This window comes from Leptodactylus fuscus, chromosome 3, assembly GCF_031893055.1.
Source record: "Leptodactylus fuscus isolate aLepFus1 chromosome 3, aLepFus1.hap2, whole genome shotgun sequence".
NCBI lineage: Eukaryota > Metazoa > Chordata > Amphibia > Anura > Leptodactylidae > Leptodactylus > Leptodactylus fuscus.
The window spans coordinates 50397117-50541295 of record NC_134267.1 but is presented as its reverse complement, the minus strand read 5'-3'; the positions used below and the strand labels follow the sequence as shown (position 1 = coordinate 50541295).

General features: G+C 42.5%; 1 protein-coding gene across 1 annotated transcript; it reads right to left on the bottom strand.

Moving 5' to 3' along the window:
* Nucleotides 1-30369: 30369 nt before the first annotated feature.
* USP34 (ubiquitin specific peptidase 34) lies at nucleotides 30370-136432 on the bottom strand. The gene is made up of 80 exons (XM_075267582.1): nucleotides 136090-136432; nucleotides 109816-109903; nucleotides 106498-106933; nucleotides 100483-100533; nucleotides 99833-99982; nucleotides 99017-99084; nucleotides 97646-97838; nucleotides 97332-97393; nucleotides 95250-95331; nucleotides 94909-95001; nucleotides 94688-94813; nucleotides 94252-94381; nucleotides 93793-93923; nucleotides 92808-93087; nucleotides 92468-92708; nucleotides 91768-91982; nucleotides 91204-91319; nucleotides 90964-91091; nucleotides 89362-89451; nucleotides 87998-88093; nucleotides 87616-87698; nucleotides 86510-86664; nucleotides 86091-86204; nucleotides 85649-85748; nucleotides 85324-85483; nucleotides 84417-84543; nucleotides 84188-84335; nucleotides 82939-83039; nucleotides 81782-81991; nucleotides 81503-81628; nucleotides 81251-81373; nucleotides 80690-80773; nucleotides 79910-79996; nucleotides 78752-78952; nucleotides 77239-77321; nucleotides 77114-77154; nucleotides 76274-76398; nucleotides 75740-75892; nucleotides 74774-74878; nucleotides 73673-73728; nucleotides 73388-73508; nucleotides 73113-73296; nucleotides 70729-70892; nucleotides 69019-69084; nucleotides 65837-65983; nucleotides 65690-65746; nucleotides 65329-65406; nucleotides 64524-64618; nucleotides 63303-63475; nucleotides 61439-61592; nucleotides 60747-60825; nucleotides 59228-59281; nucleotides 57039-57134; nucleotides 56737-56801; nucleotides 56580-56655; nucleotides 55852-55899; nucleotides 53666-53731; nucleotides 53502-53582; nucleotides 52353-52438; nucleotides 51587-51755; nucleotides 49771-49845; nucleotides 49522-49673; nucleotides 49114-49162; nucleotides 48840-48944; nucleotides 48113-48157; nucleotides 46954-47058; nucleotides 46707-46854; nucleotides 44747-45381; nucleotides 42928-43085; nucleotides 42336-42414; nucleotides 40893-41019; nucleotides 40691-40798; nucleotides 40433-40537; nucleotides 39103-39227; nucleotides 38552-38675; nucleotides 37218-37297; nucleotides 36895-37035; nucleotides 36662-36805; nucleotides 35584-35743; nucleotides 30370-31742 (listed from the first exon to the last, which is right to left on the bottom strand). The coding sequence occupies exons 1-80, from the start codon at nucleotides 136130-136132 to the stop codon at nucleotides 31129-31131; spliced, it is 10539 nt and encodes a 3512-aa protein (XP_075123683.1). The 5' UTR covers nucleotides 136133-136432; the 3' UTR covers nucleotides 30370-31128.
* Nucleotides 136433-144179: the final 7747 nt, after the last annotated feature.

Genomic DNA, 144179 nt, shown 5'->3' with positions numbered 1-144179 from the left:
AATACCTTTTCTTATGATTGGATACATCTGGCTATGAAGTTCAAAGCTCACTGAGGTTACAAAACCAATTTTGTGCTTCAGTAAGTCAGTAAAAAGTAGTGGAAGTAGGGGAATTCAAATCAATAAAATGATAAGGGTGCCCATACTTTTGCACCGGTCAAATTTTGGTTTAATGCATATTGCACATTTTCTGTTAGTACAATAAACCTCATTTCAATCCTGAAATATTACTGTGTCCATCAGTTATTAGATATATCAAACGGAAATGGCTGTTGCAAACACCAAAATATTTAGAACAAAAAATGATTAAGATTAATAGGGGTGCCCAAACTTTTTCATAGGACTGTAAATGGGTGCAAGCAGATCATCGAGAAATATCCTTTCTATCCTCCATTTGGACATCTCATGCATTACCAATGACACGGACATGGTGGTGGGTGCATGACCTAGAATTACTGTGAAGGGAACAGCGGGAATTGCTAGTGCTAGGAGCAGGGTGATACTATTGTTGGCTTCGCAGGTAGCACAATCTATGCGGGGTTTGGTTGTTTAGCTGAATTGGAAGCTACAATAGTTGGAAGTCCCAGATATAATACATTTGAACACAAAAAGAAACAGCAAACAAGAAAAGGATATCAGTGGTATGTGGGGTGCTTTCTAACAATGAAAAAATATTTTTGGTATGAAAACCCCTTTAACACTAAGGCTAAGGCCCCACGTTGCGGAAATGCAGTTTTTTTTTTTTAACAAAAGCCAAAGCCAGGAGTGGATTGAGCAGAAGGGAAAAGTATAAGAATGTTCTATATATTTCCTTTCTTTCTTTTCTTTTTTTTCTTTTTGGTAGAGTTGGAAGGGACCTCAAGGGCCATCGGGTCCAACCCCCTGCGAGTGCAGGTTTTCCTAAATCATCCCAGCTATATGTTTATCCAGATTCCGCTTGAAGATTTCCATTGATGGAGCGCCCACCACCTCCCGTGGCAGCCTATTCCACTCTCTCACTACCCTCACTGTCAGAAAGTTTTTCCTAATGTCTAATCTGTATCTCTTTCCCTTTAGTTTCATCCCATTGCTTCTTGTACTTCCTTGTGCTAATGAGAATAGGGTAGATCCCTCTGCACTAACTTTCAGATATTTGTAGACTGCTATTAAATCTCCCCTCAGCCTTCTCTTCTGCAAACTAAACAATCCCAGTTCTTTTAGCCGCTCCTCATAGGACATGGTTTGCAGACCTTCCACCATTTTGGTTGCTCTTCTCTGGACTTGCTCCAATATATCGATGTCTTTCTTGAATTGAGGCGCCCAGAACTGTACACAGTATTCCAGGTGTGGTCTGACCAGGGAAGAGTACAGCGGAATAATGACCTCTCTTGATCTAGATTCAATGCTTGTCTTAATACATCCCAGAATTTTATTAGCCTTTTTTGCAGCAGCACCGCACTGTTGGCTCATGTTGAATTTGTGATCTACTATTATGCCCAAGTCCTTTTCCCCTATGCTATCACTTAGTTCTATTCCTCCCATACTATATATGTTTTTTACATTTCTGTTACCCAGATGTAGAACTTTGCATTTGTCCCTGTTAAATACCATTTTGTTCGCCTCAGCCCATTGTTCCAGTGTGTCTAAGTCCTTTTGAATACACTCTCTCTCCTCTCTAGTGTTGGCTATTCCTCCTATCTTCGTATCATCTGCAAATTTTATGAGTTCCCCAATAATTCCATCGTCCAGATCATTTATAAAGGTATTAAAAAGTACTGGGTCCAGAACAGAGCCCTGCGGCACCCCGCTTTTGACTTTCTTCCAGTTCGATATGTAGCCATTTAGTATTACTCGTTGTGCCCGATCATTAAGCCAGTTGTGAATCCACCTAACTGATGTTTTGTCAAAGCCATACTTAATCATTTTTTCAATAAGAAGGTTATGTGATACTTTATCAAATGCCTTACTGAAGTCAAGATATACTATGTCCACGGCATTCCCTTGGTCCAACCATTCAGTGATTTTGTTGTAGAAGGAAATCAGGTTAGTCTGACAAGATTTATTGGTCATAAAGCCGTGCTGGCTCTGGTTAATTAATGCCTTCCCATCCAGGTACCGAAGTAAATGTTCCTTGACAATTTGCTCAAAGATTTTTCCTGCTATCGAGGTCAGACTTACAGGCCTGTAATTTCCTGGATCGTCCCTTTTCCCCTTTTTGTAGATGGGGACAACATTTGCCCTTTTCCAATCTAAAGGGACCACTCCTGTTTCCCATGACTTACTGAAGATTATAGCAAGGGGTTCTGTTATTTCCTCTGCTATCTCTTTCAGGACTCTAGGGTGTAAATCATCTGGTCCTGGGGACTTGGTTTCCTGTAACTTGGCTAAGTGCTCTCTTACCAGACCTTTGCTTATAGTCAGCTTGGAGTCCTCCTTCCCCTCATCTCCATCACCATTAATGTTGATATTTCCATTAGTTTCTTGGGAGAAGACGGATACAAAATATGAATTTAGTAGCTCCACCTGCTGTTCCACCATGTTAACTGTTTCTCCTTTGTCATTCTTCAGGACTCCAATGGTCTCCTTCACTTTTCTTTTGCTTTTAACATATCCCCAAAATCCTTTTACCTTACTCTTTGCCTCTTTTGCAAGCTTCAATTCGTGTTCAGCCTTAGCTCCTTTGATGCTTGTCTTGCAGAGTCTGCAGACTGCTGTGTACTCTTCCTTAGGTATAGTTCCCATCTTCCACTTTTTGTATGTTTCCTTTTTCCTTTTTAGCAGGTTATGTAATTTTTTGGTCATCCATCCTGATATTTTTAGGTGCTTCCCATTTTTCTTCCTTCTAGGTATTGTTAGTTCCTGTGCTTTAATGATTTCCCTACGGAAGATTTCCCACCCTTCATGTGCATTTTTGTGCTTAAGAATTTTGCACCATGGAATTCTGCTAACCCTTGCCTTCAGGCTCTTGAAGTCTGCCCTGCTAAAGTCGAGCCTTGAAGTCTGTGTCTTCTCAGGTCTTCTTCTTCTTGCAACCCCAAACTCAAGTATAGCATGATCGCTGAATCCCAGTGTCCCTGCTACCCGTAGTCCCTCAACCATGTGCTCTTTGTTGGTTAGGACTAAGTCCAAAATGGATGTTCCTCTCGTGTTTTCTTCTACTAGCTGGGCAATGAAGTTGTCTGCTAGAGAGGATAAAAATTTGATGGAGCCTTTACTCTTGGCTGTGTGGGTTTCCCAATGAATGTCAGGGTAATTGAAGTCTCCCATGATCACTATTTCATGTTTCTTTGAGAGCGTGGTCATTTGCTGTGAAAAAATCTCATCCATGTCTTCTGTCTGTCCTGGTGGTCTGTAATAAATGCCTAGTATGATGTCCTTATCATTGTTTTTCCCTTGAATTACTACCCAAATAATTTCCAGTAGATTATCATTCTGTAAAACTGTCATTTCTGTGGAGATGTGTTCTTTTTTAACATACAATGCAACTCCACCCCCTCTTTTATTAGTTCTGTTCTTTTTGAATAAGTTGTATCCTTCCATCTGTATGTTCCAATCATGCATGTCGTTCCACCAGGTTTCTGTGATGCCGATGACGTCATAGTTTTCCTTGTGTATCATCAGCTCTAGTTCTCCTTGTTTGTTTCCCATGCTTTGTGCGTTTGTGTAAAAACATTTCAGATTGTGCTCTTACACAAACGCACAAAGCATGGGAAACAAACAAGGAGAACTAGAGCTGATGATACACAAGGAAAACTATGACGTCATCGGCATCCCATTCCTTTCGTCACCATTCTTGGCTTTGGCTCAAAAAACTGCAGCAAAATCTGCAATAAATAAAAACTACATTTCCACAACGTGGGGCCTAATATCACACTGTCCTGGCAGATAGTCTAAGGCTGCTGTGATGAATCGGACCCCAATCATGATTCTCAGCTATATTTATAACTACCTATGTATTGTATTGTGTTGACTGACCCTCAGCTGTATATCTTGGAGAATGACTTATCTGGTCTGTATTTGCCATTTTTAAGTCACCATCCTGCTAAGGAATCTTGTTATCTCAGTAGGATGTGAAGGCTAGTGACCCAAATGGGTGAATCTGATTATCTGTGGCCAGTTGCCAAGATCAAAAGCCATTGTCTCACCCTAGGCATGGCATTAACATATCTGTGCTAACTTCCTTGATTCTTAGCAGGGGGCCATCCTGGCTCTGAAAGTTCTAACACATGTGACCAGACTCTGCAGAGTCGGGTTGAGGTGGTAGAGAACTTAAAACGGTTATAGTTTTATGATGATATTGCGCCAGGGAAAGATGCTACCATTATGACAATTAGATCTTCCGGTGTGTAGTAGTGAGACGCACGTTTTTAACCCAAAAACTTTAAGCCTACGGGCCTGGGAAGAGCCCAGGCCCAGTTCTCGTTACTCAAGGGGTATTGAGTTATCATGTTTGGTGTCAATATGCTGGGAAACTTGCGGTGAGCAAAGACATGCCACTTGTTTGACCGTATATTCATGTGATGAGGAATTATGACCATTTATAGTTATTTGATTGCCAAGCTAGAGGGTGGTCCGAAAGCCCTGATGATGTCATTTCATGGTGGAGCCCAGGGTCAATATAAGAGTGACCTGGGGCGGAGCTAGTTGTTCTTCTTCTTGTTCTTCTCATCTGGACACATGTGAGCAAGTTGGCTCTGTGTGTGGCCCCCTCCCCCCTTGCTGGGGGGAAGGGCGGGGCAGAAGTGTCCATGTGCTGAGAGACAAAGAATGCCATGCGGCTAAGGGACTTCTAGAGAGAGCCATGTACTACTTTAACGCTAATGGACTTATGGAATTATGAGGACTATGATGTAACGCCTATCTGATCATGGATTTATGGACTTTTTACATCGGTATGGAAAAACTCTCGTTATTGCTATATGCTATGTGGGGGGTGCTGCGGGTGCCCCTACCAGAGACTTTAATGGACTGTATCTCCTGCCTTGTGGGTACCATGCGTTGGCTGCGGAATCGCCGGGTGCCTAAGGACTGTTTCTGTTTCTAATCTTTTAATCTCTTTAATCTGTTTTATCTCACTGCACTGTAACATACCTTCTCTGTAACCGTATAAGCTTGTGACCGCCAGGGTATATCTTTATAGGTATTCCTGGCTGACCTAGTATCGACCATCTTGGGTTAATAAAATGTTAAAACTTTAGAAGGCTCTTCTCGTATTATCCTATAAGGCCCGGTCCTCTCTCTGGGTTTGTGGGAGCGGACGGTATAGTTAAAAAGACGATCGCGGGTTCCGCCTGCGGCGAAGGCCGTGTGAGCCAGCGGCTGCGGCCGGGTGGCTGAGGTGCGGGCCGTGTCCTTGCGCCTTGTGGGGCCGGAGGCCGGGGCGGAACGGGGCGATACGTCACAGCTGCCCAGATGTCTTTACCAGTGCCCAAAAACTGGATGGTCTCGGCTGGATTTAGATCTAGGTTATCAGACAGTAGATAATATAAAAAATAGGAGACCAAGAGAGAGTATTATCCAAATCAGAACCAAAGGAATAGTGTCCAAGCTGAAGTCAAGTCCAAGATTGATTTTGTTTTGTTTTGGTAATATATATAGAATATAGAAATAGAATATATTTCTTATACTATTTATGATTAATGCAAAAACACAAAGACATTTTGGTAAGATACAAGGTTATAAAGATTTTTTTTTTTTTTGAAGGCCAAAATGAAAGGTTACATGTCATCAAAGCCAACACTTATCTACAGCTTGGTGAATCAATCAGGGGATGAGTTTGACATTGAAAAATACACAGGACAGATTGTAGTTGCCCAAGTGGCAGGAAAATCTGGAAATTTTCACTTCAAAGCACAGGCTACAGACAAAAATGGATACAACGCCCAAACCAAGGTTGAGGTAAGTAACACTGGTAATAATTTTATTGATGTACTAGGTGACTTACAAGAACAAATACACATGAACCTTAGCAAAGATGTGTATGGAAAAGCAAATAAGGTTATGCTGGATATTATGTAAAAGAAAAATGATATCTTACCCCTCATTCACATCTGCGTTTGGTATTCCATTCGTGGAGTCTGCATGGGGGCCCTCCAAACGGAATACCAAATGCAACTGCAAGCGGTGTGATTCGTGTGGGCAGTGCGCGGCAAGCACACGGACCCCATTATAGTCTATGGGGTTAGTGCTTTTACAGCACAGCGCTTGCAATTGCATTTGTATTCCATTCGGGGGGTTTTCCATGTGGACTCTCCCCATACGGAATACAAAAGCAGATGTGAACGAACCATAACAGGGACGCCCGAGCCACAGAATCTGCAGCAAGATCGAACAGGACAATGATTAATTCTGCGTCCTGCTGAAAACAATGGGAGGCAGATTTGGAATGGAATCTGCCACGGATTTGGGGGCGGACTCCGCTCCCAAATCCATGGCAGATTTCTATCTGTGAAAATAGCCTTACTGTGCAAAATGTTTTCTTTGTCTTTTCTATCTTCCAGATACAAGTGCTACGTGCATCACCAACTTCTTCAAGTGATCATGTGAGGATTAAAATAAATAAGACATTAGATGAGGTCATGTCGCATATTCCACAAATATTCAGGTACATGTGCTGAACAAGCAGATAATACATGCAGAGTGTTTTCACAAAAGTCAGATCTTTGCCCTAAAGCAAATCGGGGCTATATGTCATATGGCCGGAATGTTGAGTCTTTATTTGTCAATCTAGTCTGCATATTTAGTCTGAAACAGTGTAAGACATATTTAAGTAGGCAGACAATATATAAAGGACACAGATGATAACATTTACTGTATCCCAGTTTAGAAATGACAGTATCTATGGTTGATTCTTTGGCTCAGAGAGTACGCTTTGTAACTTCTAGTTGATGCGTATTCAGGAAAATCACATTACACAAGCGTATTCTGCTTATCTACTATTATCTTTAAAGGTAATCTGTCACCAGAATCAACCCAGTGCTGCAGATAGATAGGTTAGGCTAAAGCCCCACATAGCAGGTAGATAGGTCCCAGTGCTGCAGATAGATAGGTGAGGGTAAGGCCCCACGTAGCAGATAGATAGGCCTCAGTGCAGCAGATAGATAGGTCAGGCTAAGGCCCCACGTAGCAGATAGATAGGTCAGGCTAAGGCCCCACGTAGCAGATAGATAGGTCTCAGTGCAGCAGATAGATAGGTGAGGCTAAAGCCCCAGTGCTGCAGATAGATAGGAGAGGTTAAGGCCCCACGTAGCAGATAGTTAGGTCTCAGTGCAGCAGATAGATAGGTGAGGCTAAAGCCCCAGTGCTGCAGATAGATAGGAGAGGTTAAGGCCCCACGTAGCAGATAGTTAGGTCTCAGTGCAGCAGATAGATAGGTGAGGCTAAAGCCCCAGTGCTGCAGATAGATAGGAGAGGTTAAGGCCCCACGTAGCAGATAGTTAGGCCTCAGTGTTGCAGATATATAGGTGAGGGTAAAGCCCCACGTAGCACATAGATAGGCCCCAGTGCTGCAGATAGATAGGCGAGGGTAAGGCCCCACGTAGCAGATAGGTCTCAGTGCAGCAGATAGATAGGTGAGGCTAAAGCCCCAGTGCTGCAGATAGATAGGAGAGGTTAAGGCCCCACGTAGCAGATAGTTAGGCCTCAGTGTTGCAGATATATAGGTGAGAGTAAAGCCCCACGTAGCACATAGATAGGCCCCAGTGCTGCAGATAGATAGGTGAGGGTAAGGCCCCACGTAGCAGATAGGTCTCAGTGCAGCAGATAGATAGGTGAGGCTAAAGCCCCAGTGCTGCAGATAGATAGGAGAGGTTAAGGCCCCACGTAGCAGATAGTTAGGCCTCAGTGTTGCAGATATATAGGTGAGGGTAAAGCCCCACGTAGCACATAGATAGGCCCCAGTGCTGCAGATAGATAGGTGAGGGTAAGGCCCCACGTAGCAGATAGGTCTCAGTGCAGCAGATAGATAGGTGAGGCTAAAGCCCCAGTGCTGCAGATAGATAGGAGAGGTTAAGGCCCCACGTAGCAGATAGTTAGGCCTCAGTGTTGCAGATATATAGGTGAGGGTAAAGCCTCACGTAGCACATACATAGGCCCCAGTGCTGCAGATAGATTGGTGAGGGTAAGGCCCCACGTAGCAGATAGATAGGTCTCAGTGCTGCAGATAGATAGGGGAGGGTAAGGCCCCACGTAGTGGGCTGCAGCAAAAAAAGAGCTGTGGGAAAAACGACAACGATTTTGGTAATCACACCGTGTCCGCTGCACATATTTTTCCACAATATATGGATGGAATTCACTTTGAGTGGACTGCAATACACAGCATTTTTTTCATCAGCATTATAGCCGCGGCTAAATTGCAGCGTTTATGCCACGTGGGGCTCTGGCCTAAGGGTCACCTGACTCAAACGCCGTTTTCCCCATGTGAATTACTATTTCTGACAATATACAAATGAACATTGTGTTGCTTGATATAAATAAGCGGTAACCTCTTCATTGCTCCAAAGAGGACATTTGCATATTGAGAAAACCGATTCGCAAAGGGAAAACACTGAAGGGACCCTAACCTATGTCCTGGTGACATGCTCCCTTTAACGGGGGGAGAATTATAGTAAAATATGCCATCTGCCATCCACTTTTAAAACCATTCACATCAAGCATCTCTCTTTGTAAATTCAGGTTGCTAACCTAGAATAATTTAAAAGGGATTTCCAGGGCCAAGACTTTTTAGCGAATTCGCAGCAGCTAAGATTCTGCAATCACTCACTGTGTGGCCCTGGCCTCACACAGACTTGCAGTTGGATGAACCTTTAGGAGTGATCTACAGAGGATGTTTATTGACTGGGGAAAAAAAAAAATCTGATCTGCAAATATGTATATGGATTTGTAGAAAATTTTGTTGCAGATTTTAGAAAATTTCACTGTATGTATTGCATAATTAACATACCACAGATTTCTTTATTTTTTTTTTCTGCAATATACTCTGTTTCTTGCTATTGGAACCGCTGCTAATTTTCCACTGAGAAAATCCTGATGGAAAATCTACAGAACAGGTGCCCTGGGTGGACATACCTTTACTATTTAAAGAGAACCTTTCACCGCCTCCAAAAAGTCCAGCTCTTTCATCATGTCATAGTAACTGATTCTGGAACAGTAGGAATATTTTCTCTGTCTCTGAGCAATCACTGCTGTTAGTTTTGGTGCCTGTTATACTATTTAGTCTCTATACTATCAGGGGGGCGGTGTCAGGCAGGAGCAGGCAATGGATGTGATTCTGAGCTCTGACACTGGCTGCCTCTGATTGGAGCTCTGAATCGCACCGCACCCCCTGCCTGACACTGCCCACCTGACATTATGGAGCTTACATAGCACATCAGACACCAAAACTAACTAACCTTGTTGCTCGGGAATGGTGGGGGCTAGAGACAAAATTCCAACTATGCTGGAACTTGATTTGGTGGAGTTAGTGAAAAGTCCTCTTTAAAAAAAGATACTTAAAAGATTAAATTTGTGCTTATTCAGCAATTATATTCTCCATTCAGTTACATTTTGTTGATGTGATATATGTTATAATATTAATCACAAATGTTACAAGAGTGTTTTTTATCAATGACAGGGTCTTGGAGAATGTACTGCAGGATAACATTACAATAAAGAACTTGGACGCTGAAGCCAGTGATAAGCATAATACAGAAATTAAATTAGAAGTTGCCGGTGAGAGTTACCAAGACCTTGTCAGGTATTTTTCTGCTGCAATGTGAAGCAATGACATACTAAATTTATGGATTTTATTTTTCATCTAGATAATAAAGCTATTATTTGATTATTTTAATTCAGTGATGTTAAGGTTAGATGTACCAACTGGCCGCAATGGAAACCCCATCCACCTGCATTGAAGTTTCCATTGCGTGCAGTAGGGACTTCATAAACACTGGTGTGTACAACACATTACCCCCAATGTGTTCTAAAAAGCTCCGTTCATGTGAATAAGGCCTGAGCCTCTCTACATCCTCGAAATGTTATTTTCATCTCTTCATATACTGTATATTCACATGATGACACAGCCGATCTTTGTAAAGTTGACTATTTTTTCTTCTCCTATTTCAGTAAGCTAAAAGATAACATGCCCACAATTGTCAAACAATTGAGTTCAGTTTTCGGCAGTCCCATAGATATTAACATCCTACAACCCCAAAGATTTGTCATGAATGTAGAGACTATAGCCAGTATTGTGGCCTGCTGTCTGCTCGTGGTGGTTATCATAGCTCCTGCAGTATATTTCTTCATAAGGTAAATAATTCATAGGTTTTTTGTAATTGTCTATATATTTCATGCTATTTTGTTCTTTATTAAAGTAAATTTACTTCACCTAAGGACATGTAGACATGGGTCGGGGCAGAATACACCCCCATTACATATACATTACGTGTGACTGTGAGCTGATGACCATCGCACCGCCTGCTTCTCGCTCCCTTCACACTGCAGATATCAGCTGTTGTTGGACCCCCAACAATTCGATATTGATGAACTATCCTAAAACTAGGCCATCAATGTCCTATTTTGAACAACCCCTATAACAAAGAAGAAGATGAATGATAAAGCTAAAATAATCCCTAGTGGCAGAATTATTTAATGTAAATGCAATCTACAGTAATATTTCTGTACAGCAATTCTGCCTAATGCGGAGCCAAGTGCTGGTGTGGACTGTTGTCCTAACATCCTAAGAGTCCTGGACTCTATTGAGAGACACAGTACACAGTACTCTATCAAAATATGGAGTCTGTATATACTGTAGATGTACCCTTAAATAATAAGAAATGCAAAGTTACTAAATATTACCGCTGCCACACAATGAATGAATGAATGAATGAATGAATGAATGAATGGATGAATGAATGGATGAATGAATGAATGAATGAATGATACCACTATATCATAACTGAATAACACCACCATATCATAATAGGTTACTAAAGGTACTAAATATTACCACTGCTACACGAATGAATGAATGAATGATACCAGTATATCGTAACTGAATAACACCACCATATCATAATAGGTTACTAAAGGTACTAAATATTACCACTGCTACACGAATGAATGAATGAATGATACCACTATATCATAACTGAATAACACCACCATATCATAATAGGTTACTAAAGGTACTAAATATTACCACTGCTACATGAATGAATGAATGAATGAATGAATGAATGATACCAGTATATCATAACTGAATAACACAACCATATCATAATAGGTTACTAAAGGTACTAAATATTACCACTGCTACACGAATGAATGAATGAATGATACCAGTATATCATAACTGAATAACACCACCATATCATAATAGGTTACTAAAGGTACTAAATATTACCACTGCTACACGAATGAATGAATGATACCAGTATATCATAACTGAATAACACCACCATAACCACCATACCATACTAAGTTACTGAAGTAACTAGATATTACCACAGAGTTTCTCAGCGTTTTCGGACACCTCACATGGAGTGATACTAGAGGCTACTTTACCTGATAAAAACAGAAGCCATTTTATAAACTAATTCTTGTTATTCTCTTACTTTATTAGAAAAAAGAAACAAGATGATACTGACCGAGATAAAGGCTGTCCGCTATCTGAAACACCAAGTGAAAGTAAGATGCATGGACTTGCTGATGATCAGAACAAAAGGTGCGGCTTTGCTTTAAATTTTAGTTTAAAAATTGTTCAGATTTAGTATTATAAAGTGTCAGCATCTCACCCTGACATACACACGGTACTTATTAATTGTTTTAGACATTCGAGCTCCTCGTCCAACAAATAGACGTGACTTAATGACAAGTGGGTGTGGCTTAGCATGAAAGGGGAGTGGCTTAGGATGCAACATTGATGGTAAGACCATAAGGATGAGGTCTACACGCACATTCACTACATTGGCCCCTTTATACCCTAAATTATGTCCCCATAAAGTACAGTGCCCCATTATGCCCAATATAATATCTACTTACAATGAAATACCCACTTATTCCCCCCATATAACAGCCACTTATGCCTCCATACAGTACGATGACCCCCTTATTCCCTCATTTAATGGCCTCTTATGCACCCATACAGTACAGTGACTCCCTTATACTTGAATATAATGGCCGCTTATGCTCCCACAGTAAAATGCCCCATATAATGTCCCCTTATGCCACCATACAGCACTATTCCTTCATATAATGCCCCCATACTGTACTATGCCCACTTATGTCCCTATATAATGGCCTCTTATGCCCCATATAGTACAATGGCCCTTTTATATCCCCATATAATGCTACAATACAGTACAATCCTTTTTCCTCTCCCATTTCATAGCCCCTTATGCTCACCTGCAGCGCAGCGACCTCATATATTGCCCAGTTATGCTCCCATACAGTACAATACCTCCATATAATGGCCCTCTTATTCTCCCATATAATAGCCTCTTATGCCTCCATACAGTACAATGGACCCCTTATTCCCCATATAATGATCCCTTATGTACACTGCCCCTATAATGGTGCCTTATTCCCCCATACCATGCGGTACAGTGACCCCATATAATGGCTATCCAATGCTTGCAGGGAATGGGACATTGCAAATTCATTGCCACTTATTGCTCATAGCTACTCAAAACTTTGTCCCTTCCCTGCTCCCATGCCAACATGTTTAACCCTGTCAGCACCAGAGCAGGGAAGAGATGCAGGTCCAAGAAGCGAAGAGGTAATAGATGATGAAATCTGCATTTCCTGCAAAACTTTAATGATGCAGTGAACACTTCCATCTGTATTGCAGAAATTGAGTGGGCCCTCTTAGGAGATTTAGTTGCCTAGATTAAGGGTCCCACAGACCCCTGGCACAGTCTGCTTCTGCCTCATACAGGGAGTCTTGTGGGAAAGGCTTACACATGATTTATAGAGCCGACTTCTCAAGGGTGAAACATACACTTTCTTGAAATTCTAGTGGCATAAATATGGCAGTGCAGTAGTCACACTGCCACCGGCTACTTTCACTATACATCCATAATGGTCAGTTACACATACAATATGCAGCAACAATGCTTTCAACATATACTGTAATATACAGTATACATCTTTTACATGGGTGCTTATAGGCAGTTGATGCCACTCAGTAACTGCTGTTTTATGTGTTCGTTTTACCATATCTAGAGACATCAACCTGGGATAGCCCTACACTGGGTGATTCGCAAATAACAGATCACAGCAAAAGTAGGAGTGGCCTTCTCAAGGGGTGTGGCCTTTAAAAAAGTGGATAGCTACATATATTCAGATCCCATATAATAACAGTAGACACAAATAATAGTAGAGCAAAAACAATATCCGCATATGGGACACTTTACATGCCATGACCTCTTCACTGTTTACATTGCACACCATGTGCTTCATAGCAGCCATGTCATGTAGTTACAGCCTTGTCTGTGGCCCCTTCAAACTGCTGATCAATGGGGATCCCACTGATCCAATTTTCAATGGCTGTTTTATTCATATGCAAGAAAGGGGAAAAATATTTAAGGGTGCACATACAAGGTACTGGGATTAGGCCTGGTTCACATCTGCATTCGGTATTCCGGAAAGAAAAGGAAAAGAAATGAAAACAGTATTTCATTAGGTCCAGGGGTGAACCTAGGGTTTGTGCCGCCTGAAGCAGACGTCAGAAAGCTGCCCCCGGAGGAGGGGGCGGAACGGAGGGGCAGGGCCAAGTAGAGGGGGTGGGGCGGGCCGAGTGGAGGGGGCGGGGCAGAGCAAGCATCGTTAGCAGCCAGAGAGCAGGCAGGGAGAGGACCTGCTCTCTGCTAAGCGTGAGGGGCGGCCGCTGGAGCAGCGCTGCGTCCACAGGGCCGCCCCAATCCACCGCTCGCTTCCCGTGCCAGGCTGCTGAGACGGTGACGCTAAGCCAGTCCAGGACAGCTTGTCCTGGACTGGCTTAGGTCAGCAAAAATACCGCCCTCCCCCGGTCGCTTCAGGTCGCCTCATGGGAGGTGCAGCGCTGATTAGATCTATACGCCCTTGTGTACACGTTCCTATGGTTTACTTATAGCACAAAAGAAGCAGACAAAGACGCTCCAAATGAGAAGACGGATCAAACTGTAACAGATACACAGGAATATGCTGAGGAGAACGCCATACTGAAAAAAGACAGGTACATGGTTATATCTGTTACTGGCAATGAGACTCAGACATTCAGATGTAGCAGAGTTAACCCAGACTTCTGCTGCAGCAAGTTATCTTATCACAGAAGACAACACAAAACAATGAAAAGTCATTGAAACATGTTTTTCCAATGACATTTAATTGTTTTGGTTTTTTTTGTATTCTGTGATAAGGTATCAGGTTAACTCTGCTACATACACAACATACAAACATCAGCAGAGCTGAAATGTAATATCACTAAGGTGATATATCACCAGCACAGGTCACGTTGGGCATCTTATAGGTTCCTCCTTATAGGTTTGCATATCTTAATAACTTCCCAATGGCTTCAGTCACTTGTCAGTGGTGTGAATTTTAGAGCTCATGTACAATGGCATGGAGCCTATAAAGTTGGACTATTATGGCCACTACTTTAAGCACTTTCAGACTAATGGAGATTATGCTACACATGAACAAATGAAGTAACCACAAAATATTGAGCACATTTGTCATAGTCCTTACACCTTACTGCCATACTCCTTACACCTTACTGCCGCAGATCCAATATAACAGCAGAGATCAGAGAAATTCAGAGGTTACTGTATATCATTGAAAAGAAAAATAATACAAACGGTATTTCATTGTTTCTATTCTCCTACTATGAGAAAATCTGTGTGATTTGTGTTACAGCGCAAAAGAAGCCGATAAAGAAGCTCTAGATCAGAAGACGGACCAAACTGTAAGAGACATAAAGCAATACATTGAAGAGAACACCTTACTGAAGAAAGATGGGTACATGACTACATCTGTTACTGACCATGGCACATACATCAGAACATGCATATACATTATTCAGTGGCTTGCAACATGGAAATGCCTCATGTGGAGAAGGTCAATTGCTCCTTCTCTGGTCACAGTCACTTTGGCTCCAGATCCTTTTATAAGCCCTAGGACGGCACCATGAGATGGGATCATACTGGGGTGATGTTAAAGGGTATCCTGGGGCATCCCTGCTGAGGGTCTCCTTCATAGGGGTATTTAAGGGTTTCCTTTATAGTGTGTATGAAAGTAGCACAGGAGACAGGTTGGTAATAAAACAGACAATACTCAGGGAACAGATTGTTTAGCAGGTTTCTTCCAATCACAAAGTAACACAGAAACTTACAACTTACAGAAGGAAGTATCCAAATGTGGGAACTTTACAAACCTGCCATGACCTCTTCACTGGTTACATTGCACACCATCAGCCTTGTCTGTGTCCCCTTCAAACAGCTGATCAATGGGAATCCCACTGATCCCATTTTCATGTAAATTTCTGTTATATTCATTTGCAAGCAAGGGGAAAAATAAAATAGTGATAACAGGGGCCGTAAGCTGAATAACCGAGGCATATTTGGAAACTGTAGAATCACCTCTAAAAGGTACTGGAATTAGGTCTATAACCAGTTTACTGCTGACAGACTCTCTTTAAGCACTAATATGCAACATACTAAGCACAATATTAACATACTAATATGCTAGACATGAGTGACCTGAAGTAGCTACAAAGCAACGAGCATATTCACCATACTGAATGCACAGACACCGCTACAGCCATAGGTCCGCTCCAACAGCAGAGATGAGAGAAACTCAGAAAGGTTACTGTATATGTTTGGAGAGTAAAGGAACATAATGCAAACAGTATTTTATTATATCTATATTCCTGTGAACACATTCCTATATTTATAGCACAAAAGAAGCAGACAAAGAAGATCCAAATAAGAAGACGGATGAAACTGTAACAGATACACAGGAATACGCTGACGAGAACGCCGTACTGAAAAAAGAAAGGTACATGGTTATATCTGTTATTGGCAATGAGACACAGACATTCAGATGTAGCAGAGTTAACTCAAATTTCTGCTGCAGCGAGTTATCTTACTACTACTACTACGTAATGTGCATTGTCTACTGAAAAGGCAGACACACATTCTACTTTACACAACACATATTCACTCACCGTAGACATATACATATACATATAAACATGGATGGTGCAGCCTTGATTACCACAATAGGTCACTTTGGACATCTTATAACCTAATTGTACGTCTTAATAACGTCCCAAAAGATTCAGTCACATGGCAGCGGTGGATTTTAGGGTTCCTGAAAATTGGCTTGGGGTCTGTTACAGATTCACTAATTTAAGTACTTATGGACTAATGACGAGTCTACTAGCTATGAGTTGTATGAAGTAGCTACAAAATACTGAGCACATTCAATAAGCCTGGGCACGGTGGGAGGAAAATAACGAGCTTATAGGTTGATATTGTAACAGTAATACATAATAGATCCCAAAAAAATAAATGGTTGGAAGCTCACAACTTCCAGAAGTAGGTACAACTCTACGGATGGCATATAGATAATAAGATGGTCATAGCCAGGCATCGAACCTCCAAATTGAAACCTACTTGGGGTTATTATATATGTTGTGAATGGTTGGAACTCCTACTGTCTCTGAAGGGTGCTCTAAGGTGCAGTACCATCTAATGTATAGCCACAAGAACCACAGATAAAATCATTAGTAGAATAAGCCAAACAGGATACCTTTATTATGAATTTTCAATAAGTAATGCATTTCAGTGTATGCAGATCTCTTTATCAAACCAAAACTCTCTGTTTGTTTAATAACCAGTTGAAAATGCATAATAAGGCTCCGTTCACACATTGGAAAAAGAAAAGGAGTTTATGGTGGATACCTGTTTTGGATTCCTCTTCATTCTCCACCCTCTGGCCCATGTAGCTTTCCACCACTGATTAGGAGCTGTATGGAGTCTACAGTAGAATCTAGATCAAGCAGAATCCTACATTTTTTAGCATCCTACAGTGATTTCCACCTCCTATTCAAATCAATGGGAGGCAGAATCAGGGCTGAATCTGCCCTTGACTTTGGGGTGGAACACGCTAGAAAATCAGTGGCACATTCCACTGTATGACCGGGCCTTAAGGCTCTTTTTTGCTGGATATTTGATGGTACTTCATCTTGGAGAATCCTTTGGGGACACCATTGAGCACATTTGTTATACTGATTTTGTGGCCATTGCAACTGCTACAATCTCACTAACAGCAGAGATAAGAGAAACTCGAAAGCTTACTGCGTATCTATAGAAAGAAAACAAACATAATGCAGGCAATATTTCCCTGTTTCCAGATGGCTACTGTTAACACATTTATATGATTTATTTTTAAGAATAAAGGGAGACGAAGAAGCTCAAGGTAATAAAATGGATCAAACTGTAACAGTCACAAAGGAAAAAACTAAGGAGGACGACTTATTGAAACAAGACAGGTACATGACTACAACTGAATTGTCCATGGACTTAAATTAGATCAACTTTCCGCAGTAGAAAGAAATTTGGTGTCGGGGTGCACGTTAGGTTATCTTTCCATTGGCAACCAACCAGCGTCACCTTTGTTTCCAATGATATAAACAGGATACCTGGAATGCTACAGACTGAACCTGGGTTGTCTTTAGTAATGGATCCAGGCTCTGTTTGGGATCCAACAGTTGGGTTTGAGTATGGAAGTCTTGTAGTGAGCGCTCTGACTTTGCCTTTGCTGTGGAGCGACACACTACCCCAATACTAACAGCTCAGAGATGTGCAGGACATCATGTGACAATCTGTATTGTCTCTCTTGACAGGACTTCCAACTAGCAATTTTATCAAGGATAATGCTTGACAACACACAGCAAGGGTTTACTAGGAATGTCTCTATACCAAATTACAACACTTCCTTTGTCTGCCAGCAGATTCATCAAACACATGTCGCCCGTCACCCCCCACAGACACACTGTTCAGATATTTATTGCTTATCCTATGGATAGCTCATGAATAAAAAAAATTCAGGCCATCCCCTTTATAGAGGACCTTTTACCACCTCCAACAAGTCGAGCTCTTTGCATCGTTTAATAGGTATTGCTCTATTGAATCTGGTGCAGTTGGAATTTTTTCTCTAGCTTTCACCATTACCGAAAAATCAATGCTGTTAGTTTTGGTGTCAGGCAGGAGCTCTGACACTGGCTGCTTCTGATTGGAGCTCTGAATCACACCCCCTGCCTGATACCGCCCACCTGATATTTCAGAGCTTAAATAGCACATCAGGCCCAAAAACTAACCGTGCTTGTTGCTCAGGAATGGTGGGCTAGAGATAAAATTCCAACTGTGCTAGAATCAGGGGAGGGGTAGTTATTAACAGATGCTAAGAACTTGAATTGGTGGAGGTGGTGAAAGGTCCACTTTAAAGACTTGCAGACTAATGACGAAGATGCTGATTTTAATGACAAACATTTGTCATGCTGATTTTTCAGGTATTGCTACTGTCACTGTCCCACTCTAATAGCAGACATCAGAGAAACTTAAAAAGTTACTGCATATCTCCAAAAGGGGACAAACATAATGCAAACAGTATTCCCTTGTTTCTGAACATGAACTAACTTGTATGATTTATGTTACAGCCCAAAAGAAGCCGACAAAGAAGCTCCAGATCAGAAGATGGATCAAACTGGAACAGATACACAGGAACAAGCTGAGGAGAACACCTTAGTGAAGAAAGACAGGTACATGATTGCAAATGTCACTGCCCAAAACACCATAGGTTCCTGTCACCTATATAAGTAAATCCTGTAAGATACGTTCATCCATGACCTAATACCAAGTCATTATTACTGAATTAGAGAAGGAAAAACTCGCTTATACGTTCTATCATTTTGGTATGCAGAAAAGTGAGAAAAATTCATAAATGACCCTTCCATCAATCTGCATGACTTCAATGTCTACCCTGTTATGGGTAATCTTTGTATCCTACTTGGCAAACTGCCCCCCAATCTAAAGAGTATTACTGTCGTGAGGCTGGAGCATATTGGCAGATTTTCTTGATACACAGTGGGGCAGATTTACTAATAATGTCTACATTTTATACAGTGCAACTTTATCTTTGATAAATCTGGTGCAGTTTAAGATTGTCTAAGTGTCTGTTGCTGCTACAATCTAGTGTATTAGATTGCCTAGCCTAACATTTCACCACTTATGACTTGACATAAAGGGATTCTATCATTAGAATTCCCTTTATTAACTAAGTACACGTCGGAATAGCCTTAAGAAAGGCTATTCTTCTCTTACCTTTCTTTTTCTGATCCGCGCTGCCGTTCCTGATAAATTTCTTCTTTTTTCCATATGTAAATGGGTTTTCAGACAGCACAGGGGCTGTGCTGTCCAAAAACTCTCCAGCAACGCCTCAGTCTTCTTCTCCAGACCGCCTCTTTGCCGGGTCATCGGCCACTACGCATGTTTGTTGGCCATCTTCCTGTGGCCAAATGGGCACTCGTGTAAGAGGACTGACGTAGATCTCATGTATAACCCATGTGAGTTTTCTGGCATTAATTATAATATAACTAGCCAAACAACCCCACCACATTTTGCTTTGAATCCTGTTGTGTTCCGCCTACTTTCTTAAAAAAAAAGAAAAAAAAGCGATGAGTAGCTTACCAAAATAAGACAGTGGAGCATCTTTAGCACAAATCACATCCATGCACCAAAGAGGAGCTACATCTACCCAGTTTTCTGGCCTAGACTAAATAGTAAATAGTAACTGTTCCCCTCTATGTCTATCAGCAGCATTTACCATTTGGGTTACCACTGAGCTATGCTACAAGAGTTTCTAATGTTGTGTGTGCCAGATGGGTCAGATTACAGCAATGCTGACTGTGTATATGATGGGAAAAGTGGAACAGGCGTCAACTTTATTCCCTTACAGATAGTCCTGTCTGTGACACTATGAAATTATTGATGTTTTATTCCCTGACTAGTGAATTGGAGAACAGAACACAGAAAGATGTGACAGTAACTGAAGATGAAATACATAAAGAAGGACAACCAGGAAAAGTAATGGAGGAGACAAAGACAGAATATGTGGAAACCTGGGAATCCTATGAGAGTTCTGAAGACTCTGATACAGTTAGGTTTTAGTATAACTTTATATTTCATACATCTAAAAATAGATGTCCCCAATTTTATTTGTAGATTGTAGCCAGAGCACCCTCCATATGATCTCGTCTGTATTCACACCCATGTAAAAAAATATAATGGACGTTTTCTTCCTTCATGTTTCTCACTTTTCTTCCCTACAAAAGTAAGCAAACCCAACAGAGCGAGCTCTGTCTGTATCCGTCATTCTTTTGCTGTAAAAGTCTTTTGCTCTCATCCTTTGACGGATGAGAGCAACGGACATTCTTAACAGTAGTTGGAAAGTCGCCTAAATATGTGTCAGTTATTGAATAATTGCTAAATGTTTTAATGAACAAAGTTATAACAGATTAATACCAGTTGGTAACGCTTGGTCTCAACACTGTAGAATGGTATAGCCCACTGGCCAATCAGTTCATATAAAGCATCCTTGAACCAACCAACTAACTAAATATGGCCTTTGTCATGTGACCCACATAGATAATATATAGGATGGTCCATAGATATTGGGACAGCTGAAAACTGGTGTACAGAATACCATCCTGTGTGTACTGTGAGAGCAATACACTCTAAGCATCGCCGTATTGAAGTCCAAATGAGTACAATTGGTATATGAGCCGCCTCCGAGAAACGCATATAGGCACAAGGTGCAATTATGTGACCACTATGGGTTCTGGTCGCTAATGGTGGATGGTTAGTGTTTTTATACATTGCATAGATAAAGAGAAGGTGCGATTAATATAATGAACATAACATGATTGGGTATAAAGTTGTCACATAAGTTTCAGCATATAATATAATAACATTGGATAGGCTAGGCATGAAGAAGAAGTTTCATCCTAATATAGATAAGTTTTCTGCAAACAGAGGGGTGAGCTCTGGGAAGTGCCAAGAAAGGACTATTAAGAATTTATATTTGCAAAAATGTTTAACTTAACTAGAATTGTCTACAGAATTAAAGTATAACTAAATTTTCAAACATCTTTAGATTTTCTGACAGCAGTTGTGTCATTTATACAATTTGGGTTATACTTTATTAAAAGGATCCTATCAAACGCTTTTTTTTCTGACTAAGGGTGCATTCACACTACGGAACGCCAGCGTGTATCACAGCCGTGCACGCCGGCGCTACAGCAGGGATGCCGAACACTGCACATTCATTTCTATGGGAGCCGGCATGTGAGCGCTCCCCATAGAAATGAATGGACTGCTTTTTTCCATTCATTTCTATGGGGAGCGCTCGCATGCCGACTCCCATAGAAATGAATGGGAAGTGTTCGGCAGCCCTGCTGTAGCGCCGGCGTGTACGGCTGTGATACACGCTGGCGTTACGTAGTGTGAATGCACCCTAACACGTCGGAATAGCCTTAAGAAAGGCTATTCTTCTCCTACCTTTAGATGTCTTCTCAGGGCCGCCGTTCGCCTGTAATCCCTGTTTTTCTTGCTACGCAAATGAGTTCTCTCGCAGCACTGGGGGCCGGCCCCAGTGCTCAAACAGCACTGGGGGCATCCCCAATGCTGACAAAGAACTTTCTCCAGCGCCGCCTCCATCTTTGTCAGCATCGGCCTCTTCACCTTCTTCTTCCGACACGTGGTAGGTCAAAATTAAACGCATGCGCAAGTCAGCGGGCCTTGGACAGAGCTGACTTCACATGCGGGTGGCCATAGAACTACAGCAGCGTACTTCGCATGCTCGCGTAAGCGGCCACAAAAAAATGGCCGCCCGCATGTGAAGTCGGTTCTGCCCAAGGCTCTCTGGCAGAGACGACATGTACATACGTTTAATTTTGACCCACCTCACGCCGGAAGAAGGTGAAGAGGCCGATGCTGATGAAGATGGAGGCAACGCTGGAGAGAGTTCTCTGGCAGCATTGGGGACACCCCCAGTGCTGTTTGAGTGCTGGGGCCCGCCCCCAGTGCTTCAAGAGAACTCATTTGCATACCGAGAAAAAACAGGATTTCAGGTGAACGGCGGCGCGGAGAAGAATAGCCTTTCTTAAGGCTATTCTGACGTGTTAGAAAAAAAAGCATTTGAATGATAGGATCCCTTTAACAAGTTTGGGCTCCTTTCTGTGAAATCCTGCCTTTCCTTATTCTTTGCCTTGCTTCTCTATTGAGAGCTGTTCTCTGCTTCTTATTGTGTACAGTGTATGGGCTTGTGTGTAATGCAGAGAATATAAGAATGGACGAGAGTCACTTCAAACGTCCTGGGTAATATAAAACGTAGAAACATATTTCTGGTGTCCTATGAAAGAGGAGATTCTCGTCTTTCATGTGACACAAAAGTTGCAGTTCAACCCGTGTTTTGCCAGAGATATCATAAGTTGAAAACACAGTCGGGAGTAGGAGTGGCTGCAGTTCCATACAAATATTCCCATCCATTGATAGCAGGATACAACTATCAATAGAAAAGCAAAGGTAGTCATAAAGAAATGCAGGACTTGACAAATGGGAGACACAATTTGTTAATAAAGGATTACAATATTTATTAATAGGGGGATATTGTCACTCCTTGGGGAGAGACCACCATTTAGGTGTGTGGAGACTTATTAAGCCTTTAGCACTCCACTGTGCAAGGGACCATGGGAAGAATATGCGAATCTGTCTTCCATGATGTAATTAGGAAGTCAGGTGCCTCAGTGTTGCAAACCAATAGAGGGCGCTCACTGGAATGTGCAAGCCTGTCTTCCCTGATGTAATTAGGAAGTCAGAATCTCAGTGATATAGCCCAATAGAGGCTGCTCCCTTTAACCCCTTAGCGACCCTTGACGTAACTGTACGTCATGGGTCTCATGGGGATGTATGGAGCGAGCTCACACGCTGAGCTCGCTCCATACACGGCAGATGCCGGCTGTATCATACAGCCAGGACCTGCCAATAACAGCAGCGGTCGGTGCCCGAGCCGATCGCTGCTGTTAACCCTTTACACACTGCGGTCAAACGTGACCGCAGTGTGTAAACGGCGCCGGCGGCATGAGCGCCGCCATGTTTCCCCGATCGCCGCCCTCCTGAACGTCACATGAGGGCGGTGATCGGTTGCTATGACAGCCGGAAGCCTATTGAAGGCTTCCAGGCTTGTCTCTGCACTAGATCTATTAGACGATGCCAGAGGCATCGTCTAATAGAAGTGCTGGGATTCTGCTATTCACTGCAGTACTGTAGTATTGCAGTGAATAGTATGAGCGATCAGACTCCCTAGGTTTCAAGGTACCTAAGGGGTCTGATCATAAATGTAACAGAAGAAAAAAAAAAGTTTTTAAAAGTATTAAAAAAATAAAAAAAATATAAAAGTTCAAATCACCCCCCTTTCCCTAGATTAGCTATAAAAGTAATTAAAGAACATTAAACATAAACATATTAGGTATCCCCGCGCTCCAAAATGCCCGAACTATTAGAATATTAAAACATTTATCCCGTACTGCGAACAACGTAGCGGCAAAAAAAATAAAAACAGCCAAAAAGCGTTTTTTTCAACACTTTGCCTCTTATAAAAAATTGAATAAAAAGTGATCAAACCATCAGATCTTTCCCCAAATGGTATCAATAGAAACGTCATCTTGTCCCGCATAAAAAGACACCACAACCAGCTCCATACATGGAAATATGAAAAAGTTACAGGTGTTAGAACATGATGACACAAATTTTTTTTTCTATTTTGCAAAGTTTATCATTTTTTTAAAAGTATCAAAACATTTCAAATACTATATAAATTTGGCATCACCGCGTTCGTACTGACACGTAGAACACAGGTAACATGTCATTTGTACCAAACAGTGAACGCTGTAAAAATTAAACCCATAAGAAAATGGCGCAAATGCATTTTTTCTCCAATTGCACCTCATTCTGATTTTTTTTCCAGCTTCCCAGTACATTGCACAGCATATTGAATGGTGCCATTACAAAGTACAATTTGTCCCGCAAACAATAAGCCATCATGTGACTCTGTGAACTGAAAAATGAAAAAGTTATGGCTCTTGAAATGTGAGGAGGGAAAAACGAAAATGCGAAACCAAAAAATGGCCTGGTCCTTAAGGGGTTAACATCATGCTCGACCTTCCAAGAGGCCTTTGTTTTGCAATGATGCTGTCTAAGCCTCTCACCTCTACCAGGTTAGTCTTCTCTACATCGGGCTGATGAGATGCAATAACATCGAAACGGCCGTCCTCGGTTGAGAGACTATACCTGGTAATAATCCCAGCATCATTGCAAAACAAAGGCCTCTTGGAAGGTCGATCATGATGTTAAAGGGAGCAGTCTCTATTGGGCTATATCACTGAGATTCTGTCTTCCTAATTACATCATGGAAGACAGATTTGCATATTCTTCCCATGGAACATTTATTAATGACACAAATGCTGCCAGAAAATCACAATTGTGTGAACATTTAGTTCCGCTTTAAAAATGGTTATATTTGTGGAAAACACTTTAACAAAATACCAGGGGTCACATGACAAGTCTAGTGAATCACATGTCTTGCATTTCTATGGACTAAACTATGGACCATACCATTCTGTTTCTAAATGGATGAATGGATATAAAAGAGGTTTGTGAACAAAATTCTAAACATGTAGATATACTGTCTGTGAAATGCTTCTGTAGTTTGATATAAGGATCCATATTCAGAAATCTGATTCCATATTCTCTCTCCTCCTCAAGCAGGAAACCACTGAATCTCCTGAAATCGCTCAAGAGAAGAAGGAACCAGAGTAAAGATGACATGTTGTCATATTCTGCCACTTTTTTGACTGAGGATTAAATATCATACCTTGCAGCTGTTTCATCCTCATCGGACAATTTTAGGCTTTGTCTCTGGTCACAAATTCAGCTGAAACACCCACTTACCTTTACTTCCGAAAATTTTTCACAAGCTTGCCCCCTTTGAAACCTGTTTCACTGGACAGTTCCCTACCAACAGGGTGGATGGAGACATTATAAATAAGCTGTTCTTAGATTTTTTTTTTTATATAACTATTGTGGGTTTTCTTTTATAAGCAAAACTTTTAAGCTGCAATATTCTTTGTTGCTCAATAAGAAATAATATAGATTAATTTCAAGTAAGATCTGTTCAGCTAAAGAGGAGTTTTCATCACCTCCAACAACTCCCGTTCCTTGTATCCTGCAATAAGTGCTGCTCCATTGATTCCCACTCCGTTCACACTAGCGTTCAGCTTACTGTTCTTTTGGTCCACTTGGGGATCTGAAAAATGGAAAGCTAACCCATCTAAAAAGTGGTTACCCGTGGACTATAATTGGGGCTACCAGGTTTCTGCCTGAAAATTAAGGAAAGATATGGAGAGAAAAGTCCTGCGTGCAAAACTTTTCTCTCCGCATTTTTAAGCGGTTTTGGAGACAGAAACGCCGAACAGAGTTTAAGTGCTGGTGTGAAGCTAGCCTAACATACAATACATAACAATTTTCTTCATGTAAAATAAAATTTATAAAAAAAAAAAAAAAAAAAATTATACCATTGTTATTCTTCTGTATAGGCCAGGGTGGCTATGATAAACTGAATGAGTAGCAAACTTTGGTAAATGCCATGTGTCCCTGCTGCACATTTCACACAATTGTTTGTTTGTTTTTTTCCAAGTCTCTTTGGTGGTGTGTTCTGTTTTTGTTTTGTTTTTTATACTCCTATTTCTTCTGGGGTTCTTAAACTGCCCTCATAATGTGTCCTTGTAATGATTATCCCCGCTGTATGTGCAACCCATGTCATTATGTTGGAGCGCCCCAAATGACTGCTGGGGACCAATCACAGGTTTTGGGTAGCGTCATCTCAGTCACAGGTCGGAAGAGCCCAAAAAGGGTGCTGAGATTCGTCAGAAGCCCAGGAGAGGTGAGTATAGTGGTCAGAGAACTGAGCTTTCCCCGATTGCCATCATGATGCTGTGGGCCCCCAGCCATCTTCAGCTTGTTGTGGGCCTGTACCACAGTGGATTCGCAGTCGCACACCCCTATGACCAAGATCGTTTCCCCCCCATGGTCCAGATATCTTTGAAAACCAGGTATCTATTTATAGGGATCTACCATCCACTAGGTGGTTCTAGGAGCAGATTCCTCTTTTACACCAATGAGCTCATATTTGCATGTACATGTAGGGGGAGTTCACAGCTTTGAACACAGCAACATAAAAACAGGTTACAGGTGTCCAAAAAAAAAAAAAGCCACTAAAAAATCTTTCAATTTTTGAAGGTTTGGATTTTTGTAAAGGTATTAAAACTTAACAAAAATTCAAATATGGTAAAAATATAGAAGATATGTCATTTTTTTTAACTGCAGAAACCTAAATTAGCTATTTATACATTGAAGACTGTTATAGTAACGGTTGCCCTGCTTAAATAGCAACTTCTAAGCATTATTATGCCTATGTATTATTTATTTCCATTACTGATGTTAAGGGTTAAACAATAGTGTTATGTGAAAGACTAGAGATGAGCGAACACTGTTCGGAACAGCCGGCCATCGGCAAAGTCTGCGTGCCAGGTGCTTCCATTCATTTCTATGGGAGCGTGCTGTTCGGATCGGCTGATCCCAACAGTGTTCGCTCATCTCTATGAAAGACCATTAGTATGTAATTGTAACCTAAGGCCTGGTTCACACCTTCGTTCGGTAATCCGTTATATTATAGGGTCATTACAAAAAGAGGGAACTTTTTCAAGTGTTTCTTTCTGTTAAAGGGGTATTCCCATAACTCTTGTTCTGCAGCCTGAAGGCTCTGTGCTCTCTTCACTTCCTGGATTTCTCAGTACATTGGTGGGTGGGGTTTCACTTGCTCTGCTATCTGCTATGTTTGCAGTCAGTAATGAGGGATTGGTTGTAAATGCATTACCACAGTATGACGCTGATGTGGAAACTGATGTAGCAGAGCTGGATTTGAGTCAGTTTGCATTACATACAGAGGTAACAGACTCCTTATATCAGCCCTTATCAGCCAAATTCAATTAAACCGGCTAATAAGTAGAAAAAGCTGAAGATAGATAACACAGTAATCCCAAATCTCTCACCTCCCCTATCTGAGGAGCTCCATTGCTTGTCAGCCCCTCCCTCCCCCCAAGAGCAGGCAGCTAGGTCACTTGGGAAATGAGCAGATAAGCCCAGTGGCCACAGTGTCAAAAATGAAGTGAATAAATTAAGATAGTGGCCAGAGAAACAGTTTTGATTAAGCAACGTATTTAAGAAAAGTCTTATATCCACATAAACTAGCAGTATAGATAGGATGCTTTTCATGGGACAACCCCTTTAATGTTGATGATTATGGCTTACAGCCAAGGAAAACCCAAAAGTCATTATCTTAGAAAATATTTTAGATTATATAAGACCAACTGATAATTCAAAAAAAAAAAATTTAAAAAATTTAACACTGAAATGTTGGCCAAATGAAAAGTCTGTCCAGTAAATGTCCTCAATACTTAGTGGGGACTCCTTTTGCATGAATAACGGCATCAATGTGGCCTGGAGGGATCAGCCTGTGGCACTGCAGAGGTGTTATGGAAGCCCAAGTTGTATGATAGCAGCCTTCAGCTCGTCTGCATTGTTGGGTCTGGGGTCTCTCATCTTCCTCTTGACAATACACCATAGATTCTCTATAGGATTAAGGCGAGTTTGCTGGCTAATCCAGCACGGTGATACTCTGGTTACTAAACCAGGTCTTGGTACTTTTGGCAGTGTGGACTGGTGCCAAGTCCTGTTGGAAAATGAAAACTCCATCTCCAAAAAGCTTGTGGGCAGAAGGAAGCATGAAGTGCTCTAGAACTGCGCTGACTTTGGTCTTGATAAAACACAGTGGACCTACACCAGCAGATGACATGGCTCCCCAAACCATCACTGATTGTGGAAACTTCACACTAGACCTCAAGCAGCTTGGATTGTGTACAGCGGCCTCTCCACTCTTCCTCCAGACTCTGAGACCTTCCAAGTGAAATGCAAAATTTACTTTCATCTAAAAACACCTTTGGCCACTAAGCAACAGTCCAGAACTTTTTGATGATATTTTAATTAATTGAAATGCCATTAGTAAGTAATGTGTAAGAACATAGGTGTGCACACTGCCCTACTGATTATGGTGCCTCAATATAAGGGCTTATGCACATAGCTATAATCTATTGTTAAAACCTAGCATGGTGTGACTCTCAGGGGTCAACTCACTCACTCTCACTCAGGCTATAAACTGAGTAAAAATTGCACTCAGCACTGTTCACGCACTCCAAATACACGCTGCCACCACCATTGACTTGACAGGCTCAGTAAAAACCCCTTCTTGCCATCGCTGGCCAAACTTGTGCTAGCATGGTGGGAAGAATTATATATTTTTTCTTCAAATACCCCTTTTGCTGGGAGTCTATTCTGGTACGGACGCTACATAGACGACGTGCTTATCATCTGGCATGGGTCTGTAGTGTCCGTACCAGAGTTCATGTCATACCTCAATTCTAAACCTATAAATTTTAAATGTACTTTTTCTCAGAATCTTTTCTAGATGTCTCACTAGAAGGAGACAGTCAACAAGGCAAAATTAATACCAGTCTCTTTAGGAAAAACACAGCTGGAAATATCCTTCTACTGGCAAAAAGTCATCATCCTAACCATACTCTCAAAAACCGCTGTGAAACAGGTTTGCAGGACTTTGCTTGAGTGTGTGAGATATATATATATATATATATATATATATATATATATATATATTACACACACACAAGCAAAGTCCTGCATGTCTGACTTTGTGCAAGAAAACCCAAACTGTTTCACAGCGGAGAGGCTGCATACAGATACCAGCGGTTTGCTTTAAAAACCCATTTAAATGAATGGGGTTTTTAAACTGACCGTATGCAAGCATTTTTTCCTGGCTTTTCGGCAGAATCAGAAAGAGCAGACGGTGGCGCTAGTGTGAATGCCCCCTAAGCAGGAATCCTGCGAGGCTGTGAGGATGCAGCTCATCCCAAGAGGGGCAGAGACAAAATTGTGTCCTAAACCCAGCAAAAATCAGGGCTAAATTAGTGTGGACAAGCCAAAAACAGAACCCCCAACATGGAGAAGCCCGAGATGGGGAGCAGACACTGGACGGTCAAAGGGACCTCCACAAGGGACAGAAGCAGCCTGGGAAAAGGCTCAGGTGGGCCAGAATCATCCCACCAAACTGCAGGGACTCACAGAAGATGCACATGCTACGGCCAACACCATGGGGGAACACTGCACCTGGAATTGCTAGGAAGAATGCTAAAGAACACCCTGCAATGTGTAGACATTATTACCAGATGGTTGTCTAGGTTAGCAGCCTGGTGACATCCATCATTCTCATCCATCATTCTCCTCTTTCTACTGAGCAGGATGGCGCTAGTTGGCTAGGACCAGGAGGAGCGCGGTTTTTTATATTGCATACATACTTTACAATCTCTGCCTCCAGTAAAGAGATGGCTCCAGGGGCAGTGCATTAGCCATTGAGCCATCTGCAATCTGTCTGTGAACCCTAAAAAAAAGCACACGAGTACATATAAAAAATATACAGCATAGAAACAAAATCTGTCTGTACCCTAGCACACGGTACTTAGTTACGCCATGAAGGTAGGGTGTGTGTGTGTGTTGTGTGCGCATATAGCAGGAGGAGACGTAGAACAGTATTCTCATTAATGTGCTAGTTGTGACAGTCCCCTAGAGCACGGCCCACCTTTAGAATAGCAAACTTCTTGGTATCTTGTACCCACTATAAGTATTTCTGTTGCAGAATCAGGAGCAGAGACTGGTGGCCAGAACTGTCAGTCAGCAGAGACTAGTGGCCAGAACTCACTGACAGAACTGCCACCCACCAAGGCAGAGGTAAGGATCAGGGAGATCAGGCACAGCACCGGAAGATGACTAGGGACAGGATATGGGACAACCCCTTTAAGGGAACAATATGAGATTCTGTATTTTGTGGACTCATTGAATGTCTGAAATAAGAGGTTTTTTTTGTTTTGTTTTTTTATTAATATCACATTTATATTCTCCAGGATGAACCATCTGATAAAATAGGTAGTTCTGTAACATTGCTCTAAACTGTTCAATCTTTTTTTTTTTTTTTTTTTTTTACAAACTATATTTTAAAACAAAGTGCAACCTTCTCTTTCCTTCTGTGTCTTACACTTGCTGGATTTGGGAGCTATTTTTGCCTTTAATCCAGCAAATTAACATTTTCTGAAAAACAAAACAAGCGTAATAAAAAAAAAAGTAACCTATGTAAACGTAAAGAGCCTCGTGAAAGAAAGTCCATCTTGAGCCAAGACGTATTCACGTGGATGCTGAAAGAGGCCAATATACACAAAAATGAAAAGTCGTCACAATTAGTTTAATGAAGTGCACAGAATAGCGATCAATCATATCAATAAAATAAAACAATTATTTTTGTTTTTTTGTCTTCTTGGTTTTCTTTACATCAAATGTGCTTTATTTCCATCACAGGTATTCTGTTAAATAAAGCACCATATATACTGCCAGGCCACAGCTAGAGAGGATTCTTTACAGAATCAAATTTCTTGTGGTTTAGTACAAGTAAACGTAATTTTTGATAATAAGAACCACAGAGATTTGAGGCAACTGCCTCTATTATAAGGTACAAAACTGGCACAGAGGACACCATATTATACACGGTAAAAATGACAAGTTTAAATTACATCATATTGGGTTAGGGGCCCCCCTATTATTTCAAGCGGCCATTGAATGAAAGCCACTACAGCGAACCTGAATTACATAAAACATAACCATTATGATTGGCCTTTACAAAGTGTACTGCAGATGCAAACTTTTGTTTCTTGACTTCTGCCTGACCAAGAATAAAGCATATAAATCTATCTTGCCATCCAAGCAGAAAGCACTTGACAAACTGAAGCACAAAAAAAGAAAAAAAGAAAAAACAAAAACAGGAAAAAAACCTGCAAAAATGTATACAAACAGCTTTAAAAAAAATAAAGACTTAAAAGCAGACATGCTACAACCAATGTCAAGAAGCAGCTTTGTTTTCTTTTCCTGATATCCTTGAGACCACGAGAATTGTGGACTCGATGGTCCTGCACAGGGTATCTAAAATGTCATTTTGTTGTATATGACTAAAAAGTCCCCTGGAATGCTCACAATTTAGTGACAGGCTGAGCTCCTGACTGTCCTGTGTGGGTGACGGCTGACCATCGCATCCCCGCAAGTCTGCCAAGTCAGCCAACACAGCAGATATGGAAGTGGAAGGGAGCTCATTATCTTCATCCATTACACTAGTCTCCTTCAGACTCTGGATTTCTTTCATTTCTTTCCCGTCTTCATACTTAACACTACTGCCGGGCTGCTCATCTGATGGTTGCGGCCGCGCAGGCAACAGTATATCTTCTGTAAAGGACGAGGACACCTCTATTCTGTATTCCTTCGCAGTCAGAGGAGAGGGGGATGGAGGATCTTGTTCTGTTCCTGGATCAATGATGGAAGAGTCTCTTGTCTCATTGTCAGATGTGCTTGTCGGTGTGGACGCCTCACAATCATTTTTCAGGTCACCTATGCAGCTGTCTACCATGTGATCCTCCTCACTGCTTACCCGCCTCCGTTTTACTGGTGTCGCGCCTTCATCATCTAAGCACAGAAATATATATTTCATGTGAAATATGTTCATATAACAATGCATTTCCAAACCTCTACTGGATTACGGCCATTCCTGATAACTAGGGTATTTTAACTTGGAACTACGTGTCTACACTTCTTGCATAAAAAATAGTGACTAGAGATGAGCGAACACTAAAATGTTCGAGGTTCGAAATTCGATTCGAACAGCCGCTCACTGTTCGAGTGTTCGAATGGGTTTCGAACCCCATTATAGTCTATGGGGAACATAAACTCGTTAAGGGGGAAACCCAAATTCGTGTCTGGAGGGTCACCAAGTCCACTATGACACCCCAGGAAATGATACCAACACCCTGGAATGACACTGGGACAGCAGGGGAAGCATGTCTGGGGGCATAAAAGTCACTTTATTTCATGGAAATCCCTGTCAGTTTGCGATTTTCGCAAGCTAACTTTTCCCCATAGAAATGCATTGGCCAGTGCTGATTGGTCGAGTTCCGTACTCTGGCCAATCAGCGCTGGCTCTGCTGGAGGAGGCGGAGTCTAAGATCGCTCCACACCAGTCTCCATTCAGGTCCGACCTTAGACTCCGCCTCCTCCGGCAGAGCCAGCGCTGATTGGCCGAAGGCTGGCCAATGCATTCCTATGCGAATGCAGACTTAGCAGTGCTGAGTCAGTTTTGCTCAACTACACATCTGATGCACACTCGGCACTGCTACATCAGATGTAGCAATCTGATGTAGCAGAGCCGAGGGTGCACTAGAACCCCTGTGCAAACTCAGTTCACGCTAATAGAATGCATTGGCCAGCGCTGATTGGCCAATGCATTCTATTAGCCCGATGAAGTAGAGCTGAATGTGTGTGCTAAGCACACACATTCAGCACTGCTTCATCACGCCAATACAATGCATTAGCCAGTGCTGATTGGCCAGAGTACGGAATTCGGCCAATCAGCGCTGGCTCTGCTGGAGGAGGCGGAGTCTAAGGTCAGACCTGAATGGAGACTGGTGTGGAGCGATCTTAGACTCCGCCTCCTCCAGCAGAGCCAGCGCTGATTGGCCGAATTCCGTACTCTGGCCAATCAGCGCTGGCCAATGCATTCTATTAGCTTGATGAAGCAGAGTGTGCACAAGGGTTCAAGCGCACCCTCGGCTCTGATGTAGCAGAGCCGAGGGTGCACAAGGGTTCAAGTGCACCCTCGGCTCTCCTACATCAGAGCCGAGGGTGCGCTTGAACCCTTGTGCACACTCTGCTTCATCAAGCTAATAGAATGCATTGGCCAGCACTGATTGGCCAGAGTACGGAATTCGGCCAATCAGCGCTGGCCAATGCATCCCTATGGGAAAAAGTTTATCTCACAAAAATCACAATTACACACCCGATAGAGCCCCAAAAAGTTATTTTTAATAACATTCCCCCCTAAATAAAGGTTATCCCTAGCTATCCCTGCCTGTACAGCTATCCCTGTCTCATAGTCACAAAGTTCACATTCTCATATGACCCGGATTTGAAATCCACTATTCGTCTAAAATGGAGGTCACCTGATTTCGGCAGCCAATGACTTTTTCCAATTTTTTTCAATGCCCCCAGTGTCGTAGTTCCTGTCCCACCTCCCCTGCGCTGTTATTGGTGCAAAAAAGGCGCCAGGGAAGGTGGGAGGGGAATCGAATTTTGGCGCACTTTACCACGCGGTGTTCGATTCGAACATGGCGAACACCCTGATATCCGATCGAACATGTGTTCGATAGAACACTGTTCGCTCATCTCTAATGGTGACTTATTACAGTTTCGCTCTGTTACGACGTTGCACTACTATACTAAAAAGTGTATGGAACCACAGGAGGGGTTCTGCCAATTTTACAATAATTTACACCAAAAAATGGCCGCCTAGAAAACATAGATTTGAGTCTGTGTTAATGAAAGGCCAAAAAAGTGTTACTAAGAGAGCGCCTCTTAATACATGACATACAGTCCTATGAAAAAGTTTAGTCACCCCTATTAATATTAATCATTTTTAGTTCTAAATATTTTGGTGTTTGCAGCAGCCATTTCAGTTTGATATATCTAATAACTGATGGACACAGTAATATTTCAGGATTGACATGAAGTTTATTGTACTAACAGAAAATGTGCAATATGCATTAAACCAAAATTTGACCGGTGCAAAAGTACGGGCACCTCAACAGAAAAGTGACATTAATATTTAGTACATCCTCCTTTTGCTTCTAGTCGCTCTAGACCTGTAGCTTTTAATCAGCTCCTGGATGAAGGGATTTTGGACAATTCCTCTTTACAAAACAATTCAAGTTCAGTTAAGTTTGATGGTCGCCGAGCATGGACAGCCCGCTTCAAATCATCCCACAGATGTTCAATGATATTCAGGTCTGGGGACTGGGATGGCCATTCCAGAACATTGTAATTGTTCCTCTGCATGAATGCCTGAGTCGATTTGGAGCCGTGTTTTGGATCATTGTCTTGCTGAAATATCCATCCCCGGTATAATTTCAACTTCGTCACTGATTCTTGAACATTATTCTCAAGAATCTGCTGATACTGAGTGGAATCCATGCGACCCTCAACTTTAACAAGATTCCCGGTGCCGGCATTGGCCACACGGCCGCAAAGCATGATGGAACCTCCACCAAATTTTACAGTGGGTAGCATGTGTTTTTCTTGGAATGCTGTTTTTTTTGGACGCCATGCATAAGGCCTTTTTGTATGACCAGACAACTCAATCTTTGTTTCATCAGTCCACAGGACCTTCTTCCAAAATGAAGCTGGCTTGTCCAAATGTGCTTTTGCATACCTCAGGTGACTCTGTTTGTGGTGTGCTTGCAGAAACGGCTTCTTTCTCATCACTCTCCCATACAGCTTCTCCTTGTGCAAAGTGCGCTGTATTGTTGACCGATGCACAGTGACACCATCTGCAGCAAGATGATGCTGCAGCTCTTTGGAGGTGGTCTGTGGATTGTCCTTGACTGTTCTCACCATTCTTCTTCTCTGCCATTCTGATATTTTTCATGGCCTGCCCCTTCTGGGCTTAACAAGAACTGTCCCTGTGGTCTTCCATTTCCTTACTATGTTCCTTACAGTGGAAACTGACAGGTTAAATCTCTGAGACAACTTTTTGTATCCTTCCCCTGAACAACTATGTTGAACAATCTTTGTTTTCAGATCATTTGAGAGCGGGCTGTCCATGCACAGCGACCATCAAACTGAACTGAACTTGAATTGTTTTGTAAAGAGGACTGGTCCTAAATACCTTCATCCAGGATCCAGGAACTGATTAAAAGCTACAGGAAGCGACTAGAGGCAAAAGGAGGATCTACTAAATATTAATGTCACTTTTCTGTTGAGGTGCCCATACTTTTGCACTGGTCAAATTTTGGTTTAATGCATAGTGCACATTTTCTGTTAGTACAATAAACCTCATTTCAATCCTGAAATATTACTGTGTCCATCAGTTATTAGATATATCCAACTGAAATGGCTGCTGCAAACACCAAAATATTTAGAACTAAAAATGATTAAGTTTAATAGGGGTGCCCAAACTTTTTCATAGGACTGTACATCTCACTCCAAGGCTGAGATGAGAACTGGTGATACAAGTGCAAAGCTTGAGAAATCTCCTCCGCTGTATACATTACAGGTTTGTTGCTGAGAAATCTGCAGTAAATCCATAATAAATTTTGATGAAATGTTGAAATGAATCCCCTTTTATTTTCCTCAGCAGATGTATGTATATTGTGGATCAGGCAATAACCCGCATGGGTTCCTGCATTCACTTACATAGCGCATCTAATACGAGTGCATGTGTTTGTGTGTAAGTGATAAGTCCCTATAAAGGACACACCTTTAGCTTTACCATCTTTAGATTCCTGATCTTGTAAGGAATTTCTTTGCTGCTGGCAGGCCCTGCATTTGCTCAGAAGATCCTGTAGAGTTGGTATAAAGGCTGCGTTCAGCTGTTTTGGAGTGTGAACTGAAAGGAGTAGAATCAGTGCTCGAAGATCCTAAAACAGAAGAGATGGTAAAAGGACATAAATATCCACTTCTTTATACATAACAATACCATGTTGGATGGACAACACACAAAAAAGCGACATTTTCATGTTTAATTTAAAGGGGTTCTCTGGAATTCCCCATAAAAGCAGTAGAGTACTTACAGAAATCTTGCTGGGCTCTACAAAGCATTCTCAAGTACTATGTGCTTTTGAATACCATGTCATGTAAAGACATCCAAGGCAGAGTAAGGCACAATGTACTTAAAGTGTAACTCCCTTTTTTTTTTTTTTTTTTGCTATTGTGTCGGGGTGTTTGGTCACCATTTTTGGAATACACTTTATTAAGCTATGTAACTTCCTTTTAATTATAAAACAGACTGTAACATTTCCCTTCGCAACTCTAAATGAGCTGTTGCTAAGGAAAGTCTGTACACAGTTATATTGTAAGTATGCAGAACTGAAGCATTCACCAAAGGGAATGGAGAATGCTTCGAGACCCCGGCCCCCTTTCCACCCCCACCCCCCCATAACCTGGCCCCCCTGCGACCCCGGCCCACTTTACAGCACCCCCCAAACCCCTCTACAGGAAACCCCCGCTCACTAATCAGATACCGACTGGATAGGTCATCTATATAAAAATGTGGTTTAGGCTGACAATCTTTAATGACTTTACATGACAAGTAGGACTCATTTCAATCAATCAGTCATGTTTCGTAATCCTCATTGACAAGGCATTTTTATCAGGTCACTGGCTCAAGGCTAGTACAGAATGATTTGCAACACATTTAGCATATTAGAAAGAAGGGGGGGGGGAGCTGCAAACTTGTATGTACTCTTTATAGAAGAGACCATGTAGATTAAAAAATAAATTACATGTGACTTTTAACAAGAATACTGTAGATAGAACATGAATGGCTGCTCTCTTACCCCATTTAAAGTGCTGCTTGCTTTGGAAATTTCAATTCTGCTGATGAAATCGGACTCGACATTCTGATACTGATTGATGACGTGTGTGATTATGGTGTTAATGAGACTCGTACAATTGGTTTCAGAAAAGACCTGGCTTTGAACCTGGAAATGCAAGAACCATATAAAACAAACCTTGTAAAATCCCAATCTGCCTTTGCATCCCAAGCCAAAAGTTTAAAGGAAATGCATACCTTTACTAGAAAATGGGTCAGGAATGTATAGACCACGTTATTATTCAGGAACATCCGCTCATCCATTAAAATACTTTTAATATATTCAGTGAAAACTGGATCCTCACAAAGCAGCTTGATACAATTTTTTGCCAGTGGAGACTAATTTTCCAGGAGAAAAGAAGAAGGTTAAAAAAATTTTTTTATTTACATCAGACCAATATTATTGCCAAACTTATTTAATGAGGTTGTCTCATGAAAATAGCTGCACTGTATGCATTAGAGACCTCTGCGGTAGATCCTGTACGGCTTGCACTGACATAGTGTAACAGCGCATGACATACCTGTGTTTGGCATAACTCAGTCCAAAGTTTTGGAAACAATGCAAGGTGCAAGGAAAGCCCTTCATATGCAATCAGGACGCCTGCAAAAAAGGAACACAAGTTAACGTTAAGTGTGTTCCTGGTGTAAAGGGTTAATTTTTGATGGCTCACTGGTCGACATGTGTAATTGCCACAATAATGTATCATAAGCAAGCCTCAAAAATGTTAGCGGCGCAAAAAAAACCTGCTCGGAGAGCTAACTGCAAAACATCAAAATGGTGAATGTCTAGAAATCTTAGTAAAAAATATGCAAATCTATTCTCCAGGATGTAATTAGCAGAACAGTGCCTCTGTATGCCGCCCTCTAAAGGGCGTACTGCCTATGTAGGCACACACTCTCCCCAATGTGTACGATTATCCCCTGACCCTGGTCTATAGTCTCTCACTCTGCCAAATCAGTATCCCTGCGCTATGCTGAGGAGGTCCAAAAGACCGAAACAGCACTGTCCATAGCTGGGAATCTGTTCCTTTTGGAATAGAAATACTAATTTGGCAATTAAATGCATGATGTTAAGGAGGCTGCCCTCTAGAGGGCAGCATACAGAGTGCACTATTCTCCTAATTACATCCTGGAGAATAGATTTGCATATTTTTTACCCAGAATCCCTAGCAGAGCAGGAATGACTTGTAAGTCTCCGTACTGCCTATGTAGGCACACACTCTCCCTGATGTGTACGATTATCCCCTGACCCTAGAAATCTTAGGCGAGAGTTAATGAGAAGACCTGGATGGGGCAAGAAGACACCAATGACGGCATGATGCCAAGGTCAAAGTGGGGGTACAACAATGATGGAGAACTTCAAACTAATGCTAGGTTCACACTAGTGTTCAGGTTTCTGTCCTTTGGGGACCTGAAAGATGGAAACCTTATTTGCTTCAAAAGCAGTTACATGCAGAAACTAGACTATAATGGAGTCTGCGGGTTTCTGCCTCCTTGCAGGACTTTAGTCTCTGATGATTTAAAGCGGACGGAGTGCTCGGACCTAGCGTAAGCAGAGCGTTTATACCGAGGCTATGTTTGTAAGGAAATATGTGCTCAGTGTAATGTGGTACATAATATTTCACTGTTGTACTTTCCCAGTCACATGACATGACAGTATATCATATGAAATACAAAGATGTTATAAGAGAAGGAACAAAGGGTCTGTCTTATGCTCCCTAAACTGCACCTCTCCTTGCAACTCAGCCCCCCCGTAGCCGAATAGAGTTTTTCCAGTTAAAAAATGTAGAATCTGTTTCTCACATCTGAAAGCTTCCCCAACCGTCAGTCTAAAAAACACACAAGTAAAACGTACTGAGTTTTATCAGAGCTTCAGTAAACTTTTCACAATTAATTGCCACACGGCAGAGGAGATGGATAAACTGGTGATATGAAGACAGGTAGTCCAGCAGCATGCGGTCATAAATTTCATCTTTACCCTAAAAAAGAAACCATACAAAAGAATATTAACACAAACTATACAATAATCATAAGGAAACGCAATAACTGACTCAACTAGCTCTACGTGGAACAGAACACCATTACACACAGGAGGCAGCCATAATATAGTCTACAATGTATATGACAAAATTACAGATTGTGTTCATTGTATACAAGTCCTCTGTCACTAGAAGGCAGCAGGACAGGTTTTCAGCTACTGCAAGCAAATGGGAAGCAAAAGATTCTGTTCATTAAATCCAAGTAAACTAAATGGTGAGGAACTGAAATAGATCATATAATAAAACAGCGTTGCCTATCCAGCAAATAATTTCTTTAAAACTAAAACCTCCTCTGAAGTATTCTGCACCATGACAGAACAACAAATAAAACCTGAAAGGAGATCAAATGTTCTGACTGTTCACCAACCTTGCTGGATTCAACCATCGTGGGCAAGAGGCACATATTGAGTTCTGGGCGGGGAGGACGGATATTGCTTTTCCCTCCAATAAGTTTCATATTTTCTCGACATGGGAAGTAAGGACCAAGGGACACTGAAAACAAACAAAAAAAAAAAAGTATATATTTGTTTTACAAAAGCAAACAGTTTCCCTCAAATAAATAAGGGAAGGTTCACACTGCTGTGGTTAATGTCGTAGGATGGAAGCAATGTCCAATAATTGCAGAATGCAGCCCGAGCCCCCTCCGCCTGGCGTCTGCATTCACTCATGTACAAATCATGATGGAGTGGTCTTCAGTCAGGTGTTTTACTTTTCTGACGGAAGTCTTTTTCTTCCAAGTATTCTTCTACAAAAGTAAAACAACATGACAGAAGAAATCTTCCATTATGACGTTTATATTAGAGTCAAAGGGGAATGGACGCAGAGGGAGGAGCCAGCGTCTGTGTCCATCACTTTTTCGCCATAAAAGTCCATTGCTTTTATCCTATAATGGATGAGAAAAACAGACACTCACATGTGAACATCCCCTAAAACTGAAATTTCCTTATATTATAAAGGGTAGATAACAGAAAAATAAAAATAAATTCCTTTTACCCCATTAAGCTTCATGTCAAGTATATACAATCCACAATGAACCAGTCCCTCACATACATCCAGACCACACCAGGGCGTTTCCATCATACACTATAATCATATCCAAACTGCCTTCCAGGTACAGAGTAATATCACTATAATTTCACACCGTACCTGGAATTTGATGGGCAAGGGCAAAACATATCTATTGGCTATGGAAGTTGAAGTTAAAGGGTTTTTGCTAAAAATTACACTAACCCTGAACCACAGGATAGGGGATAAGTGTCAAATTTTTAAGGGGTCAGACTGGTGAGGGGGATGAAGCCCAAAAGTTTCCCTGAAAGCTTCCCTCACTTCTATGGGAGTGCTGGAGATTTCTGAGAATGCAGCAGTGGCCGAGCTTGCACACCAGCACTCCAGTCACATGGAGAATTTAGGGGAACATTGAGGTTCCAGCAGCTATCGGACACTTACCCCAGTATTCTGTACATTGCTGCACTCCAGTCTTACCTACATGAAGGAGGTTTTCCGGGTTTGTGTTTTAAACCACTGGCCAATAGTGACATTTTTTTTTTTGCTTTGAGGATATAGGGGTCACTTAATCCCTACAGTTGCTCTTGGTCTTGATAACACTACCTTAGCTGTTCACGCTGCTCTAGATATAACAAACACGACATGGAGAGAAAAGTATCACTTGGGAAATGAAGCCAATAACAGCTACTTACTTGGGATATTGCTATGATGGTATGTACAATGGTTGTGCTGTAGAAATGGAACCAACGTGTGCAAAAAATCATGAGGACTCAAAAGCACAAGTTCTTTTAGGACATCTGCAAACAGAAGCAACATTGTTATTATTCCAAAATTCCCCTCAGGACAGAAGGTAGCGATTCAGATCAGATTTACAGTTTTGCCAGAAGGGCAATTTAATACAAAGTGCCGCGACAGGAAGGGATTCACGACAATGATATAAAGTACATTACCTATGCAGGCATTTCTAAGCTCTGGCGGACTGTAAGAATTTAACAGGGTTAGGAGCTTGTGAGCAAATTCAATTCTTTCTTGCCATTGGATGAGCGCCTGCTTCACATCTGTGGATATATGAAGGCATAGTTCAGAATTAACACATACACAGTAACATCCTGTACAATACTACAAGTCTACAGTATCACATGGTACTACTACCTTTCCTCTGAAGATAAGGACGTGTGGACTTAAGGACAGACAGGAAAATGGATAAAAGTTCCACTAAGTCCCCGGTTACATGGCATGCTGTAGCTTCATGGTACATCATATGCAATGTATTAAAGGACTGCAACAAAAAGTTTCATAGGAAATCAATCAAGCACTACAGTATTACTATATGAACAGTATTACCATGTCATTTGTGTCAATGAAAATTTATGTATTGTTCCAACTTCCAGACCACCCAGAGACTTTACACATACAGAAGATGGTTGCCTTGTTATGACAGGACATACTGATATGTCCAAGGAGAACACAGCAGCTGCACAAGATTGTGCAGCTGCTGAAACAGGGAGCCGACTGTAACTTCAGCCGGAGCTCCCAGAGAGAAGGCAGGGAAGGTTTATTACCTTCCCCGCCTTCTCGATCGCTGTGTATACAGCGCTCAATGAGCACTGTATACACAGCTATGGGTACTGCCATGATGTGGCCGCCCTCTGACCTGGTGGTCACGTGATCTGCCGGGCTCAGCATCTTACAAGATCAGCTCAAAGTCTTAAGATGCTGTGCAGGAGACTGGATTCCTCCTGCAACTGGGGCTAAATATATCAGCCCCAGTTACAGGGGAAATCAGTCTTCAATATTACAAAAAAAACCCAAAAAAACCCCATCAGATGTCCCCAAAGGTCTCTTATGACCTTAATGGGACACAAGCTTGAAAAAAAAACAAAAAAAAACCAAAAACAAAACAACAACCTAACCTGACAACGCATGGGGGGATAGGGGGACAAATGGGGTGCAGGGCATACTGATGTACGACATGAGAACAAATGAGCTGCAGCAAGCAACAGAGCTCTGGAGACAGGCAAGTTTTTTTTTTGTTCTCATGTGGGGACCAGGGCTTCCAGTGACCAAGGTCTAGCTTTTTAGGCTACATCTACCCCGGGCCGTTCATAATTTGGTCTAGCTTTTTAGGCTACATCTACCCCGGGCCGTTCATAATTTGCCCAGTTCCTGGACAACCCCCTTAAAACACCACTTTATTTTGAAGTAAGGCTAATACAATTGTGACATGCTAAACAAAACCCTTGAAAGGATGCAATTCCCAACACAGCCATTGTGGGTCCACGCTCCTATAACATATCACTTTGTGACACCATATCTAAAAACAATATTTTTGTCAAAAGCTGTTCACCTTGTGAGACACATATCTGAACATATTGATCCAGATTTACTAATAGTCAGTATAAACTCAGACAGGAGGTCTGAATATGCACCAGATAAATCCCACTGGCCAATACTGGACATTATATTACAATAGTAAATCTGGGCCATCCAGCCAAGAGAAACGGTAAAGAAGGAGAAATCTATACATGAAAGATCTGCTTAACCACCACTATGAAACATTAAATATATGCGATAGTGGCACATCATAGGACTTACCTCTGTCATCAAGATCAAGCCTCTGTTAAATACAACAAGGAGTCTGTCTTCATCAGACTCCAATAATATTCTGAAGGCACTGTAGAGACACAGCAGAAAACTAAGTTACCAAGTCATATGCTGAAACAAATGTATGAATAAGCATGTGATAACTACATTACAGCCGATCGGTGACAAAGACGACGCCTCTACATAGATAAGTAATAGTAGGCTACTAAAGCCTTAAAGGGGAAACCTTAGGGCTGAGTAATAGTGACCAAAATCAAAATGAATTGAATATTTTACTTCAATTACGATTAACAAATAATTATTTAAGAACACTCCTTTTTTTACAAGTCACGTCCCCTATTTAACATGCCATGCCACAGAATTGAGAAGCTTTGGGCTTTGTGGGCATTTCCCGTTTGTCAAGACTGAACAAGCAAAAATACCAGGGGGACGGCTTAACAAGTGTTGGATTTGGGGTGGTGGGTGATCAGTGAAGAGAGAACCTTTTTTTTTTTTAATCCAGTGGAGAAAAAAAAAGATAGAAAGTGACTGGAGAGAAAAGACAATTTGTGCAGCTCTGCTCTTTTCAAGCGTTAACAGCTACCTTATTAATGTAGTCCAACAGGAACGACCATCTAAGCAACGTAAATAGCAGCTTATTGTAGTTTTCTTAAACTGCTTGATATCCTCAAGCTCCTCTTCTCTCATGTCAGGTCTCTGAGCTACGAATAGCTGCATGAGGTTAAACAATTCTTCCACAGCCTGGAAAGGAAAAAAGGCAAAATAGGCTCAAAAGCTTCTTCAGAATTCAGCTGCACAGACCAGAATGTGATTTGTATTTCATAAAACAAACTTTCATGACTATTACACAGAATATACACACAAAAAATTCTCGCCTTCTTATCCCTTCCTTTCCCTAGGCCCAATTTGATCTTAAGTTGCTGTTAAAGCTGACAAATTCATAAAGAAATATCCTCTGAGTGCCCAGGATTTCAGCCATGCCCCCCTCTACCCACCACAGTCATGTGACAGGAGGGAACACAACAGAAGCCTCCCTACTGTATCCAATCTGCGGTAGGACAAAAGGATTGGTAAACCCTGGCTCTAAGGGCGGGTTCACATCTGCGTCTGGTTTAGCCAATCCGGTGGCTTTCTGTCTTCTGCCCCAAGAAAATGGACAGGGGACGGAAACCCAGCAGTCAGTTTTCAAACCCATTCACTGGAATGAGTTTGCAAAGTGTCTGCCCATGTGCACCTTCTGCCTGTCCGCGCCAAAATGGTTTTTCTGTTTTTTTTGTTTTTTTTTAAAGGGACACAAAGTCCTGCATGTCCAACTTTGTGTCTAGCTTAAAAAAACAAAAAAAAAACAAAACAAAACTGTTTCGCCACGGACAGAAGACGCACATGGTGGTCCCTTTGCTGGGTTTCCGTCCCCTGCCCAATTTCTCGGGGCAGAAGACGGAAACACGCCGAATTGGCTAAAGCGGACGCAGATGTGAACCCACCCTTAGTGAGTCTCCAGTCAATGATATAGCAAATCAGCAGGAGATTAACACCACTGTCTATACAGGATTTCTGTAAGGAGGTGTTCACACTAGTGCCGCTGTCCGCCCACCATGACTCCACAGAAATGGCAGGAAAAAAACGCTTCCCAATGGTCAGTTTAAAAACCCATTCATTTCAATGGGTTTTTAAAGCAAGCAAACTGCTGGTGTCCGTATGCAGTCTCTCCGCCGTCAAATGTTTTTGTTTTTTTTTTGCACAGACACAAAGCCCTGCATTTCCAACTTTGTGTCCATGCAAAAAAAAAAAAAGCAGTTTCCCTGCTGACAGGCTGCATATGGACATCGGTGGTTTGCTTTAAAAACCCCATTCAAATGAATGGGATTTTATACTGACCACGGGCAAGCTGTCCCCAAGCTGTTTTTCCTGGCATTTCTCAGAATCACAGTGGGCGACAGCGGCGCATGCGTGAACGCCCCCCAAGAATGGTTATGTCGGGCTCATGCTGCACAATAAAGCTGTCCATACACATTAGATGTTTATCAGCTTAACCATAGCAGTCTGGAGGGTTCAGCCGACAATCTAATACGTATGGGGTTAACATTAGGTGGGGTTAACATTAGGTGTTGGGAATGATAGGACGCTACAAGACATATCAGGAGGTGGTCTTCTCTCACTTCCTTTAAGTGCACATATACTTGTGAATCAGTGGGTTGGAGTGTGAGACCACCTCTTTGAAATTAGTAAATAGGGCAGAGCATGCTTTTGGATACCAAATAGTGTAAATTTTTACTGTTCAGTGACAATGAAGGCATCATTCCTGTAGACAGACCCAAAATAGGAGCTTAAATAAAAAATAAAAAAAACCTTATATTTCAAGTAAATGGAAAAAAAATTGAGGGTTTATATTTCTGGCTTACCGCAGGGTACTGGCTGGCGTGCGGTGTGAGGTTTTTGAAGGCCCACTGAATGTTCTGGTGTGAGGCAAGTTGACGAGTGAAGGCAGGAGACTGCTCACAGCACATGCGAAGAATACCGTAATAGGCAGGTAGCATGCCACGATTGAAAAGCACCACATCTTGGTCATCATGGTCAGCCAATATATAGTTAAAGGCAATGTTCTTGGTGACCACAGGGTTCTGAACTATAAGGCGCACGTTCTCTGGACAGTCAACACATACGTTATACCAAAAAGAAAGAAGTGCTTGTTTATTGTGGTTCGTGGCTATGGCTGGTTCAGACAGCTTGGGCTGGAAGAGGTTCCATAAATCCATAAAATATGTAGAGAACATGAGCTTTTCAGTTTTGGAAATCAAGCAATAAGTCATAAAACTAAAATATGGCACCAGTTTGGTGGTACCATGCACAGCAGCATCAACATAGAGCTTTGCTCTTGAAAGGAGGCCAAGGAGGACATTGTAGACTTGGTGAAGCACAACGGTTGTGTCTGGACTAAGGGGCAGGTCTCGAGTAGGAATGTGAAGAGAGCGCGTAGATCTGAACATCTGACGAAAGGAGTTACTTGGGATCAAGGACACCAGCAGGTAGGCTGCAGCTGCAAGTAAAGACAAATCGGGTCAAGATGAGGATTTTACCGACACAAATAAAAATAACTGAAAAGTGGTAGAAAAATAAAATAATTCTTTATTTACATTGGCCCTGAGTGGCTGAATGGTATAACATAGAGCTGCACTCACAGGTTGCTGGCTGCTAATGCAAATATTGTGGTTTGAGAAAGACATATCTTATAAGGGGTTGCTGGGATAGAACAAAACGTAGCAGGACAAAACCAAAAAAACAAAACACCCCAAAAAATCCAAAACAGTCAATTGTCCCTGGTGCTGTGGTGTCTGCCGCTGCCATCCCTTCTGGAACGCGGTGTGTAGCTGCTGCTGGAAGTCCTGCACTAGACGTAACATATGTAAGTCATGTCACCATTTCCCTTCGTGTGGAAGCAACTGGCCTTGTCCTGAGCAGTGCAGGATTTTTGTTGGTTATTCATGGTGTTCAGCACAGGACTTCCAGCGCCAGCCTCACATAAGAGGACACTGGAGCACCGGGTAGAGGAGAGTGATTTTTTTTTTTTCCTCCATCTTCCTAACATTCTCCGGGATTTGTGAAATACCTGAACAAGCCCCTTAAAGAGGACCTTTCACCATTTTTCCCAAAGGCAGTTCTATATACTGCTGGAAAGCCAACAGTGCGCTGAGTTCAGCGCACTGTCGGCTTTCCCGATCTGTGCCCGGTGTGAAGAGGTTACGGTCCGGTACCGTAGCTCTTCTATGGTCAGAAGGGCGTTTCTGACAGTTAGCCAGGAACGTTGTTCTGCCTCGCGGCGCCTATCGCGCTGTGCTGTGGAGCAGGGAGGAACGCCCCCTCCCTCTGCTCACACAGCTCGTCCATAGATGAGTATTATCAGGAGAGGGAGGGGGCGTTCCTCCCCGCTCCAAAGCACAGCACGATAGGCGCCGCGAGGCAGAAGGACGTTCCTGGCTAACTGTCAGAAACGCCCTTCTGACCATAGAAGAGCTACGGTACCGGACCGTAAGCTCTTCACACTGGGCACAGATCGGGAAAGCCGACAGCGCGCTGAACTCAGCGCACGGTCAGCTTTCTGGCAGTATATAGAACTGCCTTTGGGAAAAATGGTGAAAGGTCCTCTTTAACAGCTGAACATCTATTATGCAGTATCATTATTATGATGTAGTTCGCTTTCCTACATCACATTACTATATAGTGTCCACTGTAAATACTACACTTCCCAGTATGGAAATCCATACTGTGCAGTCATCTAAGCAAGTGGGATTTCAGCTCTGAAGCCTATAGAGAATTATAAATAACTGCTTTATAATAAAAGATTACCATTTAACAAGCACTTACATGTTCTCACTCTTGGATAGTTGTGCGCCAGCAAGAAACGTTCAACCCAGTTTTCCATGTTCTGTAACACCCAGCTGTGCGCCAGTTTGTTCCTTGGTGTTTGCACTGCCAGCCAATCCAAGCACTGAGATGGGTTGTACTCAATAACCTATATGGGAAAATGTAATAACAGGAATAAAAAGGTGAGAATTTCGACAATAAAAGTCCACAGCCTGCCAACCTTTACATTGTTATGACATTTGTTTACCTCCCATATTCTTTGCAAAATGTAGGAGGCGAAAGGAGGCATTCCTGGTGGTCCTCCAGCAAACTCCATAATCATTGTAAGCAGCTTGAAGAAAGGATTGGCAGCCTAAGAAATACAAAAGTTCAACATTAATACTTTGGTCAGAATTTTGAATGTATGAGATTCCATTGTCCCTATATTTCTAATGCTCTGGGTAAGCTGAAAGGTAAGTTACAATTCAAACATGCAAGGAAGTAGAAGGAAAAAACTTTCCCAAAAAAAACTCAAAAACAAAAAAAACAATAGGATAGAGTGTAATGATCATAAATTGGAGATGTGCAGGTGTAGATTTCTTTAAACCCTGTGACTGTCAAGGACATATGGAAAGATCCTGACATCTTGATACAAAGGGGAAAGGATACTAAAGTAGGTAGTATATTCAGACAAAGAATAATTTGAAGTCAATGAACAAAAATATGTTTTATAAAGTGTTATAAAAGCACCCATGTCTAACGCGCATTGAGGCACTTTTACAATGTACACAGAGCTTACTCTGGGTATTGGGGGGAAGAGTTATATCATTTTTATTTTCTAATTCATGTTTTATTTCTGTTTGGCAAAAGAATAAATAAAACTGCCCTGGCAGTGAATATAGAGGTATTCCCATTTCAAGGGTTTCATCTAAATTCATTTAAGAGTTTTTCTGCATGCATAGCACGTAAATGAAACCGCATTTCTAAATTAATGTGATATTATTTCTGCCCATTGTTTATACATGGCTGCCTAGGTCCCTGGCCTGGTCTGTTCTTATCTAGCGTATCAGGATGAGTGGTCGAACTCATTGCTTTCTGTTGGGGAGAGGGGTCGAGTTCTTCGGATCCTGCTTGTTCTCTGAGCACTTTTCTCCTGCTTTTTGCTAGAGACCTGATGAGGCCTCAGACAGTGGACCTGCTAAATACTTGTTTGCTTGTAAACAGAGGTAACAGTGTTCAGTTAAGTGCTGTTTGTTCTGGTACAATATAAGGGTTCCCCCCCCCCTTTCACCAAAACAGTATAATGTTATATTATACATCTATTGTGTATATTATTTGATCCGCATTTATAGTACATTTCTTGCAATCATAATATTTCATGGTAAAAAGAATGCCTATGTCTACTGAGGTACTTTAAAACCACTTACCTCTGGGGTCAGCTTTGCTATAGACGTGAACAGCATTGATGCAATCTTTAAAATACACAAAAACAAAAATTGATATGAATTTTATGAACTGAGGATGCGCACTCTGCAATTATTTATCTATATTTTACAGACATTAACATACAAATAAATCCTTTCACATTTAATTTACAGCAAATAAATGCTTAAGGTGCCCATACAACTTCAATAGAGGTTTACTCAGTGTATAGTTGTTCCTCTAATAGACACAAACTTTTAGCTTAACTCTGAATAATGGACTGAGACCTCCTAAGAGGATAAAAGTATTGAGTGTTGAAATTCAACATCCCAGATATTCCTTCTGTATCCTCCCCCTTGCCAATTAGGCTATCAGATCAGTAATGGGCAAACAGCCAACATTACCAGTGATCAGCCACTGGAATAAACTATTAGTTGTTTAGAAGACAAGTTGGGTGACACAACTTAGCTCCCATTACACCATGAAATTTACTGCTTGTCCACCAGGACTCTGTCTACATTGGCTATGCCCACTGCAGATTTGCGAGTCCAATTGCTGTGCCTGTGTGAACGATGAATGGGCCCCAGAGCTTACGTCTGCATTTTACTCACTGGATGTGAGAAACCTTGATAGTATATAAGCTCGGTTAGGCCATAAATAGTTGAAGTCTCAGAAATATCCCTCACCTTTACCATCCCCTATAGCACTAAATGTAATACGGTTACTACTTACATGCTCTGCGAGACGGTTGTTGTATCGACAAAGGCTGAAAATGAGATTACAGGTTTGTCTGATGTTAATTCCATCTCGTATATGCTGGAACAGAAATGGGAAGCCCTGAAAACAAACAGATGTGACATTAGCATACAAACTGTTTTGGGACCACACATTAAAATATATTAGTAAGTGATATACAAAGAAGAACATGAATGTCCATCTACACCGTAGTAAACAAGAGGCTGCAGCAAATCTACACGAGGTCACATGGAGACAACGGTTGTGTTACCTTTCCGCCAGTTAATGCTGCCATGTCATTCTGGGATAAAGTAAGGTGCCTGCAAAGAAAGAAAAAAAATTTTGCAGCTTAAGCCATTGTATTTTTGTTCATTTGCAAGACTTTCCAGTTTGCCCACATTCTTATGTAAACTTTTCCTAAGGCAGAAATAACAAGGATGTGTTTACTTAGCGGACTCTTGTTGGACAGATCAGACATGGAATCTGTGGCAGAATTTTGAGCATAAGCTTCAGATATCTGTGGCGGTTTAGCAATATGAATGAACGGGGAATGCAAAGACACAGCCAATTGCACCCATTCCTCCGATAGCTCTATAAAATCTTATCAGGCATGTTTCGGACCTAGATACTGTTACATGCCCAGAATTCTGCAATAAACAAGTGTTTGCTTTCAACCAACCTTTCTGAACGAGACTGCTCCACCAGGAAAGCTATCAGAGCGATCATCTTTTCCAAGGCTGCCGGCCTGTACTTTTCTTCAGCGAGTGAAAGAATGTCTTCTTCCTCCTCTTCTTCTCCCTCTTCCTCCTCAGACAATACTTCAACCTGCGGCTGAAAATAAATCTAGTCCTTAAAAGTATTCAGCACACATCATAAACCATATTCCACCACTAGCATTCACCCTAAGCTGTGCATGTTACACACTTACATTTTCTGGCCCTTTGGTTCCCATGTAAAAATGCACCATGGTTGATATGGCTTGTAGTGACAATAAAAATTGGCTCTGAAAGAGAAAAATCAATATTTAACCATTATCACAAGAAATACAAGGATGGATCATGACCAATGTAGAAAAATAAGTATTCTCTGACTTTGGGGAAAATATTTTGCTTACAGTTCTATGAGCAGAAAATAATACAGATAATACAGACACTCCTATCCCTAGAATTTTTACATGGCCATATAACAGCCATATAAAAGTGAGTTTGCAGCAGAATAGTACCCTCATTATTATATACCCAACTGTTGCTGCTGGTATGGTCCCCCTCAAGGGGTATATGCCCTGCCAGTCCCCAGAGACAACCTTCCATAAACATACACTTGTCAAAACTGAAAGTGCAACATCAGGAAAAAAACCTGTAAGGTTATGCAAATCGCTGCAGTAGCAAGTGTACCAATATCTGCAAATTATCAGACACTTCACTCCAATCTGTGACATGTGGGAGGGGCACAAAAGTCAGACTGAAAGCAAAGTTTTTAGCCACACGAAGCTTCAAAAATCATATTGAGTATTGTGAGACAACAGTGTGAGACCTCCTGTTCGTCAGCACAACGAGAGGAACAGAATCCATGACCTGAGAGACCTTGGCAGATTGCTTGCCTTCGCAGAGCAATGAACTGGAATGGCAGCAAAAGATGCATGGAAGCGAACTTCTGCTCCAAAGGATAGACTGTAGTGATCTATTCTTCACAAGTGAAACTGGACTTCACATTCCAAGTCTGGGGCAACAGTGGTCGCACAAATCACAAGGTGTTTGCATGACACAGTGCTATAAAGCGGACATCCATGTGCAGGTGTTTTATTGCCCTCAAGCCACCACTCTTAAAAGGTCATCATGGTGCACAGCAAGACGGTAACAGAGGCTGGAATGGAGGTCTATCGACTTGGATGCAATAACTAAAGGATGGTCTGGAGACCATGTGGGTAAGGGAGCATTCACACTACCGTCCGTGTCCGACAGCTCCGTTCAAAATCTTGTGCGGACATTAGCATCGGACACTAGCTGTGTCCGTGACATTTTGCATTGATTTAAATGGAGATCGGGTGTGTTTTTTTACTGTCCGTGGGTGTCCTTAACTGTCCGTTCCCAAAGATGTCCGACTTTTCAAGTGGACAGCAAAAACCTACATGTCGGGTTTTGCTGTCCGGTTGAAAAGTCGGACATCTTTGTGAATGGACAGTTAAGGACACCCACGGACAGTAAAAGAACGCACCCGATCTCCATTTAAATCAATGCAAAATGTCACGGACACAGCTAGTGTCCGATGCTAATGTCCGCACAAGATTTTGAACGGACATTAGCAGCGGACATGGACGGTAGTGTGAACGCCCCCTTACTCCACGAATAGGCCTTCACAGGGGAAAGTAGCATTGTATCGAATACCAGAATTATGGTGTGAGGCGGCATACAGTATAGTAGCTGGGCTCGTCTAGTCTGTAGTACTGGCTCCACTGTCCCAGGAGCAGCTTTACAACAGGATAATGTTAGGCCACGTGATGCTTGTGCTACAATGAGCAGCCTGTGTGGCTTAAACTTTCTACCATCACCTGTAACATCTCTGAATTTGTTTCCTATGAAGCACCTTTGGTTAACCTCTGGACGGCCGTTGCATAATTCCAAGACTTTTCTTTCTTTGCTGTTGTAATTTCAATGCTGAGGAGTGTATAGTTATATAAACTTACACAGATACCGCTATATACACAGGCATGCACACAGCTATACATAGAAACCATAAGAAATTACCTCTTCCTCTCCCATTTTGACAAACTCATACAGAAAAGCAAAGTACTCGGTCAAGTGCTTGCTATGAGGTTTCACTCCATGCTCCATTATTGACAGCAAAGTCTTCACAAACCGGGTTACACAAGAGCGACTGCCAATATCCTCTACAGGCCCATCCATGTCATCCGAGCTAGATCAAGATGATCAAGGAAAAAAAAATAAAAAATCTATTAAAACATACATTGCATACTATCCCCTCTTCACGAACATATTATCCAGAAAGGAGTCATAAAAGTTTGTGTAACAGGTCACCGTGCAAGGTGCAGAATTTGGAATTCTATGGAAATATAACATTTAATAAGTAGCAATGAATTCATTACAAACATTTCTACAAAACTTTTTACATTTATAAAAGGCCTTGCTAAAGTGAGCAAAGTTTTAGATGAAAACTTCACAGCCTTGCTTTCTCACAATAGAAAACTCAGTGTATATATGTGAAAGGGTAGAGATTTTGCACAGTGGCACTATGCATATAAATGCAGTGAAAGAGGTTGGAGAATATTGAGAACCCCTTGCTCTTCTAAGGCCAACATCTTGTCTGTTGGTCCCATTGCCATACTATAGATGGATGGAGATGACCTGCAATACCAAACACGACCACTACACAAGGTTTGGCGCTTTGCTTGGTGACCAGTTCACAGCAGTCAATGCCATTGCCCTAGATAACCCCTTTAACACTTCATCTAAAAAATAGGATTGATAAGATTTTACCAACCAATACACTTACCCATCTTCTATGCCAGGCTGCAGGTACAAATGAGCATGTGCCGATCGCAGCCTCTGAATGACGTGAATACAGAGACGCTGGAACATCTAGTGCAAAAATGACAAAAGAAACGGGTGATAAGAATAGAAGTTATGAACCGTTTTCTAAATAGAAATTTATAATGGTTGAAGAACAACTTGCACAAAAATCCTTTTTCCCATCCAAGCACCCCTCACCTGACTGTCACTCTGCAGGCTTATTTCATATATATCCCTCATATCCCTACAATCCAGCTTGTCCTCACTCCTGAACAGACTCCATATTGGTTTTAATGTTTCTCTCTCTTTTTGCACTGCCATCAGTCCTATGATACATCAGCACCACATCCCATGCACAGCTGTAGACTGTACTATATCTACCAGTTGTGGGCAGTGTAATTCTCCTGTCTATATTCTCCTAAGTACCCTAAGAGCCCATAAGCGGACAATCCGAGAGGCTCCTTCTCCATAGTTGTGTCACCTGAACGCTCTACTGTTCAGTAGTCAGTGACACAAGATTCGGTCTCCCCTGCAGAGATCGTGTCCATCACTAGATGTCTATTTTGCTCCTGCATCATTCCATGTAGATTTTGTTATGTCTGATAGAAGTCAACGAATTGGCCACAAATGCATGGGCAGATGCTATATTCATCTGGGGGTACAAAGAACCCGCATTTTCATAGTCTGCTAGATAGCCAAAAATCAATAAGTTACACCTCCCCCCCCCCCACCTGTCCTGTGAATAGAAGTTAACTGGAAACAACCAGAATAGCACTTTAATAACAAATATAAAAATCCCAGAACTTTCGAACATCATTGTACCAACTAAACAATAAATGTGCAGGTGTAAAATTTCAAGGTTTCTACTTTAGTCTTTCATGAAGCAAAATTAACATATGGCCGAACTGTGACCTATAAGGGTTCGCTCACGTCTGGTTATAACCTGTGCTGACTATTCTGTGGGGAATACTCTTGAATACCCAAAAATAGGGCACAAAGAGCCCAAAGTATTTCACTGGCATTTGCTTTTAATGAAGGACAGAATATTTGACAGTTTTTCAGATGTTACATGGCGTCTACACCAAGAATGCTAATAATTTTAGACTTTTAGAGGACAATTTCTCGCACCCACCTGCCGCACAATCTGATTTGGGCATTTGATCAGTATCTGCATGGGCCACCAGTCATCATCGGCCATACGATCCAGGAACCACTGATGGAAAAGCCAAGATCAGGAAGTCAGTTCCAATGAAAACTTGACATTGTGATCCGCTAGCTGGTCTCTATGTATCTTACCTCACAGGCCGCCTGGCTGTTGTTAAACTGCTTTGTCAGTAGCTCAATCCACTGAAGCATTGTGGGCTAAACAGAGGAGATTAAAACAATACATTGCATGATATATATAGGCACACATCTCTCTTTATACATCACAGTGCTCAGCATTCTCTTATCGGATATACAACCCTTCCAAAAGCTTCAGAACTCTTTTTGAGATTTTGCGACCGACCCAACTTACTGGTTTCCATAGGGCTAAACAAGCTTATGATCTGGTTACTAAGATCACTTACTATCATCACAAAATGAAGCTTTTAAACTTATGGTGGCACTCATTGGTCGAAGTTGTAATTACCCTTTAAATTTTGGGTAACACAGGCAATAAGAACAATATTGAGTCCTTCATAGATCCCACTGCTCAGAAATATAATACAATGACCAGTATGTACACATAGTTTTCCGGAGGTGGAAGCTATGTAGAAAAACTGCCTATAGTCACACAATTTACAGGGGTTTTCCCAATACAGACAAAACGGGGGATAAGGGTCTTCAAACCACTGAATCCCTCCCCCCCCCCCCCCGTAATCACAAGTAAGGGGTTCCAGGGTTCTTCATCTAAATACAGTGATGGTTGGTATGGATGGCCTGGCTATCACTCCAGTCACTTCCATAAAGCTAATGATTTGCATCAGTCTCACTGAAGTGAATGGAGCAGCGGCCGAGGAGTTGCTCCAGGGTTTTCATCACAAGGGATTCCCCGTTCTCATGGTGGCAGGGGATTCCAAGGTGAGACCCTCTGGAAATAGTGTCCGGTGGATAGAGGAGAAGTGAATTTAGTTGAAAAATGCCTTTAATTCATCACTATGAAGTATTTTCACTATCCATTCAAAAACGTAAAGTTTTTAGAAGTTTAAAAACCATTGATAGCTTGACGCAAGAATAGATTATGATAAGGAATGAGTTTCTAGGGTACATTATACAGCCACACATATGGACAAGATGCTGGGCCTGTCTATACAATAAATGGGTCTCAATGCTCCCGGGATCTCCCTCCGATCTGCCGGTGGTTGGGGGTCTACAGATCCTACTGGGGTATGTTCACACACAGTTTTTTCGCAGGCGGATTTTGACGCGGAACCCGCCGGCAAAACTTACTCCCATTCATTTCAATGGGAGTCTCTAGCAGGTTTTCCCCGCTAGTGATTTTTCTCAGCTAGCGGGAAAAAGCAGCAATAAGCCCTATCTTCCCATGTATTCTGTGGCTGAATCAGCCGTGGCTTGAGATTCCCTCCCGATTAGGCGCATTCATCCGGGCCTAAACAGGAGTAGCTGCACAGAAAGGTCACACGGAGGAAAAGGTTCCCGCCATGTGAACTTACCCTTAGAACACCCTGTCCTGTGATGTAAGTCCTCTGTACCGACTCCTACATAATGCATTAAAAGCCTAAGTAAGCATATCACAAAAACATTCACTGCTCCAACAAGAATAACATCATGTTCACACCTTGCAAGAACATAAAGTGATATGAAGATTCTTATAGTATTTTAGGGAGTCTCCTTTCTTACACTTTAGAACAATAATCAAATTGGTGTGCAAAGTAGCAGCAGACGAAAAATACTAAAAATAGAGGAAGAAAATGAAGAACTGGCCCAAGGAGAGAAGTGCTTGTAAACATCAATTATAGGCCTGAACTGAGTGTGGTCATGGCTGCTATTTGGTAATACCCCTTCTCTCTGATTCTTACCTTCCTCCCCAGTATTCTCCAATCCTGATTCTTCTTTGTTGACTGACAGCACCAACAGAGCAACAAAGATTGTTAGACTCATACAAGTGTGCGGGGGGTTACTAGGGAGGAAGGGAAAGCTATGGCGGCATCAACTAGCTTTATTAACTATAACTCAGACTGGATAAAACACTCATAGCATATAGAAACACCCATGTGTATTATGCAGAATGTCAATGAAATGCAAAAAATAAAGCTATACATCTAAAATCTGAGGTGTTTTATCATCTATGATTTTTGATATTTGGTACGCCTGGTACTTTACAACACTTTTCTACATTGAGAATTACTAGGATGGCCCATTATACTGCAAGGCAAGCATTATAGAAAACTAAAGTAACTTTGCAGACTGAGCACCAAAACAATGTTATAGAGCATTTCACATGTGGCTAGGAACAACAGACATAAAACTGTATAAAATACCTTCTCTTTAGAATGAATGAAGGTCTCCAAAACAAATGATGTGCTAAGCTGGAAGAGAAAGAAAAGACAATTAAGGTCAATATAAATCTGTGAAGACCCCCACCTTTACAGCCACCCAAACCAGTCCCTAAAGCTGCAAACACGCATGCAGGTCCCAATATGCTTCCGTAGTCCTATTCCTTTTGAATCCACCTTAAAAACTCAAAAAATAAACAGAACTGCATCAAAAACTGCAGGTGTGACTGTAACCTAAAGAATAGGAAAACTGCGTAACCTGTCTAACCCCTTGTTCACATCTGCATTGGTATTCCGTTCGGGGGAGTCTGCATGAGGTCCCCCCGAACAGAACACCAAGCGCATGTGCAAGTGCTGAGCAGTAATAGCACAAGGACCCCATAGACTATAATGGGGTCCATGTGCTTGCCGCGTGATGTCCGCAGCGAACATGTGGAGAGGAAAGTACTTCACAATTTACTTACCTCTCTGCATGACACGTGTGGAGATCTCGCGGCAAGCACATGGACCCTATTATAGTCTATGAGGTCTGTGTGCTTTTAATGTACACCACTTGCAAATGCGTTTGGTGGGTCCCCATTCGGACTCCCCGAACAGATCAAACGCAGATGTGAATGAGGGGTAAGGTGGACAGAGGAATCCAGGATTACAGAAACAGTCGAATGGTTTGCCCTAACCTGTGTCTAACTCCCAAAAATGACAAGAAGCATTACCTTGGCAGTCATTAGTGATACTGCTTTGGGGTCTGGTAGCGTGCTCGGGATACTGCTGCACAGCTGCCACATAAACCTAAGGAACACAAAATGAAAACTGTTGAGTTGCTTGTACATAGCAGTTAACAGAAAGCCATGCATAATTCAGGAGGCCTACCCAAAGTACGTGTGCTCAAAAATGTTCTTGTCTTGAAGAAACTGCATGTTGTCGTGCCAAATCCACTGCAAAATACATTTTCATGAGCTTTAAATTTTGCTGGAGCTGCATAATATACCCAATAACTGAAGATATGACCCTCTCTCTCTGCAAGTTATTCTCAGGTTTTTAATGGCTATGATTAAAACTGGTTGGTGCGCTAAAGAAAACACCAGCACCAACACCGGGTCAATCTGTATTTCAGCAATATTTGATATCTGTTTGTGATCTGTATTGAGGACTTCTACATTTAACTTATTTACCTCGAGAAGTTCTGAAGAGACATCAAACTTGACTTCCTTGCTGGTTTCCTCCTCTGGTTCTACACGTTTATAGAACAGCATATATGCACTGTGAGTCTAGAAAGTTGTGAAAAATATAATAAAAGATGAAGCACATTATCTCCTGCTACCCCTGGAGATGCAGCCGTTTCTAAAGCAGGACGTCTCAATTTTTGCTTTTACTGGGGAGTCCCCACCTAGTACATGACATTGCTTGGCCCCCTCCACAACTGGTCAAATTACATACCAAAAAGAAATATTTAAAAAATAAAAATTATAGAGAGACCTCCACAGTAGCCACATTCTCTCTACAGTGCTACTCACAGTGGGCATAAGCCTTGTTCTGCTTCATTAGTAGAGATAACTCCATGAGATTCATTTCTATGGAACATTCGTGAGGTTCACACCCAAATTCATTCAGACTCCAGAGTATAAGTGAAGGCCCAGAGAAGGCAAGTAAAAATGAAAAAACAAAAAAACAAAAAAACAAAAAAAAAAAAAAAAAAACACACTTATACTCACCTTTCCAGCGTCGAGTGGTCACTTCACATCTTCAGGCCTCTTGTATTGTAACGTCACGTGCCCTGTAGGTCACCACCAAAGCCTGTGATTGGTTATCATCAGACACACGGGGCGGATTAACACCTTGGTTCATTGGCCCAGGGTTAAGACACGGTACGTGACGTTATTCGGAGGACTGAAGAGATCGCTAAAACTTTGCCAGATACCCAGTAGAAGGCAGTATAAGGGTGAATTCACACTGAGTAAACGCTAGCTTATTTTGTAAAGTAAAATTACACTTGTAAATTTTGCTATCCCATTGACTTCAATGACATTTTACAGGCGTATTTTTACAGGCGTATTTTTACAGGCGTATTTTTTACAGGCGTATTTTTACACTTGTAAAAAAATATCATTGAAGTCAATGGGATAGCAAAATTTACAAGTGTAATTTTACTCTACAAAATAAGCTAGCGTTTACTCAGTGTGAATGCACCCTAATGGTGTTATCTTCACTTACCTTCCCTGGGCCCACTGTCTGCTGGAGGCTGTGCACAGCATAGTTACCACTGATGACTCGTGACCCCCTAACAATCTTCACACGACCCCCAAAGACTCACAACCCACAGATTGGGACCCACTAGTCCACTTGGTGTAAAAGATACATCTGCTCCATTAGCCCAAGTGGTATTAAAGGGGCTCTATCAGAAAAATCATGCTGCTAGAGCCCCACATATGCGTGAATAGCCTTTAAAAAGGCTACTCAGGCACTGCTAAAGTTATATTAAACTACCCCACCCCCTGTTTTAAAATAAAACCCTAAAAAAAAAAAAGAATATGTTAATATTATCTATCAGCACGTTGGGCGGGCATTCAGGGTCCGACATCATCTTCAGCCACGTCTCCTCTTCCAGCGATGTCCTCGGGTCCCGTCTTCCTCTGGCGCTCGCAAACTGCCATTGATAAAAAAAAAAATGGCGCGAGAGCATGCGCAATAGCAGTAGCATGCTACTGCGCATGCACTCGCGCCATTATGTCAGACCCTGAATGCCCGCCCACTGTGCTCGATAGATAAGATTAACATTCTTTTTTAGGGTTTTATTTTAAAAGGAGGGGGGGGGGGGGGGGAGTTTAATATAACTTTAGCAGTGCCCAAATAGCCTTTTTGAAGGCTATTCACGCATATGTGGGGCTCTATCAGCATAATTTTGCTGATAGAGCCCCTTTAAAATGTTGCAGCTTGGGTATTAGGAGAAATGAAAAGTCAGCAAGCTCACAGTTTGTGAGAAGGATAGGGAGACCGCTCATGCCATCTAAGGTCGTGCTAACCACCACTGCATAGCTAACAGCAGGTTTTCGGTTTTGCTGGTATCTGCACCAGTTGCAGAGATATTGGAGTCATTAATTTAGGCTACTGATATCATGACCTCAAAACTTAGGGTCATCACTGAGCGCCCTGATGGTACAGTTCTATAGTCTTGAAGCTGCCCAGTGCTGGGCCTGAAGGGGAGAAGCATAACCTCTCTTAGGTTTTCTCTGAACCCCCCTTTTTATGTATTACTATGAACAGTCCCTGAACTCTGTGTAACACACTGTTTCTACAGTAGTCTTCCTTTAACACAATTTTAGCATAATTCACTTTAATAGTACAATACATATTCTTTTCATACCTTTTCAAAAGAGAAGTCCATAAATTTATCAGTTACGGAATCATAGGTCTTAGTCTAGCAGAGAAGGAAAAAACAAAAACGTTAGAACATTATGTGAGTTTTGCTAAAAATACAGCGGCCATTTGCTACCACATTTAGAAAGAAAAAAATTACAAATGAGAGGAAGAGCTGCTGGAAAAGACAACTCCAAAGGCTCAACTCTGATACACTGAGTGAGAGCTTTGCTGACTCTGTTGTATCTTTTCAAGAAAACACGCTACCATTCCGTCAGATCTGCAATGACATATTCTCCAATTTCTGTGTGCGAAGCTAAAGGCTGGTATGGATGCTAGACACGACTCCCGCTCCTTTACTGATTCTGCCAGTGCGCGCTCTTCTCGGATAATCCACCTCTACTGTATATACACGCATGCGCAGAGAACAGAGCAGTGATGGAGAAGAGGGCACACAGACAGAATCAGTACATGAGGAGGAGCTGTCTCACAGCAAGAAGCGTGGAGGATAAGTATATAATATGGGTCAGGGGTTGGGCTGTGTAGGTAGGGAAGGGCAGGATAGCTAGAGAGACAGGGAGGGGGTGTATAGGAGAGTGATCAAGGAGGAGGAAGGAGGGGCAAGGAGTGAGGAGGAGTGAGGTGAGAGACGTTAGTGTGGAAGTTACATAGCAGGAAGCTGAACCTAATAAACAAATGCAGGAGATACCAGGAGCTCCCAGAGACACCCAGAAATCACTCATGCAATTATTAACCCATTAATAGCACTGACATTTAAAAAACCAAACATTTTTTGCCTGGAAAACCATTAAAAGCATGAAAGTAAGCCAATAAGTGGACACGGAAACATATTTCTTTAGTTACATATTACTTAAGTTTCTTTTAACCACCTGTACTATTCAGTCATGAAATGCGTTTTTTAATTGGAGGTACACTTTTACTACAATTTAAGTTACAATGAGAATTGCTTCAAATATGTATAGGATGATAGTCCTGCCTTTTTTTAGCTTATTCTTCTTGCTGGCATTTGTGTGTTCATGAGATCCATCTTCCTTACACCAGCACAGATATTTACCCATGGAGCTTTTTTCCCCCAATGAAAGAGGGATGTCACAGCTCAGCCTACCCTTGTTATCAATCCTGAATATTATTATACTATCTTTTACCCTATACATTGGTCTTTAAAACTTTCTTGAAAGTATTTCTAAAAAGATGTTCAGTCATCGTTAAAATAGTTATTATTGCTGTTATGTAAGTAAATAATATGCATATCAATGGGAATTGACCTGTGTTAAGGTGTCCATTGTTCTGGAGGACACATGCAAAGCCCAACGGACGTCATTAATTGTGATGGAGGCATTTGTGATGGGGGGGGGGCAAGTGTTTTTAACTGAAAGCAGCGGATCAAAAAGCAAAAAAAAAAAAAAAAAAAAAAAAAAAAAGTCATCCGTGCAGGACTTTTATCGAGCAATTTTAGGTGGATGCTGTGAACATAGCCCGAGCGGTTGTAGAACTTTCAAACTTACTGTCATTTCTCCACCAAAACATTCTGAAGCAAGCTGTGCCGAATCAAAGGGCTTCACTTCAGCATCATTAAAAAGATACCTAAGAAAGGAAAGAAAAGTTAGACATCTTGTACAACTACTTAAAAAAAAAAATAAAGTCCATTCAGAAACCATTTTGTCCCAATATTTGTTCCTCGGGGAGGAGAGGGAAGGGCATAGCAACACAAAAGTGTGAAGAGATTCCCCTCCCATATACACATATATAGTAAGTACGGTATACATGAGCATTGTGAAAACACATCTCTATGTACACACTTTACTCAAACATATAGTGTGTATATGTATGTGCAAATATTCATGAACAGATCTAGGAACAGTAACGTTATATGATGTTTATATGCTGAACCATTAAATGACGAATAACTGAACTCTTAGTAGAGCGACCCATCCCAATGTAGATGTTATGCCGGGATCCGCATGACAAGAGCCTTTACTATTAACTTATTCCATTTGCACATCAATGTCCAAAATTCTGTTGCTCCACAGTGGAAAAAAAAATCCCCAACAGTGGATTTTTCTGAATTCAGATGCTGTAAAACTCATCTGAACCTACAGCATGTGAACGTGTCCTTACAGAATTCTTCAACAGCGACACAGAAAGTGAGACCGTTTCCTTGCTAGCTTCTAAGTGTACGTGCTTGAGGAGAACTTACCACTTATTATTTTTGTAAGCGTGTGGGTTGACAATGTCTCTAATGAAGCTGTAGTAATGACCCCCATCCGCCGTACCAGTGTGAACAGTGACACCAATTAAATCGTACTCATAGCTCTCAGTCTCCTTCAGTTCTTCTCCATCTTCTTTTAAACCTAAAACATTATCCATTGATAAATAGAAGATTATATAGCAATGAAGTTGTAAACTGTTTTATACTAATAACATATACGTCTAAAAAATGAAGTTGCTGCACTGAGTAGAACAAAGAGAACATGGCTAGGATATGTTAAAGGAGCCTTTCCACCATATCACCTAACTACTGTATAAGTTCTAAGTTCACACGGGAGTTTTTTGGTCCGGAATTTGGCGCGGAGGCCGCCTTAGATTCTGGACCAAAAAACGGCTATCTGCGGCTGAATGCCGATGCCAATGGGGGAATTCTGCTCTGGAGTAGACCCAAATGAATGGGCCTAGTCCGGAGGGAGTGACGCGCCACGGAAGATGGGACATGTTGCTTCTTTGAATTTCCATTGAATTCAATGGGAGGTGGTATTTTAATCTGGAATTTACAGCGGAATCCACATCAAATTCCGTACCAAAATCCGCCGTGTGAACTTAGCCTAAAGAAGTTTTGCAAGACTTGCTGACAATCAATGCTTATATTCCTGCTGACATTAACTAGTTCAAGTCCGGGCAATTTTTTTTAAAGTGGAGAAAGGGGTAGCTTTTATGTACGGGACGCAGTTTTGTTTTATTTTTTTAAACTGTAATAATTTTAACAATGAGATATATAACAAAACAATCAGGTCACAGTTTTGTGTTACCAGGGAACACAGAAGTCTGAATGAGTTCATTCTTACAATTTTTAATATGCAAAATTACTTTCTTAAAGGGATCCTATCTGTTAAACACAATGTTTTCTCCCTAACATGATGGAATAGCCTTAAGAAAGGCTATTTGTCTCCTTCCTTTCCTTCTCCACGCTGCAGTTCGCCTACAATCCCGGTTTTTCTCGATATGCAAATTAGCTCTCTTGCAGCACTGAGGGCGGGCTCCAGCACTCAAACAGCACTGGGGGCGTCCCCAATGCTGCCAGAGAGCTCTCCAGCACCGCCTCCATCTTCTTCTGCGATGAGGTCTTCACTGCGTCTTCTTCCAGTGGCGTCCTCTTACTTCTAGGCCTCGGGCAAGCCGACTGTGCATGCCCACAAGAAAAATGGCCGCTCCCATAGTATTGTAAGCAGCCATTTTCTCGTGGTCGGTGGGCATGCCCAGTCGGCTTGACCTAGGGCTATAAGAGAGCTGCGAGAGCTCATTTGCATACAGAGAAAAAAACGGGATTGCAGGCGAACGGCAGCGCAAATAAGAAAAGGAAAGGTAGAAGACGAATAGCCTTTCTTAAGGCTATTCCGACATGTTAGGGAGAAAAAAAATTGTGTTTAAAAGATAGGATCCCTTTAATAGGGGAGCCTGAGGTCACAGAGAACTAGATCCTAGATTTGCTCTAGTGCAGCTGTGTGATGTCCATGCAATTGAACACGTTGCAAAAGCGTTTACAAGTCTGCAATGTTTCCAGTCTATAAAATACCTGTAAGACTAATATGTTCCATGTATATAAAATATGCTGCATTTCCCTTTAACAAGACGTAGTACAAAGTTTGTTATATACACTTTTAAAATCAATGCAAAATTGCTTTATGATTGTAGGTCATAAGTAGAACATTCTGCTTTTAGATGTTTCATCTTAGGACAGAACACAAACCAAATCGAAGCAGAGAAACATGGCCACAAACACCATGAAGTTGAAAAATGAGAGCCAGCTCCAATTTATTGAATTAAAATAACTCATTTTAGTAAATTACCTTCTATTCGATCATTCTTTCCCATTAAAAAATCCTCTGTGTAGGGCGTCATGTCAAGCCGCAGAGGGAAAGAGAAGTGAGTATTGACCTTCTCTTTCATCATAGTGACCATGTTAAATGTGTACCGCATTGTATTAAAACTTAATATCCGTGGTAACTTCTTAAAACAAGCTCTGAAATAGAAAGCACATAACAAATTAGCTCACATCTGACGAAAATATTTATTTATTTTTTTAAAAATCTTTGCAAAAGCTTAAAAATGTGCACGAGTGTGTCAGCTAAACAGTGTCTGAGCAACGATGCTAAGTATGACGCAAGTGTCACTGCTTGGCCACTGATTGGATGATAAGAACATTGGGGAACCAAACATACTCTCTGCTGGATCCCCAGCCCAATGGTGAGTATAGAGAGTCTATTTTAAAGGGGCTCTATCATTGGGAAAAGTAATTTTTAACTAAGCACATCATTGCATAGCCTTTTGAAAGGCTATTCCACACCTACCTTTTGTATGTAAATTGCCTCAGTGGTTTTTGAATGAGCCTGTTTTTATTCATATGCTAATTAGACTCTCGGTGCACCCCAGAAGTCTCTTCGTGCACCCTCTGCCTATTCTTTCCTATGTATGTGTACTGCAGGGGCTGCTGCTGATGACTTCCTGCTTCCTGTTTGCACACACAGGAGATAATAGCAGAGAGGAGTGCTGCTGGGAACTTCCTGTGCTGGCTGGAAGCTAATTAGAATATGAATAAAAACAGGCTCATTCAGAAACCACTGAGGCAATTTACATACAAAAGGTAGGTGTTGAATAGCCTTTCTAAAGTCTATGCAAGGATACTCTTAGTTAAAAATGACTTTTCCCAATTATAGAGCCCCTTTAAGTCTTTACAGGGTGTTGTGGTAGAAAGAAGAGGGGGTAGGATAAAACGGAAACTATAGTTTTGCTGGAGGAGAGAGGAGGAAGGCAGTAAGCAGGGCTATATATTTTTTGTCACTAACATCTACCATGACACTGTTATGAACAGAGGCTTAGTTAAAAAAGAAGGAAAAAAAAAGAAAATAAAGCAACACACAACCCTCAAATAAGACAAAGCTTAGTACACAAATAAAGACTAGAAGTAAACGTATATGAGCAGATCACTTTGTTCATTATCCAATCTGTTCTGGTATCCGGTGGGTACATACAAAAGCAGACTGATAATACAGCACCATGTAAGAATTTACCTTTTTTCTGCTCGCACCTTCTTTCCACAATGGGAGCAGGTGTACATGTTGTCACCTTCCAATGTGTCCTTGATGGTGACTTCATCCAGTGACTCCTGGAAAAAAGACAGATATGATATGGGTGATAAAGGATAGATGTATTAACAGATAAAAGGCAGCAGCGTCTGCTGTTATGACAAGTTATACTAAGAGTATTTAGTCCGCTCCAATACCTCCATTTTCTAGATCTCTGTTTGGCACTCATAAAAGAAAACTTTGGAAGAAATTTATCAAGACTGGTATTTTCTACGCTGGTCTTAATCTAGCAGCAGGTAAGTGTAGATTTGAGCTGTAGTTTAGGCAAAAGTAAATTTGCTGGATAACGTGAGGCTGCGCCTATCCTACTTTTCAGGAGAAACAGGTGTGCGGCAACATTTAGGACTTGTCATACATTCCACTACAACACCTTTTAAATCAGATGACTATTGAAGTGTGATCAAAGTGAGAAGCAAGCGCCTCCATACATGTAGTGGCTGTACAAGATGGAAGTACAGCCCAGATCCCAGTCACTTGAGGCACAGGCCATCAATAGGTCGTCTGTGACAACTCCATTAAGGGTCGCTTCACACAGTTTTTTGGCAAGGATTTTGACGCTGGATCCGCCTCAGAGAGTTCTATCGGGAGGCTTTCTTTGGGGACCGATTTAGCGTCAAAATCCTCGCCACAAAACTCAGTGTGAATGGACCCTAAAGCTGAGTAACAAGTACAAAATAGGGTATAATAGGGTATAGAACAGCTGTGGTACATGGAAAGCACTCCTACTCACATAGATGTTTTTCATATCTGCCACCTGACATCTGACCGTGTAGAATTCTTCAGCTGTTTGACTAACATGTTCACAATCCTAAAGCAAAAGGTTAAAATCATTATAGAAGACGTAAATATACAAATAACCTACAGCTGTGCACCAATATACAGTACATATATTTAATATTGTAGTGTTACCAGTATTAGTATTTTTGCAGCAAGTCTTAAGAGTCAAAATAGAAATTTTATATATATATATATATATATATATATATATATATATATACACACACACCCATAATACGGTAAATAATCCCCTCATTTCCACCACCAAATACACACAAACTAAATCATACAACACCTACTGTAGGATGACTTACCAGAGACACAACGTTGTTAGTTATTACTCCTCCAAATAAACTTTTCACTGTGTTTTTCTGATGACACAAAAAGAAAAAGTTGACACATTTATTGGGGTTCATGTACGTGCCCATCCACTAGAACACGCATGACTGAGCAGAACTTACCAGTTCAGGAGACATCTCTTCAATTTTAGTAATAAGGTCTGTAAAGAACTCAGTCATGTCCTTCTGCTCTCCTGTGTTGAGGGGCTGTTTGTCCATGGTGTAGGTCTTGCAGAAGGGTCTAGGGTTATACGCTTTACATTCACTCTCCTGTAACAAACACAATCCTTATATTTAGCAAAACATTTACAATGGACATTACCCCTCAAAAATAGGTGACAAGTGTCTGATCACTGCAGGTCCCAATTAAACAGTAGAAAGGGGTCTGAACCTCGTATCCCACCCTGCTACCAGGGCACTACCCACGTCGTACTGGTACTCCAATGTGCCATATAATTACTGTCCACAATAGTATGGAGCAGATTGTCCACATTAGGGAATGGATACTAGGTGGGAATAAAAGATAGGGGTACATTTGGCAGATATGGAAGGACAGGAGTGATCAATATGTTAGTTCACAAGCTGTGCGGGGGGGGGGGGATTTTTGCATATTACTTTGTTATTTGCTATGCGGCCGTATTTTATGCCATTTATGAGTCCTCAATAATATGTTTAAAGCACAAAACGAAAAAAAAAATCATGAATAATAGCAAAGCAGCAGAGGTGCAACATGCAAGTATTGTTAGTTTTGTAATTCTGCAGCCTTTTTATACCTGAATAATCTCCTAATGATCAGAATTGGAAGAAAACCTTTAACATAGATCGTATGACATACAACGGACTGGATGCCTTTGCTACTGTGACCGCCCTACGTGTGTGTGTTCTATGTATCAGTGGCATGTGCGTGGCCGACAGCCTAAAAATCAAAACGTTTTAAGCAAAGCCTGTGCAGTTTCCAAGTAGGCCACACGTTGCATGTCTACATATCTTTGTGCTCCTTTGTTGCCACATAAGGCACAAGAACCCTTCAATGTCACCGCCCACATGTCTGTATAAACAGTTTAATTGAACGAAATATCAAATTCACCGATCCGATGATGGGAAAGAATTGATAAATTAGAGCAGGAAACGTAAACCATTTTCAATGATAGTTACTCACTTCCATATGAACTCTTTACAGGACAAGATACTACTATCTATACACAGGCAAACCAGAAATTAGGAAAACAAGACAAGGGCACTTGAAGCAGATCTGCGGCTCATAGCACCAGGAAGTTTTTAAGTGCAACTCCCATTATTTTATTTTTTTGCTATTATGTCGAGGGGGTATTTTGCAAACATTTTTGGAATGTACTTTATTAAAAGCTAATATGCTTCAAGAATAAAAGTGGTCTCTGGAAACAGACATATTACTGAAGCACAGGAAAGGTGTGACAAAAGCTTGGACCGCCCTACGCACCAATGCCAATAGATCTATATTGATAAATCTGGAAATATGGTCCCCTTCATTCTATGGTTGTGCATGGGATTGGGGCCCTGGAGCAAGAAAACAGATCTCTGACCACTATAAAGATATAGCAAGAAGTTAAATAGTACAATTTATTTAAAATATTAAGACAAAAAAAAAAAACGCTGCATATAAAGATCTATGAGGTCCAAAAGACAAGCATTCAGGTTCTACAAATTGCAAAAATATGATATTAAAATATTTATAGGAGTCTCACTGTGATATGTATAGATCTATAGATAAACATACATATAGATCAGACCTGGGCAAAGCCCGGCCCCCGGGCCATATCCGGCCCTCTGACTGATTCAGTCCGGCCCGCACAGCTTGACTAGGGGGGGGGGGGGGGGGGGGGGGGGGGGGGGGGGGGGGGGGGGGCGCGCGCGTTTCTAGGGGGCGTGTCTTAGTGCCGGCAGGACAGTGCAGGAAGATGGAGACATGTGAGTGTGTGTCATAAGGTACTGAGAGATGTAAGGTGAGGTGCAGGGGGGAGTGTGTGTGTGTATCTATATGTGTCTATATGTGTATGTCTGTCTATATGTGTCTGTCTGTGTGTCTGTGTCTCAGTAACCTAGGGGCAGAGATGGAAGGGGAATGTTATACTAGGGCAGAGATGGCAGATGGAGGGGGGACATGAAACTGGGGGAGTTATGGAGGGGAGACATGAAATGGGGAAAATGAAGGGAGATATGAAACTGAGGGAGACACGGAGGGGGGGAACATGAAACTGGGGGTAGATGAAGAGGGCACAAACTGGGGGGACATTAAAATGGGGACAACTGGAGGGGGCATTAAACCATGGAGTTAGGTGGAGGGGGACCTGTCTGCCTCTAGTTGCCCCCAATTTAATGTCACCTTCCAGCTACCCCTACGGTTTTAATGTCTACTTCGAGCTTCCTGATTTTAATGTCCCCCTCAGCTCCAGCTGTCAATTTATTGCCCCCCTCCAACTACCCCACTGTTTAATGTCCCCCTCCAGCTGTCCCAGCTTCATGTCCCCTCTAGTTTCCACCAGTTTAAACTTGGGCACCAGGAGAGGGACTTAAAGAGGACCTTTTATCAGATTGGGCACAGGCACTTCTATATACTGCTGGAAAGCTGACAATGCGCTGAATTCAGCGCACTGTCGGCTTTCCCGATCTGTGCCCGGGGTAAAGCGCTATCGGTCCCGGGACCGTAGCGATTTACAGTCAGAAGGGCGTTTCTGACAGTTAGCCAGGGACGCCCTTCTGCCCAGCAGCGCCAATCGCGCTGTACAGTGTGAGCAGGGAGGAACGCCCCCTCCCTCTGCTCACAGTGCTCGTCCATAGACGAGTATCATCAGGAGCGGGAGGGGGGAGTTCCTCCCCGCTCCACAGCACAGCGCGATAGGCGCTGCTGGGCAGAAGAACGTTCCTGGCTAACTGTCAAAAACGCCCTTCTGACACTAAAGCGCTACGGTACCGGGACCGATAGCGCTTTACACTGGGCTTGATCGGGAAAGCCAATAGTGCGCTGTCAGCTTTCCAGCAGTATATAAAACTGCCTGTGCCCAATCTGATGAAAGGTCCTCTTTAATACTGTGGGGCAGTTGGAAGGGAACATTACAATGTGGGAACATAATGTATGGGTGACTGTAGGAGGATTATACTTTGTGGGGGCACATGGAAAGATGATTGGGAATGGGCGGAATCAACATAGAAGTGGGTGGAGCTAAATTTGCCATGGCGCGACCCTCTAGCATAGTTTCAATTTCTTATGCGGCCCCATGGGAAAATTAATTGCCCACCCCTGATATAGATAAATCAGTCTTGCTTACCATTAAATAAGTAAACATTTTCTGAAGTTCCAGTAAGGTAGTCTTATGTTTAATATCATCTGAATACTGTAAAAGAACAAAAGAACAACAACAACCAGTTTAATAATTTACTCATATCTCGCTAATCTTCTAATAGCACATCATATATTAACATATTGTAAAGTTATCTGGATATAAGACATGTATTACCATCTTCATTTTATTAATGATAATTGTATGAGGCAGAGTCCTGCCAACCTGGCTGAAAGTCTAAATACACACAGAGTTTTTTGTTTTTTTTTTCAGGTGCATTTTTGAGGCAGAGCGCGCCTAAAATCTGTCTCAAAAAGCCTCTCAAACACTCCCATTCACTTCAATGGGAGTCAGGAGCAGATTTTTTTTTTCTTTCCATCTAGCTGATGTTTTCTCCTAGTGGGGGTGGGGGAGCATTATGACTAGAGATGGGCGAGTACTATTCGAAGTGGCCGTTTCGAATAGCACGCACTGTAAGCCGATGGCAGACAAAATAATGGAGGGGGGTGTACATTCTGACCAGACTACTCAGGTGGGCAAGATAAGAGAAAGTCCAGGAATGACTTGTTCTCAGCAGACAGATTTTGTCTGCTGAGCAGTTTGTAACATGCTCAGTATTGGGCTGGATTTTTTAGGAATGGCAGGTAGGATTGGCAGTGGGACCTGCCATTCCACACCCCCTCCAGGCCACACATTTTGGATGTTTCTGCAGCATGTCAGCTGCTGTGGATTGTCCTCAACAGTGAGGTTTAAAAGGTCAGCTCCAGGAGCAAGACTTTGGACAGAGCTGGGCTGCAGGGCCAGCTGGAAGGTCACATTGTTGGAGCTGTGTCTTGTACCCTTCAATTTTGCTATTGAATCTGCTATTATAGGTGAGGTAATCTATTTATATGTTTAGTCAGAGTCTAGCCGGGCAGGTATTTATTTTGTATTGTGTTTTTTTTTCTTTTTTGTTGGTGAACCGTTTCTTGTGGAATAAAAATAAAACTACCTTTTTGGACTAAGAATCTGGACTTGTGTGTCTATGCCACCCCACCTAGCAACCTCAGACCCTGACAGCACCCATAGGAATGAATGGAAGTGGCTGTGTCCATTCATTCCTATGGGTGTGTGCTATTCGAAGCGAGAGTTTCGGATAGTCCTCGCTTATCTCTAGTTATGACCCATCTTCAGATGGATTTCACCTTGCAAATCCCATTGAAAGGAACAGGAGGAAGGAGCACGATGTGCTTTTTTAGGATCCATTCACACAGAGGGAAATGGTGAGGAATTTGGTGTGGAATTTCAGCACTGAAAAAAAAGGCATCCCATTGACTTCAATGGGTTCCTTTTTCTGCTAGCAGAAAAGTTTTTGCTGCCTTCCAATATATTTGATGAGGTTTGCAAGGCAGAATCCGCCTGAAGATAGAGGCAGTTTTTTTTTTCTGGCTCCACTCATTTGAATTGTGTTTCAAGGTGGAATCTGCTAAGGTCTTGATACGTTTTGATAAGGTCTTGATACGTCTTTTTTCTCTAGCAGAAAAATCAGCGACAGAAAAGAAATCTTCTCCTGACAGTTATTGAAGTAAATGGGAGAGACTGGAGGCTTTTTTGAGAGGCTTTAGACGGATTCAGCCTCAAAAATCTGTCGGCAAAAAAAAACCCCTGCGTGAACTTACTCTAACAGTACAGGAGTATATTTTGCACCAATAAAAATACCTTAGCAGTAAAGATGGCTTGCCTCGCCTCAGGTATCATGTATAATTGCTGAATGGTAGATGCCAGATAACAAGTTGCTCCAAGATTTGTGAGTCCAACAAATCTGCACTCAGCCCGGACATCATCATGAGGCCAGTAGTCCCATTTGTATGGCGCATGTGATGCTGTGGTAAAAAAATTAATGGGACGACATTTACAAAGAGACTCATAAGTATGACACAAATCACATAAACTAGAGATCATGGATGAAATGAGTAAAAGTAAATTAATCTTATAATGCACTTAAACGGTTTGTCCTGGTTTGAAAACATATTTGCAAGTTAGGGCTCATTCACATCTGCGCCCGGCCCTCCGTTCTGCAGGTTTCCGTTTTCTGCCCGAAACTGGGCAGGAAACTGAAACCTGCCGGCATCTTTCAAACCCATTCATTTGAATGGGTTTTAAAAGTGTCCAGCCGTGAGCGTCGGTGAGCGTTTTATGCTCTCTGCGGCGAAACCGGGGTTTTTTTTAACCGGACACAAAGTCAGACATGCAGTACTCTGTGCCGGTTTAAAAAAAACAGTTTCACCACGGAGCGCATAAAATGCTCACCAGCGCTCACGGCCGGACTCGGCATGACAGGTTTCCGTCTTCTACATGCAGAAGACGGAAACTGAAAGCGGAGACCCGAACGCTGGTGTGAACCCAGCGTTATTAGGGCATTACGATTATTGAATGGCTGCTCCTTGAACAAAGCCCCAGGAAGGCAGCATAATATGGAGTAGCATTGGAGGATATTGATCTAGTAAACTGCTATTACTATGTAACTATGTTACAGTTTTGTGGCAAAAGATTTTGTAAAATCGCCATTATATTCACTTTAGTCAACCCTAGTGCATTTTGGGCTTAGGAGTCCAGTGGGCGGGCCTGCTTATTGATTATCTGCCTTTTCTCAATGAACAAGTCTATAGATCGCACCCAAACACTGTGTAGCACCATCCTCTGTAATCGTAAACCCAAAATGAGCAAAGATTTAATAGGAGTCGGTCACATGGAAAACATGGTACATTCTGCAGGCAGCATGTTACACAACAGGAGCGGCTGAGCAGATTAATGTATAGATTTGTAGGAAAAGATTCAGTTTTACTTAATTGAAACCTCTGCTCTTTCTATGCTGAGATGTAAAGGCGGCGGGCCCATCATTGACAGCTTTTTCTGTATGCACAAACAGAGAGGGGAGATTGCCACTGTCATTGTCACTGATTGTCACCGCCTCCTTGACTTTTCAATATTGAAAGAATTTAAAGGATAAATGATTGTGCCAAATCTTATCCCATAAACCTAGACATCAATCTGCTCAACTCCTCCTACTCTATAACATACTGACTACAGTTTCATTGCATTTTTCATGTGACAGGTTCCATTGAAATGAATAAAAAAAGTTTCAGATTGTCTACAACACTGTACATCAGTGTCCCCCTCCTCCATGCTGCGTAACATCCTATTCATAGATCAGACTACATGGTGCATGTGACAGATTCCCTGTAAAGTGGTCTAGAATGAATACACAAGAGGACAACCGCAATCTGGAAAAATAAAATATAAAATTAAATTTTCAGTTTTAAAGATTAAAATAAACAAATAATGTAATACATTATGTAAAATATTTGTTAATGAATAAAAAAAAAAATAAAACAAAGTTAACCCTTGTTAGGGTAGTAAAAGTTAATACAGTCTGTTGCTTTCATCTGTAATAAAAAGGGGTTGTCTTGATTCAGAGCAATATTGAGACAAATGTTATTGTCTGTGTAATAAAAAGTTATACAATTGTCTAATATGCTTTCTATAGCAATTCCTCGTGGTTTTCTAGACCTCTGCTTGCTGTCATTCATTTAGAGGTCAGAACATGACCACAAACTATCACATGACTATAGACTGATTTTAATAAACTAGAAGCAAACGGTGATGAATTAATAAAGTATATTGGAACATTGGAGACCTTTTATTGTCCAAAAATAACACTTATCTCCCAATATTGGACTGAACCCCTTTAAAGTGCGACAGACGCAGAAGGAGCCCACTCCCATCTGGGGCCCATTCCCAAACTTATGTAAGAGATTTTACTTTTTGTTTACTTTTCTAACAGGGGAAAACAAAATGTAACGGAAAGACTTATTTTGTTCAAGAAAAAAAAAAAAAAAAAAAAAAAAACAAGAAAGCTTATGTCATGTTTTTTTTTACATTACAATGACATCAGCTGCGGAGAGTCTGTCTGTATCAGTCACTCTATCGCTGTTTAAGTCCATTGCCCTCATCCGATGACAGCAACAAAACTAAGAGTGGTAGTGTGAAATCAAAAAGTAGCAAAACAGGATATAAAGTATCATAAATGTGCGGGCTCTTACACTGCATGTGCTGCGCCATTACCCAGTTGTGTAACAGCCTGTAGTTCTCCACTGAGCCCTTCACCATTTCCACCAGGAGGTCATACGCTGCCGCTCGGGATGAATGAGATTTACACTTGGGCTGCAATCTATCCTTTAAGCTTGGTAACATGAACAGGAGGTTAAAAACATCTCTGAGGAACTCCTGAAAATAAGAAAAGAAACCAAAGCCGAACATCTTAGACAAAGTGGGAGGTTAATTGTATTAAGAGGCCATAGAAATAATTAACCCCCACCTGTCCTTCTCTGGAGAATTTAAAGGGAGGTTTGTGTTTGATGACACTGGTTGCCAGCCTCAGGAGTCCGGTCATTCCATCATCTTCTATATTGCCATCCTGGTAATCCAGGATTTCTCTGCTATTAAAAGAAAATAACATAAGAATGCTTGCTTTAAAGGGAATGTGTCAGAACGACAAGCCCCAATCCTAGTTTTTAGGTTGAACAATGAACACAATACGGTCATCTAAGAAGTCCCGAATTAAATAGTGAGGAGAGAAAGTAATGGAAGAAAACAGACCCACCTGCGAATACAGTCAGCCAAATGGCGTGCTAGGGCATCTAAATCAAGCAATGTTGTCTACGTTGCAAATGGAAAAAAATATATATATTAAAATTATTACAGTCCATTTATGTACAGATTAATAGTATCTTTTGTATGATTTTGTCCAAGTACATTTACACAAGACCAATTCATCCTGTTAATACCGAACATAGAAAATGCGCAAAGAATGAAATAACCCAGCTTTTACTTTCTTAGGCTGAGGCCACACATTGTATTAAAGGTGCATTTGTTTCCCTTGCACTGGCTGATGAACTTGTAAAAAGAAAGTAAAAATCGATTGTTTTAAAAAAGCGAAGTGCAATGGAGAAGCGGTCAACATTATCGCACCACAAACCCCTTTAAGGCCGAAGCCCCACGTTGCGGAAACACAGCTTTTTTTTTTATGCGTTTTTTTGAGCCAAAGCCAAAAACGGCTACAAAAGGAATGGGAAATATATAGGAAGTTCTTACATTTCTATACTTCTGCTAAATCCACTCCTGGCCTTGGCTCAAAAAACTGCAACAGAATCTGCTACAAAAAAAAGCTGTGTTTCCACATTGTGGGGCCCTTGCCTAAACCTCCCCTTTTCCATTGGTCCAAGTAATCAATTTATGCTCCCAAAGCAGCTAAGACTTTTAACGGTAAATTTACACTAGCACTGGTTCTCCATTGTTCAATGGTCGGTCGGGGGGGAGCTTGGGGGGGCCCGAACCAACTAATAGCCGGACCACTAAAACAACAGTTACACACAGTCCCCAGCAGTCCTCATTGACTATAATGAAGTCTGTCATTTTTAAACTGGAACCAGCCGAGGAAAAAGCCCTTAGTGCAGAATTTTTTTTTTCATCTGACGATTTTCAGGGGAGACTCCGGTGCATATGCAAACCTTGCCTTACATCATTTTACACTGTGCTGTTTGAACCGTGACCCAAGGATGGAAAAGGCTGGTGTGAAGCACAATAGGTTTTGCTATTCTGGAATACAATTGCTGCATTTTTGTAGTCTGCGATTTGCATCCAATTTATAAATAATATTCAAGCATTAAAAAATATTTTTTGGGGGGTATAAAGTAGCAAATACCTGGCTGGCATCTTTGACATGGATGTTATCAATCAGTTTACACAGTAACCAAAAATATTCTTTACATCCAGGTCGTAGAATAGTTTCTTCCTCATAGTCTTCAACCTAAAACCATTCAAAAAAGCCAAAAAAACATAATGGTAACAGTTACACCCTTCAATATTAAAAATTTTATCATTTCAGTTTTCATTAACAATACAAAACAGGTAGTGCGTGACTGAAGGAGTATTATTGGAAAGTCCAAATTGGTCTATGTCCACTGCAATCTACCTTGAGGGGACATCGTCACTCCATAGGGAGAGACCACCAATTAGGTGTGTGGAGTCTTATTAAACCATGAGCGCTTCACTGCGCAAAGGAACATGGGAAGAATATGCAAATCTGACTTTCATTATGTAATTAGGAAGCCAGTGCCTCATGCATGCATGCATGCACACCAATAGAGGGCGCTCACTGAGAATGTGCAAGTCTATCTTCCAGATGTAATTAGGAAGACAGAGTCTGTCAAGCAAACCAATAGAGGGCGCTCCCTTTAACATCATGCTGACCTTCTCAGAGGCCTTTGCTTGCAATGATGTTGGGATTATACCAGGTATAGCCTCTCAGCCAAGGACAGCACCGAGAAGCTATAAATCATTCTTACACTGTCTAGCCTAAATTTTGCACTAAGTCTTTAGATAAGTAAACCCATCTCACTGAGTAAGAAACTGCAGCCAGCTGCATCTCCCTCTTTCCCGCCAGATTACAGTTGTACTCTTCTTTAATGAAGAATGTCGCCAAATACTGACAAACATCCTGCAGTAAAGAGTCAACCAATTGTGCAATTCTGAAGGGACCAGATAATGTCATGTGCCCCTTTTATTACAAATCACTCAATTACACAATTGCATTACTACATAATACACAAATGTAAATGATCAGTCCTTAAATATAGTGAATAATACATGTAAATAATACATGACTTACCCGAATAGGCTTTAGTGCTTGAGCATCAGGAAGAAATTTTAACAACGTTGATGCAGCCAGAAGCAAAAAGGATCTATTTATTGAGTCACCACCATCCAGACCAGAAAGGGACAGTTTGTACAGACCATTGCACGATTCGTGACGCACTGCAGTCTTAGAATATAAAAAAATGAAAGGGGGAAATGTTTAAGGTTCCTGTCTTCAATGACTAACCTCTAGCAATAATATAAAGTTCTTCAAATATATCAGCATGGACTGAAAGGACTGTCAATAAAGAATAACATGAAACCAATAATGCATGGATGTGACTGCTGCCCTATGTCTTTCACATCTCCAGTGGAAACGAACAGAAAGAGATTTATCCATTACCTTTAAGAATTTCAATAGGATTTGTAACAATCGATTTAATGCAATTTAAATGAAAGTTTTACCGAGCGGTCAGAGGAATATGTGGCATGTACTGAGCCAGAGGAGGATCTGTCCTAATGGTAATTTCAGACCGCAACATAAAAAAGATACTTTCTGAAGTCTTACCTCCGGAATAAGAAGAGTTAATTTTTTAAGCCAATCTTGTAAGTTGTCGCTGTCTGCAAGGCTGGATTTCACTGCAGAACAACAATGTGCCCAGCTGACCAAAAGCCACATGGAATAATGTGTAACTGTAGGGAGAAAATCACATAAAATGTAATATAGCAGAAGGCTCTATGGATTCCAGACATATAGAATGAGAAAATCTTTTATTGTGAGAGCGCTAACTCTAGTAAAGGAGTTAAATATCAATGGCCTATTCTAAGCAGGTTTTCTACAATGGAGCAGAACTACAAGGAAAGGCTCAGCCCTAAACACATTGTTACTGTAAAATTAAAGGTGTTAACTTGGCAAATAGATAAGGGAAAGGGGTGGGGGGCATTGCCATGGCCCCCCAGAGGAAAAGGGAAGCTTTGCTTTCCATTCTGAATGGACTGGTGGTCAGACAGTACTGCTGCCGCTACTTTCATGTTAATGGGACCATAGCGCAATGCACTATATTTGAGTGCCCTCTGGCGGCATCAACTAAATGAATGACTAGAGGCGCCATTATTGGACCACAGCTCCATTCACAAGAAGCCAATTCTCATGATCTGTCAGCGGCTCAGTGGTCAGACCCCCCTACCATTCTAAAACATATTCCTTATCCACAGGATAGGGGGCAAGTTAACAAGATTGGAAAACCCCTTTTAACTATGTAAAAGGAATGAGCACTTGTTGGAACACTGTGGTCAACTCATTCTCTCATTGGTGTGGGTGTCAAAAGTCAGACCCACAACTTTCCTAAAGGTAATCAATAATAACTTTACATATAGAGGACAGTTACAGTACAAATGGAGAATTTACCTTCATGTCTTGAGCGATGGTCAGACTGTGCCTTCAATACCCTGTAAGAATATATAAAGCTGTGTAGTGAATACACTGATAACCAGCACTGCAGAAGGTGTGATTTATAGATCCGCTATACTTACCGTTGGGCTAAATTATCATATGTATAAGCAACAGACATTAAGCGCTGAATCAAACAGGTCCCTTGGACAAGAACTAGAAAAACCTTCAGGGAGAAAAAGGCAAAAGAAACCGAGGCTTTACAAAGAATTGTGCAAGTGGAGACTGAACAAAATACACAAGACACAACCTTTCATTATATGAAATAGGAATTCACTGCATTTTCTAACAAAAAAGAAATTACACTGAGTGATCTGACCCCTTGTTCACATCTGCGTTTGGTAATCCATTCGGGGAGTCTGCATGGGAACCCGCTCGAACGGACTACGAAACGCCTTTGGCAAGCAGTGTGCAGTGAAAACACACAGACCCCATAGACTATATTGGAGTCCGTGTGCTTGTCGCAAGATCTCTGCACGGAACATGCGGACATGAAAGTAGATGGTGAAGTACTTTCCTGCCTGCATGTTCCCTGCGGAGATCTGGCGGCAAGCACAAGGACAACATTATAGTCTATGGAGATCCGTGTGGTTTCACTGCACACTGCTTGCAAATGTGTTTGGTATTCCGTTCGGGAAAGAGGGTGCCCCTTCTGACAGTACTCGTCCATAGCTGTGTACTGTCAGAAGTGGCGTTCCTCAGTTTAGCGTCATGACTGGGTGTTAAAGAGGACCTTTCACCATATCTGGACACAGGCAGTGTTATATACTGCCAGAAAGCTGACAGTGCGCTGAATTCAACGCACTGTCGGCTTCCCCGATCTGTGCCCGGTGTAAAGCGCTATCGGTCCCGGTACCGTAGCGCTTTACAGTCAGAAGGGCGTTTCTGACCATTAGCCAGAGACGTCCTTCTGCCACGCGGCGCCAATCGCGCTGTGCTGTGGAGCGGGGAGGAACGCCCCCTCCCTCTCCTGATAATGCTCGTCTATGGACGAGCTGTGTGAGCAGAGGGAGGGGGCGTTCCTCCCAGCTCCACAGCACAGCGCGATTGGCGCCGCAAGGCAGAAGGACGTCTCTGGCTAATGGTCAGAAACGCCCTTCTGACCATAGAAGAGCTACGGTACCGGGCCGTAAGCTCTTCACACCGGGCACAGATCAGGAAAGCAGACAGTGCGCTGAATTCAGCGCACTGTCAGCTTTCTGGCAGTATATAGAACTGCCTGTGCCCGGATATGGTGAAAGGTCCTCTTTAAGGAACGCCCCCTCTAACAGTACAGTGCTATGGACGAGTACTGTCATGACGGGCGTTCCTCACAGCCCAGCTAGACTGTCAGGAACGCCCTTCTGTCAGTGGGCTGAGATTGTTGCCTTTTTAACGGGAAAGCTGACAGTCAGCTATCTAGCGATATATAAAACCGCATGTGCCCAAGGACATGAAAGGTCCTCTTTAAGAAGTATTTACATATTGCTCTTATGATATAATAAATCTTTCTGTGCAGTTTTTCCTGCATATATTAACTGCAATTTGATACAAAATGGATGATATGATACAATGACAGATTATACAATGACACACAAAACATGTACGTAAATGTACCTCCGTTAAACGTGGTATATGAAGACCCTTTGAGTGATCTGCAGTTGATTTTCTCGATTTGCCAGGCCATGCTCTTTTTCTATGGCTCTCTGCAATCCCTGACCAAGCAAATACGTCATGATATGCCAAGTCCAGATCTGTTGGGTCCACAGCAAACTGACATATCAACTTCAGCAAACAGGCTAAACAATCCAGCTGCCACTGTATAAAGAGAGATGGAAAGAACACTAAATGACGCTTATACAACAACTCTAATTTGTATCTATGATGATGGACGAATTTCACATGACAGGTAAACTTTCAGACTTTTGATTTTCTGACACTGTATGCCATTAATAAACATTGACACAGCAAAATGGTGGCGCTCAGTCAGTCATGAAGGTTGCCGCTCATTGTCTTCCAGTTACACTTCCCAGCATGTCCAATAACATTTTACCTCAAAATTATTGGGAATTGGATAACTCTAGGACACAGCAAAAAAAAAAAAAATCCTGTTTACAGTGTATTTCTGTACATGATCGGTGTATGCAATGGAAGTCTATATAGTGGGAAACATCTAAGGGCTCGTTCACATCTGCGCCCGGGAGTCCATTCTGCAGGTTTCCGTTTCCTGCACAAATCTGGGTTGAATGGGTTTGAAAAGTGTCCGGCCGTGAGCGCCAGTGAGCGTTTTATCCCCTCCGCAGCGAAACCATTTTATTTTTAAACCAGACACAGAGTCGGACATGCAGTACTCTGTGTCCAGTTTAAAAAAAAAACGGTTTCGCCATGGAGAGCATAAAACGCTCACCGGCGCTCACGGCCGGACTCGGCATGACAGGTTTCCGTCTTCGGCATGATAACGGAGTCCAGTCGCTGGTGTGAACCCAGAGTAGGGTATATGACTGACGTCTCAAATGCATAAATGCAGTCTGAACAGAGCCCTATAGTTCTTATCTAACTCCGATATTTCAAATTACCATCTGGTAAACAACTATAGATAACCCTATACCGGGAGATAAATATTATACCCCCACTCCCCTAAATAAAAATCTATTTTAAAACATATGGTACCACAATTCAGGAAGTATATGATATGAAATCTAAAAATTTCTGTGAGCATGAAACTTAAGACAGTGACAAATCTAACAAAAAATTAAGAGAAACCCAAAAACTCACCACAGTCCAAGACTCTTGTTCCTTGGGCTCCAAGATTCCAGAATTAAATATTTCAATGAGTTGTTGTAGACCCCCTGCAGCAACAAACTAAGAATACGTAGGGCGTCAAACATTTATTGGTTCAATGCCTAAACTTCTAACAGAAACATTTTCCTTCACTAAAACTAACTAAAATGAGCTATCCAGTGTTGCTTATTTATTAGGTTATCAGAATTTAGGATACAGATAAAAATAAAAAAAAGTCATCAAAAACAGACCTACAGACCAAAACTGTAAGAAACCTTGGCTAACAATCTGCAGTGCTTCAGCAGTAAAGGCAGCATAAAAAAGTTGGCATATATTGAGAACTAGCAAAAGGACCTGACTTAGCACAAGTATATTTCATTTCATTTTGTTTGGGTAGTGGCCCCATAAGAATACGTTGGTTGCTATGGAAAACTGGTGTAAAGCTGTGTGTATGTGGCGACTAAGCGCCTGCAAGCTTCTATTGGTTGATAAGCGACATGTGACTGTGTGTATCGCAGTTGGAATATGAGTGAAAGACTTGCAGGCTTCTATTTGCTAATGCAGATCATTTTTTGGGAATACTGTATCTCAGGAACAGTAAGTCCTAGAGAGCTGAGTCCTGGTTTAAAACCTCCCCAGACACCCGATATACCTGTGTGCCAAATTTGGTGAAGAATGATCCAGTCATTTGGTCGTGTATAAAGAACAAACGGACGGACATTTTTAAAACTATAAAAGATTATACAATTTACTATATCATCAGTAAAACTGTACCTTGCAGCTCCATGTGTTTTTACTGTTTTCAATCTGATCTTCACTGGAGTCATCGGAGTCTGGATATAAATCACTATAACTACCCTGTAATGTAAAAGTAATGTATATTATTGTTTAACTTTGCCATTTGAGAAAATGACAGCGAAATTTCGCTTATATGAATAAATTGTATAGGTTTATTTTATTTTAAGTGATGAGACAGAGCTACAGATGAGATCTCGATGATGATGATAATGAAAATAGGAGGGCTACATAACCGGTTTAGCAAAGAGTCTAAGTTTTCCTTGTACATCAGCACTCCAGACCATTTGGTTGTGCAAAGAACTGTAGCTTAGCTCTATTCAATTTTATGTTGTTGCATAGAAGTTCCCTGCAGAGATAGGGGGTAGTGAGCTGCTGTGCAGGGGAAAGGGACAATATCACTTTATCCCAGCGATCATAAATTGATAGCATATTCTAGCGATAAGCCATTGCTTTCTTAGATGTTGAACCGTTTTAAAAGAAAAGAATATTCTTGCAAATTATCTGTTAAACTGGCTGAAATCAGTCTGAGACCATTACCGTGGATTCTCTTCTTATCCTCCTGTTTGGTTTTCCCAGGGCTTCAATTATTTCAAGGGCATATAAAAGCTTGTGTGCGCTTTTTATTCTAAGCAAATCTTTCCAGCAAGGCCCATCATTTCCCTTCAACAAGAAAAAAAATAATTAAAATAAAAATTCTAAAAATGAATCACTGCAGGTGCACAGAATACTGAAAGAACCACAGCGACACACTAAACTGAAGCCCAATCCTCAGAGCTACGCTCCCCTCACCTGCTCCTCGGACACATTCTGGAATGCCTGCAGCATATTAGGACAAGTAGGAAGTAACATCAGGAGCTCCCAAACGCGTCTCGAAAGGTTTTCAGCATGAAGATGCAATTCCTCGCACCTTGCACTCTGCAATGAAGTGAATCACATTAGGGAATTTAAGCCTGAGTGTTTAGCAATGACTCTTAACAGCACTGGGGCCAAGGGGTTAAATACACAATCATATAAAATATAATCTAAATATAAAACCCACATCATGAAATAAAAACACATTTGTCTTACTTCAATGTCCAATAAGTCCATTTCCCCCGATGGAGGTTTGAAAGAGGCTAACATTTCCAACAGATCAAACAGTGTGGTGAGATGAGGTTCTTGTAGCAGGAGAAGCATGGGGATGTTATCCTTCTGGGGTGGGGGCAGACAAGAGGCAGGAAGCTGAACACCTTCTCCTTTTCTTTCCCGACGTGGTGCACCCAAGGACACAAATACCATCTGATGAAGGAACAAGGTTTTTACATGATTTAGTGTATCAATTGCTCTATAACACACTCACCCCTCGTTAACATCAGCGTTTGGATTCCGTCCGGGGGAGTCCGCATGGGGACCCCTCAGAACGGAATACCAAAACGCAAGTGCAAAGGCGCTGTGCTGTAAAAGCACATGGACCCCATAGACTATAATGGGGCATGTGTGCTTACACGGCAGATGTCCGCAGGTATCATGCGGACAGGAAAACAGCTCCCAATCTTTCCTATCCATATGAGCGGCAAGCACATGGACCCCTATATAGTCTAAGGGGCCTGTGTGCTTTTACAGCACTGTACTTGCAATTGCGTTCAGGGTGTCTCCATGCAGACTCTCCCCGGACGAAATACAAAAGCAGATGTGAACCAACCCTTACAAAAAAAAAAGTGCCATCAGCACTACTGAGACCAGGTGGGTGAAAACAGTCACGGTCAAGTGTAGCTACCCCATCACAATACACCAATGGCCTCCAGAACTACACCTCTCAGCAGGTTGTGAGTGTCTCTAGTTGTCAGGGCAAGAGACATTCTAGACCTTAAACTAGACAGCCTAAGCTTGGAATTCACTGCTGAAATATAAGTGACAAAACAAGGACTGAGGCAGAATCCTCTAAGGCTAGAGGATAGACAACCTTCTGCACTCCCATGGTTGTGAAAGTACAACTTCCAGCATGCACACAAAGCTCTGTAGTTCTAGGAACAGAGATAGCGGCATATTGAGAGATGTAGAGTTAGAACAGCTAGAGTGCTCAAGGTTGTTAATCCCTGCTATAAACCCCTCAAAAATGAGAGATAATATAGATTAATAGACTAAAGATAGGGGGGGGGACTATTTTTATGACAGAAGGCATGCCCTGTCCATTAAGATTTTTCTTTAATAGAATAATTTGAGTAACAATCCCAGTTTGGAAATACCTGCATATCCTTAAACCCCAGCTCATGGAGGGTCTTCTCATCATAGTCTGTTGTTAGTTCATGGCCTGATGAAATCATTCGAACTGGACCCATTAAGCCGCCTATTTTATTTATTAGAGAAAAAAAAAATTAATTTGATGTCACTGCTTATGCTACCGACTGTCAATCTCTAAATGGACAACATCTGAAATTTATGCAGACGAATTTCCACCCACGTTAGAAGCTCTGAAATTGTCACAAGGTTGCTTTGGGACCTCTACAATTCGGAACATGAGGAAGTGCCAGGTAGGGTCCAAAAAGGTAGTCCATACTGTATATGACTAAAGCAGTGGTTCTTAACCTTGTTTGAGGTACCGAACCCACCAGTTTCATATGCACATTCAACGAACCCTTCTTTAGTGATAAATCAAATATGATTTTTTACCAAATTCAAGACATAAGTATAAGGTTTTTTACTGGTACACAAAATGAACCGTGCATACGGCCTAGGGTTCGATCGAACCCTGGTTAAGAACCACTGGACTAAAGTGACATGTCAGAAAGTATTCCAAGACTGAATCAGAATTTCAATATGTAAATATCCTTTCAATAGAATACACAGCAGACAAGTAATAGATTTCAGTTGCTCCAATGCAATTATTTCCGATTACTCTCAGGCATATCAGCGGTCCATAACCAGCTCTTACTTTATGCACACGTTTTTTATTTCCTCTTTTCGTTTCTTACTCCCTGCCATAACTTTCTCATTTTTCCGTTTACATAGTCTTATGAGGGTTTGATTTATTTGTGTGACAAGTTGTACTGCGTAAATGGTGAGAATTGGGAGGGTGACCCATTATTAATATAGAAGTCTATACACAAATGTGGTCTCGTCTAACATTTATGGCTGATCTTGTAAATATGCCATACAATTCAGAGATGAGAATACCCCTTTAACAAAGCTCCTTTTTCAAAGGATTAATGGAAACCTTCAGAGAAAATGCAAGCACTCACTCTGAAGGGGAGAGTTGAAAATTCGCATAAATTGCCATCCTTCTTAAAGAGACCTATATTCCCCCTGAGCAGGGAGAGGGGCCATGCGGCTTTCTGCATTGATTTTTATAGAAGTTCTGAAAAGAGCGGAGGTGGGACCAGCAACTTTCAAACATTTATAGTTATGTCAATGTCTAAAGAGGGGATCTCTCTTTAAAAGTATACATTTGCCAATAGCAAAAAAGCCTGGGAAAAAAAAACCAAAAAAACTGCTTACCAGGAAAATCCCCTTTACGGCTACTCTGTCCAAATTCCTGTAGCTGGGGCTGTTGGTTCATCTGATCTTTCTGCAAGTTTTCGTACCAATGGGTTACTTCTGCCCGTAAGTCAGCTACTTGGTCACTTGGATACATTTCTATAGTCATCTAAGAGAAAATAAAATTCTTGTCAGCAAAGTAAAGAGCTGATAAAATAATAGCTTAAAAAAATGACTAGTAGTAACTGACCTTATCTGGAAGTCCTGCTGGCTGGCACACAATTCGGAGAGGTAAAGACTGCTTATCATTCAGTGCCTTTAAGTGACTGCTGATACCAGTACCTTCAATCTGCCATTGCCTTAGATGATAGGCAAACCTAGAAGGAAAACCGAATTGTGAATAAAGAATTCAGAGTATGGATTGATTTTCCACAAATAGTAGCAAAAACATAAATGTGTGTACCCACCATACATTATAATGCATTTATTAGCTGTCACCAATCTCCCCCCTTCCCTCTCAACATGCAAGGCCAGCTGCCCACAGGCAGTTAAAGAGGACCTTTCATGGATTTGGGCACAGGCAGTTCTATATACTGCTGGAAAGCTGACAGTGCACTGAATTCAGCGCACTATCGACTTTCCCGATCTGTGCCCCGGGTAAAGAGCTATCAGTCCCGGTACCATAGCGCTTTACAGTCAGAAGGGCGTTCCTGACAGTCTGTCAGGAACATCCTTCTCCACAGCAGCACCTATCGCGCTGTACAGGGTGAGCGGGGAGGAAGGCCCCCTCCCCTCCTGATAATACTTGTCTATACTCGTCAATACTCGTCTAGGCAGCCAGGACAATCCCTATATTCTGCTCCTCACAAACGGTCAGCTGTACCCTTGCAAAAAAAGAATCCTACCAGTCCCTGGTACTGTCCTTACCCAATTACTAGAGAGTAGCAGAAATCGAGCCACGTAAGTTTATCATATTTGCTTGTATTAATATATATGAAGTTTATTAAAAAGCTAGTGACCATTTAATGATACTGCCGTTGACCTGTATAGTTTTGTCCTCATTCAATAAAACATAAAAGGTTAAACCTCTCTCACTCTGGGGCAATGACAGGACAATTGGCCAAGTGGGAAACGTAACATGTATTACAGCTTCTTACCGTCTCCTAAAAGCTTCAAGGTGTGTTTTCAGCATCAATAGCCCTCGTTCAATGATAGTGAGGCTTGACTGTGCGTCTTGCTCCAGATTACTGGATGCGATCATAAGGCTTTCCATACATTTACTAATAAACTCATGTTCTTTCTCAAGCCCTGTTTTACCTGAAGAAAAATGAAATCAATACAGAACAAGGTTAATATATTTGTAAACGGAAATTTAAAATTTGCTAAATGTGGACACACAAATACACAAATATGACAACAGTAAACCACAGAATACAATGATACAATAATAATACATTTATAAATAATCAAATGCCTTCTTACCATTAATATAATAAGAATTAATGTATTGGATTGCAGCACGGCTGACATCTCCAGAGTGTGCTCTTAAAGCAATGCCCCAAAACTGGTCCATTCCACATAACTAGATAAAAGAGAATAAAAGCATATCTCTTATACAGATCTTAAAAGTCTAAAATATTGATGGCCTATCCTTAGATTATATCTACCAAACGGCGGCGCAGAGACGACATGTAAAGGTAGGAGAAGAATAGCCTTTCTTAAGGCTATTCCCACGTGTGATCGACAAAAGAAAAAAAAAAAAAAAAAAGTGATTTTAATGATAGAATCCCTTTAAGTTCCTGTACACATATTGGTAGTGCGCTGGTCTTTTACTGCAAATTTTTGTGATAAGGCTTTCTCTGACATTGTAGCTATAGGTGAAGCACATGATAAACAAAAACAGCCAAAAACGGCTATGACTTACCTCTGAATTTGAGCCACCGTCATAGGCGCTAGTTGCTAACCGAGCGAGATTGCATAGGTGCTGGAACAGGTTAAGGCCGGTCATGCTGATAGTTTCAGGTTTCAGCTGAGGCATCTACATATAAAAAGCAGCATTACATATTGTGTGGATAAGTATAGAAATATCTAGGCATATTAATAATTTAACTCCTTCAGTGTCTGTTTTCAGATACAGCTAAAACCTTATTCACATTACCCTGCAATGCACTTCGGAAAAAGTACTTTTTTCATAGCCAAATAGACATCTTAGGGCTGATCGGAGAAAATGGCCCAGGAAATGACATGTTCTATTTTTTTTTTTTTTTTTTTATTTTTTTTTTTTTTTTTAACAGATCAGTCATACAGACTGTGACTATAGGATCTGTTACGAAATTCAATTACCTTTTCTAAGAAGAGGTGCTTGTAAGTTTCCATTCCCATGGCATGCTGATCTTTGCTGCGCACCTGATTTAGGAACCAATGTAAAGCATCATCATAGCACTCCACGTCTTCCACTAAGCAGTGCCACAGAATGTCCACTTGCTCTAAACTAAGTCCTGTAAGAAATAAAACGAGAAATACTATTTAATACTTACAAGTAAGCATACTAGGGTCACTTACCCATTTTGTAAACCATATATAAGGACCATTAGTGCCCTCCACATGGTATAATGATCCATTATAATGTAATTACTGTTACAGGTTGAAACCACAGAAAAGTTGATCGGGAGAAGGGGGACAACACCCAAAAAATAAATAGTGAGATACAATGAGCTCACACTTGGCAAGAAATTATCACTTAATTCGGCCACTTGGGAGCTTACTGCATTATAACTCACTATGATGCATGAGTTCACTTTCTACAACCAAGTTCAGCGTGGGAAATTCACAGACCACTTGTCACAAGACAGGTCGTGTAAAAGTTGCATTACCTAAAACAGCGTATGGTCATTGGCCACTACATGAGGAAGGGCTTCAGATGTGGGACTATAAGCATTTTGCGTCCTCACCCTTCATGATGCAAACCTAGTTTTGGCTTTAAAAATTCAAAAGAGAATCTTTGAGAACTGGCAGCAATCAGTTAATAGAGATCGCCCTGCTGGCACCAGTTCAGTTGGGATTTTCTCTCCAGCGCCCACCAATCCCAAGCAAAAAAACCAGATAGTTTTGGAGCCTGATGTGCTTATCTCGTCTCTGTAATGTCAGAAGGAGAAGTGTCAGGCAGGGGTGTGATCACACCCCATCCCTGCTCCTGCCTGACTCCTCCCCCCTGACAGTACAGAGCCTAAATAACATAGGAGACACCAAAATTTACAGCACTGATTGCTCAGCACCTATTAAATAATGCAAAGAGCTGTTCTTACTGTTGCCTTGACTTAAATGTCACCATAAAGAAAATACAATCACTGATCAATCTGTTGAGCAGCCGTTTTACCTTCTGCAAATTCCTAAATATGAAAGGATCCAAAACAAGAATTACAGCGTAAATCAAGATGCTAAATACTTACTAAAATGATCTGGTGATCCCAATGTTGAGAACACACATGTTAAAAACTGGAGTCGAACCTGGACCTCTGCACTGTGGCTGTATCTGTGCATTAAAAATGACAATGTCAGTCAAGTACTTGTCACTAAACACTACGCCCGCGCCCAAATATTAGCATACCAAAGACACACACACAAAAAAAAAAAAAAAAAAAGACAAACATTTAAAATAGACATTGTAGCAGCCTCCACTACACAGATTATTATGGAGCTCAATACGGTACGAAGTAAGCTCCACACACTAGCACAGGATCTTATGTCTGTGATGCATAACCAGGAAGCATTTCTGGACAAACTCTGATAATCTCCATGTACGTTACATATATCAAATCCACACAAACTTACAAAACATGCTTATGCCTCCCATCGCGAATAGACTGGATGTAGTGCACCAAATTGTCAAAGAACAGCTTCATCATGTTTAACTCCTTCTCCGCCCACCTGCAAAAAGAAAGATTGGTCACATTGAAAGGCTCTTTAGATAAATCTTTTACAAATTGAAGTGTCTGTGCCGTACTGAGAGGAGCAGCGCTAACAAGGAGATGCTTATACAGGCTGGTCCCGCGGGTCCTAGGGCACAGAGCCATATTACTATGGCAATTCTCTATGACATGGACACCTACATTTGTTTGATTTGTTAGACCTTAATGTGCAACACATGAAGTAATGCTTACTTATCTCGCATGAGGCCTAGAGCAGCTATCCTTCTAAAAACCAAACTAACCAAGCAGTAACAGACTCCAGACACTAAGCCGGCCATTACTTCATTATTTCCTGAATCTGGGGACATGGATCAGCAAGTTGTACAGGTTTGGGACACCAAACCACATCAGCATAACTGCCCGTCTAGTGGTGCTAAGACCAATGACAGGTCCCTTTAAATAGATACTTAGTATGAGGTCTTCTATTAAAAATGGAAAGCATTTTATTAATGGTCTTGTCTTAAATTAAATGTAGTGACTATATATATGTACCTACTGTTTCTTATGAAAGCTATAGTGTAGGACTTTGCACTATAATAAATTTTCTGTATGACAGCATTAGGGGATATAATAGTTAAAGCCTAACTAAGCTGTGCCCTACTCTGACTGCTAGAGAGTATAACATTATATATATATATATATATATATATATATATATATATATATATATATATATATATATATATATATATATGTCCAGCACTAGAATAGTAACTAGAGGTAAGCTTTACAAGGGACTCCCCACTATGAGCATTTGCCCCCCCCCCAACCATATCTGATGTCAATTCTTCTGGGACCCTAGCAATCACTATAAGGCTGAGACCCCATGTGAAATTTTTGGTTGCAGTGTTGGCTTTTTTCTTATTAAATCAAGCCAGAGCCAAAAATGGCTACAAAAGAAATGTGAATTATATAGGAAGCACTTAGCTGAAAAAACTGACGCAAAATTTGTGAGTTTCCACGAAGTGGGGCCTCGGCCAAAAGGAAACTTTGAACCCCTGGTTCCTCCTACACAAAGGAGTTTGACTATAGCGGTGTTCGAGCATGTGCGCTGTTACTCTATTCAATATGTATTGGACTGAGAAATTGTCCCTTAATCTTTGAGTTGAGCAGTAAGGTATATTGCTCAAATACTGCTCCATTCAAACTCCTCCACCACATTTTAAGTCTGTTGTTCTGATCCAGACAATGACAAGACAGGCACGCAAAAAACTGAAAATAACCTACATTGTTATCCAATGGGTGTCATAACTGCTTCCGAACTGTTGAAATGTACCAAATAACTTAGGCAATAGTCGAAGGGAGACAACAACAGACCTGCAGAAAGAGAGAGAAAAAAAAAAAAAATAAAAAAAATAAAAAAAATTATATATATATATATATATATATATACATATACACACACACACACCAAGAAGCTACAATTTCTATATCTACACACGTACGTGTGTGTGTGTAGATATGTATCTATTTTTTATCAAAGTAAACTTCTAGCAGTCCCCTAAAAAAAATACACGATGCGCTGAAACTCCTTTAAGATGACCACCCAAAATTGCATTGCAACAATGGTTAAAGGGATCCTATTATTAAAACTTTTTTTTTTTCTCACTAACACATAGGAATAGCCTTAAAGGGGTATTCCCATGTACATAATCATATCTATATTTGTAGATAATTAAAAGTTAAACATTTTTGCAAATAAGTAATTAAAAATTCTGCAGAGTTTTAAAGATTTTCTCTAACTTTCTTAGTAATGACAGTCTCTTATCTTGATCGGTTGCCATGGATACGACCACCAATGCAGAAACTTTCTATGGTCTGGGACTTGTCAGGAACCCAGCTATGATTTTCTTATTGTAGCTGGGATATCAGGCAGGGACACTACATGTATGAGAAGATATCCCGGCCACAATAAGGAAATCATGGCTGATTTTCTGACCTTAGAAAGTTTCTGCATTGGTGGTCGTATCCATTGGCAACCAATCAAGACAACAGACTGTCATCACTAAGAAAGTTAGAGAAAATCTTTAAAACTCTGCAGAATTTTTAATTACTTATATTTTCAAAAATGTTTAACTTTTAATTATCTACAAATTTAAAAATAATTATATAGATGGGAATACCCCTTTAAGAAAGGCTATTCTTCTCCTACCTTTAAATGTCTTCTCTGTACCACCGTTCGGAATATAATTCGGTTTGTGTCAGTATGCAAATGATTCTCCCGCAGCACTGGGGGCGTCCCCAATGCTGTGAGAGAACTCTCCAGCGCTGCCTCTTTCTTCTTCAGGAATGTCCTCTTCACGCATCTTCCTCCGGTCACAAGAAAATGGCCACTTACAATACTGTGCATTGGGGACGCCCCCAGTGCTGTTTGAGCACTGGGGCCCGCCCCCAGTGCTGCGAGAGAACTCATTTGCATACCAAAGAAAATCGGGATTTATACCGAACGGCAGCACCGAGAAGACATCTAAAGGCTATTCCAATGTGTTAGTGAGAAAAAAATGAGTTGTAATAATAGGATCCTTTTAACTAAAAGGGTGGTCCTCTTTAAGAAGATAGCCTAGATCGATCAATAGATAGATAGAATATGGCAGAATTGTAAATATGTAACAGTCACTGATCAGATACTGACAACCAATTCTGAGTATTGGTCATCAATATTTAATACCATTGGGTCATAGAGTGGGAAGCAGACAACAGTGGTCACAAGCATTGGCGGTTGGATATGGTTCATCTGAACAATGTGAAAAGTATACATGGGGAAACCTACAAAAATGTTAAAAACATGATCCTTTACAACACATGACAATCCAACAAGTCGTCACTTACCTATTATTAGCAAGATTTTCCAGGCAGCCCTCAATGAAACGCATTCTGATTTGTCTGTCTGTAAACCAGCAAACTAAGGAGCAAAGTAGTTTTTCTGCTTCATTTATTAATCCCTCAGACAGGTGAACCTGCAACAACACAACATGTGTAAAGTACTACATAAAAACACAACACTACACACACAATTATACAATGTGTAGCACAATTGTATACGTGGCAGATTTGTAAACGAAAACTCACTGCATCTTCATCCTGAACCAGGTCCCACAGAAGCGTGTTGCCCTTCTTACATACATTATCCAGGTTGATGTCCACCACTGCATTGCTGTTGTACTGATGTTTATGAACCGTAGGACCTGCAAAGTACAAATAAATCAGAGTAATAAGGAATCACCAAGAAACCTGAACTATATTATGTTGTTGTATATGGTTATGTAATGTACTAATTTACACTATACACATTGAAGGTGCCCATATACAACTTGTTAGGGTCAGGAAAACCTGAAGGGTTTAGCGGGAATGGCTGACAATCTAATGAGCATGATGGCCAATGTGGAAGTAAAGGGGAACTGGACATGCTGAATTTCAATAATCCTGATTCTATGTTATTGCTTAAGATAAGAGGCGTCTGGCTGCAAGTTACCCCCACATTAAGTACACATACACACTCAGTATGCATGTGTATGTGGGGGCAAGAGGAATTGCTGTCAGACTAAACATCTAAGAAGTGTGGGCACCAGAACAGTAAATTGAACTTGAATGCTATCACACCCTACGACAGTAACTTTCTACAATTGTCCTTGCCTTGACTGAGGTGTTCATGGTAGATGGAGGCCAGGTTGGGGAGGTGCTGCTGCAGGTGAGAGGTCAGCTCAGCGTGTGAATTGATCTGCACTAGTTCTTCTTCACAGCCAGATTCTTCTCCATCAAAGTCGGCCATGTTCTTTTCGGACTTTGCACTTACTTGTGAACTGCTACAACTAACGTCGTCTGCGCTCAACATGTCGTCTACCATGTGCCTAAAATTTAACACACAATATATCATCAGCGTATACAAAATTTACAATGTCGGTTATGAATTATAGCCCCAAAATATATTTCTCATCCTAACCCATAGCATAGTAGATGATGTTCCTACATTGACTATACAATGAGCAAATGTAAATACAGCACCCATTTGTACCAGATGCTGTGCCGGAGTCTCCATTGGCACAGATGTGAACGTTAGCCTTAAACTTTAGTTTTTTTTCTGCACGTCACATTTTTACTGTATTTTTTTTTTTTTTTTTTTAAATCTCTTTGAAAAAGAACTTTCTCAGAACTTTCATACTGATGGCCTATCCACCAACATGAGATCACTGGGAGGCAGGCCTGGTATCTCTACCATTCAGCTAACTGCAGGTGCTGCCGTAAGAGGAAGAAAAACAGCTTACATATGTGCAGCAACGATGTTACAGATGTTCCCACCCATTTGACATTATCACACACTAACTTGATAACTTACCCTTCATGGTGGTGATGGTGATGATGGTGGTGATGGTGGTGGTGATGGTGATGTTGCGGGCCAATAAACCGTCTGCAGTTAAACAGCTCGTTCCCAATGGTCTCGCCAAGGAAGTCTCCTGTTCGCGTGATGCAGGTATCGTGAGAGCCTTGTATGTGACCACCGCTCATCTCTCCACTCATATCGTGTTCAGGCTCTTCGGCGTGGGAGCAGGCATCCAAAATGCGAATGCGACTATCACCTGGTTGAACAGACTCTGAATTAAAAACCAGGTCCTTGCACGTCCCATTACTTGCTGTACCCATGTCCGTTGCCCCCTGGGGCTCCCCCAAACAAATACCCGCTTGTGATTCCAATTTTCTCTTCTGAAGATCAACTACTCTGCTATTTTTTGGTGGGTTGTGGGAATGCTCTTCTTCCTCATCCTCTTCTTTTAAGGCTTCCATATCCGCTATATCCTCAGAGTGCACCTCACTGCCTGGACTTCCCGCAGACTGACTGGCATGACTGGAATTTACTTCGTTGCTTGACCCATCACTGTGCCCACTGCTACTCCCAGGTCCACTGCTTGCATCCTCGCCACTGTTTGCCGTCTCATCAGAGCTCCCTTGCATGGATTCCTGGTAATATAATAATTTTAAAAAATTTACTATTGACTATGCAGTAAATGATCTAAGGCTGCAAACTAGGTATACATCAATCACTAGATAAGCAAAAAAAAAAAAAAAAAAAAAAGTGAATAAGAAATTACTACAGTAGCTGCACTGTACTTCATACGGCAGATCAGCCCCACTCAAATGGGACTGACCTGCAAACAGGCCACGTGAACTATGAACAAGACATCACGTCTGTTGTGAAGAGAACGTAGCAGTCATCCAAGCAATGTAAACAGTTTGAGCCGTTAATCAATGGGGTGACTATGGTAGGACCCTTGCAATATGATCGTTTACCAACTTCACAGTCCTAGGAAACCCCTTTAAATCGTTATATTTCACTAGACAGATTGCAAAATAAAAATGTATACTGTAGTCTTACATGCCACATTTTAAGTGCCGTGGAGTCCTGGCCTTAGAGCAGGGGTAGGGAACCTTCAGCGCTCCAGCTGCTGTGAAACTACAACTCCCAACATGCTCCATTCACTTTCATGGGAGTGCCAAGAACAGCAGAGCAAGTATGCATGCTGGGAGTTGTAGTTTTGCCACAGCTGGAGAGCCACGGTTCCCTACCCCTGCCTTAGAGGAAGGCCACAAGTAACAAGATCAAGTGCATACATAAAATTACCTGTAGAATGAAAAGTAGAGAAAACACCAGAAAACAAAGTGTACCTCCGTATCAGAGAGCCGTTGTTGTACATGCTTGGACCGGTTCATGATTTGCTCGTCCATTTCTATGTCACTACCTCCACTGTGGTGGGTGTCACTGTTATCGCTGCTCTGTGGACTGGCTGCTGGCGATCCTAAAAGTACAGAAAGGCAATACCAAAACTGAATTTCTGAGTTAAAAGTCCAACTCTTCAATAGTAACTGTACAAGGATGACTACTAAAACCGTAAAGGCTCGCAGGGCCAGAGTCTCTACTACTGTACAGCACCCTGCAGAACCCATTATGTAGACAAAGATCTGCAACTGGACTAATATTTTCCTTGCCACTAGTCAAAGCTACAAGTGGATCCTAAAGGAAGGAACGGTATACAGGGGAAGACTGATAACATGTTTGGCTCAAAATGTGCATGTGTGAACGCAGCCTTGTACAAATCAGTGAAAGGTCGCCATGTACGGACTTACCTTTCTTATTACCCATTGGTAGATTGTTGTTCAGTAATGATGCAAAGGAGCTCTGTTTAGAGAGTTGGGCTTTAGCAGCGAGGGCATTGTTCCAGAGAGCTTTAATCAGCATGGAGGCCAAATACAATGTCTGTGTGAACACACAGCAAAAAAAAAAAAAAGTTACAGTAGCCATTACACTACATCAAAGCTTAGCCAAGTGGCAACACAAACCATAAACAAGGAAAACCTCTTAAACAGGTATTCTAAGCTTGGTATTTATGGCTAGCCATAGGACATGCCATAAATACCTTATATATGTGGGACAAGAACAGGACCTCATCTGTGCTTGTAAGTGAATGGAGGGGCATTAGCAAAAGGAGGGATCACAGAACAAACAGGGACAGATTATCATCAGGTATTTCAGCATTTTAGCAGTGCCATGTCAACTGTTTACCTGCTCTGTGTGCGCACTGGGGTGAAGGCCAGATACAAGATTCAGAAGATGTCTTAGAGGCACAGGATCCAAGTTTTTTATTAGTGAAGGAAACAAGTCATGGATATACCGACTACAATGTTTTAACTGCAAGTGAAGAAAAAAGTGTTATATATCACCTCTATAGTCAATATAAAAGTACAAGTCAACACAAGCCTCTTTATAGACATAGTCTCACATACCTGTGCGGCTGCCCAGATACAGTCTATATGCTGCGTGCTCAAACGGCCTTCGGCTGCTAAAAAATTTAGAATAACTTGGCACTGCTTGATGATCTGGAAAGAGCAGAGACCTTTGGTCAATGTGTTTTCTAGATTAACTTTTTGTTTGTGTAATTCGCACTTGGGGAAAATTGGACGGATGAAGCAAAACTAAGCGTTCCAGCGACAGGCCTGGAAACTTCACAATCGTAGTAAGGCGATTTCACTAACTGCGCAGTGATGCTGCTGATCAATTAAAAAAACAAAAAACAAATATACAAAAGTAGCAACAGAATACAGTAAAATAAACGCACAACACCAACCTCAATGTGTAGATTTGGTCCAAAAATATGTTCTACAACATTATTGCTGATAAGCCAGTCTGCAAGCTCCTTGGCTATAGACCTGAAACAAGAAGTACCATTTAGTTTTACTGTCAGACTTCACTCTATGATTCATAAGTAGAGATGAACGAGTGCTATTCGAAACTCCTGTTTCGCATAGCACGCACCCATAGGAATGAATGGACGCAGCCAGCACGCAGGGTGTTAAGCGGCCGGCCGCCGACAAAGTCGGCGTGCCGGCTGCTTCCATTCATTCTTATGGGTGCATGCTATTCGAAATGGCTGTTTCGAATAATACTCGCTCATCTTAAAGCAAACATGGACACTTTCATATGTCAGTATTAAAGGAAATAACCGAGTGTATGACCATGCCACACAGTGCTGTAACCTGTGGTACTAGAAGCAGGACTGCAGCAGCAGCTAGAAACCATGCTGTGCATATAAAAAAAAAAAAAAAAAAAAACAACCTTGCAATAAGAGAGGACTATGACCCAGGCAATAGGGCCAGGTAAAACAACAGAGACTTGAAAGTGCCGACAACCGATGTAATAGTACCATCATAGGATTACAGCATGTTAGTAATAGTACCATCATAGGATTACAGCATGTTATCCTATTCTCTGCCACTGGTGATTCTGTTATCAATGGCAGTGCAGCACCAGTAAGTATGCAGAAATATTTCATATAATTTTTGGCAAACACAAAAGGATATATCACTTCTGAAATAAAGCAGGGTTTGGTTCCAACATTAGGGGTGCTCTGCTGAAAGTAACAGAGACTTCGAAGAACCCAAACCAGACATCTTCTGTGGACAAGCACAGCATATACTGTCTCTATAAGCCGGGGCCATTTACATAACTTACACATTCACTTGGCAGATCGATTTAATAAATACAAGCGGATGACTGTCCCTTTACACAGAGATCAATGATAAACCTCTATGTAAACGTATGGTCATCTGTTTGCATCTGCATCAAATGGATCTGCTAAATGGATGTAAAATAATCTTGATGTGAATGAGGGCCAATATTGCTTTACAAAGTATATACTGAAGGGAGAGAACTAGATAAAGATTTACAATGCATTTAATATTTACCAGCAAGTAAACTACTCACTAAGTGTCTCCAAGGCTGAAGAGAAGTTAAAGAGGACCTTTCATGAATTCAGCGCACTGTCGGCTTTCCCGATCTGTGCCCTGGTTAAAGCGCTATCGGTCCCGATACCGTAGCTCTTTACAGTCAGTCAGGTACATCCTTCTGCCCAGCAGCGCCTATCGCGCTGTAGAGTTTGAGCGGGGAGGAGCGCCCCTTCCCTCTGCTCACAGTGCTCGTCCATAGACGAGTATTATCAGGAGGGGAGGGGACGTTCCTCTCCAGTCACAGTGTACAGCTAGATAGGCACTGCTGTGGAGAAGGACGTTCCTGACTGAGTGTCAGGAACGCCCTTCTGACTGTGAAGCGCTACGGTACCAGGACCGATAGCTCTTTACCCGGGGCACAGATAGGGAAAGTCGACAGTGCGCTGAATTCAGTGCACTGTTGGCTTTCAAGCAGTATATAGAACTGCCTGTGCCCCAGACCATGAAAGGTCCTCTAAGTTTTCGCTGTGGACTGTGTGAGGAGCGGATTCATAAGGAATGGGAAATAAAAAAGACGACACACTTGCCCTTCCTGCATAATGCGTTCCTGGCTTAGGCTGAACTGGTGCAGGTTTTGCTGCATTTTTTGAGCCAGAGTCCCACTAGAGATTTTCTTCATCCACAAACATTATGCAGACACCAGCACTGGCTTGCTGAGGTTTTATGAAACTATTTACTAGAGAACGCTTCCATAACTGCACATAATATTCAAGTTAGAAGATCCCTGTGTCCCTTATATAGACATTATGTTAGACACATTAGTCTAAAACATCAAATGGTTCGTGACAGGTCAGCTTTATTCCTGACATACCCCTAAACAATCTACATGGGGTATAAATGAGAATTGTATACACTTCAGTTTATGTGAGCGTGTTTTATATGCAGCAAATAAAAAGGAAATCACTCATAACCAATGCACTTACGTCTCTGTATCAGAAACCAAGGACTCATTGTTGCAGACATCATTGAAGGTATGCAGCTGATTCTATGGAAAGTAGAGAGCCAAAGTGAGCAAAAAGACAGAAACCCAGAAGTGATACTCCAAACTAACTCTACACATCTTACTCTCTGAAGACTGACAACATAAAACTCCAAGTCTCACGTAGCTCCAAGTCTAAAAAACTGTAGAAGATTTGGGTACGGAAAAAAAAACCCTGGATGCTAATTTATCAAACACGACTAAAGAACGACAATTCCTACTGACAAAGGTTTCCATGGCGAACATCCGAGCACTTACCGTTATCTGACTCAGTCCAGCCAGTCTCATTGTTAGCGTGGGCGACATAAAATATTTGAAGGCCAAGTCGAGGCTCTCTTTGTCAAAGCACAAAGCAGTGTCCAGGGGCTCCTTTACCGTGCTCCACATTAGGTCGGCCATGTTGCGAGCTGCACTTTGCCGTAGCTCCTGATCAGATAGTTTACACAAATACCTGGGGGAAAAGTCATGAACAGAAATGATGTTAAGAAGTGCAAGCAGGGTAGGTGGTCGATGCAGGGTGAGCCCACGCCCATACTGAACTTCTTATTTATTTCACACTATGGAGTGTCAGACATGACACGTCCGTGTGAGGATCTTGGTTCACGGCCTGTACTTTATGCTATGAGAGGGACTTCTAAAATTATAGTCATGTATGATGCCAAGTCTCTCTCTCTCTCAGCAACATACTTTCCAGCAGAGTGATTAAAGTACAATAAGGGCTCGTTCACAATGGGCAAAAGGGGGCGGATTTTGACCCCGAATCCACCTCAAAATCCGCCCCCTCACAATAGAGGTCAATGTAGACTGCTAGCGTCCTTTTCCGTTGTTGCCGCTCACAGAAAAAAGAAGCGACCTGCCCTTTCTTCAGGTGGATTCTGCGGCTGATTCAGCCACGGCATACGCCTCGCGACAGCACCCTCCGGACTAGGCCTATTCATTTGGGCCTACTCCGGAGTGGGAAGCCGCGACTGTTGGAAGCCATCAAAATCAGGACGAAAATATGCCGACACTAGCCCCGTGTGCACTAGCCCCGTGTGCACTAGCCCTTATTCACATGGATACTCTAGTTGCACCCACGTGATAGACAATAACTGGTCACTAAATCAGTCACTAAAAACCAAGTATCCCAAGACCACTGTACCAGAAGAATTGGACTGAAGTGCAAACTGTGCATGTATCCTGCGGCTACACTCAAGGGCTAAGGAACCAAAAGAAAGAGTATAGCAATCGGCAATCTCAGTCAATCCAGAAGTCACCCAATGTAGCAGCAGAGCTCATACTTGGCTACTGCTCTACTCAAATGCTTGCGGAACAGGTAACTGAGACCCCCTTTATAATGAAAGGTGCGGAGTTCAGGTAGAAGAACCTGCAGATAGATGAGAAGAGTTCTTTTTGAAGCCCTTTAAAGCAACCAGTGAGCGACCTCACCCGCTGTGCCCATCTGTTCCATTTCCATTATGGGCATCAGCACAGTTTTGAACCAGCACATAGGCAATACTGCCACTGGAAGGAAAAGGTAGCCTGACATATTGGCTTTAAAATAAGATGCAAAAATTATTTAAGGCATTAAAGCGAATTGTCCCTTTTTATACCGTCATAAACAAACGTATTCCTACTGAATGCACACACCTTATAACATACGTCCTGAATGGTATAATATGCTGCATAACAGCTGGGATGTGAAGCCATATTCTGATCTAAAAGGAAAAAGTACAAATATTAATAGAAAACTGGAATACATGCTCAGATTGTAAATCAAAAGGTTAAATACACAAAATCATGTTACATATATTAAAATGTGTATTCCCATCGCACACATTTACAGTATAGCCACAGAATAGGTCATATACTGTATGTGCAACAGATGCGGGTCCCATACCACACTGGAAACTTTCAAAGTTCCCAAAGACATAAATGGGGAACCCTGCACACGTGCAGCCATCTCTACATTCTCATCAGCCATGAGACAGGGGTCAAGGGTCCCCCATTCTCAAGGATAAATGATGGTGTCCAGAGGTCCTAGGGATAATGCCATTAAGATAAGATAATCAGATAAGATAATCTCCCATTTAATGTGTAAAATGGGAAAAGGACTTCAAAGTGTCACAAGCTTGTTGCCAACGAAATCCTATATTCATAGTGTATTCACACAGAATCTAAAACCTCAGAAGGGCAGCTTCAGTATTGACCTGCATGACCCAGACACTCAGATGGAACACAAACCCTGTCTATGCTTAACCTCAGAATATCTCATCGCTGCCTGCCCAAGCATACAAATGGAGAGGAAGGGGTTATTCGGATAATCAGCCGACTAAACGGGACATGCTATAAAGTTTTGCAAGGCAAAATCCAATGCCAACCTGGATTTCTTGACTTCCATGATTCTAACCTGAAAATCTAGACTTTGTACAATTCAATATTAAAGACTCAGAAGACTTAACTTACATTGGACACGACAGTGATGAACGCATGAGCGATTAGAAAGGGAAGAGTATCTGGAGATCCATATTCAAAGCAATCCTTCATAAGAGACAGCCCATTCTTCCCACAGAACAGACAGACGTAACGGAGGAGGTGCAGCGGGACTTCAACATCCTGAGAAGAAAGCGGAAAGTGAAGCATTAGACGGCACAAACACCCTTACAGTGGTAGACAACACTGAGGTCATGAAAACCAAAGCAATATTACGAACTATTCCGGTGAAACTTCATACAGAACATCTCCCGATCCTTTAGTGAAATTTTGTTGCGCAATAAAATGATTCAATGGTGTCCCGTAATTGCCAAAGGACTCTATACACATTCTGTATTCTATTTCCAGCAATTTAAAGGGGTATTAAAGCCTCTTGAATTTAACAAAAAGCTTAAAAGGTTACAATAAAATAAAATGAGGTGCGGAGAGATTTCCCAAGATATCCAAATAATTGAACAAATGGACATGGGTGGTCTTCTCTGAGACAGGCTCTTAATATCTATGCCATGTTTTTCAGAGAGACTCTTCAAGTTCCAGGGTCCATTAGTATAAAGTGGCGGGTCCCTGTGCACAGTCCTCTACAAATTTCCGACATGCCTAATGTAGTAGGATGTACTACTCACATTCATGTCACAGAAGGCCCCTAAGAGATTGCTTTCTTGAGCCGAGATATCCTGAAAAAAACCATAGAAAACGTCAGACTACAATGTGTTATACATCAGAACTTCACACACAACTATACCGGTAGACTCGCAGGAAAGTGCTAATTCTACATAGTATATACACAAATAATTGGGGATTCATGCTGATACTTGTGGACCACTGCGTTGAGACAAATTCTTTACTTTGCATATATTCTTAGATTTATTTTTGTTATACTTCTTTAATGATCTGTATTGTTCTGCTTTTGTTGTACCGGTATCTCTGCTGTGCCCTCTTTTCTCTATTTCTACCTATAATAAGTCATTTTTAACTGTTACTTGGATTTTGGCACCGCTTATTATCTTTGGCATTCCATGTAATGCGATATTCACAAGACCATGTCTGACTCTCTACTGTGAAAGACAGATGCAATGGTTCATTTTTCACAACCAATTTACATCCGTGTGGCATCTGTTTTCACTGATCCAATAGACTGGAGTCAATGAGCGATCCGGGAAAAATAGATCATTAGCACGTCATGTTATAATGATTCCCAAGGCCAGCGAAGAGATCAGCAGTGTTATTAGATCACACTGGGTCTGCAACGAAAACGGTTATATCACATCTCTGAATAATCTCCACTCCTGGTTTTGGCTTTCAGTCATTGATGTCTGAATAAGGCCTTGGTCATTTCATTGTCACAGAAAAAGAAAGTGTGTTAATGCAAGTGAAATATTGCTGTACAAGGCCCCATTCACCTGAACAACAGGAGGGTAACGTATGCTTACTTAAAGTATGTTACAGGTCCATTTCTAGGACTATGGGAGTCAGTGGAGATGATAATAAATAAATAATTAATAATAATAATAAATAATAATAATAATAATAATAATAATAATAATACAGGCATATTTCATTTTTTGTTTGTGTAGTGGACCCATAAGAATTGCCCAGTTTTGCACTGGACTATTTTGTATGTCATTAGTGTGTGTGTCCGTAAGAGTCATGTGATCATGTGTATCTCAGTTCTGATATCAGTGAAAAACCTAGGATCGGTTGCTATAGAAACATGGAGTAAAGCTGTGTGCGTGTGGAGACTAAGCGCCTACGAGCTTCTATTGGCTGATAAGGGACATGTGATGGTGTTTATGGCAATTGGAATGTGAGTGAAAGACTTGCAGGCTTGTATTGGCTAATGCAGGTCATTTTTTAAGACTACTGTATCTCAGTCCTAGAGAGCTGAGACCTGGTCTAAAACTTTCCCAGACACCTATTGTACCTGTGCTCCAAATTTAGTGAGGATCAGTCCACGCATAAAGAACAGATATTTATATATCTCTCTATATTATTTCTGTCTGTCTGTTCTTTCTGTGTGACCAAACGACTAGACTGATCTTCATTAAGTTTGGCACAAAAATACTTCAGGTGTCCGGGAAGGTTTAAGACGGGGCCTTAACTCGCTTGGACGTACCGTTGCCGAGATGCAGCATTCCCAAAATAATGCCCCCCATTAGCCAATACAAACCTGCAAGTCTTTCACTCATATTCCAACTGCAATGCAAACAGTCACTCCACATGTGCAATCCAACACTGATATCCAAAGTGAGATACACGCAGACACTTCGATACACAGGTGAGCACACAGTATCACACGCCAGAGGATTAGATACGCGCATCCGCACACAGTACCACACACCGTAGGATTAGATAAGCACATCTGCACACAGCATCAAACACCGGAGGATTAGATACACGCGTCTGCACACAGTATCACACACCGGAGGATTAGATACGCGCATCCGCACACAGTACCACACACCGGAGGATTAGATATGCACATCCGCACACAGCATCACACACCGTAGGATTAGATACACGCGTCCGTACACAGTATCACACACCTGAGGATTAGAGATGCACATCTGCATACAGCATCACGCGCCGGAGGATTAGATACTAGTGTCCGCACAAAGTACCACACGGCGGAGGATTAGATACGTGCGTCCGCACACAGTACCACACATCAGAACTTTACTCCATAGCAACCCAGCCATTTTTCTTCGTTGCTGTATGTCAGCTTTAAAGGGGCAGGGCGCTGTGGATGACACTTACAGAAGGTCACATTCACACAGCTTTAATCCAGGTATCCATAACAACCGATCGCAAGTTTCTCACTGATATCCAAACGGAGATGCACATGAACACATGACACTTATGGACACACACAAATGAGACAAAATACACCGCTGCAAAACTGGGCAATTCTCATGAAGCCACTATACAAACAAAAAAATGAAGTGTACCCGTGCACAGCTGGGTCCTACTGCTAACACACACATACATACACATATATGATAGATATCGCTCCAACACCCCCCCTCCCCCCCCATCCATACACACACACACACACACACACACACACGGGCAATCCCAAAAGTAAGGTCTCCAAAGTGTTGGGAAAGCAAAGAAACTGTTTGTACAGATGTTGGCCACACTGTTGTGATCGGCGCTTCCCCCACTCCCAAACAAACATGTGCACGCCTCATTGGGACACTCAGTTGTGGTTCCAGTTCCCATTGGACGTTACCAGCAAGTACAAAATTCAAGCAGTTATTCAGTTTTTGAATACGGGAGTGTATGGAGAGTCGTGCAAGGATGGCAAAACCATTCGCAAGTGAGAGTTTACAGTCTGTTGTACTGAAATTCACGATGAACAAAGGATTGAGAAACCGTCAATTTCTGAAGAGACAGTCGCAAGAGTTGAGCAAACTATAAATCACGCTGTATGATCTCTACATTTTGGTTCCTGACGTTTCCCAAAGCATCATCCATAGGATGAAAAAGTTGCAATATTGGAAGGTGAGCGCAAGATGGGTACCACAAATACTGACAGAAGGCCAGAAACAGTGAGTTGATTCTTCCTGCGAATTTCTTCGCCACTATGCAGATAAAAAAGACAACTTTTAGGATTCGATTGTCAGGGGTCACGAAATTTGGGCATTCCATTTTACACCCGAGACCAAACACAATCACGCGAGAGGCAGCATCCCTCTTTGTCCAAGTCACGAAAAGTCAAACACAGACTTCTTGTAAAGTCATGGCAACTGTGTTTTGGGACCAGAAGAGGGTATTGTTGGTCGACTTTGTGCCTGCTGGGACCATAATAAATGCTAACAGGTACTGCAAAATACTCAGATGGGCAATTCAGAACCAGAGAAGAGGAATGTTGAGCAAAAACGTAAGCATTCTCTACGACAAAACACGTCGCCTGTCAAACCGTGGCTCTCTTGCAATACTTTGGTTTGATCATCATCATGCCCTGCATGGCTTTTAACTGTGGGAATGAGTAGTACACGGTACCATGCATGTCTGGCTAACACCCAGAACACAGACGCCTTTCAGTAAATCAGTTGTTTGCTGAATAACTGCAAACTGTTTTTAATTGCAAGTGCCAGATTTACCATCTTGAGCCGTATGCAGGGAGACTGACACATAGCACTATAGTTATCTGTGACACTAGGCGTCCCTGCCGATCGCAAAAAATATTAATTGAAGACACTAAATAAGCCCAAAGGCCTGAAACAGGCAACATCATTAACGTGACAGCAGTAACCAAATCTCAGAAACCGCACTCTGTCTTTAGAAGAAGTAGGGCTATGTTCACATCTGCATTCTGTGACTGTTTGGAGCTTCCATTCCCCATTCCACTTGAAAAATGCAGAGAGCAAGCAGGACATGTCAAGCAGAAACCAGGCGAATCCCATTAGAGTTCATGGGGTCTATGGGTGTCCAGAGGTAACCGCTTTGTAAGCAGATTGGTTTTCCGTTTTTCAGGTCCCCAAGCAAACCTGAAGAACGGAATCCCCAATGCAGGTGTGAACCTAGCCTTATTCACATTATGTCTCCCTACTACAAACATCTTGAAAATTAGCCCCAAGCAATAGTAAGTAACAGTTTACAATAACGTGAACTATCCCGCCAAAAGAAGCAGCAGTCGCACAAGGTCTACCTAGGTGAGAAGCTTTGTTCATGTTGTTAAATTCAGTCTGTTCTAAAGGGCCTCTGTGTGTTATTACACCTTCCATTAATGCACGTGCTGGGAAACCTGCGCCACAAGTTTAGATCAAGGAAATTATTGGTAAAAGGATTCATAGGGAATGGCCAAAAGCCCCTTCAACTGGACAGACCTTCAGCTACACTATGTGGACGGATCCCGATTGGCTGAAATGGATGATTTTGACCAGCAATTTGGACATGAAAATACTGCAAACATCCACCCATGACCTACGACTATAGTTATAATTTGGTTATGCAGGAAATTTTCAGCTGAGCAAAAATACCAATACTTGGAATGACTGGCCAGAAGCAATCCCCAGCCAGATGTCACAGACTCACTATCCTTTGCTTCTCTGTCTGCCTTCTGAAGTTTAGTGGTTAATGTTGATGGTGGGATCATTCACATCTCAGTCACCCAAAATCTGTGTATGGCCAGCTTAAAGCAGAAATACTTTCAAAACAGTTTGAAATTTTCTGGCAGCATTAGTGATATAGATAGATGGATGGATGGATCAACCGACTGACTGACTGACGGATGGGTCGACCGACAGAAGGAGATATAGATCGACCGACAGATAGATAGATGATACTGTAGATAGATAGATGGATGGATAGATAGATAGAAGATAGATAGATAGATAGATAGATAGATAGAGGCATTTTCTTTTCTTCAAACCCTGTGCTGAAATCAACTTTGTTTCCCTGTTTATTGCTAGAAGAAATCTGTACACGGATTGTACTTTGCGTACAGGCGGCGGGTTTATGTATAATGCGATAAGTTGGAAGGGATGGGGGGTAAATTTCCTATAGTTATATCTTGGGCATAAACCAGAAGAGGGATTCTGGGGTTATATGTGAAAGGAGATTTTCTAGATCACAACTCTGTCTATCATTAAAGGAGAGATCACGAGATGAAAACAAAAACAGGACTGAACAGCGGCAGCCGGATATAAATACGCCAATCTTGACTCTTTTCAACTGGTAATAGATTTCAGTCTCGGTTCGGGGACTGCTAGAAGACGCAGATAATAAGTGACAAGGAGTATATTAAAATGACAGTCTTTAAATTTTCCTACCTATACAGAGGGAGACAAAATGCTTAAAAGGGTATTCTGGTAATTAATCCACCAACCTCCGGATCCCCTACAAAGGAGTAGTGGTCACACATGCGTACTACCACTCCATTAGAAGTCTAGGGGACTGCTGAAGACTGGAATTTGCTGGCAATGATACGGCAGCGTGCATGCCCAAGCACCGCTCTACTCAAACTGAGGGCTCAAGACTGAGTATTGGGATGGGTGGGGTATCAAGTAGTCAGGCCCCCACAGATACAGCCGTTACCTCATATACAGTTACTAGAGTATACAGTGTTATTACTGGTATAATCCTATAAGGCAAACAGTAATACCTTTAGAAATATGACTCGACTTTAGTCACTATTCATTTTACATCTGTACTTGGCTCCTAGTACCTTTACATGTAATAAAACTTTCCTCCCTGAGCCATGATCTTAGGGACCAAATTAGTACGGATGTGCAGCAAAATTATCACATTTTGTTTCTCTTCTATTATACAATATTACTCAGATTGTAAGATGTCGTAGATGCATAGACGACATTATTTTTGTAAGAATTCAACCAAGAGGTTTTCTTTGAAAATTTAGAGGGGCCATTTATTGAAGGAGTCTGTAAAAATTTAGATGAGGCGTTGGTTTGGGCTACCGACTCCACAGCTCTACAGGTATATTACAGCCTCTAAATACGCACAGAAGACGCAAAGTACATAGATATACTAGGGGTGTTCTGGGATTGGAATATTGATGACCTATTCTTAAAGGATCCGGCACTAGGGACTCCGAACCAATGCGGTCTAAAAGATCGCTACTGAACGTTTGCATGTTTATCAAGCAGTACATTATACAGGGAGATCATGAAACTTACCTCTATTGTGGGATGGGTGTTATGCTTGTAAGCTGTATATAGAGGAAACTGTATCTGAAAAATTTTTGCCACACACAACAACAGTTTTTCTTTTTCGTCAGTACTCCATAAACTAAACGGGTCAGTGCTTTTCAAAGAGTCTTCTTCTGTCAGGTTACAAGTCCTCGCAGCTTCCAACTGCTTCTCAGGGGCTTTACATGGTTCTGCCGTCCCCTCCTCCCCCTCCTCCTCCTCCTGAGGCTCCTTCTCCACATTCAGCAGCTCCTCAGATGGATTAGCCTCATCCTGCCAGTTTGTATCAGGGCTAGTAGTGCAAATTTTCAAAAGCTGGTCCCGCAGGGCTTGGACTTGGCTGATCACCAAGTTAATAAGGGCACATACCACTTGGTTGAAGATCTCCAAATGTTTATACTCCTTAAAGCAGCACAGACACTGTCTGAAAATGAAAAGAAAACAAAAGCACCATATTAATATTATCCTTAGATTATTTCATACACTAGAGACCATTCAGGTTTGATTTTCTTACTACTGGCGAGATTTAATGTTGCCGAACACCTTACATCCAACAGCATTTCCTCCTAATCGACACTGAGGTTGAGCTACCAACAGCAGCCCTCATACACGTGCCGAGTGAGCATGTAGAGAAATAAGTCACTCACAGAAAACACTACTGAAGGCTTATCTGCCATGACAAGGAAATCACTGCTAAACTTTACCAAAATAAGAATCCATTACAGAAAGGGACTTTTTTTTTTTTTCAATCCTGGACAATCCCTTTAAAGGGGTTGTCCCATCTCAAGGATCCCATCTATACTGCTAGCTTAGGTAGATTTAAGACTTTTCCTAAATACATTGTTTCATCAAAACTGCTTTGTTTGGCTCCTGAGATTATTCACTTAATTGTTTACACTGCGTTTCCATAACCAAGGACCTGGGGATGGTCTTATCTCTCCAGCCAGGGCAAGTTATGTAGCTCACTGCTCTCAGGAGGGAGGGGGAGCTGAGTGCTCAGAGCAGCTTGTATTTCTGAGCTGTTATCTCCCTCTTTCAGAGTATGTTACCTTTGTATGTAACAGACCTAAAACTGAGTTTATTGCCAGCTGACTCTTGGTCCTGCAGCATGTAAGATTAGTATTCTCATCACCTATCAAATCCAGCTCTGCTACATCAGCTTCATATTTTTGCATCTTCCAGTGATACTATACTAATTTATTTACAACCATCCCTCATTACTGACTGCAAACATGTACTGCTATGAAGAGAGCTAAGCAGAGCTGGCTTTGTCACCGCCTAAACACAATCAGCAAGGGATTCAGGCTTTGCCTGTGAGACAGAAAGTGAAACCCCGCCCACCAATTCACTGAGAAAACCAGGAAGTGAATAGAGCATACAGCCTGCAAATTGGTGAGCGGGTAAGTTGGGAATAACCCTTTATTTAGGTTTATGAGAGGGGAGGGGGGGTGGACAAAGGGAAAGGGAAAAAAAAAAACAAAAAAAACCCTCACACTCAGGTTCACATCTGCAGCCCAGCACTCCGTACTTAGGTTTCCGTTTCCTGCCTAAAACACAGGCAGGAGACGGAAACCTGCAGGAGTCTCTCTCACCCATTCATTTGAATGGGTGAGAGAGATGTCCGGCTGTGAGCGGCGGTGAGCGTTTTGCGCTCTCCGCCGCGAAACCGGGTTTTATAATCCGGACACAGAGTTGGACATGCAGTACTCTGTGTCCGGATAAAAAAAATCTGGTTTCGCGGCAGAGAGCCTAAAACGCTCACCGCCGCACCCGGTCTATGGTTTCCGTCTTCTGGCATGCAGAAGACGGAAACCATAGAACGGAGACCCCAAACGCAGGTGTGAACCCAGCGTCACTAATAATTACCATTAAAATACCATAGCCTAGCAACAAACCACATGAATATCTCAATGCTTCACCATAATTATAGAAGCCAACTAAGACCCAGGTGAAGATTTATCATTTAAAAATAAATAAAAAAAAAAAAAAAAAAAAAAAAAAAAGGTCTTCCAATATTACCAATACCATCCGAGTAACCCTGTGCCAAAGTAGCACAACCAAAGATTAAAGCTTACTAATTGTATACCCCACAATGCAGTATCACCATTACTTATACCGTCCTGTTATCAACCCTTCTCCCCGCCATCTACGGTCAGAGAAGTGTAAAAAGACAATCCTATACACAGGCTGCTTCTGCTACGGCTGATGTGTAAGGTATCTGGCCACTTTTAGGTTTGCCGTCAGTAGACAAACTCTCTTGTTTATCACCAGACTTTGTGATCATGTATTAGTGACGCCACAGAATGACGCCATGCAGCTCTGGCAACAAAGCAGAACGTTTATAAATTTATAAGTTTATAAGTTTTTTTATATGGAAAAAAACCCCCCACACAATTGAGAGTGCACACCCGCAGATATATATATACCAGACATTCCAGTGCACATAAGTATTCATCTCGCCATCAATCTCTGGAAAACATTAGGGGCTAACCAGAGACAAATGTCATAGCTGAATGGTAAAGACATCCAGAAAAGAACAAGTGGGATTTGCATCGTATGTAACCGATTAGCTTCCAGAAGAGCAAAATTAAAGTGAAGCCGTCACCACTCCTGACATGTCTGTTTCCGGGAAACACTTGTATTTTCCATGAAATAACTGGAGCATTGTATTCTTTCAATGGTATCATTTCTTTATTATTTCTATTTGAAATGCCTGAAGCAAATGACATCTGGGTGTTACCAGGTGATGCTGTGCCCCTTTTTGTCACTGACATTGTCCAATCAGTAGTACGTAGACACACCCCCTTGACAGAGTAGTAACACCCAGATTTCAATGAAATCATGTATTTCTAGAATGAATAAGGCCAGCAGAAATCAAGAAAAGATGTTCCAGAAATATTTAATAGTGCACAGGGTATCAGTACTTACTAAGGCCTGGTTCACATCTGCATTTGGTATTCTGCTTGGGGAGTCCACTTGGGAACCCCCGAAAGAAATGCCGAAGACATTGACAAGTGGCGAGCTTATGAAAGCACACAGACCCCATAGACTATAAAGAGACACACGGACCCCATTACAGTCTATATGGGGTCTGTGTGCTTTCATTGCTCACTGCTTATCAATGCATTCGGTATTCCGTTCAGGGGGTCCCCAAGCAGACTTCCCGAACGGAATACCGAACGAAGATGTGAACTGGGCCTTAAAAGCGAACAGATCAGATTATTTTTATTAAACAAAAAAATATATAGAAAAAAAAAATAAAATAAAATACACACACACACACACACACACACCACAACAACTTACCTTTGTGTCCAGGAATTAATATAGGCAAATATCTTGAGAGCATGTTCTTTTCTGAGGTGTAACTCATCACTGCCATCGGAGTCGGATACTAAAATAGAAAAAAACAAACAAAAAAAAACCAGTTATGTAACGAGGCTAAACTATGGAGTTTATTTCACATTATACAGTGTATAACACAGACCACAGCACTGTACAGAGGTGGTCACCATTCACATCTGTCTATGGATAAGAACCTAATTTCCCTTCTTCAGATATACACATGGGTCAGATTGACAGAAACCCAAACAAACCTGTCAGTAGGTAAGGTCCTGAGCATGTAATTCCCGCTGAGAGGTCTCCCATGGTCAGGTATGAACTAGGACACCAGTTATGTAGGACAACAGGGTTAACCAGCAAGCTGTCCACAAGGGCCACCAAAATCACTACTTTATTGGAAGCAGCCCAAACAAATGTGGTTGTCACTATGGACATTACTTTTCACCTGACATTTTGAGCACCTTGTTTGAAGCTGTGGGGCCGGCAACATCGCGAGCTGAATACAACAGCACAATACATTCCTGCCACAAGCCTGGACAGACCACTGGCAGCTTCCCTTGGAGCACTAATACTAAACTCCATAGAGTACCCACACATACACCCCTTCAGTAGTCACAGCAATCTTCCCCCTCCACCAAGTGAGCATCATAGACCAACCATCGTGCTGCTCCAGATCTCCATATCCAAGTGGTCCCAGGAGGACTCCCCCCAGTCATCTATGTACAGCAGCCATTACTAACCCGTACCTGGAGGAAATGCCTGGCTGATACAGGTTTGGTAGAAAGCATGATGGATGCATGGAGGGATATAGCACTGAGGAAAATGGATCCTAGTAGGCTTTATATTTTAGTTAGCAATTGAGGCCAGTTTCAGAAAGTAGTGCTCAGTCCATGAATATAAGGATCGCAGGTCTTCTGTATTTAGAAACCCTGTTAAGGAACCCCTACTAGAAACATCACAGTCATCTCTCATCCCAGAAGTCCCTGCCCCCCTGGTGGATTACCCTACAGCAGTCCCATAGGGAGACAGAGACTCCGTGTCATAGATTACTACAATGCTCGAATTCCAGGTCTCTGAACAGTATAAAGTCTGTGAAATATAGTCCATAGTGGTCAGCAATATCCCCTATATTCTTGCACTGTCTACCAATACAGAACCAATTGACTACAAAGAGATGGCAACCAGTCTCATTTACCTCACTCATATAGGGAATTTTAATTGGACTACTAACAAAGAATAAGATAGGAAACAGAAAGGCCTCGATGCTGCAGGAAACCTGGAGACCAAATATTGTGTTACCCAGTTGCCATCTTGGGGTATGTGGCTATGAATATCAGAACAGGGGAGTCAGAGGTCCGATTAAATGCACAGAATGACTATTGTTTTACCCCATGGAAAAACCAAAAACCCAAAAACTTAAAAGCTGCGAATCTTAAACTTAAAAAAAATAAATACGGTAGATAAATCATAGGAATATAAGGGTCTATTCAAACTGTGGTAAAAACGAATTTTACACTGCAAATTTGGAGCAAACACTGCAGTTTTTCTGCACTGGACATCCACAAAGCAAGACGCTGGTGAATAATGATCATTAGAGGGGAAATGTGTCACCAAAAAAATAACCTATTTCTTAAATCACATTTTATGCTTAGTATATTTTGGTTGAGGTTTTTACGATTTTTTTCCATATTATCTCGATTTTAAAAACTTCCTAAAAATGTTGCAGTTTCTGATATAATATGCTGAGACTATCTGTAGACTTCTTTGCAGCAGTCACTTCACTTACAGCACACTGATGACCACAGCTATAGTGTATTATGTAATAGGCCACAGAATCCACCAGTCACAATTGGAGATTTTCACAGCTTATCTACTCCCCCCTTCTACACAATGATGTCTGCCCAGGGCACAGAGAATGCTTAGGTTTGGTTCACACCTGCGCCTGCCTCCACTGAGAGATTCTGTTCCCCATTCCGCTTGTAAGCAGCACTTTTCTCTCTGCATTTATCCTCCTATTCAGGCACAGACTAGGCAGACCCCATTATAGTCAATAGGGTCTACATGTAACCGCTTTTTTAGGCAGATTAGGTTTTCGTTTGGGGGTTTCCAAGCAAACCCCCTGAATGCCAGTGTGAAACTCTCTCCCATACAAGTGAATGGGGTCTGCTCCAAACCACTGCGTCTATGGCCTTTCTATAGGAAACAGGAAGCCACAGAATGTTTTAGGCTTAGTGGCAAAAGCTGGAATTGCAAGATAAATGGATTTATTGATGGTATATGAATTTGGAAAATTAAAAACATCACCAGAAACTCTTAAAAAATATGTTTAACATAAAAATGTGACATGACAACAGGTCATTTCCTGGCAACATTCTCTTTCAATCCCATAATAACATTTACTAAAGCAAAACTACCTGTTTACCTTGTCCTAAACACTAAAAATCACCATTTGCTGAAAGGCAAGGCATGTGAAGCTCCATTAACATGTCATGAGACAAGGGCCAGTGATTGATTCCCACCGTACAAGTGTTCCCTACTGATTTATGAGGCCGCTGCCAACTGCCACTGTGCGCCTCCATGAAGGATGAAAAGGACTTAACAACAGGGATGTGTCCTTACTGAGGGAGAGCGCAGCGCTTGTGTCGGACGTCAGCCGAATTCTTTTTTTACTTTTCTTTCCATCCTCAGATGTCTTATGTGGATTTGACTGATCTAGTAATGAATAAAATGATTCTTTTTGCCTTAAGTGCGAGCTTCACAGTTTTACCTGTTAACTAGATTTTACTTTACTACAGACTGATACCTCCAATCTATTAAGAACACTATATGTAAAAGAAAAAAATATGTCCTTGTACCGTGTTAGCCAGTGGATATGAAATGAAAGAAATTCTTTGAGAGAAGTCCTCAGTAGTTGATAAAGGGACCTCTATAGTCCCGAAAGCTCGATATGTCATCAAAAAACTTTTTAAGTTAGCCATTAAAAAAGGTATCAACTACTGAGGACTTCTCTCAAACAATTTCTTTCAGAACACTATATGGTCAGGATGGACAGAGGGGGGTTAAAGCGCATTTTCATACTGATGACTAAGGATAGGTCGTCATTAGAGATGAATGAGTATATTTGATCAAATACCTCCCTGCATAGACTTTCGTTGTTATAAAAAAAATAAAAAAATAAAATAAAACGCCAGGGAAGGCGGGAGGGGAATCGAATATTTACTGCGTGGTATTCGACCAAGTACACCAACAACTATGCAAACGGAGGTATTTGATCGAATACTACTTGCTCATCTCTAGTCTAGAAACTGCCCTAACCAAAGTCACTAATGACCTTCTAACCGCCAAACCAAGCGCCATTACTCTGTCCTCCTCCTTGGCCTCTCCTCAGCCTTTGGCACAGTCAACCACTCCCTCGTTAGAAACGCTCTCATGCCTTGGCATCTCCGACTTGGCCCTTTCCTGAATCTCCTGATACCTCACATTCAGCGACTCGCACTTGCATACATCCTCCTCACCATGCCCTCTTTCGTGTAGGTGTCCCCCAAAGGCTCCGTCCGAGATCCCCTCGTTCTCCATCTACACCCTCAGCCACCTCATAGACTCTCATGGCTTTCAACACCATTGGTATGCTGACGACACTCAAATATATCTCCTTGGACCAGACGTTACCTCTGTTGTACCAGAGTTCAAAAGTGTCTAGGGGCCATAGCCTCCTTTCTCTCCTCCCGCATTCTCAAACTCTAAACCTGCCCATACGCAACCTGTGATCCTCCAATGACCTCCTACTCCACTCTGCTCCAATCCGCTCCTCACACAACCGTCCCCAAGATATCTCCCGTGCATCCCCCATACTCTGGAACTCCTTACCAAGACACATAAGACTGACCTCCACAATCACAGGCTTCTAGAAGGCCCTGAAGACTCACCTATTCAGGAAGGCCTACAACCTCCAATAACACTATCACCGCACCACCATCTGAACTGTCTCCCCCCTCTCCTTCTGTCTCTATCCCTCTTCCCCCATAGATTGTAAGCCCTTGCGGACAGGCCCCTCTATCCCGCTGTGCCAGTCGGTCATTGTTAGTATATTTGTTTTGTATATTTTGTGTACTGTATGTAAACCCTCAAAATGTAAAGCACCATGGAATTAATATAATAATGTACAACACCATGGAATTATTGGTGCTATATAAATAATAGTGATGCGCTGCATCTATTAAGTTTTGTTCATTTGTCACATGGTACGACATTCACCTGAATAGGGCCGAGCTCCGGTCACAGCTCCTACAATATATACACAAGGTCTTTACTTGGCTTTCAATGAAGAGACTGCAGCACTCACCCAAATCTTACAGACTCTTAAACCATTGGTGGGGGATTTTCATCATTCCCCAGATACCCCTTAACCCTTTCACAAACAACCCTCTTCTGGTGTACATATTTGTCAAATTTGTAGGGGTTTTGTATCTCCTACACTACCCTCAATGCACAGGGTGGAGACCTTGTACAAATCCTCTCAGAAATGTAAAATTATTGTTTGACTGTATTTAAACATTAACCCTAAGACTTTGTCGGACTTCATTATCATCAGTGCTGACTGTTCATTCTCCTCACCCCGTTCCAAGGTTTTACCTTGATCAACAAGTGTATGGCCTTCGAGAGTAAACATTTACCCAGCGTGCCCCCTCAGATGCCAGATAAGGATCCTTATTAATACATACAAGTCTTCAGTTCAGTGCTGACATCAAACCAATTCACAGCCATGTAAGCCACGGCATAGGAAGGTATGTGCAGAGTCACAAGCTGACAAAATACTGGAGAAGGCTACACTATTGTGAGGTAAAATGACAGAATGACAGAAAGCTGACCAAGCCATTTGTAGTCACTTCTGGTGACAATAGTACTTGTCCTAAGACAGTTATAGCACTGATATTCTTTTGGCGAGTTCTGCTCCTGATCAGAACAAGGGTAATAACTAGAGATGAGCGAGTACTATTCGAAATGGCCGTTTCGAATAGCACGCACCCATAGGAATGAATGGACGCAGCCAGCACGCAGGGGGTTAAGCAGCCAGCCGCCGGCAAAAGCTGCGTGCCAGCCGCTTCCATTCATTCCTATGCGTGCGTGCTATTCGAAACGGCCATTTCGAATAGTACTCGCTCATCTCTAGTAATAACCCAAGGTGTAAAGCAAGCCTTAGCATTATACTGAGGGTCACACCCTGAATTTTGTACGTGTGCTCACTAATGACCAGCACTTGGCTACAATTTAATAGGAGCAATAATCATCCATCATGTATAGCATGTGTGAAACATGGAAGTAATGTATCAATATAAAAAATAAAATAAAAAACAATTAGCTCAACGTTAATAGAGAAAACAATGTCACCATAAAGGAAATTTCTAGACAGAGACGTAATGACCTATTCTTATGACAGGTCACTAACTTAAGGTCAGTGGGGGTCGGACGCCCAGGCCAAGCACAGCTTCATACATTTTGCAGTGGCTGCCATTATAGCTCAGCTCCCATTTATTTGGCTACAACACAGTGTACAGAGCTTCCCGCTCCACCGGCAGGGCTAATAATATAGCAGAACAGCTACATGTTACCTGGGGCTATGTAGCTCTACCATAAAGGGAGATTTTTTTTAATTTATCCATGAAAGTGGGAATAAAGTACCAGTCAACCATTGCAGTAGACTCTAATATATTGTGCAATGGGGAAATTCTTGGAGAAGTCTTGAGCAGTGCTGAATAGTACCCAATGCAAAAGGTGACCACACAAAAAAAAAAAAAAAAAAAACACCACAACACAAAACACATCAGGAAATGCTACCTGGAATATTTTGGCACCAGATTACATGGTGACCAACACTAAAATATAATTATTTTTTTTTATTTATTTTTTTTTTTAAATCAAAGGCAGTTTGTCATATTGTCATATACACCAAAGTGTTTTTTTTCATTAAAGGGGTTATTCAGCATCGCTAGGATAGGCCATCAATACTAGATGTATGGGGGTCCGACACCTGGGCCCCTATAGATCACTGGTACAGAGGCCATACTACTCACTCGGATACAGACTACAGTAGCGAGGGTAGGTAATGCAGCGCTTCCCACTGAAGTCTATGGGTAGTACTGCAGTACATACAGTCCTATGAAAAAGTTTGGGCACCCCTATTAATCTTAATCATTTTTAGTTCTAAATATTTTGGTGTTTGCAGCAGCCATTTCAGTTTGCTATATCTAATAACTGATGGACACAGTAATATTTCAGGATTGAAATGAGGTTTATTGTACTAACAGAAAATGTGCAATATGCATTAAACCAAAATTTAGCCGGTGCAAAAGTATGGGCACCTCAACAGAAAAGTGACATTAATATTTAGTAGATCCTCCTTTTGCAAAGATAACAGCCTCTAGTTGCTTCCTGTAGCTTTTAATCAGTTCCTGGATCCTGGATGAAGGGATTTTGGACCATTTCTTTCTACAAAACAATTCAAGTTCAGTTAAGTTTGATGGTCGCCGAACATGGACAGCCCGCTCTCAAATGATCTGAAAACAAAGATTGTTCAACATAGTTGTTCAGGGGAAGGATACAAAACGTTGTCTCAGAGATTTAACCTGTCAGTTTCCACTGTGAGGAACATAGTAAGGAAATGGAAGACCACAGGGACAGTTCTTGTTAAGCCCAGAAGTGGCAGGCCAAGAAAAATATCAGAAAGGCAGAGAAGAAGAATGGTGAGAACAGTCAAGGACAATCCACAGACAACCTCCAAAGAGCTGCAGCATCATCTTGCTGCAGATGGTGTCACTGTGCGTCAGCAATACAGCGCACTTTGCACAAGGAGAAGCTGTATGGGAGAGTGATGAGAAAGAAGCCGTTTCTGCACGTACGCCACAAATAGAGTTGCCTGAGGTATGCAAAAGCACATTTGGAGAAGCCAACTTCATTTTGGAAACAAAGATTGAGTTGTTTGGTTATAAAAAAAGGCGTTATGCATGGCGTCCAAAAAGAAACAGCATTCCAAGAAAAACACTTGCTACCCACTGTAAAATTTGGTGGAGGTTCCATCATGCTTTGGGGCTGTGTAGCCAATGCCGGCACCGGGAATCTTGTTAAAGTTGAGAGTCGCATGGATTCCACTCAGTATCAGCAGATTCTTGAGAATAATGTTCAAGAATCAGTGACGAAGTTGAAGTTACGCCGGGGATGGATATTTCAGCAAGACAATGATCCAAAACACTGCTCCAAATCAACTCAGGCATTCATGCAGAGGAACAATTACAATGTTCTGGAATGGCCATCCCAGTCCCCAGACCTGAATATCATTGAACATCTGTGGGATGATTTGAAGCGAGCTGTCCATGCTCGGCGACCATCTAACTTAACTGAACTTGAATTGTTTGTCCAAAATACCTTTATCCAGGAACTGATTAAAAGCTACAGGAAGCGACTAGAGGCTGTTATCTTTGCAAAAGGAGGATCTACTAAATATTAATGTCACTTTTCTGTTGAGGTGCCCATACTTTTGCACCGGTCAAATTTTGGTTTAATGCATATTGCACATTTTCTGTTAGTACAATAAACCTCATTTCAATCCTGAAATATTACTGTGTCCATCAGTTATTAGATATATCAAACTGAAATGGCTGTTGCAAATACCAAAATATTTAGAACTAAAAATGATTAAGATTAATAGGGGTGCCCAAACTTTTTCATAGGACTGTACACTTGCCGCTACATTTATCTCCCATCCACAGGATCAATATCTTATTACTAGTGACCACTGCAAGAAACCCATGTGAATGTAGTGGAGGTGACTGACTGGGCTTGCTGTTACAATATTCCCACAGAAGTGAACAGAGTGGTGGCCAAGCATATGCAGTCCGGCCCCAGTCACACAAGGATCTTGTAGTCTGGTATTTTCCTGATCACTGGGGTAGGGAATCAGAGTCTATGCTTTAAAGAGTCACCAGAATCCAACCAAACAGGTACATTAGGGTTACCTGAATCAAATAAAGTTCTCCCTCTGTGAATTGTTGTTTTTGTTACAGACATGTAGTTTTTGTTAATGTGCAAATGATCCATTTGGAGCACCAAGGGCGATGCCATCACTCCAAAGAGGTAAATAGCAACACCCTCATTGCTCCAAACAGCTCATTTGTCTAGCCTCAAAAACAGGAACTGATTGCCAAGGGGACAGCATAGTTTGTGACCCCAAGATAAGTGTGTGACTGGGCCCATACACTGGGTTCTTGCACCTCTTTATTACTCTATGCATGAAGTACACACACAGAGTAGCTGATTCTTGGGACACAGCGCACAGATGCTACTAAGTATACAGCGTGCAAGTACATGGAACAACGTAAACATTGCGGCCCCTTCAGTGAGTTGGTTCACAAGGATAGAAGAAGTAGAACACCCAACTGGATAATGTTGGCAAATCCTAAAGGTAGGAGCCAATATTGTAATGCTGGTAAAACCCCCTAATCGTAATGTGTCCAGTTCCATAACTGAAGCGGATCTAACTCTTACTTACAGTATATGAGGACAGATTCACATCTGCGTTGGATTCTCCATAGACTTTTCTCTCTGATGACTTTAGATGGAATCTCCAGCAAAGTCCTGCACAGAACACCTTTTTCTCTCCTGGTTTCAATATAAAACCAACGTACCCCATTATAGTCTATGGGGTTCCCTGGTGACCGCTTTTTTAGCGAACAGGCTCTTCGTCTTTCAAGTCCCCATGTGGACCCGAATGACAGAGACAAACGCTAGTGTGAACCTAGCGTAACAATACACTGTACATTACTGTATGTTTCATATTAGCTTTTATTTAGTTTCCAAGGAACATAAACTGCTCTTCCCTTGTATTTCATTGTTCATATGACAATACGCATCTGCAAAACATTTCTGGTCTTCAAGAACCACAAAATGCTTGGCCGGTCTAAATAAGAAATGGCTTCAGGGAGCGCCAGAGCGAGCGGATTACAAGTCATTCTGTCCCAGAATACAAAGACTTTCCACAAAAAACAACATAGTATTGCCAAAATAAATGGCTTTTCTGATTTAGCACTTGGAGATTTCAGGTTACATCCTGTAAGTGTCAATCTGTGTGTAAAGAAAATGACACAGCAGCAACGACAAGTCACTCCATACACTACCGGAGCAGCAATGACAAGTCACTCCATACACTACCGGAGCAGCAATGACAAGTCACTCCATACACTACCGGAGCAGCAATGACAAGTCACTCCATACACTACAGGAGCAGCAATGACAAGTCACTCCATACACTACAGGAGCAGCAATGACAAGTCACTCCATACACTACCGGAGCAGCAATGACAAGTCACTCCATACACTACAGGAGCAGCAATGACAAGTCACTCCATACACTACAGGAGCAGCAATGACAAGTCACTCCATACACTACCGGAGCAGCAATGACAAGTCACTCCATACACTACCGGAGCAGCAATGACAAGTCACTCCATACACTACCGGAGCAGCAATGACAAGTCACTCCATACACTACCGGAGCAGCAATGACAAGTCACTCCATACACTACAGGAGCAGCAATGACAAGTCACTCCATACACTACCGGAGCAGCAATGACAAGTCACTCCATACACTACCGGAGCAGCAATGACAAGTCACTCCATACACTACAGGAGCAGCAATGACAAGTCACTCCATACACTACCGAAGCAGCACTCCATACACTACCGAAGCAGCAATGACAAGCCACTCCATACACTACAGGAGCAGCAATGACAAGTCACTCCATACACTACCGGAGCAGCAATGACAAGTCACTCCATACACTACCGGAGCAGCATCTACAAGAGATTTCTTTTAGTAGGTTTAAACACAGGAGTGACCATTTAGTGCATTTCTAGCTGCTGCAGATTTCTCTGTGGAATATCGGATGTGTGTCAGTCCCACGTGGGCATACCTGGTTTATGCAGCGGTTGTATGGCTAACACACAAAGGACCAGATAACTGCAACCCTAGAGGATATTATTTGATCACTAACTTTTCAAACAACTTAGTCTCATTTCATAGGGCAGTGACAGAGAACCTTTTAGAGACCGAGGGCCCAAACTGCAAACAAAAACCCACTAAATTATCGCAAAGTGCCAACATGGCAATTTAACCTTAATACTGTACGGATTCACAATTGTGGACAGTTACGGACCCACAAGCCGTGTGAATGGGGCTTTACAGAGCTTTCAATAATACAAACAACTTTGTCCTGAAATGTAAAGATCTCTATATTTGGTACTTTTGAACAATTAATGTTCGCTATTTACATTCTATTCACTATTTCCATCCTGTACTAATCTCACATCTGCTATAAAACAGATAATGTGTCATATAAATAGTGAAGGGCCCCCACAAAGTCTAATGCGCTCCACAGTCGTCTCCCACACAGTATTACATGCTCCAAAGTAGGTCCCCACACAGTATTATACACTCTACTTTGGGCCGCCACACAGTAGTATTTGCTCCACAGTGGACCCCCACACAGTATTACATGCTTCCACGAAGAACAGCTGGGCGTCGTCGTCCTTCTAACCGCAGGCACTGATGAATGATGTCATTGTGCCTGCGTGGGGGCAGAGGTCACACTTTGCTGTCCGTGTAAGCCGTGGTCCCACAGACTACACTGACAGTTTTCAGCTCTAAGTGCATTTGCACATCCAGTTGAAAGAAGCGATCGCTCACTAATAGCAAATATTGTACCAAATCCCCTGTTAGTGAGTGATCAGGACAATGGCACAGGTGCCAACACAGAGGGCTCTAAGTCCCCCCCCCCCCCCCCCCCCCCCGGGAGAGCATGTGACTCTGGACTAAAAGACTTTAATTAAAAATGTTGCTGCTTTGTCTGAAAATCCTCCATAAAGTTCCTGCCAATAGGTGTACCCCCTTCTGACAGCTTACTGTTCACTGTTTTGTTACTAAGGAAGTCTGTCCCTAGATAAATTCCATTTCATCTTGCTAGAGGACACAGGGAATGGAGAGGTGATGATTCTGCTCACAGCCTTCACAGACATGTCTGCAAACTGTTACTATGTGCAAAAGACTAAAGAATCAGCAAATCTCACAGCTTACAACAAAAGAAAATTCTTCTCTTTATTTGTATGTACTTCTGTCTGATTGTGTGTAATACCACAGATGGGGTATTAGTCACAGCAAGCAACTTTACTGACTGTGCACATAGACTTTTTTTGCCTTGTATTTTATCTACTTTGTTGCATGCATTTGCCCTGTATTTACATTCCAGTGTTCCTGGCTCTCCTATATTATGGTCACTTAGGCTTTTCTCAGGTATTTGTTTACAATTGTATTGTTACTCCTGGCAGAACATTATCAATGGATGGAGGAGGGGGCAGACTGCTTCTTAGGACTAGTTCACACGGGGGTTCCGCGTGTGCACATTCAGTTGTGGCTTTCCGCTCCGGATTAGGCCCAAATGAATGGGCCTAGTCCGGAGGGTGCGGACGTGAGGCGGACATCGCTGCCCTGAATCTGCCTGAAGAAAGGGCAGCTCTCTTCTTTTTTCCGTGAGTGGGAACAAACCACTAGCAGGAAAAAAAGACCGCTAGTGGTCTACATAGACCTCTATTGTGAGGGGGCAGATTTTGAGGTGGATTCCGCACCAAAATCTGCCCCCTCTTGCTCCATGTGAACTAGCCCTTATAGTACAGGTCCCCAGGCTAAAGACAGAAATGCAAAATGTGTTTCAGCAACAATTTGATTATTCGCATTAGAAAAATGGACAGGACACTATGAAGACTTACACAGTGATAGAACAAACTGCCCAGTAAGACCTTGCACATATGCCAACTTTAAGAGACCGAGAAAGATCAGTGTGTGTCCCTGCGTCTTCTGTGGCTTTTTAAATTATTAATAAAGACCACATTTTTTTCTAATTACTGTATATACTCGAGTATAAGCCGACTTTCAGCACATTTTTCATGCTGAAAAAGCTCTCCTCGGCTTATACACGAGTCAGGGTCCACGGAGCACAGAAAACTGGAAGGAGCTGGAAAGGGGAGGTCCTTTAGTGCTACTGCTCTGTGATTGGCTTGTCATGAGGTCACATGACTGTGAGGTCATCAAAGGTCCTGTAGCCACTGGTATGCAACATCTGCAGATAAGATTGAGTCTAAATCCTAGTAGCTCCGCCCACACCAGAGTCCGATCACATGGTCATGACGTCATCAGAGGTCCTTTAGCACACTAGGATTTAGCCTCTACCCTGCAGATGAGTGGCCAGGATTCATTGTGTCTTATGGAAGATGCCTGTTGTATGGAGGAGAGGAAGCTGCAGTAACGTGACACACACAGGGACCTTCCTTTAGTTACTCCGCCTATTACTGTCAGGCATTTGGGGTTATTAATTTAGTTTCAGTAACTCCATGTGCCTCACATTAATAACAGTTAACCCCATTATGTCCCTCATATTAACCAGTGTTCCCCATATAAGAGTTACTAATATGTGAGACACATGAAGGTACTAATGAAGGAGCTTAATTATGAAGATTCCTAATTATTACCTCCATATGTCCCACATATCAGTAACTCTTACGTGAGGCACACAGGGGGTTAATGTGAGGGACATGATGGGGTTAACTGCTATTACTATGATCCCCATGGAGTTACTAAGGGCTCGTTCACATCTGCGCCCGGTCTCCGTTCATACAGGTTTCCGTTTCCTGCACAAAACTGAGCAGGAGACGGAAACCTGCAGGACTCTTTCAAACCCCTTCATTTGAATGGGTTTGAAAGATGTCCAGCCGTGAGCGCTGGTGAGCGTTTTATGCTCTCCGCCGCAAAACCGTTTTTTTTTTTTTTTTTAAATCGGACACAGAGTCAGACATGTAGTACTCTTTGTCCGGTTTTAAAAAAAACGGTTTTGTGGCGGAGCGCATAAAACGCTTACCGGCACTCACAGCCGGACTCGGTCTGACAGCTTTCCGTCTTCTGCATGCAGAAGACAGAAAGCTTAAAACGGACTCCGGGCGCTAGTGTGAACCTAGAGTATGCTGCAATGCACATGACCAGACTTTTTATCTGCAATGGTGGATTCCCCCCCCCCCCTCGGCTTATAATAATAAGTTTTCCCAGTTTTTTGTCGTAAAATTAGGGGTCTCTGCTTATATTCGGGTCGGCTTATACTCTAGTATATACGGTCCCTACCCTACCAGGTGCTGGGCGATTTTTCCTTTTCCTGACCACAGCCCCTCTCTCTGTGGGGCTGGGATGACATGCTGGATTCTGGAGACAGACTAAGTGGTGGACAGCTGGGCATATCAAGTGGTTGGGCACATTGTAAAATAAAGTGCAAATGTGTCACTTTTTCAGGGATCAGAACTGCACCAACCAGATTACCGTATTTTTCGGACTATAAGACGCACTTTTTTTCCCCAAAATTTGGGGGGAAAAGAAGGGTGCGTCTTATAGTCTGAATGTGGCACCTGGCACCCGCCATAATAGAGAGGCGGATGTCGGCAAGGGATAGACGCCGGGGCCTGAGACATTGCTGCGCTCCTCTGCCCTGCATGAAGCCAGCAGCGGCGATGCTATTCCGCTCCTCCGTCCCCCCTGCCGCTGGCTTCAGGCAGGGCAGAGGAGCGATGTCTCAGGCCCCGGCGTCTATCCCTCACCGGCATCCGCCTCTCTAGTACAGCGGATGCCGGGTCAGTATCAGCGGCCCATTCTCCCCCGGGGCCGGTCCCCACCGGCCCCGTATCTGTAGAGTTGCAGGCCGGCTCCTGCGCGGCGATATCGCAGGAGCCGACCTGTTCGGGTGACAGCCGGGAGCCTAATGAAGCTCCCAGGCCTGTCACTGCTGTATTAGTATTGCGGCTGGTCTCTATGACCAGCCGTAATACTAATAGACAGAATGTCCCATAGACAGCAATACAGTTGTATTGCCGTCTATGGGACTTGCAATCAAGTGACCGCAGGTTCAAGTAGAAAATCATATCATAAACCACCGGTTTTTTTTTTCAATAAAAAGTGATCTAAGAAATATATAGTCCCCAAAATGGTATAACTAAAAAGTACTTCTGGCCCCGCAAAAAAAAAACAAAAAAAAAACACTCTATGCGTCCCCGTACAGCTGCAGGGTCACCTGTCAATGTGGCCTTGCAGCTGTTGCAAAACTACAACTCCCATATATTAAATATTTTACCATTTTTTGCTTCCAAATTTTTTTTCACTATTTTCCTCCTCTAAAACCTGGGTGCATCTTATAGTCCGAAAAATACGGTATCCCCCATCCTGTAGAACTACAGGGTACACAATACACTTCAATATCAGCACAGTGATTTCTTATATAGTAAAGCTGTTATCAGAGCAAAAGTCTCCATGGATTCCAGTACCCAATATGGCAATGTCTACGACACAAGAGACCACCAATCAGCACAAGTCATTCTCATTTCTTTTTAATCTTTTATTATGTGGTTGAAGGATGATATGAAATCCATATTTTCCTCCGGGTACTCCGGTTTCCTCCCACACACCAAAGACATACTGATAGGGAATGTAGAATGTGCGCCCAATATGGGACAGTGACTGACAATATCTGTAAAGTGTTGCGGAATATGATGGCGCGATATACACTCACCGGCCACTTTATTAGGTACACCATGCTAGTAACGGGTTGGACCCCCTTTTGCCTTCAGAACTGCCTCAATTCTTCGTGGCATAGATTCAACAAGGTGCCGGAAACATTCCTCAGAGATTTTGGTCCATATTGACATGATGGCATCACACAGTTGCCGCAGATTTGTCGGCTGCACATCCATGATGCGAATCTCCCGTTCCACCACATCCCAAAGATGCTCTATTGGATTGAGATCTGGTGACTGTGGAGGCCATTGGAGTACAGTGAACTCATTGTCATGTTCAAGAAACCAGTCTGAGATGATTCCAGCTTTATGACATGGCGCATTATCCTGCTGAAAGTAGCCATCAGATGTTGGGTACATTGTGGTCATAAAGGGATGGACATGGTCAGCAACAATACTCAGGTAGGCTTTGGCGTTGCAACGATGCTCAATTGGTACCAAGGGGCCCAAAGAGTGCCAAGAAAATATTCCCCACACCATGACACCACCACCACCAGCCTGAACCGTTGATACAAGGCAGGATGGATCCATGCTTTCATGTTGTTGACGCCAAATTCTGACCCTACCATCCGAATGTCGCAGCAGAAATCGAGACTCATCAGACCAGGCAACGTTTTTCCAATCTTCAATTGTCCAATTTCGATGAGCTTGTGCAAATTGTAGCCTCAGTTTCCTGTTCTTAGCTGAAAGGAGTGGCACCCGGTGTGGTCTTCTGCTGCTGTAGCCCATCTGCCTCAAAGTTCAACGTACTGTGCGTTCAGAGATGCTCTTCTGGCTACCTTGGTTGTAATGGGTGGCTATTTGAGTCACTGTTGCCTTTCTATCAGCTCGAACCAGTCTGGCCATTCTCCTCTGACCTCTGGCATCAACAACGCATTTCCGCCCACAGAACTGCCGCTCACTGGATGTTTTTTCTTTTTCGGACCATTCTCTGTAAACCCTAGAGATGGTTGTGCGTGAAAATCCCAGTAGATCAGCAGTTTCTGAAATACTCAGACCAGCCCTTCTGGCACCAACAACCATGCCACGTTCAAAGGCACTCAAATCACCTTTCTTCCCCATACTGATGCTCGGTTTGAACTGCAGGAGATTGTCTTGACCATGTCTACATGCCTAAATGCACTGAGTTGCCGCCATGTGATTGGCTGATTAGAAATTAAGTGTTAACGAGCAGTTGGACAGGTGTACCTAATAAAGTGGCCAGTGAGTGTAAGTAAGTATAAGTAAATATTCTTCATGTGCTTAGAAGAGTTTTCCCACAAACATGACCATATTTAGTTTTGTAGACAATAGAAAGTTAAGTTTTTGTGAATATAAATAAATTTAAAAAAAAAAAAAAGCAGTTTTAAAGGGATTCTACCATTGAACTACCTTTTTTTCTAATGAACATGTCGGAATAGTCTTAAGAAAGGCTATTCGTCTCCTACCTTTAGACGTGGTCTCCGCCGCGCCGTTCCGTAGAAATACCGGTTTTAACCGGTATGCAAATGAGCTCTCCGCAGCAATGAGGGCGGGCCCCAGAGCTGAAACACCGATGAGCGCATCCCCATTGCTGCCCAGGGCTCTTTCCTGCGCCGCCTCCTTCTTCTGCAGCAACTCCGCCTCTTCTGGCTTCTCTTGCTCTTGTAGTTCTATACAGGAGCATAGAGAGGCCACCCCAAAATGGCAGCCGGCCGGCTCCTGTATTGAACTGCAAGAGCGGCTACCCAAAAATGGCCGCCGGCCATTTCGGGGTGGCCTCTCTATGCTCCTATATAGAGCTACAAGAGCAAGAGAAGCCAGAAGAGGTGGAGTTGCTGCAGAAGAAGGAGGCGGCGCAGGAAAGAGCTCTCTGGCAGCAATGGGGATGCGCTCATCGGCCTTTCAGCGCTGGGGCCTGCCCTCATTGCTGCGGAAAGCTCATTTGCATACTGATTAAAAACGGTATTTCTACGGAACGGCGCGGCGGAGACCACGTCCAAAGGTAGGAGACGAATAGCCTTTCTTACGGCTATTCCGACGTGTTCATTAGAAAAAAAAAGGTAGTTTAATGGTAGAATCCCTTTAAAAGACCTTCTCTGAGTACCTCAGTGGTGACAGTCTGCTTTCATTGGTTGCCAGTGGAAAGGAGCATGAATGCAGGAACTTTCTATAATCTGGAAATCTGCCATGGCTACCTTGTTGTGGCCAGATTATTTTCCTTCGCATGTACCGTCCCTACCTGATAACCCGGGCCAGCATTATGTAATCAGGGCTAAGTTCCTAATAAGGTTCTTCATTAATAGTCGCATCCCACTGGCAAACAAACAAAGGACTGTCACCACTAAGACAGACAGAATCTTTAAATTCCATGTCAAAAATCCTATCTAAACTGCTAGCTTACATAAATTCAAGAGAGTTTTCCTAAATACATTGCCTCAGAAGTGATGCTTTGTTTACCCGTTATTATTCCTTCCCATTGCTTAGACAATATTGTCAAGGTACCCGGCCTGTTATCCGATCTCAGGTCGGATGACGTGACTCTCTGCACTCTGGAAGGAGGAGGGCTGAGTTCTCAGATCATGCTTGCTCTCAGAGCTGTTATTTCTTGCTATTAAAGGGATCCCATCACGCAGACAATTTTTTTCTAGGTACCACGTTGGAATAGCCTTAAGAAAGGCTATTCGTCTCCTACCTTTCGTTGTCTTCTGCGCGCCGCCGTTCGCCTAGAAGTTACAAGCCACCGACGGAAGAAGAGGCTGAAGATGACGCTGCTGAAGAAGGTGGAGGTGGCGCTGGAGAGCGTTCTTTTGCAGCATTGGGGACGCCTCCAGTGCTGTCTGAGCGCTTGGGCCTGCCCCCAGTGCTGTGAGAGCGCTAATTTGCATACCAACAAGAACCGGGATTGTAGGCGAACGGCGGTGCGGAGAAGACGAGGAAAGGTAGGAGAAGAATAGCCTGTCTTAAGGTACCTAGAAAAATTTGTGTCTGAGTGATAGGATCCCTTTAAGTCCCAGACAATCAGGTCAGCTAATTACGTTTGCAGGGTATACTTTTTACATTGTCCATCTTCTTATGGAATAACACAGACTAACACGCTATTTCAAACAATAAAACCATAAAAGGCCAAAATAACGCCCTTGTCTTCCTTCAGGGGGATTGATGCCGGATACAGGAGTGATTCCGCTAAACATAGGCTGCAAAAGTGAGATGACAGTTTTAGGCATCTGGCTTTCTTTGACAGCACATAGACATGTTGATTTTATCATCGTGTTGTGTCAGTATTTCATAGATGGATCAAACAATTAAAAAAAAAAAAAAAAAAAAAAAAAAAAAAGCTAAGGCTTGTTAAAAGAAATGAACAAGTGAATAGAAATATAAAAGTTTTTCCCGAGACTATGAGACCGATGACCTATAATTTGGATAGGCCAGGGATCAGCAACCTCGGGCACGTGTGACAAGGTAGTAACTTCAGACATTTCCTTGACATAGGACTCTCTCTCTAACGTTGAAAACACTGGTGCCCCAGATAAACCTCTGTCATGGACCATGTAAACACATTAGGAGGGGAGGAAGCAATAAGGAGGTAAAAAAATGGAGCATGGCGCCCTAGTGTCCAGGCGGTGAGTTAGCCTAGTCAGAGGGCAATGTTTTTGGACTTTGAAGCAAGTGAAAAAGTAAAGTATGATATGACAGCTGAATGTCCATTCATTTCAAAAAGGTTGTAAAAATATGTATGGGTTCATGCAAAAAAATGACCGGAGAATGCGAGAAACATCCTCTGTCCCCACAGAGTTGGTTTACTGTGGATCATATTAGTACGGTGTTCAACAAGAAGTCGTATCCATCAGAGAAGAATCAGCATCACACAAGTCATAGACAACATTAAAATGGAAGTCTAATCAACCGCATTATACAACTCATACAGGGGCAATATCCTTACTATTATTGCACGGTACACTGACTGTACACAATACAAAAAGGTTGCTGACCCCTGGAATAGACCATTAATATCGGATCAGTAAAGTCGGACACGTAGGACACCTGCCAGTCACCTGTTTGAAGAACTTTCTGCATTTGGGTGAGCGCCACTTGCTCTTCTCAGGCCAGTGACATCATATCCATTGGGCACATGACCACTGCAAATTCCCACTGAAATGAACACAGCTCAGGCCTAACACCAAGCCAGACACTGTATACCACATAGCACTGTGCTGACTAAGCAGAGAAGAGGTCACAGCACTAGTTCAATCACTGCAACCCCTTCCATGAGCTGATCTGTAGGGGTTCCAGGTATCATGCCCCTACCAATCTTAAACTGAGGACCTATCCTAATGGCAAGTGACCAATATAGCACCGGAGAACGCCTTTAAATAGAATTCATATGTGTGTGCCGTCCACACATTTTCATAGGGCACACAAGGACACAACCCCAAAGCAAATAAATATTATAGGCCCAATTCTAACAATAGTCAACTCACATATAACCAACCAGGGCTATATCTATATAACTGTAGCACATTAGGATATAGCAAGCTTCTGAATAGCTGGACCACTTTACACATACAAACTACACTGCTCAAAAAAATAAAGGCAACGCTCAAATAACACATCCTAGATCTGAATGAATGAAATATTCTCATTGAATTACAAAGCGGAATGTGAGAACAAAATCACACACAAATCATCAATGGAAATCAAATTTATTAACCAATGGAGGCCTGGGGTAAAAATGAGGCTGAGTTGTGTGTGTGTGTGTGTGTCCTCCACATGCCTGTATGACCTCCCTAAAACGCCTGGGCATGCTCCTGATGAGGTTACGGATGGTCTCCTGAGGGATCTCCTCCCAGACATGGACTAAAGCATCTGCCAAGTCCTGGACAGTCTGTGGTGCAACATGACACGGCGACACTACCAGGAGAAAGGCCAGTACACCAGGAGACGTGGAGGGGGCCGTAGGAGGTCAACAACCCAGCAGCAGGACTGCTACCTCCACCTTTGTACAAGAAGGAACAGGAGGAGCACTGCCAGAGCCCTACAAAATGACCTCCAGCAGGCCACAAATGTGCAAGTGTCTGCAGGAACTGTTAGAAACCGACTCCATAAGGATGGTATGAGGGCCTGACGTCCACAGATAGGAGTTGTGCTCACAGCTCAACACCGTGCAGGACGCTTGGCATTTGCCACAGAACACCAGGATTGGCAACTTCTCCACTGGCGCCCTGTGCTCTTCACAGATGAAAGCAGGTTCACACTGAGCACAAGACATGACAGAGTCTGGAGACGCCATGGAGAGTGATCTGCTGCCTGTAACATCCTTCAGCATGACCGGTTTGGTAGTGGGTCAGTAATGGTGTGGGGTGGCATTTCTAGGGGGGCCGCACAGCCCTCCATGTGCTCTCCAGAGGTAGCCTGACTACCATTAGATACAGAGACGAGATCCTCAGAGCCCTTGTGAGGCCATAGGCTGGTGTGGTTGGCCCTCATGTGGCTGAAGTGTGCCAGCAGTTCCTGTAAGATGAAGGCATTGAAACTATGGACTGGTCTGCCCGTTCCCCAGACCTGAATCCGATTGAGCACATCTGGGACATCATGTCTCACTCCATCCACCAACGTCACGTTACACCACAGACTGTCCAGGAGTTGGCAGATGCTTTAGTCCAGGTCTGGGAGGAGATCCCTCAGGAGACCATCCGCAACCTCATCAGGCGCATGCCCAGGCGTTGTAGGGAGGTCATACAGGCACGTGGAGGCCACACACACTACTGAGCCTCATACTGACATGTTTTAAGGACATTACATCAAAGCTGGACCAGCCTGTAGCGTGTTTTTCCACTTTAATTTTGGGGCTGACTCCAAATCCAGGCCTCCATTGGTTAATAAATTTGATTTCCATTGATGATTTGTGTGTGATTTTGTTGTCATCACATTCAACTTTGTACAGAACAAAGTATTCAACGAGAATATTTCACTCATTCAGATCTAGGATATGTTGTTTGAGTGTTGAGCGGATATTATCGGCCATCACATTAATTTCAATTGGGCCTCATTACTGGATTTTCTACGTCCATTTAACCAGGCCGAAAAACTATAGGACATGTCCTATTTTTGCCTGTTTCCATGGATTCTTCAATACACTCATTTCTATAATGGATCCCTGAAAACTAATGCCCCATGGATGCAAAACAGCCATGAAAAATGTCCATTTTTCACCACTCTTTTGGATCACCGTCATCTGAATAGGCACTTTACTATTTTGTTTATTTCCAGGAAAACCAGGTAACAACCACAAATTTGGCTGCCAGATTTTACTGATGAAGTATATATTGTTCCTCGTAACAAAGAGACAAAGAAGTTAACCTTTAAACAGTGGTGAACTCTACCAAGGGAACATGTCATGAGAACAAGACCCATTATCTGAATTAAGTTTATAGGTTAAATGTATTTTAAGACTTCTTGTTCTCGCTATAGCGGAAACGCTGTGGCAAAAACCGGTTAGGACAATACATTACTGCTGTGTGTTTTGAAGAAGCCGTCAGGCTTCCTCAGGGAAGAAAGCTCCTCGGTACTGAAGCTGCTGGAGCCCAACTTCTTGGGAGCAGAGGATGACAAAACGCTAGGGGGCAATTCGCAGAGGTGCATAAGTTTCGGGTAGGGATTGATACCAAAGTAGATTTTTTTTTTACATTATGGCTGAGGCAGAGGACACAGATGCGGAAACGCAGCTTTATTTGGAGCAAATTTTGCTGCTTTTTTTGAGCTAAATGCAAAAATGACTACAAAAAGAATAGAAAATATATAGGAAGTTCTTATACTTCTGCCTTCTGCTCAATCCACTCCTGACTTTGGCTTAAAAAAACCTCAGCAAAATCTGCATCATAAAAAGCTGCGTTTCTACAACGTGAGGCCACAGCCTAAACGCAGATATTTTTTTTTTGTTGCAGATTTTGTTACGGTTTTTTGATCCAAAGCCAAGAAGGTCTACAACAGGAAAGGGAAATGTATAGGAAGCTCTTATACTTCTACCTTCTGCTCAATCCACTCCTGGTTTTGGCTCAAAAAAACGCAACAAAAAAAAGCTGCATTTATGCAACGTGGGGCTTTAGCCTGCAGTAGACATTTTTTTTATTGGGAGCACAAATGGAACTCAGTTTTTTTGGGGGGTGTATATGCAAACTTTGGACAGATTAGCAGGCACAGTCTTCCACTTTAGTCACACCCAACTGGTACCAATATAACAAATAATTTGCTTGAGCTATTCTGTAGTTCATACATTTTCGACATACACCATTTGACTGCCATGTTGTCCCTCATCTATCTGAACACTTCATGCATCCACCTGTTCAAAAGATATGACCCCCCCACCCCAGTAGGTTATATGTGATTTAACTCTTGTTAACCAAGTGGGCATTAAACTTATATTTTCCTACAGATCATGGAGGTTACAGCACTTTTTTTTTTTTTTTTTCAACAAAAGACAGTTCCCATATAACCTAATGGGGAGACATCATCGTATCAAATGATAGCAATTTATACTTTGTGAAAGGTCCTCTTTAAGATGGGTCATTAATACTAGATCAGAGGGGTCTGATCTCCGACACTACCGCAACTCGCTGCTCACAACAGCAGCGGTCCTTGGGTGGTCTCAGATATTTTGCCCAAAATGTATTTTTCATACTGATGACCTATCTACTAGATAAGCCATTAGTACGTGATCTGTGCATGTGCAGTCTGCTCCATTCTGAAAAATCAAATTGGAAAAAAAATCCCTTTAAGTGGGCTGCAATATCATACAAAGCCGATATATAATGTATGGCATTGTGCTTGGTAAGCAATGAAAAGGTTTTCAGACAAGCGCTGTAACCTCATCAAACTGTATGTCAGACCCAGACAGATCTGACATCGATGGCCAATCATATAGGTAGGTCATCAATATTATAATCCTGGAAAACGCCTTAAGAAAACAAATCCTAAACTCCTGCAATTTTTAGACTGGCCGTCAAATCTAATAATATGCTGACATTGCTGAAAAGTGAACAGAATAGTGGGCAAAACACGCAGTCACATCAGTATCATGTACAGTATTACACTTCAAAGATGGTGATGGACATAGATCTACTCCACTTCATTGCAAAGAAGATCTCCAGACTATCGTGTCTATAATACATGCGGCTACCATAAAGCATCCTGCTAAATGCTGTCAGGGAACCCGTCAGATCTGTAACACTAAACCACCCACAGACTCTTACAGCCTTGTACTAATGATGTCCATGGCTGCAAAGAAAAAAAAACCCTTTATACTTACCTGGCTCCTGTACTCCTGGCACCAGTGGAGTCCTTCACTGAAACCACAGTAGTACACCGCTACTTCAGGACCTTGTGCACTGAGGCCAAGTTGCATCAGTAAAGAGCGGCACACGCGCCATCAGCTCCAGAGGTTAATCTAATGAGACTCATCTACAGAAAAGGAAAAACCTTTATACTTGACATTACCTCCAAAAACAAAGTATTTGGGGGTACTTAGGACACTAAGCCACCGCTCCATTGGGCCCTGTGGGTGGATTAGTGTCCCAAACATCAATGAACTGTTCCCTTTTACAGCCGCTCAAGCAAGACATCACCCCCTATAATCATGTACCGAAAAAATAAAAAGTCTATAGACAGAAAATAAAACCACATTAGCACAAAGTGGCTCACTATCTAGAAGCATTCATTGCCTGTACAAGAGGTTTCAGGAATACAATTATTGAAGACACATGCCATTAACCCAATGATCCAAGCACAGAGAATGGAGCAAGAAGCAGACAGCTCTGTTCTTCTTATGGTGGCTGAACTAGGTCACTAGACACAGAACAGAGCTGCCGCTTCCTGCTCCATTCCCATAGGTGTCCAACATCCAACCATCCGATATTCTTAGGACAGATTAGCAATTTTATCCAAGAAAGATCTGATTTGAACATACTAAAGATCTGGGGTCATATACTGATGCCTACCGAAACACAAGCAAGTCTGCGGCAAACTATTCCAGGAGGCTGAATGAAAAATGTCCTATTTGGTTCTAGAAATAAGAGGGACATTTGCATCTACATGGAGTACGGATTATACACTATACAGTACTACGTATTTTGGGGACTGTAACATTTGCACAAGCACCACCCAAAAAAAAAATAAAAAATTACCATTAATGCAGATCAACTATATATCCAAGAGAGATCCTCGTATCGGAAACCATTATTTCAGGTGTCTATTGAATTCTATAGGAAATTCTCAACCACAATTCTGCATTAGATGACGCATGCTAGGCTTTATTATTTTATGGCCCCTGTCTCTGTACATGTCGGGGTAAACCAGTAAGCTAGGTCATTGATTATTTTAGGATTGCTGTAGATAACATTGGGCTTGTTTTAGAACAGGATTTTACATGGAGATATAAAAATGGTTATATCAATTAGCTGTAAAACCAAAGTTACAAAAAATCCAATGCCCTGTAACAACCCAAACACATACTGCTAATACAGGAAAAATCCAGGAAATGTCACCCTACCAAGTGTGAACTGGACCAAGCAATTCCTCTCAATACAACACGCGGTTATTACAAGTGTGACGGTGTGAGCCCCATCCATCAAAGTGACAGATGACGGAGAAGGCGACAGCAGAATGAAGGGTTGGTAACTCTACACCTGTAACTTCTGGGGTGTGTTCACATGGTGCAGATGGCAGAATGAAATTCTGATGTGGTTTTTCATTACTGCATGGATGTTTTCCCCGCATTGTGTTAAACCCCCTTAGGATATCAACGGAGCCCCAAATGGGTTTTCTCAGCAATCCTATTACTATATCCAGGCACACTTGTCAGTGGAGTACAAGCACTAGCACTGGAATCTTCATAGATTTTTTTTTTCTTCATTTAAAGCCATTGAGCATATTCACATGTTCAGGATTTTTCAACGAAGTTTTGAATACCAGAAATGGATAAAGAAGAAAAAAAAAATGGTATCTGATCTCTAAGACTCCTCTCCTTATGTGAGCCACACTTGATCTTGGCATGAATCCTTAAGACCGCTTCACGCAAGCATATACCATATCCCCATAGGACTACTATCCTGTCATCCTACTTCTAGTATGGGTAGGCAGGGATCATAGATGACCCAAGTCTCGGTGCTCAGTCAGGGAAATGCACCTGTGTGAATACGTCCTTATTTATAGAACTAGTAAGCAACCACACATGAAAGGCCTGTCAGCAGGACTAACCGCTCCCCCTTCCCCAAATTACTGGAGACCCCAGCAGTCAGTCTGCTGTCCTGCTGAACAACGATCTCTAGGAAAGAAGACATCCGTAGCTTTTCTGTCTATGTACACACAGATAGGTCATTCATTTTACAGGTCATAACTAACGTTCATGTCAAGTCAAGAAAGAAATCCCATTTAACCAGTGCACCAGCTCCAGTACTAGTGCACCAGCTCCAGTACTAGTGCACCAGTGACTCCTCCAGTACCAGTGCACCAGCTCCAGTACCAGTGCACCAGCGACTGCTCCAGTACCAGTGCACCAGCGACTGCTCCAGTACCAGTGCACCAGCGACTGCTCCAGTACCAGTGCACCAGCGACTGCTCCAGTACCAGTGCACCAGCGACTGCTCCAGTACCAGTGCACCAGCGACTGCTCCAGTACCAGTGCACCAGCGACTGCTCCAGTACCAGTGCACCAGCGACTGCTCCAGTACCAGTGCACCAGCGACTGCTCCAGTACCAGTGCACCAGCGACTCCTCCAGCACCAGTGCACCAGCGACTCCTCCAGCACCAGTGCACCAGCGACTCCTCCAGTACCAGTGCACCAGCGACTCCTCCAGTACCAGTGCACCAGCGACTCCTCCAGTACCAGTGCACCAGCGACTCCTCCAGTACCAGTGCACCAGCGACTCCTCCAGTACCAGTGCACCAGCTCCTCCTCCAGTACCAGTGCACCAGCGACTGCTCCAGTACCAGTGCACCAGCTCCAGTACCAGTGCACCAGCGACTCCTCCGGTCTGCACTTAGGGGTAATGTAGAAGCTCCTACTTGTGTTTCTATTTCTGTCTAGTTGGTATTAAAAGGCTGTTCCATAGACATCTGAGCCACATGGCAGGAGAGACAAGACTTGGGCTTCCTCCTGCACAAAGGCTTGCAGCTACTGACTCCAGACTAGCACACTTCACAGTCATCCATACAACCCCATAGACTGAGATCAATGGCTATGAGAAGGTAAAGGGTTAAGCCTAGCTCCAGATCTGCATCTCCAGGGCACCGGTGGGGTCTCCCGTACCCCCACTACCTGTCAGCCAGGCCCCTGACATAAGTGCAGTGCTGCTGCCATAGACATCCATGTTACATCAGAAGACAGCAGGGACCATGCCCTATACCGGAGCTGTCATGGTGGGAGCTGTCTGCAGAGGAGCCGTGAGAAGCCCCCAGGGCCGGATCACTAGAGCCCCCCATGACAGGTGACAGCAGGCCGGCCTCACTGCACAGCCCGAGGCCTGCGGCTTCCTAGGCCCTGGGACACTTCTCATCAATGTCGCTCGGTTCCCATGACGAGTGGCCGCCTCGGCCTGCACTTCCAGGCGCCGTCCCTCCCCCAGCCGCCACTTACTCTCATTTAACACCTCCACCAGGTCTGCGCAGATTTCACACATCGTTCATGAAGGAGCCGCGTCCCGAGCATGGATCTTGCGCTGCCCGCGGCCCCGTCAGCCGGTGTATGCGGTGCCGCTTTCAAGTGCAAGGCCTGGGAACGAGCAGGAGTGGGGACTGCGCGGTGACGGGATGTCCGGGGGGAGGCGAGAGGGCAAGGGGCGAAGTAAGAAGGGTAACAAGGAGTTTATTTCCCCCAAATGTGCCCGAGGCGGCGACAAGCGGAGTCACTCACTGCCTCACCGAACCATCATCACCACAGCCGCCGCCATTTTGGTTGGGGATGCTCAGTTCAGCTCGGCTGTTTCCGGAAGTGATTCGGCCGTTCGGTTTTGTGATCCCTCCTAGTAGCCGAGCTGTCAAGTCACATGACCGAAGTGACAGAGAGGCGGGGCCTCGGGGTGACCGTGGCCTACGACCTGTGACTATGCAGCTGTTCCTACTGCAGCTCCCAGCAATTGTCCTGACAGGTGGCCCCAGAGCATGCTGGGAGTTGTCCCACACACAAGTCACAGATTGCTGACCTCTATCCTACATCATGTTTCCACAACTGGAAGGTCAAACCCCTGCCATTTTGTCTGTAGTCGTTCCAGAGCACAAAACCTTAGGGCTAAGGCCAGAAATCGCAGTGTCACACTGGTACTCCAAGTAACGAAAAGGGAATGCGATTACATTGCGACTCGGTGTCATAGAGATCAATAAGTACATGCACACACCAGTGGCGGATCCAGAGTTTGCGGGGCCCTGGGCAATTGACTTTGGCGGGGCCCTACTTACTGGGAGTCTCGCACTTCTAACCTGTACTTCCCAACTGTTGAAGACTAAAAAGAGGGAACAAAATGTGCGGCGCGCGCAGCGCGCCGCAGCAAATTAGGCCCCGCCCACTTTTATGTTGACTCCACCCATTCTCATTCAATTTTCATGTGATTCCACACAGTATAATCCTCCTACAGTCACCCGTAAATTATATCTCCCCCCCATTTTCATATACACCCTTCATCTACGCCTAGTTTCATGTCCCCCCCCCTCTATCTCTGTCCCCAGTTTCATGCCATTCTCCCCCTTTATCTGCCCAGTTTCATTTCCCCCCCCCCGTCTCTGCCCCAGTGTCATGCCGTTCTCCCCCCTTCATCTGCCCCAGTGTCATGCCGTTCCCCCCCCTTCATCTGCCCCAATGTCATGCCATCCCCCCCCTTCATCTGCCCTAGTGTCATGCCGTTCTCCCCCTCCATCTGCCCCAGTGTCATGCCGTTCTCCCCCCCTCCATCTGCCCCAGTGTCATGCCGTTCTCCCCCCCTTCATCTGCCCCAGTGTCATGCTGTTCTCCCCCCCTCCATCTGCCCCAGTGTCATGCCGTTCTCCCTCCTCCATCTGCCCCAGTGTCATGCCGTTCTCCCCCCTCCATCTGCCCAAGTGCCATGCCATTCTCCCCCCTCCATCTGCCCCAGTGTCATGCTGTTCTTCCCCCCTTCATCTGCCCCAGTGCCATGCCATTCTCCCCCCTCCATCTGCCCTAGTGTCATTCTGTTCTTCCCCCATTCATCTGCCCCAGTGTCATGCCGTTCTCCCCCCTCCATCTGCCCCAGTGTCATGCCATTCTCCCCCCTCCATCTGCCCCAGTGTCATGTCATTCTTCCCCCTCCATCTGCCCCAGTGCCATGCCATTCTCCCCCCTTCATCTGCCCCAGTGTCATGCCGTTCTCCCCCCTTCATCTGCCCCAGTGTCATGCCGTTCTCCCCCCTCCATCTGTCCCAGTGCCATGCCGTTCTCCCTCCTCCATCTGCCCCATTGCCATGCCGTTCTCCCTCCTCCATCTGCCCCATTGCCATGCCGTTCTCCCTCCTCCATCTGCCCCATTGCCATGTAGTTCTCCCTCCTCCATCTGCCCCAGTGCCATGCCGTTCTCCCTCCTCCATCTGCCCCAGTGTCAAGCCGTTCTCACTCACACACACTCACACACACACTCACCATTCCTCGTTCCCCCGCAGCTCTCTCCCTCAGACACATATTGTAGCCGCGATGTGATGACGTCATCACATCGCGGCTACAAATGCCGGAGGCCCGGAGCTCAGCGTTAAAGCCGGAGCTGAGCTGTGACAGCTCCGGCTTTAAACGCCTATGTATTTCATCTCATCGGCGTCCTACCGCCGATGAGATGAAATACATAGGCGTTTAAAGCAGGAGCTGTGAGCTCAGCTCCTGCTTTAACGCTGAGCTCTGTTGGAGTCGGGACATGCCGACCGGGACCATTTTGTTAGGTCCCGGCCGTGCCGCGGGGCCCCGCTAAGCGCGGGGCCCCGGGCGGTTGCCCGGCTCGCCCGGCCCTGGATCCGCCCCTGGCACACACTCAGGGTTACCTGCAGATATCTGGATCAAAATATCTGCATAAATAGCGGAAATGAAATTTGAGGAGATTTCCACCCATCTGAGCCCCCTTCAGCTTTTTTCCCACCGAGTGGGCTTTAATGGGAGTCTGTCGGGTCCTAAATGCCAAACTATGCCATGTAGGGGCTTTTAATAGGAGTAGAAACACAACTTTGTAGCCACAGATTGATGAATTACAAATGATCGTCTTTTTATAGATATGCAAAATACCCTGAACCTATATTCAGGGTGGACCGATATGCCAATTGTAAATGGTTTGCATACCCATAATAAGATGGAGTCCTGGGTTCGAATCTGACCAAAGACAATATCTGCGAGGAGTTTATATGATCTGCCTGGGTTTCCTCCGGGTACTTTGGTTTCTTCCCACACCCCCAAAGCCATACTGATAGGGGATTTATATTGTGAACCCTATATGGGACAGCGACGGATAATGTCTGTAAAGCACTACAGAATATAATGGCGCTATACGAGTAAGCAAAATAAATTATTTTTGCATGTATTGCTTCATCAGGTGTGTTTTTACTAGGGAAGGGCAATTAATCAAATTAAATTGATTAATTTTTCAGTTCAAAGAATCATCATTTATATTTTCATCAAAATCAGTAACTGAATGTTAACCTGGCCCCAGTATCCCCGGAATCGTACTGACCCGTAGAATACAGGTGGCACGTCAGTTTGGCTGCCCACAGAATGCCATACAAACAAAACCCATAAGCAAAGCAGTATTGCTCCAATTCCACCCCATTATGAATTGTTTCCAGTTTCCCAGTACATTATACAGAATATTAAATGCTACCACTACAAAATACAGTTCGTCCTGCAAAAATGAAGTGCTAATACTGATCTGTGGATGGAAAAATAAAAAAAGGTATGGCTCTCGAAAGGTAAAGAGTCAAAGACTAAATTAAAAAAAATAGCTTCAGCGGGAAGGAATCAATGAAATGCAAAAAATCTAAACAGAATATTCAAAACATCTCAATTTATTCAGTATTGAGTATGAATTCCATGTACAGCAATACTTGCACTTACACACCTTGGCATGCTAGCAATGAGGTTATTAATAGTTGTCTGAAGAATGTTACACCGCACTGAAAGCACTTGGACAATTGCTGACCAATAATGTCCTAGATGTGCTCAATGGGAGAAAAGTCTGGAGATGCTGCAGGCCGTGGTAGCCATTTAGGCCACGCAGGCTGCTCACAGTAACACAAGCAACATGCGGCCTGACACTGTAACTGTTGAAAACCAGAGATACACTAAAGATACTTATTGCCTCTCTGATTCATTCTCGCCTTGACTACTGTAACTCCTTACTAATCGGTCTTCCCCTCACTAAACTCTCCCCTCTACAATCTATTCTGAATGCAGCGGCCAGGCTCATCTATCAGGCTAGACGCTACAGCGATGCCTCGGGTCTGTGCCAGTCGCTACATAGGCTGCCTATTCATTATAGAATAAAATATAAAGTTATCACCCTCATCCACAAGGCTTTCCATAATGCCGCACCTCCATACATTTCCTCCCTCATCTCAGTCTACCACCCAACCCGTGCTCTCCGTTCACTCAATGACCTAACACTTACATTCTCCATTATCAGAACCTCCCATGCTCGTATACAAGACTTCTCCCGAGCTGCACCACTTCTCTGGAATGCTCTACCCCGGACAATCAGATTAACTCCCAATTTCTACAACTTCAAGTGCAAACTAAAGACACATCTTTTCAGACAGGCCTATCACAATTCCTAACGTAAAACCTTCCATACCGTCATTAGAATCCCTAAAATTAACCCATCTCTATTCCAGCTCCCACATTACCCCACACGATATGATGCCGTACCAGGCTAACTTTATATGTCCAGGCACCATCCACATGTTAAAGGACCTGACTGGTGATGGCTCATAAAGTTTTATGTTTATGTAATGACAGTCACCTCTATTACAAAAGTGTCTGACCTCTGTATAAACAATGCCGCCTCTGCTACCTCTCGTGTCACCCCCTCTACCTCATAGATTGTAAGCTCTTGCGAGCAGGGCCCTCAGTCCCATTGTGTGAAATGACATTCTTTGTTATGTATCTGTCTGTATTTGAACCCCACAAATTGTACAGTGCTGCGGAATATGTTGGTGCCATATAAATAAAATGTATTATTATTATTAATAATATTAAAAATGGCTCACTTTGGGAGACTTTGAATTAATGGTTTTACTACTGATTCCACATCCAAAACAATGCAATGCTGAGCTTTAAAATTTTACCATTTGCAGATCTTAGTAACACCTATTTTCTTGGTGTTGCAATTTCAATGTTGAGGAACGCACTTCAACATGGGGACAACTATTAACCTTCTACTTGCAATGCCCACTGAATAGTCATCAATACTGTTACGTGGTGGAGTGTACAGTTTGTAACAGGACAGGATAAAAGAAGAAATACTGCTTCTCTTGTACTGACAGGATTAGTTATGTCTCAGGAACTCAACAATGTAGTTTTATTCAGAAATAACCAGTTATATTCTTGTAGAACCAGGATCTGAAACAGCACGACTTTAATGAGGGCAGATTTTGTCAAACTGGCCCCTTCACACGGCGTAAGCGTGCCGCTCATTTAGATACGTATACACGTGTTCGAGCACGGCGCTTCAAAACAGAGCCCATTGATTTAAATGGGAAGCGGGCGTATATGCCGATATACGCGTGCTTCCCATTGAAATCAATGGGCTCTGTTTTGAAGCGACACGCTCGGACACGTGTATACGTGTCTAAATGAGCGCCGCGCTTACGCCGTGTGAAGGGGCCCTTATGGATTTTTTTTATCACAAAAGTCTTGGAGAAAGGTGGCCCTGTTGATATCACCAACCTGGTCCTTTAACACATTGCCATATAAAAGTTAATAAAATCAATTGAAAATTGAACTTAATCCTTGAATAGTTAACGGATTTGCACTTGGCTCATGGCTAGATGTCAGAGGGTTATTATTAAAGTGAGTCTACCAACTCCCCTAAGCATATTGAACTGTTACCACCTATGAGAAGGTGACAGGTAAGGTCCTGGAAGGTCACTATGTCTCACCCAGAACCTCAGCTCTGAGAAGGCATTTTCTGTTAACCTCTTCCTGTCCTACTAGGGAGGAGCCTTCATGCACAGGTGGGAGCTGGACCTCATTAAAGGCCTAGAAAAGGCTGGCAAGTTCTCAGTCCTGAGCAGCTCCTGGGGAAGAGAGAAGGGTCTGGGGTGCTAGCAAAAACCTTTGCCAGCTGGTGAGACTCCTGGGTGAACTGCTGCCAGTGGTCTGTCTGTCTGTCTGTCTGTCTGTCTGTCTGTCTGTCTGTCTGTCTGTCTGTCTGTCTGTCTGTCTGTCTGTTACTGAAGCAAGCCACATGTCTAGTTAGAAGATAGAAATTGTGATCCAACTGTATACAGTACTGGTGAGACATATGAAATGCTGCCATATTTATCAATATCATCAAACTTTGCACTGTTTAAAACTATAAATCCTCTCTGTAGTTTAGCCATGTTTCTAACTGTTTTGTACAGTTCTTCATAAATTTGTCTCTTTTTCTGACGTGACAAAATCTTGGCAAATTTGTCCAATGTGCAAAAAAATCTGTCTATTGCTGTGCATCAAAATTCTGTCTCAAATGTATCTACAAGTAAGTTTACACAACTATAAACTTCATATACTCTGTGCATGAAAATCTGTACTTTTGTCTCCTAAGTATGTCATTATACTTAGACACTGCTAAAAAAAAAAAAAAAAAAAAAAAAACTATTGTCTTGTTCACAAATATTTTGTGAATTCTGTATTACCGTCACATTGACATTAATATAAAAAGTGCACAAAAGAAAATACAGGGCACTCACCATGGTGCACATGTCTCATGATACTACTACTTGGCAGTAGAGCCATTGTTTGGCGTTTTACACTTAACCACGCTGCATAGGATACCTTGAAGATTTGTTTTTGGTTATTCTGAGTGCAGTAGGGCCACCTCTATTTGCTTCTTATGGAGAAAAAGAAAAATGTGGGACATCTATTGTGTCCAGTTCTGGAGAACCCACCTGTTTTAAAATATAAATATCAAATGTATAATTGAAATGGTTACAAAAATGGAGGGTCTGTAGCATAAACATATCAGGAGAGCCTTGAAAAGGATCTCTCACATCCTCATCAAAGTGCCATAGTACTGTATATCCTGCTAGAAAGCCAACAGACTGCTGAATTCAGCACACTGTCAGCTTTCCTGGTACGCCTCTTGTTGCTGGAGATATCAGTGCCCTTAACTTTGGCACTGATATCTCCCCACTGTCAAAGGATGGGCCTTTACTGCCTTGTGTCACTATCTAGGAGTCTATGGAAGAGTAGTAGCGGGGGGCATTCCTCACAGCCCAATGATGATCCTAGGTTGTAAAGCCAAGCTTTCTGACAGTGGGGAGATATCAGAGCCAAAACTAAGAGTACTGATATATCCAGCATCGGGGTGCATACTGGGAAAGCTGACCGTGCTCTAGCAATATATAATACCGTGCATCAATGAGGACGTGAATGGTCTCTTTAAAGGGGTTGTCCCATCACAAGGATCCTATCTATACTGCTTGTTAATGTGGATGTAAGACTTTTCCTAAATACACTGCTTCAGCAAAACTGCTTTTTTTTGTCCACTATATCACTTTATTCACTTTTTTTTATTTTTTATACACATCCCTTGACTTATCTGGTCATAAGTCAAGTGATGTATCTGCTGCTCTGAGGGAGGAGGGGCTAAATGCAAGGGAGCGAGCCTGGAGGGGGGGGTTGGTAGTTTACCCTTTGGGGGGAAGGGGCCACCAATACAGACCCGGCATCCGCTGTAATAGAGAGGATGCCGGGGACGGTTAGACGCTGGCACAGATGCCTGCAACATTGCTATGGGGGGGGGGGGAGGAGCGGAATAACAGCATCGCTTCTGCCGCTGCTGGCTTCATGCAGGGCAGGAGCATAGCGATGTTGCAGGCATCTGTGCCGGCGTCTAACACTCCCCGGCATCCGCCTCTCTATTACAGCGGATGCCTGGTCTGTATTCACATATGCAAAGCCAGTGGCAAGATGCCGCTGGCCCTGCGTGCATGCTCATAGATGGTGAGACCAGTCTAGCCTTCACAATGCGACTACAGACCCGGCATCCGCTGTAATAGAGAGAGGCGGATGCCGGGTCTGTATTTGCATTGTGAAGGCTAGACTGGTCTCACCATCTGTGAGCGTGCACGCAGGACCAGCGGCATCTTGCGCTGGCTTTGCATATGTAACCCCGCCCACCAATGAGGCAACAAAGCAGGAAGACAGAAGATTTTACATCAACGAAGACTGGTTAGTATGCGACGTGGGAATACCCCTTTAAAGCCTAAATCTGTGTAGCCTTGAGGGGGCGGGGTGGGGGGGAATGATTGAAAGGTTTAAATATATTAAAGGTACAAACAGGGTTCAGTGAAATGTTTTTTATAAAAATAAATAAATCTGAAATTAAAGATCAGAAGCAATGTCAGGAAATCTCAAGGAAATAGTAGTTAGGGCTTGGAACAAAGTTCTAGCATATGCAGTTGGGAAATCTACAGCATACCTGGGATAAGCACATGTCTACCTTAAGATAATATTAATTTTCTATGTTTCTAACTAGTGCTCTA

What these genes read in the sequence shown, in the direction of transcription:
- USP34 (XM_075267582.1), bottom strand. Translation starts at nt 136,132, where the DNA reads ATGTGTGAAATCTGCGCAGACCTGGTGGAGGTGTTAAATGAGA. An exon ending in TAATTCTTATTATATTAATG is followed by an intron (nt 85,484 to 85,648) that starts GTAAGAAGGCAT and finishes ATTTTTCTTCAG; the next exon opens with GTAAAACAGGGCTTGAGAAA. An exon ending in CCGTAAAGGGGATTTTCCTG is followed by an intron (nt 83,040 to 84,187) that starts GTAAGCAGTTTT and finishes TAAATAAAATAG; the next exon opens with GCGGCTTAATGGGTCCAGTT.